Here is a 121,896-nt window from a genome sequence, read left to right as displayed (position 1 = left end):
ACTTGTTTCATTTGTGTATGACTAATACATACAGACCACATAATATATACCTGTTAAAATCTAAAAACGTACAATTGTATATGCAGTTCTCATAGAAATATCTTAAATTTTGGCCTAAATATTTTTTAATGATAACAGCGATTTTCAAGTGTAAAATGTTTGAAATGAGGAGAACATGAGCTCTTGGGTTCAAAATCTTCATGCTCCTTCAGCTTTAATGTCTGAGAAGTCTACCTTTTCTTTCTTGACCTATTAAAAAACCTGTTATATCAAACACATATTCAAGTATGAAACCGTAATAACCAGCGTTAGAGCATCAGAGCAGCAGCTGAAATCATACAGTCAGTCTTCATCTTCACTGATCCGGTTCTGTTCAGTCTAGTCTTGTTTGCGGTTCAATCTTCTGCCTTTCTTCAGAACAAGCTTGTTTTTAATGAATCCTCGTTTCCTCTTGCAGCCCTGCACAGATCAACAACATTAAAACAACATCAGGAGATCAAAACAACTGTAAATGAGCTGAGTGTGTGTTTGTGTTCGGCGCCGGTGACTCGAGGTTTGCGCTCCAGCCGCTGCCAGTTGTCCAGATCTTTGACTTTATACAGGTCCTTCTCAAAAAATTAGCATATTGTGATAAAGTTCATTATTTTCTGTAATGTACTGATAAACATTAGACTTTCATATATTTTAGATTCATTACAACACAACTGAAGTAGTTCAAGCCTTTTATTGTTTTAATATTGATGATTTTGGCATACAGCTCATGAAAACCCAAAATTCCTATCTCAAAAAATTAGCATATTATGAAAAGGTTCATGATAAACGAGCTATTAACCTAATCATCTGAATCAACTAATTAACTCTAAACACCTGCAAAAGATTCCTGAGGCTTTTAAAAACTCCCAGCCTGGTTCATTACTCAAAACCGCAATCATGGGTAAGACTGCCGACCTGACTGCTGTCCAGAAGGCCATCATTGACACCCTCAAGCAAGAGGGTAAGACACAGAAAGACATTTCTGAACGAATAGGCTGTTCCCAGAGTGCTGTATCAAGGCACCTCAGTGGGAAGTCTGTGGGAAGGAAAAAGTGTGGCAGAAAACGCAGCACAACGAGAAGAGGTGACCGGACCCTGAGGAAGATTGTGGAGAAGGACCGATTCCAGACCTTGGGGGACCTGCGGAAGCAGTGGACTGAGTCTGGAGTAGAAACATCCAGAGCCACCGTGTACAGGCGTGTGCAGGAAATGGGCTACAGGTGCCGCATTCCCCAGGTCAAGCCACTTTTGAACCAGAAACAGCGGCAGAAGCGCCTGACCTGGGCTACAGAGAAGCAGCACTGGACTGTTGCTCAGTGGTCCAAAGTACTTTTTTCGGATGAAAGCAAATTTTGCATGTCATTCGGAAATCAAGGTGCCAGAGTCTGGAGGAAGACTGGGGAGAGGCAAATGCCAAAATGCCTGAAGTCCAGTGTCAAGTACCCACAGTCAGTGATTCTGGTGTTGGTCCACTGTGTTTTATCAAGGGCAGGGTCAATGCAGCTAGCTATCAGGAGATTTTGGAGCACTTCATGCTTCCATCTGCTGAAAAGCTTTATGGAGATGAAGATTTAATTTTTCAGCACAACCTGGCACCTGCTCACAGTGCCAAAACCACTGGTAAATGGTTTACTGACCATGGTATTACTGTGCTCAATTGGCCTGCCAACTCTCCTGCCAACTCTCTCCTATAGGCCAGGGTGCCAAGGTGGAGCAGGAGGCCAGGGCAGAGCCGTGAGTTTGGCAGACAGCAAAGGCAGAGCTGGTGATGTGGTGGTTTCCCTTCTTTCTGAAGAATCACTCTCAGAGCCTTGTGGGGTTTTGATGCCAGAAAATAGACTTTATTATAACAAGACAATAAAGCCGAGGAATTCTTCTGCAGAACAACCCTCTCGATGTTTTCTGAGTTTCTCTTTATATAGTCTAGTTTCTAGGCGTGTTCAGAACATTTCATACATGTGCATATTTCCTTTTTTGGCAATATTTATACATATGTTCTTTCCCTAGAGAGAAGGGGCTCCTAGACATGTTTAAGGAAAGAAGCCTTCTTTGTATTTCCACATATGTTTTCCATCATAAGGGTCAGAACATGCCCTCCATGCGAGCCCTTAACACACAGGCATATGCTTATATTGGAAATATAACTTAATATACAAGTGGTTAGATTCACATTAATTATACTTGATTAATTCATATTTTGACTAATAAAAATCTTCTACAGTGACCACCTTAGCGGTTCTGACAAGGCCGATGAACCCCCAAGCAACCAAATGTTGATTTAGAATGTTACAAGTTGTTGAGTAATTCGGGTGAGGAAAGAAGATCATATGTCTGTTCTTAGAATAATAATAAAACAAACACAATAGAACCATATAAAGGCTATTCATGTGAGCTCATTTAAACTAAGGGATTTATACTTTGTTAATTTGATCCACTACTTCACATAGGGAAAAAAAACAGACATGCCAACTAGTTACTGACCTGATGCAGACACATAGCTGAAGTAGATTGATATTGTCTGGGTGGAGCGAGGTTTCGTAAGGTTACGTGAAAATAAGTGGGGCAGTTTCAAAACTGCCCCAATGGCTCTCAATTAGTTCCCTTTTTCACTACAGATTTACGTTGCAAAATTGTGGGGCACTGTTGAGTTTGGGAGGTCTCAGGCACTCTCTGCCCTGCTTAAGTATCATGCCTGCTAAAGCATGCGCGGGATTTTAATGCATCTCATGGTTTCAAAATTCTATTTTTTTTCACTGCACTGATCAGGATCAAAAATTTGTGGTTGATGTGGACTACAATTTGTTTTATATGTGCCTTTGCACCAACTGTGCGTAAGCTACAATTTAACCTAATAAACAAATGTGAGTCTACACTTTTTTTAAACATAATCCTGCATATAAACTAATTTTACCATAATATTATGTTGCTGTTTGCACGTTTAAATTCAGAAAGAACATGAGCAATGTAAATGTGAACATGAATAATGTGAATAACTGACTTGTTAGCAGCTCTTAAGTATAAAATCAATCTACACACTTTTCTGTGTGTAACACTTTTATTTTGCAAACTGCATTAACACAGTTGATATACCTTGACGATACGCAGTGGGAATCATTGGTTCAGCTCAGTTTCATAACAGACAGACGTTTTTGAATATCACACTGAACATTCACACATTCACATACAACCGACATTAAAACACAACACACAAACATAACTGTAGTGTCACACTGGATCAAACAAATCCTGATTTTTTCCCTAAATTTATCCTTATAAAACTGTGTGTCAATCTATTTTTGCTCATTTTCAAGTAAGTCCTTAAGTTTTCTCTGCCAGTCTTCAACACATGTGTCTATTGTGGCTCTTGAGCAGGGTTCAGGATGCTGGAAGATCTTGAGGAGATCAGCTTTTATATTGAGTTGACGTGCAATAGGGTCACTGGAGGCCACGTTGGTTAACTCTTCCTCTCTGGTCTGCTGAAAAAAATATGGAATATTGTTGCAAATGATATCTCGTCTTGTGTACAACAACCTGCGGATCTCGTGAATCACAACCATGGCTTTGTCCTCCCTTCTGTCTTTCTCAATGCTTCTCCTCAAACAATCGATTTCATTTTTTGTTCTCTTTTGCATGTACAATTCTGTAAAGAAGCAAAGAATACTGTCAGTGCAGAAACGTGATCTATAAAGTTCTAGAAAAGAGAAAACAAAATGCACATAAAATTATTACAAAGCATTTTTTCAGAATGCAATGCTTACGGTACAACGCGAAGCCGGACAGTGAAATCAGCAGAGGCCAGCTCCATTTATCATCTCCACCTTTTCCATTTGCTCCATTAATTTGATTTCTTTGTGCATTCAGATCATTCATTTTGACTGAATCCAAAATCCAAATCCAGAGGAATCCAAAACAAGCCAGAACAGCTTTTATTTGAACATGCTCTCAGTTTGTCAAATCACTTTCACTTTCAGAGAGAAAAGAAATTGACTGCAAGCAACGACTTGCAACATGTTCCTACACATTAGGTGTGGCTTTATGACTTTACCCAAATCCTATTGCTTTGCATATATATTTTTTATATTAAATTCTTTCAGGCTTTCATATAATATTAAAGATTAACTTACCTTCCCTTTAAGTATCAGAACAGATGGACAGATACAGTAAATGCTGTGATTCCGCATGAATCTTTTCATAGCTTTTCACCTCAAACTATTTATTCAGCGCCGGTTAAACTGGTTCTGCAAGTGCAAAGCTTATTTAAATTCCCACCCCCTTTTAAAGACATGAGCTGGCCTGATTTCATTCGCTAAAGAAAGTTTTGCATTGCATTGCTTATAATTCACTTTCTTCTTTTCATTTCACTTCTTATAATAAATCTGGCGTTGTGCATTGCTAAATGTTGTTGTCTCTGTGAGAAATTGCGTATGTTGCTCTGTTTTATGTCACCTTTTATAAAAGAGTCTTGATGCATAAATGTAAATCTGTTATTACCATATTACACCCTCTGATTAATATACTAGGAAAATAAAATGTGAGGAAAAGGTCACATTGAGATGGACTGTCAACAGTGTCGTAATTATATAATATGGATGAGGTATATGGATGGATATTTGAGCACTATTTTACTACATTTAAATATTTGGTATTTTATTATGTATGTCCTATTGACACAAATCTGAATTTGCTCCTCCCACAAAGAAACCAATATAATAAAATCAAATCTTATTAACTTTATTGACAATTAGGTCTTTTAAAATACGTAATTTTAGTGATACAGATTCATCTGCTCTCCCAATGTCACTCTTTTGTCTGTGTGCCAAGCATAGCAGCCTCAGCTCTCTGGTGTGTTTGAAGAGTGAGCTGCAGCTTCCAGTATCTGAGATACAGCCACATCAGACTCCCATTCCTGCGCTCATCTGTGTTGAGATACTCGGCACAGCTGCGATCATTCTTAAAAATATCCCTGAGACCGTCCTCCAGATGTGCAAGAAGGGGCTCTTTGGCCGTACGAACCAGAAGGTCCTTCTCCATCTCCACCCTCCTCGCACGGGACACCAAAATACTGCAAAAGGCCCTTTGCCTTTCCACCAGCCTGTACTCTACATCCTTCAGAGCCAGTGAAGCCCTCCACTCTCGCTCCTTCTCCTTTTCCAAGGCCCCGTGGAAGAGGGCACCACCAGGTCCTGCATAACGCAATCTAGATCTCTCGTTTTCTAGAGCTTCACGTTCCAACCTCATGCCTCTGCGTTCCTCCTCGAGCTGCCGACTCTGGGAAGCCAGGGCTTGACGGTAGCCATGCGCCCGCTGCTTTTCTTTCTCTAGATCAAGCTCGAGCTGAGCTGTTTCTCTGTGGTTTTCAGAGACCGTCTGTCGGTATTTCACATCCAGGTCCTTCTGGATTGTCTTTATAGTCTTTTCATACTTGACCTTGGCCTCCTCGATTTCCTTTTGAGACTCTTTGGACCAGATCCATCCTAAGACATAACACAAGACAAAAAAAGAAATTACTCTAGAGTGACCATACGTCCTCTTTTCCCTGGTCATGTCCTCTTTTTGGACCTAAAAAAAATGCGTCCGGTCGGGATTCAGAATGTCCGGGATTCAGCTTTTGCTTTGTACAGTCGCCATTCATTGAATGCATTTTTGTATTAAAGCCCTGTGCAGGACTGTTTTCTTAATGCCCCTGCTGCTGAATTTCTGACCAGTACCACCTGCTCATGCAAACATTCTAATATTACATATAATTTTTGCACATCAGGGAGCCTCTATGTTGATTTACCCCCGTGGGTTAAAGGTTTGAAATATTGCATAAATTACATTTGGATGAAATGCTTGTAACATTGGAACATTTTGCATGATAGACTGTGGTAGATGTTAAGTTTTGTGAAGGACTGCCACTAGTTAGAAGCCTTTTCTTTGTTTATGATCAATCTGCAGTGATTGTAAAATGTTTATTTTAGGTATGGAAATTACATATTTTCATGACCCCCCCAACCTGCATCCAGCCCTAATTATTCCCAGTGTACATGCTGTGGAAGCAGTAGTGTTGTGTAGTTCATACGAAAGGCAGCGAGTCCCAGCATGGGCACCAGGAGGGCATAGTTCCACTTGCTGCTGTCACCACCACCATCACCCTGCCTCTCTGGCCTTATATTCCAGTCCTGAGGATCATTCAGGTTATTCATGTGGACTGCAGCTGAAAGAAAAAAATGCATACTTCTATATCAAACATTTGACCACTATGATAAAATAGGGAAAGGCAGCTGTAAATGCTGACATTAAATGACTGAAGAAAACTGCCTAATTTTCATTTGTAGTGATGCTTTATTGTCCTTATGCAAACAAATGGAAACTGAAGTTGTATTCTCTTTCAATACAAAACTAGAAACTTGAGCAGCGCAAGACCTTCCTGAAATATGTCACTTCCTGTTCCAACGACATCCATAGGAGATTTGGCTAGATACTATTCTTTAATAAATAATATTTACCAATAATCATGCAAGCACAATACATTTTGGCAATACAATGCATCAAATATCATCGTTACCTTGCGAGAGTATTCAAAGCACTCGTCCCTTATCTAATATATTCAAATAGTCTCTTCCATACATAGGTAGGGCTAACGCCTGCGTCTGTGCTCTTCGACAAAATTATCGCTTATTTATAAGTGTGAGGGTTACTCTATACAGTGGTGTTTACAATAAATAACTCCACCCAGCTACAAAGCAAGTTTTGTTTTTTGTTTTTTATGCACAACGCTAACCGACAAATCCCCCCACTGTGGACAATCATTGGTACGGTCCTCACTGAAGCTGGCGATTCGTGAATCATTCAAACCGATTCGTTCGGATCTTTTCAAACAGTGGCTGAGCTTGGTAGCTACCAAACACGCATGTGCACCTGCTCTGTGTATTCACAGCAATCTTTTATGTAATTACGTGTTAAATTAAGTGGCAGATGTTTAAATCTTTTATTTATTAAAATTACTCGTTTATAATTATCATTAATTGATTGATCGAGAGAGAGAGAGAGAAATGTATGTCGTATTTGTTAGTAAGCATTTATATACATATTTTAAATGAATATGGATTGTGTGTACTTGGTATAACTTAACATAGTTGATGGAAACCCGATTTCCGAGCGGTTATTATAAAGTCAACAACTGAATATAAGAACGAAAGCTGTTGTTTAAGTGAACCGAAGATTGAATGAAAGTACTTTTTATGGACTGAATCACTGCTACAACAAACTGACCTATGCAATTACAATAAACAACTTTTAACTGAAAAATAATCGAGCCGCGATGCCAAGGAGGAAAAGAATCACTGAATCATTTAAAGGAACCGAATCGTTGAAATGAGTCGGACTTCCCTTCAAGCGCGTTCACGAGCTCATTGAGTCGAGTAACATGGCTGCTGTGTGCGTTGCCTCCCGTGTCCTCGGGAGAAAGATAGTGTCATCTAAAGCTGTAAGTCCTCTCTTATACTTTGCATACTTTATATTTTAAAGACATTTGGTCAGTGCATGCCATAAGTTGAACTGCTTTTTACTGGGATGTCGCTGTGATCTGTTGTAGTCTGTTTTGTGTTGGTTTTGTAACCATCATCTGCTGGGTTAAGTAACACTGTTACGTATGTGTCAGTACCTCTGATACATGAGTGTATGTTTTATGTGATGCTGTTTTATTGATGGAGTTTGTCTTTTAGCAGTGATGCTTGATGGTTTTTCACCTAAAGTCTTGTGTTATTTCATAGAGCAACATTACCATTAGCCATGTGATGTTGAATGCTCATGTTATTATGTTAAATAATATCACTTTTTAAGTGTCTGGATGCATGATTTTTATTCGATTGCGGCTCTCATGTATCCTCAAACAGTCTCCAGCTTATATTTTAGCTATCTATTAGAATGAAACTAATGATGTCTCGCTGTTATGTCACCAGAAAAGACCAGAATACATTTGATTGTTGATACTATGTTGTGTTGTAGCCATTTACTAAAAGACTGCAAGATTTTTATTGCAGGTATATTTTTATTTTATATTTATTTTAATATACGGAATAGAAAAATAATAAATAAATGAAGAAAAAACTAGCAGAAAGGAGGTGAAGTAAATAAACAAATAAATGATATCTATTTTAAATGGTTGAAACTGTAAAGCTGCTTTGAAACTGTCTGTATAAATGAATTTGTATTGAATTGGACTGATTAAATACTCAATTAAGCATTGAAATATACAAACATAGATAAACATGTGATTTTGCTTCGGTTTTTAACTCTTAAACACACTTTTTGTTGCTTCATCCAGCTTCCAGCGGTGTGCCAGGCGAGCAACCGCAAGTTGCATTTCTCAATCTATGGAAAAAAGGGAGATGCAAAAGTCTCAGATGGTGTAAGTATTTATAATACTTCCTTGCTTTCATTTGTACAGTTATATGCATATATGCACCACCATTGCAGGCTAATAAGGTTATTGCCACTTCAGTGAAACAGCATTAGATATCATAGGTTAGTGGCCTTGTGTGATGATTGTGTTGTTGGTATTTGTTCCCTCAGATCTCCACTCAGTATGCAGTAGTTGATCATGAGTTTGATGCTGTCGTGGTGGGAGCCGGTGGCGCAGGGCTGCGTGCGGCGTTCGGTCTGTCAGAGGCCGGTTTTAACACCGCCTGTGTCACCAAACTTTTCCCCACCCGCTCACACACAGTGGCCGCACAGGTTTGGAGATTTCCCCTAGTAATCAAACAATCTGCGCTCTTATACCCTCTCATATAATTCAGCAGCACAACCCGTCTGTCATCTGGATTTATGCTAGGATTTATAGGTCAGGTTTTGCTAATATTTATTGCAGGTAATTACTAAAGCCAGGACAATAAATATTCAGACTCTAATGCATCAGATTCATGTGATTTGCTCAGGAAAAGAGTGAATCGGAATCACTTCTGATTTTCAGCTAAAGAAGTCTAAAGTTCACAGTGAAGTTCAACCTTTGAAACTACACCTCTGATATTCTTACACCACTCTGAAAAAATAAAAGCACTGATAAGTGGGCTGTTTTAAGTGTTGTTCGAACTAATACATCATTAATATTCTCTTAGAATATAATATATGGCAGGTCTCAATCGATTTGTATTATTACATTTATATATAAAGACATAATGTTCATTTATAGTGGATTACAACTTCCTCTTTCCTTTTTCTTTATAAAATAGGGTGGAATTAATGCTGCATTAGGCAACATGGAGGATGATGACTGGCGTTGGCACTTCTATGACACAGTGAAGGGATCTGATTGGCTGGGAGACCAGGATGCCATTCACTACATGACGGAGCAGGCGCCTGCTGCAGTGGTGGAGGTGAGAGACGGTTACAGAGCCTGCCGCTGTCACCTTTACTGCCAGGATACTGGATAAGAGTGATTTCTGAACTCCTGTTTCCTTGTCTCTAACCCAAGCTGTGCTTCACTTCACTATAATTGATTTAGATTGTGATTTCCATCTCGTCAGAGGTTGTTGTGTCTTTTCAGCTGGAGAACTTCGGTATGCCGTTCAGCCGCACCGAGGACGGCAAGATCTATCAGCGTGCCTTCGGAGGCCAGAGTCTGAAGTTCGGTAAAGGAGGTCAGGCTCACAGATGCTGCTGTGTGGCAGACCGGACGGGTCACTCTCTTCTCCACACACTCTATGGACGGGTCAGTGAGAGTCTGTGGATGTGATCTGGGCTGATGTTCCTTAAAACGTCAAGAAATCGAGACCTGAAATCCTAGTAGAAGTTACAAAACAATTCAGCTTGAACTGGAACACCTGTTGAGCACTCGGTCTAATTGTGTCTGTGGGTGTTTAGTCTCTAAGGTATGACACCAGTTACTTTGTGGAGTATTTTGCCCTGGATCTGCTGATGGAGGATGGCGAGTGTAAGGGAGTCATCGCACTGTGCATGGAGGACGGATCCATCCACCGTTTCAGAGCCAAGAACACAGTCATTGCCACTGGGTAAGGGAAATGATCAGGTTTTCTGTCTTAAAGGGATATTAAAATTAGTCATTTACTCAATTTCAAGTTGTTCCAAACCTGTATGACTTACTTTCTTCTGCTGAACACAAAAGAAGATATTTTGAAGAATGTGGGTAACCAAACAATTACCGGTACCCATTGATTTTCCATAGTAAGAGACCAGCAACTGTTTGGTTACCCACATCCTTCAAAACATCTTTCTATTTTTAGTGTTTACCAGAAGAAAGAAATTCATACAGGTTTGGAACAACTTGAGGGTGAGTGAATGATGTCATAATTTTCAATTTTGAGTGAACTATCCCTTTAAGCAACCAGCACTGTTGTTATAGTAATATTCATATACTACTATAGTGTTTATTAATATTTTGAATTAGCTTTTATTTTTATGTTTTCGGTTTATTTTCATTTAAGTTGTAGTAATTTTGCTATGGACTTAACAGTTTATTTTTTTATTAGTGCTATTTTTTTTTTATTTTAATTAATTTAATTGATAAATTCATTTTACTTCACTAATTATTTTTTAGTCATTTTAGCACTTCATGTTTTATTTCAATTAGTTATTTTTTTCCTAATTTAAGTTATTCATCAAAGTTATATTTCAGCTTTATTTCATTACGATAATGAATTGAATATTTTTAGTTTTGATTTAGTTTTTCTATAGCTACTTTTTAATTGCAGCTTTATAAGTTTGATTGATTGTTTGAAATTATTTATTTATTTTATGATTGTTTTGTTTTAATGACAAAAACGTTTATTTAAAAAATAGCTATTTGTAAAAAGTATTATTTGATAAAATCTTTTATTATGAGGATATAAATAGTATTATTACAGTGTGTTATTACATCATAAAAAATAAAGATATGTATTGTGTTTTCTGTGCAGTGGTTATGGCCGCACATACTTCAGCTGTACATCAGCCCATACCAGTACAGGAGACGGTAATGCCATGGTGACCCGTGCTGGACTGCCCTGCCAGGATCTCGAATTTGTGCAGTTCCACCCCACAGGTGAGCTTTCTTTCATAAGCCTGGAAAAGTCCTTTAGAATACCTCGATGCTATAGCATCCCTTTGGCAATATCTAACTGATATATATTACAGCCGTGGTTATACTATTTCTTTGCCGTGTTTACATGTGTCTACTCGATCAGCTGTGTTATAAATATCCAGCTCATTCACTGATGCCCTCAGCCACCCTATGACTGGTTTGAAATGACATGACCACTGATGTAATTTCTCTCAGGAATCTATGGAGCCGGATGCCTGATCACAGAGGGCTGCCGTGGAGAGGGAGGAATCTTGATCAACAGCGAAGGCGAGAGGTTCATGGAACGTTACGCACCCAATGCCAAAGATTTGGCCTCTAGGGACGTGGTCTCACGGTCCATGACCATTGAGATCAGGGAAGGAAGGTATAATATACTTCAGTTTTACTGTAATATCAGTATTAAAGAGTACATTTTAATGTACTCTTTAAGATGTTGCAAGTGTGTGACTGACTGGTTAACAAATGAGCTCTCTTGAAAAATAAACTGGTGATAAGTTTCTAAAAATGAGTTTCCACCCTGTTCTCCCCAGAGGTGTTGGGCCAGATAAAGACCACGTCTACCTGCAGCTTCATCATCTTCCTCCCCAGCAGCTTGCTACTCGCCTGCCCGGCATCTCTGAGACCGCCATGATCTTTGCTGGAGTGGACGTCACAAAAGAGCCCATCCCAGTATTACCCACCGTCCACTACAACATGGGCGGCATCCCCACCAACTATAAGGGACAGGTATTGTGATGCATGACTATTACTATTGCTAGTGCTTCGGTTAGGCATTTGAATGAACTCCAAATGCTTAATACAAAATGAAGTATTATTTGTCCTGCACTGTTTGTCATAGCACCTTATATTAGAACTGTAGTTGTAATAGATTTACACTACCATTCCAATATAATTGGGATCAATAAGTTTTATTTTATTTTTTAAAGAAAATTATATTTACTTAGGATCAATTAAATTGCAAAAAAAAAAAAAAACATTACATTTCAAAGTGACAGTAAAAATACAACAAAAAAAAATCAAATAAATCTATAAGGGTTAAGGGAATGAAACTATGCAAATGCACATCATTTATTAATAATAAAAAAAAAAGTTAAGATATACAGCCATTAAAAGAACAATATTTCATGTATTGAATGCCAAGTGTCAAATGCTTTTTGTAAAATTATATATGATGTTATTAGTGTAAAAACCTTTTTCCCATTTCTCCCACACTATTGGGACTGAATTTTGTTGATAAAGGCCTGTTCATGAACCATTGCAGTGCATCATAAAAATTAATTACCTGTTCATCTGAAAATGAATGTTTATGCAAGTTCATATCGGAGTAATGTTTTTATTGTTTCTTTTTTTACTTTTTTGAGCAATCAGGAGATATAAATTCAACATTTTAATTAATTTCCTTTAACTGTATTAAAAAAAAAAAAAATTAAGCTATGGTTGTTTTATAAAATACTGATTCTTTGAATGCATTATGAGGGTTAAACACAAATGGTAAAATCACTGTTTGGAAGTGACACACTTGTCATGAGAATATAATGCTAATATCCTCTCTCTAATCGTGGCAGGTCATCACCCATAAGAATGGAGAGGATATGGTGGTGCCAGGCCTGTACGCCTGCGGAGAAGCCGGTTGTGCATCGGTGCACGGTGCAAACCGTCTGGGCGCCAACTCACTGCTGGATCTGGTTGTGTTTGGACGTGCATGTGCCCTGACCATTGCTGAGACAAACACTCCAGGTACTTCAGTACACTCTGAAATGGTGAAGGAATGCCTGATAATTGCCTTTTTTAGACAAAAGACATTAATCCTGAAAAGCAGTGATTTAGTAATTATGTACATTTTTATACATTCAATTGTGATTATCTGTCTATCTTGTATTATAGGAGAGAGGCTTTCCCCTCTGAAACCCAATGCAGGAGAAGCATCTGTCGCCAATCTGGACAAGATCCGCTTTGCTAACGGCAGTACCAGAACCTCAGAGATCAGACTGAATATGCAGAAGGTCTGTCACTTCACTGTAGTTTTTTATTTCTTAAAAGAATAATAAAGTGCTTGACTGATCAAAAGGATGCTGCAATGAATTTTCCTGCCGAATTGAAGCATATGGAAGCCTCATCTTATGATTTAGGATGATCTCAAGTGGTTATAATAAAATACCCATTTCAAAATAATTTAACCTGTTTTGTGTTTCTCTTGGACCTCAGACCATGCAGAATCACGCTGCTGTGTTCCGCACCGGAGACGTCCTGAAGGAGGGTTGTGAAAAGATGGACTCCGTCTACAAGTCTATGGATGACATTAAGACATTTGACAGAGGTCAGTGACGACTGGTTAAGGAGAGCTGAATAAATTAGAAACTGAATATCTCTACACTCACATGCAGTATTGTTCAAAAGCTTGGGGACAAGTATGATTAATATTTTAGTATTTTCATTCAGCATTTATTAAAAGTGACAGACTGAATTTTATTTTCCATCAGAGGAATAAATTACATTTTAAAATATATTCAAATAGAAAACTTACTTTAAATTATAATATTTCACTTTAATATTTATAATATTTCACTTTTTATTGTAATCAAATAAATGCAGCCTTGAGCAGAAGAACCTTTAAAACACATTTTAATCTAAAAATGGTAGTGTTTGCTAATGAGTAATCATTTTAGTCTTTAGATTTGCTCTTTGTTTGTTTCCTGATCTGCATTACTATATTGGAAAGGTTGTGTTATTGCTGCAATATGATGGTTCCTATAGCATTTTGGGCTGTTTTTATGACTTCAGGCATTGTCTGGAACACTGATCTGGTGGAAACTCTGGAGCTGCAGAATCTGATGTTGAACGCGGTGCAGACAATCGTCTCCGCTGAGGCACGTAAAGAGAGCAGAGGAGCTCACGCCCGCGAGGACTTCAAGGTGAACTGTCTGAAACCAGCAAACTTGTCCAAGGACAACATTTTGTACTTTTACAAAGCTGTAATAAAGCTGTCTGAGACAGAAGTGTAGCATTACTTCACTTGTTCAACAATGGATCCTCTGCAGTGAATGGGTGCCGTCAGAATGAGAGTCCAAACCGCATCCCAAGTAATCCACACCACTCCAGTCCATCACTTCACAAGATGTTAATTGATGGTCTGGAGTGGTGTGGATTATCGTGACGTTTTTATCACCTGTTTGGACTCTGACGGCACCCATTCACTGCAGGGGATCCATTGCTGACCAAGTGATGGAAATGCTACATTTCTCCAAATCTGATGAAGAAACAAAATTCATCTACCTCTTTGATGGCCTGAGGGTGAAAGCATCTTTTTTGTGTGTGCATATTTTCATTTTTGGGTGAACTATTTCTTTAATAGGCATCGTAGTGTTAAAGACACAATTGTCATGTTGATAATATGTTTTTGTCTTCCGTACAGGACCGTCTGGATGAGTATGATTACTCCAAGCCTCTGCAGGGACAAGTGATGAAGCCTTTCGACCAGCACTGGAGGAAACACACCATGTCCTACGTGGATCCCAAGACAGGAAAGGTAAATGTAATGAACCATCGGTTTCATTGTGGGAATGTTTTGCCATTGTTACCTTTTCCCTTCATTTGTTTACCTTTAAATCTTTTTTGTTATTCTGCATACAGGAAGCTGTATGTTTAAGAAAGTGTACATTAATATGCGCTAACGTGTGTTTCAGGTTACTCTGGAATACAGGCCTGTGATTGACTACTCTCTGAACGCAGAAGAATGTGCTGCTATTCCCCCTGCAATCCGTTCCTATTAAACACATCCTAATGTGCCCCAGCTGACTTTGCTCTTTTGCTTATTTATAATCAGCCAATAAATAAATGAATATCTCGTTATTGACACTGACAGGCTATATTTTATTGAAATATTACCACAATACGATTCGTATCTCAAAATTCACACAATAAAGTTGAAATACCACTGTACTAGTCAGGCTCCATGACAAAGATTCAGCTGTTCTGTAACTGAAGACAATAATAACAGCTGTGTGATATTGATGTATGTCACTGAAACTCATCCCTCACATTTGCTCTAAACTGTGCTTGCAAATAAATCATTAAAGATTTAGTATTTAAATGTTGAATGATTGTCTTAATGAAATGAGAAGCACTTGCACATTGTGGAAAATAGATTAAATAAGTCAACACTTTAGCTTAGCAGTTTGTAATGCTAATGCAATGTACGGTTTTGTATGTATTTGACCTTGTGGCCTTTCATGCTTGAATATATTTCCCAACTCATCTGTATGTAAAGTTCTGTACATCTTGCATGTTTTGTTTTGTAGGTTCTGTTTAAACTCAATAAAGATGATCCGGGTGATAATGACAGGGTCTGTTATATGGGCTAAAATGTACTAACGTTAATTGGAAAGAGAAGGTTTGATTTCTATATATATATATATTAATATAAATATATAAAATGTATATTTGTTTCAAAATGTTCTTTCATGAAAAATAATAAATTAAAAACAAAATAAATATTTTTGTTATTTTAGAAAAAAAAAATGATATAGTTTCATACAAAATTCGATTGGTATGTCATTATGTAAACATGTTAACGCGACACACATTTGTAGACTCATCCAAAAGCAGTTATATAATGTACTTCCAATGAAGAAACTTTATTTGGAATTAGACATTTTGGCTCAACTGATCCTTCACACGAGCCAAAATGGCGTCCGTTTCAATGCTCGGACGTAAACAGCTTCAGTTTCCTCCTCAGAAAGGAAGAGCAGGGCAACTGTGAGAATCACACCGAGGAGATGGGAACGGAGAGTCGCGGCTCTAATTAAGCCATTTTTAAATAGAAATCCTTGTCGTATGTACTTAACTCGGTAAATGCTGCTGTTGTTTACATTTATTGACAGGCATGTGTTGCTATGCCCATGTTATAATAACCCTATGCTCGGCTTTCCGCTGTTTGTTCGTGAGCAGTAAATTGTGCCTGTAGAGTTATTAGCGTGCTAGCTAAAATGTTAGTTGAGTCGATTAGCCGTATACAAATACGTTTGTTTTTACACACAGTACCTGTAAATTAAACCAGTGTCGTTCACTAAAACGATATTAAGGAAATTACGGGGACATTTTAAGCAGCTTTGTAAGGTGAAATGTGGCTCGTTTTGTTGGGAAATTGAAGATATGCAGCGAGCTAATCCGCTAGCCGAAACTGGAAATTGCATTTTGCATGCTTGCACATGATCAATCTTGTTTTATCGAAATACTAATATTTAGCATACATTGAATCTATTGTATACAAGTTCAAATGCGTGCAAGAAGTCACGTAAAACCCCTTATAAAGAAATATTTCTGTCATGTTTACACGGAAATGCAATATAACTCGCTTTGAGGCATAGTTACGATTTATATGTTTCGTGTTTGTAGTTTAAACGTTATTAAGTGTTATTCACGCAGTGTTTTATAATCTTCAGGGATTATTTAGGTTGGCAAAAGATCCACGGGCCCGGGCCTCAGTCCGCGGTCTTGAGTTGAACAGTCATCCGACATCAGAGCGAGTGAGTCGGTGTGAACAGCAGAGCCCTGCTGCACATGATGGGCGACAGTCGAGGTGAGACTGTTTTGATTTTATATCCACATTTGTGAAGAAAAATTACACTAACAAGAGCTGTAAATTTAATTTTTCAAGTTCGTGATATCCATGAAAATTATACATGATGATCGTTAATACTGTTTTTGTATATTACCAGAGTAGTGATGTTATGACTAATACTCCTGCAGTTTGTAGACCTTGTTTTACCAGTGTTTCATGAATGTTTTCTTATACGTTTTAAGTAGCTTGGAGTCAGTATCAGTTTCTTTTGTCTTGCCTGTATGTAAAATATTTAGCTTGTTTTCCCCCTTGAAATATTTTACAAAACCTCAACATCTTTTAAAATGATTAGCCACTCTGAATAAACTTATATTTACCTCCTCACAGATTCTCGTAGTCCAGACAGTTCATCCGTTTCCTCGCCCCCATCAGGTCAGCGTTCGCCCCCGTTAGCCCCTTCAGCCGCCTCCATGACTTCCCTGCCACCCATCACTTCGGCCGTGAACAGTCCCATCAGCAGCATGGGTTCACCCTTCTCAGTCATCAGCTCCTCTCTGGGTTCTCCTTGCCTTCCTGGAACTCCCTCGGTAGGCTACGGCCCCATCAGCAGCCCACAGGTGAGCACTTCCATGATAACACTTCTGGTTTTCCACCAGCCTCGACTCCCTATGTTTCACTAGTAGGCCTGTATGTGCACTACGAGGCAAACAGTCCAGCTTGTTTAGTTTCCAGTTCTGCCATCAGGATTTCAATTTTCTTTTCTTTTTTTGAGTACACAAAATCTGAATGAAGTTTTGAAGTTGAATTCATGTACACTGCATTTCAAATGATAAGGGCCTGTAAGATAAAGATATATATATATATATATATATATATATATATATATATATATATATATATTTTTTTTTTTTTGTAGATTAATAAATTTAGACACCAAGCATATATTAAGCTTATCAAAAGTGTCATTAAAGACACTTATAATTATACAATTTTATTATTTTTTTTCAGGTAAAATGTTTTCAGCATTTATATTAAGAAATGTTTCTCAAGCAGCAAATCGGAATATTACAATGATTTCTGAAGAATCTTATGACACGAAAGACTGTAATGTTAAAAATTCAGCTTTGCATCACAGGAATATATTTAATTTGTGTATATGTATGTGTGTGTGTGTGTTTAAAAAAGTACTATTGTTTTCACACACATAATTAAGTGCAGCCTCCATAAGCAAAAGGGACATCTTTAAACATCATAAAAAAACATATTTTGAACAGTAGTATGCAATGAGTAGCAATATGTAATTGGACCTGAAAATTTTAAGCCAGAGGAAATTTTTTAGTTTATTCACAGAGATAATTTGAGTGTTTCCCTCTAAAACTGTTATGTTTAACAGACTATCTGATATTTTGACCTTAATTTTAGGTAGGTTTCTGTTAATCTAAACCTTATCTTTTTCATAGTCTAAATTTGAGTTTTATTAAGACAAAACAGCATGGTGGAATTGTTAGATTTTTTTTAGCACCACCTCCCTCGCGCCGCACAATTTTTTTTGCGCTCCTCCTCATCACTGCATTTCTGCTTCACAGATGAACATGTTTCCCAGAAACACAGAGGTGAGACCTTGTACCCTCTCTCACTTTCTGACTCTCCTCGCTTTCTGTTAGCTTCTCTCATGCATATGTCCTCTTCCCTGTGCTGTTGCTCATAAATGTTGAAGTGTAGTTGTCTTTGGATGATTGAAGTCTTTTGAGGTGTTATGTTCATCAAAATGCAATCAAAATCAGATTAAGGATTGATCATCTACCTGTGCTTAAAGGGTTTTATTTGTGATGAAATGGTGAATGATTTGGGGAGAAATTTATTATCTGGTTATGATCAGTTAGGGGTTGAGAGATAATCAGGCATGTGTTACTGACCATAAGAAATTAACATGTATTTTTCTGTTATCTTGTTGTCTGATTTGGTTTTCACTAATAAAAATAAGGAAGTCTTCATTTTATTCAACTAAAATATTTCTTCTTTTTTTCTATCACTTTATCTCTCTCCATCTCTCCACTCGCTGCCCATCTCAGATCAACTCCACTGTGTCCATGTCGGGTCTGCATGCTGTCAGCAGCTCTGATGACGTCAAACCGCCCTTTGGTTTGAAGCCGCTGTCCGCCCACAGCCCAGGGCCCATGCTCTCTCAGAAACGCTTGTGTGCCATCTGTGGAGATCGCTCCTCTGGTACGTCACTGATAAACACTAACCCTAACCCATCTGAAGGAAACACTTTAAATGCTATTGGTTAAAGGAGTCATATGACGTTGCTAAATTTGTGTATTTGGTGTAATGCAATGTGTTTATGCGGTTTAAGGTTTAAAAAGCACATTATTTTCCATATACTGTACTTTATTGTTGCTCCTCTCTGCCCCGCCTTTCTGAAACAGGTTGATTTTTTTTTTTACAAAGCTCATTGTTCTGAGAAGCGAGGTGTGCTCTGATTGGCCAGCTGTCCAGTACATTGTGATTGGCCGAATACCTTAAGTGTGAGACAGAAATGTTACGCCCCTTACTGTATTGTGATGCCGTGTCCTGGTGCGACAGCACAAAAGCAATAAAATCCATTATAAACAAGGCGTTTGCTGCATCCAGTGAAAGTGAAAGTGACGTGATGTGGCCAAGTATGGTGACTCATACTCTTAATTTGTGCTCTGCATTTAACCCGTCCAAGTGCGCACACACACCGTGAACACACACCCGGAGCAGTGAGCAGCCATTTATGCTGAGCAGTTGGGGATTCGGTGCCTTGCTCAAGGGCACCTCAGTCGTGGTATTGAAGGTGCGCTGTACATCCACTCCCCCCACCTTTTCAAGTCAAGTTGAGCTTTATTGTCATTCCGCTACATGTGTTTGAATGAGCCGTTTTAGGAGGACGTGGTCGAGTCTTAACTTTTATAAAGAATATTTCTTTGGTTTTGAGACTTTAGTCTTTGCAACTTCAGGGATCTTATCTATGCACAAACAGCTTGTAACACTCCAAAGAGAAAAGAAAACTTGAAATCGCATCATATGACCCCTTTAAATTATAGGAGCGTAAAATATTTAATTTAAGTGACTCAGTTTTATCAGTTGGGGTATTTGTAATGAGAAGCTTTTTCACATTATATATCACAAAAATGTTCCTGTTATGTACTGTACCACTTGAAAGTTATCACCAAGACTGCATATTTTGTTCAGAAATACATAAATTAATCTTGTGAATTATTTTATTTTAATATTTAAATGATTCCTTGTCATTAAATTATGATTTATTTCTGGGGCAAACCTGAATTTTCAGCAGTCGTTATGTCAGTCTTCTGTGTCATGTGATCATTCATAATCTTTTGAGAGCTTAGTAATTTTGTGGAAACAATGAACAAAGTTCAAAAGTACAGCATATATTTGAAATATCATTTTTTGTAACATAAATATCTTAAATTTCACTTTAATCTAATGTATCCTTGCTGAATAAACTTTATCCACTACATCCACTTTTATTTAAATTAGTATTACAGATAAAAGCTTTCATTTATATTTTAGAAGTACTAAAAACCTGATGACCTCAAACTGTATTGAACAAGTAGTAAATAATGTAAAGTCATGGTACTTCAGCTCTTTTGACTGTTTATGTGGAACTTGGTAGCTGCAAAAAGTCATGACAAATGATCAAAAACAGCTTTTTATTATGCAACAACAATATTATGACACTGTCAAATTTAGGCTCACCTATCTGTTGACTAAAGTCTTCCACCTCCATAACTTTGTCTCCTTTCTCCAGGCAAGCACTATGGCGTGTACAGCTGCGAGGGCTGCAAGGGCTTTTTCAAGCGCACTGTGAGGAAGGACCTGAGCTACACATGCAGAGACAATAAGGACTGTCTGGTGGACAAACGACAGAGGAACCGCTGCCAGTACTGCCGCTACCAGAAGTGCCTGGCCATGGGAATGAAGAGAGAGGGTAAGAACAAGAACTCGCTGTCCCATCTAACACATACACATACCACAAACCCCAGATGAGAAACTCCTTACACTAGAGGCAAGGAATACTGATTGACCCAAATGGGATTTGCTACATTGGTCAGAGTGTGTAATTTTATTTGTGTAGTTAATGCAGTAGAAAGTTGAAATGTTGAATTGAAATTGAAATGTTCAGTGATGTGCTGCTATGCAATTAAGTGAAACAAGAAACACAAACTGATGCTGATATATATAGAGTAGAGTGGGTGATTGACGATAATGCACAAAGTTCACCCAAAAATGTCTGAAAATGTCATTATTATTTACTCACCCCCAGGCCATCCAAGATGTATAGGACTCTCCAGCTGGAGAGAAATTAAGACATTGGAGGAAAACATTTTCAGTGGTCCAAAATCTATATCTAGGCAGCTTCAAAGTAAACCACACTACCCAGCTGACAAATAAGGGTCTTCTCTAAAACTGTCATTTTTAAGATTTTTTTTTTTTTTACAGCAAATGCTTGCTTTGCGCCAGCTCTGTAATGCACATTCACAAAACTGTTTAGTTTGTCAAGGAACTAGGGATATACCCAAAAATTGCAGAGATGTGGGCTTTTTAAAAAAAAAAATTATATTTTCTTTATTTGTTCCTTTTTTTTTTTATTATTGAATTTGTATTATTTAGCCTATTTTGCATTATTTAAATAATTCGCCTGCCCAGTATGTCTGTCTATCACTAAGGAGAGCAAAACAGGGCAAGTGCTTTCTAGAATTATGGCAGACAAATTGACAGGAGTAGGTATTGCAGAGACAGGTACATTTCATAAGATTGTTGACTGTGAATGTAAAGAGGGCATTGTGGGTAGACATCACTGCACAAACCTGAGAGGAGAGGAGAGGGGGAGGGAGGGCTGTTGTCACCACTAACACCTGTCCCCCTCTCTCCCTCTTTTGTTTCCTCTCGTTCTCTCTCTTCCTCCCTCTCCTTCTGTAGTGGTCCAAGATGAACGACAACGATGTAAGGAGAAAGCAGGGAGGGAGGGAGGGGTGGTTGTGTGTGTATGTGTGAGAGAATGTGGGAATGGTGAAAGAATTGCTTTGTAGGATATTAGTCACAGCTATTAAAGGGGCCGTATCATATCATTTTTTAAGATTGTTTATTAACCATTTAATATGGTTCTATGGAAGGATATTCTTAGTGATATGTTATCATTAGGGCCGTGAAATCGATTCGATTCATGATTCATAGGTTACAGATCTGAAACAGGGATGATGTGTTTTGTGGGCGTTTTAACCTATAACAGCGTGTTTTAACCTTGCGCTGTTATAGGTTGTTGTGTTGTTAATGCTGTGGTTATTTTAATAGTTTCTTTTGTGCATTCGGTTTAATAACATTATTAAAAGTAATGTATCGTTCAATGGAATTGTGTGTATGCTTTTAGACACTTATTGGCTGCTCAAAAAGTGTTGGTGAGAGCTACGAATGGAGCGTAATTGTGTGACCGTGAACAGTGGAGCGCGTGAAAGAGATGTGAGCACATGAACAACGCTGTTCAAGGTCTCCATTAATTCGTGCTTGTAGTAATTTAATGTGTATTTAGTTTAAAGCATTTAGAAATCGTGATTCATTCAAATCTTAAATGAATCGATTACTGCCCAAAATCAACTATTTAAAAATCCATGTCTAGTGAACTAGTGAATCATTACACCCCTAGTTATCATTTTTTTTACATTGATGGTTAAAGCCAGATTAAAATGCTCCTTGTGAAAAGGTACTACACCAGCAGAAATGGCACAACGCTTTACTCTTTAGTTTTTCTGGTATTTAAAAGTAATTGTATCCATCCAGCTTTCTCTTTATTGCTTAACTATGACCGGGCGGACCAAGTTTTTTTTACCCAATATATGTTGTTGCAGATTGATTCAATAAATCCTTTTTTTTTTTTAACTGGGAATTGAATATTAATGTTTTCATAGTGCCTTAAACTGTTACCAGAGGTCAGGGAAGATCTGATTCTGCATGATATGACCCCTTTAAATGGCAGTATGCAGTAAAAAAATATTAGTCATGTGTGAATGTTGTTTTGAGTGTGTAATGAGACCTTTGTAGCTTTTACTGGGTCACTGAAGAAGGAATGTCGCTGGAGGACTTCAGGGTGTGAATGAATGTGTTGAAAACTAACCAGGAACTACATGTATCTGTATATCTCTGTGTCTCTCTGCACCTGTTTTCATCTTCTTTACCACTTTCCCTGTTCACTACCCCTTCTGTTCATTTTTCCTTTCTTGTCATGTTGATCTGTCCTCCGCCCTATCCTTCATCTCTACTTCCCCGCCTTGTTCCTCTTCCTCATTTCCCTGTGTGCGATGCAGCCGTTCAAGAGGAGCGTCAGAGGAACAAGGAGCGAGAAGGAGAGGTGGAGTCCACCAGCGCCGCGAATGAAGAGATGCCTGTGGAGAAGATTCTGGAAGCAGAGATGGCCGTGGAGCAGAAGACTGAGCTGCATGCAGATGGCAGCTCAGGGGGAAGCTCTGTAAGTTACAGATAAACAGGATTTCTGATCTTTAGTGGCAGGATTATTTGTTACGTGATGAAGAACTTCAAGGTGATTAGACTCTAATTGTAGCAGCCCAATGACCGCAAGCTGGTGGACTGATTAAGGGCAGGAAGTTGCTTATTGGAGCTTTTAGTTTTTAAACAGCTTTTTGTCTGAGACAGACTGCTTGTATATCGAGCATCATCTCCAGAGTGGCCGATATGGTCAAAAATATTATCTATAACAAACAATAACAATATTTTTTGCCCATATCCTGTCCCATATCCTAATATTTATTACAGTATTCATTTGTTTATTCACAATCAGACTCCACAGAGTAACTACTTTTTAATTTAGGGCCACATGAAATCCATTAAAATTTTTCTATGTTCTGTGTTTTATGATTTAATAGAATTTTAACATCAAAAATGGTTTCTAATGAAATTAAGAAACCTTTAACAATATCTTTGAAAATGGAATCAACTGAAAATTAATAGCAATTTACCACAAAGCATTACATTTTTATTTTTGTCAACGGATTCTGCAAAACAGAATTGTATAAATTAAAACATGGATGAAAATATATCTTGGTTAAAAGTAATATTAATATTACTATCAGAAGTTCATTTGGTATGCAGTACTAATACATTTGTCATTATTTTTTATCAAGTTAAACCAAATTTGTATTTTGGCAGTTTGTCGTGACTATCTTTGGTTGATGAAACACGTGGCAACTTTTTGAGCAATTTCGCCAGGCAACGTTTTTTGAGCAATGTTTCTTGGGCACTTTCCCATTGACCCGTGTATCATCAGCCTTAAGAGTTTCAGTGGTTTCGTGGTAGTTTTTGTCAAACGAAATGTTGAAAAGCTGAAGTGAGACTCAGAGCAGCTCTGGAGATGAAGTTCATGTCCTCATTTATTATGTTGAGACTTGCTGAGCGTCACGTGTTTGAGTTTGTGTAGTAGACGAAACTGTCATTCACACAGAACGTGTAGAACATTATTAGTTACATGCGCTGACTGTCTGTTGTCACGTTTATTTCTGCAGGGTGATAGGCTGTTAATTTAATTGATATTGAGTAAAAATTTCCAGAGCTTATCATTATCAATATAAACTTTATTACAGTTTCAATGTGATATTGCCTATTGTCCAGCCCTACTCCAGAGTTTTGAACTGAAAATTCAACAAAAATATTAGTCTTTTTTTTTTTAGTGTGAATTAGTTTTTTTAGTTGATTTGATTCCTTCTTCTTACAGCTTACCTATAATTTTTTTTTCCTTTTTTTTTAATATTGAATTTTTTTTCCCCCTCTCCGCAGCCGAACGACCCAGTCACAAATATCTGCCAGGCAGCTGATAAACAGCTGTTCACTTTGGTGGAGTGGGCAAAACGGATCCCTCACTTCAGTGAGCTGTCTCTGGATGACCAGGTCATTCTGCTGCGTGCTGGTAAACCTGTTTGCCTTCATCTTTCAGACTCTGAATAACTTGATTGCATGTTTTTAAAACCATTTATAAAGCTAGTGATGCCTCACTTAGCAAACACTGATACTTTTCCCAGTATTGAGCCCTCCTCATCTTTTGCTGCTTTCATCTGTCCATCAGGCTGGAATGAGCTACTGATCGCATCATTCTCTCATCGCTCCATCACGGTGAAGGATGGCATTCTGCTGGCCACCGGCCTCCACGTGCACAGGAACAGTGCTCACAGCGCTGGGGTGGGAGCCATCTTTGACAGGTAATAGTCATATCACATGACTATAGACACTATAGCCTTGTATTGAGTTTTATTTGAGTTACTTGCTGTAGGTTTCAAAAAGCAGTTCAAAGTTTTGGGGTCAGTAATATTTTAGTTAGCTGAAAATTAGTTTTTGGTTTTTTAAATTGTATTTCTGTTTGCTTTTTTTATTTAAAGTATTAAACATTTTTAATGGGTTTATTTTTATTTTTTTTATCAAAATATTTTCTGTTTTCTATTTAAGTTTTCTATCTTAATATATTTTCAAATGTAATTTATACCTGTGATGGCGAAGCTGAATTTGTTTTGAAATCATATGCAGATTTGACCCTCCTGAAACATTTCTTCTTATTGATATTAACAACCACTTGCTTCATATTGAAAACTTATTTTTTTTCTTTCAAAATTCTTTGATAAATGGAAAGTTCAAAAGAACAATTTTTTAAATTGAAATATTTTATAACATGATAAATGTCTTTACTGTCTCTTTTGATCAGTTTAATGCACTTTGCTAAATAAGTATTAATTTCTTTCCAAACAAATCTTACTGACCCCGAACTTTTGAGCAGCGGTGTATATTTACATTGATGATTGTTTACCTTCATGTAGCACTTAGATTTTTTAGGAATCAGACTTCAAGTTACTGAGACTAATGACAGAATTAGCTTTGCTACATTTCTTAATATTATTCTATTAAAGATGTGCATGTGACCTGCTATGCTTATGTGTGAAAAGGATTAGGCAAGAAATTGTTTGTTGTATTATGATCTATGCTCATGAAACTTAACCGCTTTGCTTCTCACGACACATTTAAGGCTGCAAGGGTGGTTGGATTTTCCTGTGTCATGACAAAGAAAAATATCTTTTACCTCCTGACAGCCTGCCGCCTTGACGCTGCTGTATATAGTGTGCTTTTGTAGACTGACACTGCACGAACAGACAGGGCATACACACACATGCAGACACACATATGTGCACCAACGCTCTCCTCTGCTTGTAGTCTCAACACACTCCCATTTATATAAATAATACAGCGCACATGTAAGAAGTGTGCTCTGTGATTCACTTTTAATCTGCTGGTTATTACAGCAGTTGTTTATTTCAAAGAACAAATTTAGCACATTTCTCGCTATAACTTTTCAAGACTCCATATTTTGTCTCTGTCTACTGCAATTCCAGGAATAATGAGCTACAGGCTGTTGTTTTAAATGAGCTCATTCTAGATGTTCTGTGCTACAGTTTGTGATGTTCATATGAAATTGTCTTTTGTTGCCATTCATCTTGTCATAATGTCTCTGCTTCAGAAATGAGCCTCCCTGTCCTTGTGCTTCACTGTCCATCTCGCCTGACTTTTGCAGCGCTTCATTGTGTCCTGTCGGTGCCGTGTGATGTGTGCACATGCTTCCTGCTTTGCTTGATTGGCTCCTGCTTTAGATGCAATTTAACCCTCTGTGCAAAATCTGATGTGTTCACTATTTAATGTGCATATTATGCAGTTAAAGCTGCAGTCCGTTGTGTTCAAAATGTACAAAATTCATATAATAAGCAAGTACACCTTGAATCCATTTTCCAAACCGTGTTTTTGGCTTGTCCTGAATCACTACGGTACGCCTAATAAGTTCTTATATTTGGACTGTTTTAGACTGGTTCGGGTAGGTACCGCTGCGGAGTAGCCCAGTACCTGCGTCATTCGTCATAGACCTAAACAGAGAGAAGTAGCAAGATAGATGCACACAGTTCTGTTTATGAACCGCTAGAGCGCCAAAAGTTACGGACTGCAGCTTTAAGGCAAGCATAATAGTACATAATGAAACCATAACTAAAAGAATAAGCAGTTATATTCCACATAAACAAAAATAAGTTTTTCACGTCTCAATAATGATTGTTCAGATTTTTGCTTTTGTTCAGATTTTCACTGGTTGCACTCAAAGATCTGAAATTATTATTATTTTATATATATATATATATATATATATATATATATATATATATATATATAGAGAGAGAATGAACATTTTCATGGATTTAAGTGTCAGAAAAAAAGTTTTTTCGTTCATTAAACATTTGTATGTTTTGTATTAAAAAGCTTATATAATGCATTATAAAAGCAGTTTAAATGCATTAATTATGCCTTGTAATGCACCTTATGCATTGTATGCCCTCATGAATAATCATAGCCATAGTTACACAGTTATATAATAGTTTATTATAATATATTAGGCCACGATGGGAAGTCGTGGCCTAATGGTTAGAGAGTCGGACTCGTAATCGAAAGGTTGCGGGTTCGAGTCTCCGGTCGGCAGGGATTGTAGGTGAGTGGAGTGAATGTCCAGCACTCTCTCCACCCTCAATACCACGACTGAGGTGCCCTTGAGCAAGGCACCGAACCCCCAACTGCTCCCCGGGCGCTGCAGCATAACTGGCTGCCCACTGCTCCGGGTGTGTGTTCACTGCTGTGTGTGTGTGTGCACGTTGGATGGGTTAAATGCAGAGCACGAATTCCGAGTATGGGTCACCATACTTGGCAGTATGTCACTTCACTCACAGTTATCTAGTCATTGTCACACTTAAAAAATGTAATGCGTTAAAACACTTGACAAACTTTCAAATATTATAATGCATTTTCAGTTTGATTACAACCATTTATTAAAAGATATGAATGCTTTACAACACACATTATGAATATCTTTGTAATGCTTTATACATATAGGCTTTAAATGCTTGTTTTTTTGTAATATGCATTAGCTAGAAATTTTTATTAAATATTTATTTTATCCTATTTTAACTGATGCTCACCAAATTTGTAAGAACCTTGGTGGGAAATTTACATGAACAGATTTGCCCTGGTCTTACCCTGACAAATATTTCTTTGTTCATGTCATATTGTATTTGTTGTGTGCTGGGAATTGTCATTTCAAGCTTTGCTGCTGCCAACCCATGATCCATCCGCCTTCCTTTCAACAAGAGCCTGTAGCTTGTTCCTCTTTAAACTGGGCCTACCGCCAACATGCGTGGAGTCTTAACGTCTCTGCCTGGGCCTTTCTGGAGCGGGGAGACATTATATAACAGTGAAATGTGAAATGACATTTTAATAACACATTGTGATTGAACACACAGGGAGAGTGCGCACAATGCAGAGGTTGGGGCCATATTCGACAGGTAATGACACTCCGCCACACGCCATAAACAAACAGCAGCAGTCACGAAAGCCTGTAGCTTGAGACAGTTTATTTTGGATTAAATTATGTCTGGGGCTGTTTGGGCAGGTAAAGACCAAACTGGCCTTGTGTGTGTGTGTGTCTGTGTGATTGAATGCGTTGCTTGGACTCACAAGTTAACAAGAGTGACTGATGTTTTATGTGGCATGCTATGTTTTTAAAACATTAATTTCTGATTGTCCTTTGTGTCCTTTTAAATCTGTTACATTACCAGGAATTTATATGATGTGTTTTGAATAGGCTATGAAAACAGCTCCACAGAGCTTTTTTCTATTGCCTCATTGTGATTTGTCGTACTTCAGATATTAACCTGAATTTTCTTTTTCCTGCTTTTCATCCCTCGCTCCTTCCTGCCCTCATTTTAATGGCACCAGGGTGCTGACGGAGCTTGTGAGCAAGATGAGGGACATGCAGATGGATAAAACGGAGTTGGGCTGCCTGCGAGCCATCATCCTCTTCAACCCAGGTCAGTCTTACACATTCGGTTCATGCTAGGGATGTTCCGATACCACTTTTTACAACACAGGTACTTTCAGTTTTGGTGCTTGCTGATACCTGCGTTTTAATTGCATAAAATGCTGGTTGTATTTAGTTTTTTTCCTCTTAAAAAAAAAAAACAGGTTGCATCGCTTCCAGTTGAGGTCTTTTTTTATGCGTTTCATTAAATATCATTATATTTTACTAAAGATGGCCTCAAAGGAGCTACCTAAGAGGAGCTTTACAGTGACATTTGTGTGATGCACCAATGCTGTTGTATTAGTCATACACTGTTCGACTCTTATCTTGAATCTTGTTTCTATTCAACCTTAGTCCAAACTCAGAATTAGCTAAGAATGTAGTTGTGCAAAGCATCAAAGTCCAGTCCAGATAAAGAGAAACAAGGGAGTAAAATATTGCAATATATCACTATTTTAAATAACATTCCAGAAACCAATATATTGTTACACTGAACGTTCCTGATGATTTCCACTGTTCAGTCCTAATGGCAGCTTTTCATTTTATGTGTGTGCAGATGCAAAGGGATTGTCAAGCCCAAGTGAAGTGGAGTTACTGAGAGAGAAAGTCTATGCATCGCTGGAGGCTTATTGCAAACAGAGATATCCTGACCAGCAGGGCAGGTAGAGTATATGATGCTGTTTTTCTCTTCCCATCGACAATCTCCCTATAGGGGGTAAAAAAAGCAATGCCAAGTGGGTTACGGTTGATTGCAGTTTCTCTACGTCTCACTTGACTTTCAGGTTTGCCAAGCTGCTCCTCAGACTGCCAGCGCTGCGCTCCATTGGCTTAAAGTGCTTGGAGCACCTGTTCTTCTTCAAGCTGATTGGAGACACCCCAATCGACACCTTCTTAATGGAAATGCTTGAAGCACCACATCAGCTCACCTAACCGGGACCAGTCTCAATCCGGTTTGCACCAGGGTATCGCAGTCCTCCCCGGACTCTGGGGCTTTGCTGTGTCTCACTTCCCATTAACACCTTCCCCCACAATTCTCTCCTACACGTTCTCCCTACTGCACCTTCAAACCAGTACAGCCCTGAAAAAGACTCTAAGCTGTCTGGAAAAAAAAAAACTTGTTTTCCATGTAATGTTTTACACAGTATGAGCTGTCCAGAGAGATCTTATTTTTCAAATTCCCTGGAGGTTCTAAATCATAAGCTTCTGCTTCCAGTTTTAGAACTCTCGTATTGATTCTAGAGATCTCTGTGTGTCGTTTTGGTTTGTATGTTACTCTGAATGCACGAACTGTACTTATTTTTTCGTTTGTCACTGCAGTTAAACGGCCCCTCGGCTGAATTTACAGTACGTGTGAGACCGGAGCAAGTGTCCGCCGAGCCCTTTGGCTGGTACGAATCAAGTCGCGGCAGACCTGCCCGTTCGATTTTGACTGTGGAATACTGCTTACGTGCTATCTTTGGGATTTTTACCTTGAAATCCTACTTTGTACTGTACTCATGAAATGAGTCCGATTTATAAACGACATTGGAAATTCTTGGCCTGCTGCATCTGGCCCTTATGAAGTGCAGGCTGGAGTTTTACATTTGTGAATAAATGTATGCAGGTTTTGTTGGACATGAATTTTTGATCATGTTCCAAGGAGGGCCTAAAGGCACAGATTAAATCTCGCAGGAGAATCCTGCTTTTTTTTGGCGGCAATAGGAGGCTCGACCTTATTTTATTTTTTTATTTGTGTTTTTTAAATAGGCTGGTATTGGTTTGGGTACCTTCTAGAGGACCTTATACCTTTGCCATTTCTTAATTCCCCCAAGTTCCTTTGATCCATTAAGTCACTAATTCCTCAAATGGGAACCAAATCCACACCATGCCCCCCAAAAGACAAATATTTATAGTGTGTATGTGTGCTGTGAAGTATGTCCAACCACTCTTGTCCTTTCCACGTGATCGGTGTTGCAGGCCTTTTTCTTTTGTTCATGAAATCAGCTTGTCATCAGGCTCCTAATTAACTGGTACTAACTTTGGCATAGTAAAAAACAACAGTGATTCTGATTTGTTTAAACGCTGGAATGCACTACATGATTAAGTCCATTTTTATCCCAATTAATGGTCAAGTCGGCGCTTTTAACAATACAGATTGTGTCAATAATGCAAAAGGATAATAGTAAACACTCAATTTTCAGTTAAAGGCAGTCTGGAAGAGCTGATGCTAGTCACCGAAAGTTGGAGCCAGTCAACAGATTTTGGACATTCAGGGTTGATTGATTTCACAGAAAATCGCATTTTGGGTACAGACTCCAATTTTGTTGAGCTCCAGACTATGATCCATCCAGTCAGAGAATATCAAACATATTTGATATTTTAAGCCAATTTTAGAAAGCATTTGGTTTTCATTTAACATGAATCTAGTTTTTTTTTAGTGTATGATGCTCAGTTTAAGTATGTGATGCCTTGTGTTTTAAAATCTGTTCAGATTTAGTGTGTTCCAGCCTTCATGTGTTTTAGTAGAATCACCTTCTACATTCCATCCATGCAGGTTGCTTCCTTCATAGCAACTCACTAAATCTTGCAAGAACGTATTGTCGAACACATCCATCTAATTCAACAGAGACTTGGGGTCATGTAAGAATTCATTCAATCTGAAAGGTCGATGTGTCAAAACCAGCATCCATCACAATCTCTATGCATTTATGTGAGAGCGATAGTAGAGTCTTGGAGAAAGACTGAACATGCCATCAGGGAAAGAATCGAGCAAATGCACCAGTGTTAATGGTGGGTACCATTTTCTCTACTAAAACCTGTTGGTTTTTATGACTCAAACCAAGTAATTTTAGGTAGAGACTTGAGATCAAATACTGACAGTATTTGAAGTTGTTATATAAAAGAATAGCTAGAGATTGCAAATGGTCCCACCTGTTTTGGTGCTAATAATGACAAAGGTTAGACATACATGTTGACACCAAAATAGACGCACAGCAGTGATCAAAATATGCAATTTCTCCAATAAGCTTGAATTTGAAATGCCAACTTGTTTAATGCACCATCTTCTGCATAACGATTATCCACCTACATGCAGATTCCTATTACGTACAAGTGTTTTATACATCCACAAGGTGCTTAAATTCGAAGCTGAATGAGCATCAGAAACAATGGTTCACAAGGACTGATGGATTGTATTGTGATCCATTGCCTGAATCCAGACTTCCAATGATAGCTTTGGATCTTCTAGTTTAACTTCCCTAAGTGTTTGTTTTGTTGAGGCCAGTGATAGGAAGAATCCTGTTTCGAGTCTTTTCAATGTGATCAACAACTGACCTCTGGTCCTTAAATTTGGCTTCCCAGTAGTTTAGAGTTTTCTGTATTTTCTTGCATGTTTCGTCTACCCGGTTTCCATTTATCCAGGAATTGAAGCTAATTGGGTTGGTGTTGATGGTCTGCTTTATATCTGAACGGTGGGAAGGCTTATTTGATTGTGCACTGTATGCTTGTGTTTCACATGGGCGACTCGATTTTCACCAGAGTTGTCAGTCAGCCTGTGTGTGTGTGTGTGTGTGTGTGTGTGTGTGTGTGTGTGTGTGTGTGTGTGTGTGTGTGCGTGCAGCAATGCAGAAGTCGTCCTATGTGAAAAATGCATACAAGAATCTTTCCTTGAAATGGAGTGCAATGGCCCCTGTCTCCTATTACTTGATTGCAGTTTGCCATAATCGACTTTCGCTTGAATACATAGTAATCCAAACATACGCTGTGAGCTTGTGCGTTCGTGTGGCCGACCCTCCCTGTCTTTTGGGGTCCACTTTTATTTTCTCTCCCAGAAAATTACTTTTTTCATGATTTCATCTTTTAACGGCTCTCTAAGGTTGCAAAGCGTTTATAAAAATGAATAATATACGGCTTGCACAGGTTTTGTACCATTTGTCTCGTAACCCCTGAATTACCCATGATGCACCTGAACTGATTCAGCACTGCCAAACAGGTGTGAGGGGAGTGTTTTCTTGGGTGTTCCTGACTAACCCCTACTGGTTAACTGTGTACTGTGATGATCACTAAACAGAGCCCCTATTGCAACTATTTATACAGAGCTGAGTCAGAGATCTGGAGGGTTCTGTTAGTACGTTTTTTCCTAAGGCCTCGTTGCTGCAAAGACGCGGGAAAGCCCTCCTGTTTGTGTGTCGGGAGCCGAGCGGCGCTCTGAAATATGCACAGTGCAAACTTGAATTAATCTCTGCCTGAGAATGAAATGGTTATGCACGTTACTGCCTGGGAGCTGATTCGCTTTATCTGCGTTTGTGGTTTATTGCTGAATGTTTGCTTGTGTAAAGAGAGAGATGCGTGAGATATGAGTGCAGGTGAAGTGGGTTCATACCGGTGAATTGCACAAAACCTGTCAGGAATGTGTCTGGGTCATGCTTCACTACAAAATCAAAAGAAGGAAATGCATAGTCTATTTTTAGGAACTTTTTAATGCACCTTTTCATTTTTCATCATTGTAAAGTGATATTTAAATTGAATTATGCTGATTTAAATAAAAATCATTGGCCTACATTAGTGAAAATCACTATTTAGAATAATTGGAATAATTTTTTATTACATTTTTTAAAAAAAAACAATTTTTCCCTGTTGACTTTGAGGTGAAATGTGACCTGGACGTGGTTTTTTTGTTTGTTTTTAATGAGAATCACTCATTCAGGATAATGTTTGATGGATGTACAGCTGAAGGAGGGCTATATGATGATGATTTTGTATTTGTAAATGATGACTTATGAAAACGCTGATTGTTCAGTGGGAGGCTTTAAGAGATTATGGACTTGATATGAAAGAGCTTTCTTAAAATTTACTCCCACCAAAAGAAAAAAAAAATAGCTTCTCGCTGTGTTTTCCGACTGCTCTTTTCTTATGCTTTACATCTTTGTGTATCCTGATGTATTAGTGCAAAACTGTTGTTATTTGGGGTCTTTTCCCCGCATACCCTTCCCTCTTCATTTTTCTCGACTAGTTTTGAATCTGTCTCCAGCAGTTGTCGAAATGATTGACTGTACTGAGTGTGGAGAAAGAAAAAGGTCTTTCTTTTTGCTTTGTCATTAATTCAGAATCTGTTTTTGTTGGATGTACCATGTGTAAGTAAAGGTTTTAATACAGCACAGTTGTCAACTTCTTCTCTTCACAATCTGCCTGCCTTGTCACAATTTAAAGTGTTTTTCACCTTTCTTACCAGACCTATAGAATTAATTACTTTAGTTCATTTTTTTAAAAAGATACAATACACAGTATTTTTCACTTAGACAATTATAATCTAAAACATTTTAAATACTTTTCTAAATACTGTATAGTTTGTGTATGATTGTTTGATTGGTTACATCTGAAGTAAATATATTTATATTTGCACACATAATTATTCAAAGTAATAAAAGTTATAGTATTGCAATACTAAATACTAAAGTAACTGATTAGAGCTCAATTCACATGCATATTAACATATTTTTCATGTCTCGCAATTAAGAGTTTTTTATTTATATATATATATATATATATATATATATATCTATATATCATGCATGCAGGTACATCTCAAGTTTGCTGGCCAATCAAGCACAGTAACACCATGGTCATTGCACCAGCTTTTGGTACTTTTGGCAGTGTGGGCAGATGTCCTGCTGGAAAATGAAATCAGCATCTCCATAAAGCTTGTCAGCAGAAGGAAGCATGAAGTGCTCTAAAACGTCCTGGTAGATGGCTGCGTTGACTGTGGACTTCAGAAAACACAGTGGACCAACACCAGCAGATGACATGGCAGCCCAAATCATCACTGACTGTGGAAACTTCACACTGGACTTCAAGCAACATGGATTCTGTGCCTCTCCACTCTTCCTCCAGACTCTGGGACCTTGATTTCCAAATTAAATGCAAAATTTACTTTCATCTGAAAAGAGGACTTTGGACCATTGAGCAACAGTCCAGTTCTTTTTCTCCACAGCCCAGGTAAGACGCTTCTGACGTTGTCTCTGGTTCAGAAGTGGCTTGGTAGCCCTTTTCCTGAAGACGTCTGAGCGTGGAGACTCTTGATGCACTGACTCCAGCTTCAGTCCACTCCTTGTGAAACTCTCCCAAGTGTTTGAATCAGCTTTGCTTGACAGTATTCTCAAGCTTGCGGTCATCCCTGTTGCTTGTGCACCTTTTTCTACCCTAATTCTTCCTTCCAGTCAACTTTGCATTTAATATGCTTTGATACAGCACTCTGTAAACAGCCACACCTTTCAGTAATGACCCTCTGTGGCTTACCCTCTTTGTGGAGGCGTCAATGTTCGTCTTCTGGATCATTGCCAAGTCAGCAGTCTTCTCCATTATTGTGGTTTCAAAGAATAAGAGATACCCAGAATTTATACTGTAGGGATGGTCATTAATTGAAACTCAAATGTAAATATTCTAATGTTTTGAGATACTGATTTTTGACTTTCATGAGCTGTAAGCTCTAATCATCCAAATTAAAACAAACTTTTGAAATCTTTACGTTACATGCAATGAATCTAAAATACATGAAAGTTTCCCTTTTTGAAATAACTTACAAGAAAAAAATTACTTTTTCACAATATTCTATTGTTTTTAGATGTACCTGTATACACACACACACTGCTTTGATATTAATTTTAAAGTTTTAATAATTTTGTTGCCTTTTGTCAAATTATTAGTTTGTTTTAAATGTCTAGTTTTTATTATTTTAATTCTTATTTCAGTTTTAGTTTATTTTAGTACACGAAACTAAATGAAAATTGGAAACTAGCTGAAGTAAATGATTTTTGTTTTTAACAGTTATTTCCAATACATTTTTTTATGGGTTTAGAAAACTATACTAACTCTGGCTCAAATTCTGATTCCCTTATTAAACCTTAACTTTAGTCAAGACAGAGGAGCTCTTGATTCCTGTGGTTGTGTGGGGTCCCTCTGGAGCGGCGCTGGTTCTCTCTTCAGTCCAGCAGGACCCCCGGGCCCCGAGCCGCTGCTGGCGCTGCAGTGTCGCGCTTCGGCCGCTAGAGGGAGCGTCACTCCTGGAACGAACCAATGATAATCTGCCGCAACTTTAACTCCTCCTTCACTTCCTTCTCCCTGCTTTTCTAAATTCTGGGCCACGCACGCAGGAAAAAAAAGCGGAATAGATAAGAATTCCTAGTCCTAATGTCCAGATTGAGGACATGCATGAAAGCGTGCTTCTATTTAACCAGTCGTATTAGTCCGAGAAATCTGCATCTGTGAACCCATTTATTCCCATAAAGAAGGTTTTGATTTATAAAGCTCTAATAATCTTACTGACTGATGTTTTAGTGCATTTCCTGCAAATATGGAAAGGGTCTCAATTAATTGTGTGCAGTTTCACATGTTTAGTGCAAATTGTCACATCACCAGAGCAGTTTGCTCCAAGTTATCTTTAAGGTGTCTATTATTAATATATGCATTCACAATAATTAAGTTTTGTTGAGTATTGTTATGAGTAAATATGTTGATGGTCAGTGAGTTTAGGTAGGCTATACACATAAATCCAGCTGCAGTTGTAAGTGAAGGCTAACTCAAATGTTGCAATGACAAATTATTGCACTAAATTTATATATATATATATATACATATCAAAAGTTACAAGTAAGTTATATTGTTGTTTTAATACTGGTAGCACTAATATAACAATTTTATGATATAGCCTATGTTAAAATACAATAACAATTTTGAAATACGTTGATGGTTGTATTTTATCTCAGTATTCATCAGTGTTGTATAAGAGGATTTATGCATAATAGTCAGTTTAAAATAGCTGGGCTAAGACATATAACAATTTTTTGACTGCAGAAATGTTTTTTCAATACACACATTATCCCACAAGTCACAATTGACCATAAAACACAATTTTTCACAAATTTTTCATGTCATGTCACTCGAAGTTAAGTGATAAAATAGTCAAATAGATGTCTTAACCTTTCTTAACATCAGTTCTGATAGTGTAGCACTGGGATTTAATCACTGCCCACTGCTCATGAAAAAATAAATGATATTGTACCATGAAATCAAAAGATTAATATTAGATATGCGTCTTTTTGAAGCATCGCTCTATGAAAAGCGTGTCCCGTGTGTGTGTGTGTGAGTGAGTGTGTGTGTGTGAGAGAGAGAGAGATGCGCCTGCAGTTCTTCTGTCCGCCGTCAGGTGGCGCTCTTACAATGACTCCTGTGTACTGGAATGATGAGGGCAGCATGTTTTCAGTTATATTTGCGCAGCAAACGTTCTGCAGGTCTAGAATTGACGCCAAAACCTAGTGCTTAACAATTTTGAGTTTTGTTTGCAACAACAGCTTTCTGTGACATTGCACAACTACAATAAAGGCACGGCAAGCCTTTTTACCCATAGTTCTATCTTTCATGTGTCATTTGATTGAAAAGATGGCTTATTGCTGGGGTTTGTTGACTTGTTGACATTACCTGTTCAGCAAAAAGGGGCATTCTTTTGTTATTGCATATATAGGCTATATGTTCACCTTTACATTAGTAGCATGACAGTGCATTTACAGCTGCAGTAAACTTAAAATAGCCACGTTAAGTAACACTGTGGACTCAGTTATGGGTTAAATTGCAAGGCAGCTCCATCTATTAGCTGCACCAGCAGCGGTGTGAGGTGAATGCAGGACACAAACCTCACTGCTGTCTTTCAATGACCATCACTGTTCCTTAACATGCTGTTTCCCAGCAATATAGACCTTATGTTAGCCATACATTATATTGATACTACATATACTGATGTTAGTGTAGTTATTATTAATGCGGTCTATTTGTTACTAACATGCATCTCACCTAATTTAAGTTGATGCATGCAGTAATATTTTTTTTATATATTTTACAATATTTATTTTATTACTTTATTTTAGAATTACACTTCTTTGCCAAGGAATGCTGCAACTGTTATACAAGAGGTGGACAAAATGATGTGATGGTTATATGACGGAGGAGTTTAGCTAATGAGCATTTGTTAAATTAGAGCTGCAGAGATGAGGGTTCTTGCAAATGAGCAGTATGTATCAGCCATAAGAGGTTTGCAAATTAGCACTTTGGTTTGTGAGTTTAAACAGCAATGTGAGGCAAGGAAATTCTTCAGAGCCAAACTTCAGTGTATTGGGCACAAACACTCGTAATTTAAGTTAAATCCAAAACCAGGACATTTATTTTGATTTCCATCGCCTATTATTTTTCTTGAATAGTGGTGAAGTATTAGAATCTGAATCTGGTGGCAAAGGTCCTTATGGACATTATGTGTATTACTTAGTTTATATTTTTCCCTATGTGTGCAGAAGAATTGTCTTTTTATAGTTGTTGATGTGTGCGATCGTTTTGTTTCTGGTTTGGATTGTGTTGCAGTGAGGAATGCATATTTGCTGTCGGCTAAATTATAGAAAAGCTGCAGTCGCTGTGTGGCAGTGTGGATGTCCAAAGACTTTTGTTCTCTTAAAAAAACCTTCTACTTATAGGTCATTTTTTTCTCAAATGTAATTTTGTCTTCATCTTGTGTAAGCACACTGGAGAGCAAAAGAAAACAAGTGCATGAGAATATAGAAACCCTATCACAAGCAGAAACACTATCATTTTTTAAAGAGAGGATACAAAGTGTTTGTGTCTTGAAAATAAATATTTTGCATGCTTATTGATGCCATATGCACAACTAGCTAACAGAATACTGTTTATTTTGTATATAAATTATATAGAAAAAATCCCTTTTTTCATTCTTTTCCTGCTATTATAATATGATCAAAAAGAAGTGTTGAAAATAAAAGGCAATTAAAATAAGAGATTGAGTAAGAAGGTCAGAGAAGGTGAGTTAAGATCAACAGGTTTATTATTTCACGTCATCCAGTGTTTGTTTATTCATGATGTTACTCACTAAATGCTGCTGTAATGACTGGAAAACTCAACTAAATTGGAGCCATTTAGTTTTTCTGCCACTAGGTTTTTCTTCAAAATGTATTATGATTTTTTTTCTAATGACCTGGTTACCCAGATAACGCCTTTTAAATCATACATATCTTAAAGCTGCAGTCCGTAACTTGTTTTTTGTTTAAAAATGATCCGAAATCAATATTTGAGCAAGTACACAACCAGCCAGTGTTCAAAACTATCGCCTTACTTTACCAATTCACAACAGTTAGCTTATAATAATGTTTTCTAATTTAAGTGGCACGGTAGGTTTTCGCGGGAAATTCGAGCATGGCACTGCGTCATTACGTCACGTCTGTAAACATAAAGAAGTTGTCGCGGCTACTAGGCTATCACATGATGTGAGGATCCTGCAGGAGGTGGGTCGTTTATAGCCTTTTTTCAGCTAGAATAATTAAATGTCAAAAAATAATTTTGATGACGGATTGTAATCTAGAGAGGATTATGTGTTTATGAAACACGTGAATTTTAAACATGCTTCTGATTACAGATAGCCTGGGATTACACAAGATTTGTATTTTAACGAAAACCAGTTTGAAGGGAGCATAGTTTGCTTTTTGGGTTAAAATAATATCTTAATATGAAATTCGAATGGTATGACTATTAGATTAGACTGTACAGAAATTGAAATCTACACAATAATACACACTATACTCATAGTCACGCAGTGCTGTTGTTGTTAACTTTAATAATTTGAGAATAAAGTATAACAATAATTTTGATGGGATATGAGCTAACCGATCTTTAGATTTAATCACTGTTGGTAGCGTAATTTATTGTAATGCTTTTTCCCTCAGTTGGTCAGAACAAACGTGGCAGACTTGTTACTTACTTGTTCAGATGACAATATCCGGTGAAAATTATTATTTGGGTCATATATTCCAAGACGTAGGCTAGAATCTGTGATGGCTAAGTATAGGATTCGCACCGGTGCTGTGACTGACTGCCACACATTCAGCTCAAAACATTAGATTCATCCACGCTGGAGCCGTGCCGGAGCACAACCCACACAATAAAGATAATTCCACAAGTAACTGCAATTCCAGGTTTTCAAACAGAAATAGCGACATAAAGGCAAAACTTACGGACTGCAGCTTTAAAGTGTTATTGGGCTCTAGAGATTTCACAAATGATTATAATTAGTTCACTTTTTCTTGTTTGTTGTTAGTACGATTTTTTAAATGATATGTAGCATGAGCTATCAGCATCCTGGTTATCAGTTAGCATTGTAACCATTCATTCAAAATTATATATATATATATATATATGTATATGTGTGTGACCCTGGACCACAAAACCAGTCTTAAGTCGCTGGGGTATATTTGTAGCAATAGCCAAAATGTATGGGTCAAAATAATAGATTTTTCTTTTATGCCAAAAATCATTAGGATATTAAGTAAAGATCATGTTCCATGAAAATATTTTGTAAATTTCCTACCGTAAATATATCAAAACTTAATTTTTGATTAGTAATATGCATTGCTAAGAGCTTCATTTGTTTTTTTTTACATCCTCAGATTTCAGATTTTCAAATAGTTGACCAAATTGACCCTTATGACTGATTTTGTGGTCACATATACTAAATTTTGGGTTCAGTGAGATTTGTTTTCTTTGAAAGTATTTAATTTTATTCAGCAGAGATGCATTAAATTGATCAAAAGTGACAGTAAATAGATTTATAACATTAGTCATCAAAGAATTCTGAAAATACGCACCACGGTTTCCACAAAATATGAAGCGTGCTAATAATAATAAATGTTTCTTGAGCAGCAAATCAGCATATTATACTGATTTCTGAAGGATCATGTGTCACTGAAGACTGGAGGAATGATGCTGAAAATACAGCTTTGATCACAGGAATAAATTCATTTTACAATATAGACTATTTAAATAGAAAACCGTTAATTAAATTGTAATAATATTTCACAATATTCACACAAAAAATCAACCCAAAAACGTTTTGCACTATATACAGAGTCTAAAGACCATGATACTCGTTCAAAGGCTAAACTTGACCATATGTATCATACTTATAGCTCTTGCATCAACCAAGCGTGATAGTGGTAGCATAGCTAATATATTTGAGTTCATTCACAACAAACCATATTTGATTTGGTTTGTTCGGTATACATCTATTAAATATTGAAGTTTGGTTGTTTAGTGAAGGCCTCACTCACTCCTCACATCTCTCTCTACCTCTCAATCTGTGCTTCTTTCTCTGCTCCCATCAGGCTTGTACTGTACCTACAGATCTCTGTGTGTCTGTCTCTTCCTGCCTCACAAAAGACTCCTCTGTTCTCTGCGCTTTACCCCACCCCCTTCCTCAACACCCAAGTGGTACATTCCCTCTCCTCCTCATCCTCCCCCTGCAGTGTGTCTCATTGTGAGGCTCTTCTCCTCACCTTCAGCTGTAGTCCGGCCACAAAGCGGCATTATTACGGTACAGTGCCGCAGACACCTGAAGCTGATGTGTGAGATCAGGCTCCACAAACAGAACTGTTGTTTCCTACATGCTGTAGAGCGCAGCGTAACGCTAAGACGCTCGTCTTCTCCAGCTCTGCAGATACAGAATCACTGAGAGTGATTGAGACCTAAGGGTTCTACAGCTTAGATTAATTAAGTATAATCACTAAGTATATACACTACTTTTAAAAATGTTGGAGGTGGTATTATCTTTTTTTTCATGATTTTAAAAGGAATATTTTTTGCTTAATTAATCAAAAATAAAATATAGGGAATTAAAATATATATTACTATATGAAATCATACAGCAAAATATATTATTATTATTATTAAATGTAACTTTTTCCTGAAATGACAACGCTTTAATTTTATAGTAGTTTTTGTTCATATTTTGAATTACGTTTTTAAATCAGTTTTAGTTTAAATTGTTGTGTTTTTGACATTTTTAATAGTTTTTAAAATATGTCTGTAATGTATGGTTTTTCTAAATTGTATAATAATTTAATGATGTTATAATTATATAAAATATAATTATATAATTTGAAAAAAATATATAAACATAATTATTTATTAATCAATTCTTCAATTAAAAACTAAGAAATGTTGCCTTGGAAACTAACTGAAATAAGTTTTATTTTATTTTATTTCAGTTCATGTGTGTTTTGTTTCAAGTAATTAAAATTATTTTTAATTGTTTTTGTCTTCACAACAGCAATAACCTACTCCAGTGTCACATGATCCTTCAGAAATCATATTAATATGCTGATTTGCTGCTTACGAAGCATTTCTCATTATTATCAATTTTGAAAACAGTTGTGCTGCTTCATATTTTTGTGGAAACCATTTTTTTTTTTTCATGTTTCTTTGATGAACTATATATATGCTAAATATTTCTTTACTGTCACTGTTGATCAATTTACTGCATCCTTGCTGAATAAAAGTGTTAATTAAGAAAAATCACCCTCAACTTCCTGGAGGGAAAAAGGTAGTAGCCTATACACACAAAACAAAGTTTGAAGTTTGATCACCACATTCATCATTGTGCTTGACTGATGCCTGCAGCTCATGGTTGATCCTGGAGGGTTTTTCCTGCAATTAGACTTCTGGAAATTGCATGTTGTTTTTGTAAACCTTTCTGCTAAATGACATGTAAGCTCTGTTCCAAACTCCTGCCAGCTGCCTTGCTGTCTACTGCCTAAATCGGCAGCTACCTTTTAAGGCGGCATCCCAACCGCAATAAAACCCCATAAGCAGACCCACACAGATCTGAACCCACAGAAACTCCGCTGATTTCTGAATAATTAGAATGCTAATCATTCACAAAAGTCCTGAATAAACAAATCAATCAAGACATTTTAACTTTAAACTGTCACTTCTGGCCAAAATATGAGTCCATAATAACACTTCCTCCAGTGAAAAAGTCTCCTGTTGTCCTCTCACATCCAATTCCAGCCAGATATTTGTTGAGAACTGTAGCTGGTAATCTGTGCATATTTCTCTCCTGATATAGACGAGGTGACTTTGACACTGGATAAAGCAATATTATTATAGATGACATTTTAGCTGGAAGAAATGGTTTGAAGTAAAAAAAAAAAACATCTTAATAGTGGATTTGTTTCTTACAAGCGTGCACTTCACAAGATGTTAACTGATGGACTGGAGTGGTGTGGATTATTGTGATGTTTTTATCAGCTGTTTGGACGCTCATTCTGACGGCACCCATTCACTGCAGTGCATCCATTGCTGAGATAGTGATGCAATGTTACATTTCTCCAAATCTGATGAAGAAACAAACTCATATACATCTTGGATGACCTGAGGGGGGGAACACATTTTCAGCAAATTTTCATTTTTGAGTGAATCTCTTTAATATCTGATATTTATTTATTCATCAAAACGGTAAATATTTCTCTTTTACTGCCATGTTTCAAATGAGGTTTTGTAATGCAATTTGGTATTGTAGGAAATTTTCATTTCATCCTTTCTCTCTCTCTGTCCTCTCCATCACTGTCTCCTCCTTTGACTCATCAGTATGTCCCCACATTTCCACTTCAGTCAGTGGGTCATATGAATCCACCTCCTCCCTTCTGCTCAGGACTCCCTCTCTCTCTCTCTCTCTCTCTCTCTGGGTAAATACTGTTTGATCCCTCTCTCTCTCTCTCCATCAATAGGCCTCATTCATTCCCTCTCTCCTGCTGCATGCCATCGGACCCCCCTTACCTTCCCTATTCATTCCAGTGATTTTTTTTTTCCCTCCGTGAAGTTTTCCGTGACTTCTTAAATAGCTCAGTACCTGTTCTCTCTCTTCTCACATCATCTCTTTCCATGGTCATTTTCAGTATTTCTCTTCTCTGTCTTCCTCCCACACTTGTTTGTTTCACCTGTTTTGAATAAATGGGCATAGTTCTGTGACACTGGTCATTAAGCTATGATAAATATGACCCTGGACCACAAAACCAGTCATAAGTCGCATGGGTACTTGTAGCAATAGCCAACAATACACTGTATGGGTCAAAAGTATCTATTTTTCTTTTATGCCAAAAATCATTAGGATAATAAGTGAAGATCATGTTCCATGAAGATATTTTGTAAATTTCCTTCAGTAAATATATCAAAACTTAATTTTTTTTTATTAGTAATATGCATTGCTAAGGACTTTATTTGGACAACGTTAAAGACGATTTTCTCAATATTTAGATTTTTTTGCACCCACAGATTTCAGATTTTCAAATAGTTGTATATCAGCCAAATATTGTCCTATCCTTACAAACCATACATCAATGGAAAGCTTATTTATTCATATTTCAAATGATGATGACAAATCTCAGTGTCAAAATATTTACTGTTATGATTGGTTTTGTGGCCAGGGTCACAAATACTTCTATAAATATATATAATATATATATATATATATATATATATATTTGTGTATTTCTTCAGAGAAATAAAAAATAAAGAGAAAAATGCTAGGAATGTTGACAAAGCAAGATTTAATGCTATTAAATGAACCTTAGAAAAATGTGATGAGAAATATTTGAGTTTATGATGAGATTTCACTTTTGGTTGCAGACTATTTTGGCACATCTGAGTACAGTTTAAGAGCTCTTCTCAAACTCCACAGGAGACATGGGTCTTTTTCTCAAGAAGAAAACCCTGATGAATGAAGTTAGGTAAACTCTCATTTTCCACTCCATTTAATCTCATTGCTTTCTTGGTGAAACTGTAGCATATCTGTTCTGAAATGTCCATTACATGAACTCTCAATGTATGCTCCATTCCCTGCACACTTCTATAAGTATGCGTTAAATAGTCACCATTACTCAGGCAACTGAAGAAGCTGAAGTAAATTTGCTTAATGATGCATAATTGTGCTAAATGATCTGAGGCGCATTCAGTGGCCACATTTAGAAAATGTGAAAAAATGAGTCAAATCGAGAACTTATGTCAGTGTTCACATACTCACACATGCTATAATGATCTGTGCTGTGAACAAACAAACATTTATTTGTTGCTTTAAACTCGTGTAACTGATGGTTTAACATGGCTCACATATACAAGCTGGCATTAAGCTTGCTTCCCATCTGGGCGTATATGAGTCCGGCATCCAAAATCACTGAGCCATTCTTTTTTTGCTCTTTCATTTTGCGCTCTTATATCTGAGTCTCTACTTACTGGGAGCTCTGTCTAGCATAATACAGAGGTGCATACATTTTTTTCAATGCTCCCGCTGTAACCCTGTACCAACCCAGTCCATTTCCTCACAAACACGCACACACAAATACACACATACCAATCTATTTCCTCCCCCCTTCTCCGATCTATTTTGGTGTGTTGTAGTGGGCTAGGGTGTGTGTGCGTGGTTTTCTGCCCTGCCCAGTAAAATACAGACTTTTTTAAGGAAGTCTGCAATATAATCTGGTCACTTTATTGTAATTACAAGGTCCTCATTTTGGAAATAACCAGGCTGTCCGCAAGCACTTGCCGTGTCTGACTCCAAGGAAAACTTGAGTTAGCTTTCGTGTGCCCCCCATTGAACTACTTCATGCCCAGTACGTAGCCCTTTCGGAAGATAATTCATTTTCTCACACGCACAGCGAATCTCAGATGTTGTCATAAAATCTGTTAGCATGGGTGGCCAACCAAAACCTACACAACCGCTTGGCTAGCGGCTTGGCTATCGCCAAAGCCTGAAATTACTGTGGACAAATTAGTGGCTGTATTAATCCCAACAGCTGAATTCACTTAAGGTGGGAAACATCTGTCTTGAGGATTTCTCTGTGAGAGTCAGAGTGGCTTTTTACCTTTTTGCTTTCTAATTTTTATCGGTTGCATGGTTTGTACAAATGCCAAGACATTATGTCAGTCGTCTATTTATGTGGATGTTCTCAAGGTACAGTGTTTGAGCTGAAGTTGTGCTTCAGTGTTTCTCTGGATGTAAACTGGTCTCAGGCCATTTCACTGGTCTCAGGCCGAGCTGTATACCTTCTCGAGGTCTGTGCTCACCTGTATGCCATCCTCTGCTTGGTTTTATACATTCTTAATGTCTGTGTTCATCTGCGGTTTCAGACAGACCAAGCGGTAGGCGTTTCAATGCATTTAATTGTTTAATGTCAGTTTAGAGATTTTCCCTTTTTTCCTAAATGCTGGTCATGATTAAACTGTAATTATGAACAACACTGCTATTTTTATCCAACTCGGCATAGCAGTTAGATTTAGCATCAGTGCTAATTTGAAAGGGAAAAAAACAATTCAGAAGTTGCAATTCAAAACGTGCCACAAGGCTGCGTGCTTATCTTCTTATTCATTTAATTTTTAAATGATTAATTTAATATTTCATTATTTTAGATGTATTTTATCTTTATGTTTTTTATTTAATATTAATTAATTAATTTAGTTGTTTAGTCATTTAAATATTGCATTTCAGCAGTAATAGTACAGTACACCTGATTGCCACTTTCCACCCACATCCCTCATTTTCCATGATCTTTTCTCACATTTTTAAAAATACATTTATTCTTTCTCACATTCTCCTCTGGCCTTTCTGTGTCAATGGGAACACCACAGATTTAAAGCATATGATTATACTGTTTTATTATAGAAATGCTAGAGTACACCAGCCAGAGGCCGTACAAAAACACATACCATGATTGTTTATGGATTGTCTCCTTTAGACCATAATGAGCTACAGGACATAAGAAGCACTGATTTGATTCATTTTCCCGTTCAAATGAGAATTTCCCTGCAGGGAAAAGCTCTCGTCAGTTCCTAATAGAGTTGGTAGGAGTTTTAATAGAGCAGGTCATGTTATGATTGGTGGCTGCTGACAGTATGGCATTTCATTACTATTCTCTTTTATGAATGTTTGTTTTATGCATTTGAGGAACTTTATTGATTTCTTTATTTTTAAATTTAAGTAAGCCAAGACTCATTATTTTGGGTTCGTTCTTCAAAAGCACAGGTAATAGGAGGCTAAATGACTGGGCTTCTTTTTTATCCCTTACTTTGAAGAACTGCACTTTGCTGCTTCTAGGAGGCAACTAAAGAAAAAAAATGAAGGAAAGGAAAAACATCAAAATGAATTGGTTTCTTTGGTGTATCAGAGATCAAATGGGAGCGAGCGCATGATTACACTTCATCTTTACTGTCTGATTTTTGTCACTTAAAAGGTCTGTTTATATGGCTATGACATTTTGGCTATAAACTATGCTGTAATGTTATGCTTTACAGGCTATAGCTACTACTATACATTTCGGTAAATTTGGCCACTTTTGAGAATGTGAAAAAAAATTTTTTTTTAATTTTAATAAAACAAATTCTCAGTAGGCATTATAGTAAGATTACTAGTCAGAGTTAGCTAAAAAAAATCAAGGTTTTTCTTTACTTTGAGGCGGTTACTAGAAACAGGCCGCTCCGCCTTTATATAATGAGCTGTTATCACTTTATTATATATTTACATATCATTCACATATCAGAAAAACGTGAATGATATTTAAATATATACATTTGAGTTTTTGCTTCAGTGTCTTTATGATAGTTGAATATTAGCTAAAAGACGCTGCGCGAGACAAGCCTCAGCAATTGCGCGCCAAGAACTACTGACAGAAAAAAATCCATTAGACAGCCTGAAATCCATTAATAATTAACATACAATAAATATTTCTTCAATAATGGTGTATGACTAACCGAAATGAAGTTTTGCTGACAGGGCTAAACGTTCATTTTGTCCAGTACCTGCTGGCGTGGTCGTTTAATCCTAGTAACCGAGTTGGACCGAGCCTGAAAAGGGAGGGAAGAGGGCACGTGGCGTCACGAGCGGATAAGGATCTGATTGGCGGCTGAAATCCTTCATGCCTTCAGGACCCATCGGTCCTACATGGTTCAGCTGTGAAACAGAAATAAATAGAGCGGAATAAACTGACTGATCTACATGCCAATCTCTGGCATGTTAACATCAAAAGCTCATTTGATGAATATAGATATTTTGGGCCATATAGATCCTTTCATAAATTCTTGAAATGATGTCTGTCGACACGTAACGATTCTGTAGAAAGCCGCAGAAGTCCGTATGCATGCATTTCCCTCCCTCTTTTTTTGCTCTCTATCCTCTCATTCCCTCTCTCTCCACACACACACACACACACACACACACACGCTCCCTCGCATTTCGTGGGAGAAAGTAAGAAGAGGGAGAGAGATTGAGAGAGAGTGATTTGAAGCCTCTCTCTGTTCACTCAGACTCAATGGGGCTCTAGCATTAGGGGTTTCAAGCTGTAAACTACATATTTATTACCCGTTCCCTTCTTTCTATTTAAGTTTTGTACATAACACAGATAACTTATTGAAGAACAAGGTGGGTTCGCCTTAAGACGCACTAAGTTTGTTAGAGGCCAAGTTGATGTCGAAAGAGCGAAAAGGCTAATTTGAAACTGTCCTGCCTTGTAGTCCAACCAAACCGGTCAAAAAACTTGGGAACTATGGATATTCGGAAGAAGCGGAGGCCGTGGTGCATGGAGACCTCGTTCTTGCTCCTCCTGTGCCTTACTCTGGCACAAGCAGGTGAGCATTTTGCTTTTTCTGTTTGTGGGATTTGACAGAAGAAACTGTAACGTGATTTATACATTGAGGCGTTTTGCCTCAATGCAACATTGGGTTTTGATGCGCTTTACGCACGCCAGGTATCCACGCGGTTACGCAGGTGATTGTGTTTTAGCGTTTCCAAGAAGATGCTTGAATCTTTTTTCTAACTTAGACTATCTTCAGTCAAATTGATTTCAGTGCATTGATTTCTACTTTTAATTCTGATACATCATGTTGGATCTAGCTGTCATGTGGTGAGCTCACGTTAGCAGACTAAAATTAGGTTCGAGTCTCTTAAGTCGACACCACTCTTTCAACTTGTACGAATTTTTCAAGAATTGAAATATGCACAAAACAAATACAGGCCCATGAGTTGAGCTCCAGGCCGCGTTGGGCATCCCAGACGGTGGCATGGGATAGGACGGTGCTTTCACTGACAGGTTTCACATCCTGGTTTGAACTTCATTTCAGCGCACAGCACCTTGAGATGATATTTGTTGTTAGTGCAAACAACGAACATTAATGCAAAGTAGGCTATATAGTTATTTTTATTTAGGCTATATTTGTATTTTTCATTGATTATTTTATTGTTACTTTTATTAATTACACGGTTCTCTGGAATGCTTGATTGTGATTGGTCAGTCGTGGCATTTAGCCATCAAATATTTTCGATAAAAACCGTTGCCCCTAGCAACACTAATTTACTGACTGCGCCACCTGATCCTCGCAAGCTCTTCGCGTTTTCTTAAAAATCATAAAAACAATATCTGTTTTTATTTGTTAATCTACAGCCAAAATAACGCACTTAGAGTGTCCTAAAACCTTAACTGCCGAGTTTGTTTTTGGACTATTTTTTTACATTATTCACCTGCTCTGAACTGTTATTTTTATTAACACAAGGGCTTTCGTCTTCATAAACGTTACAAACTTTTTTTGCATTTTTTGTTGCTGACAGAAGGTTTTTGTTTTATTTATAAAACCAATCCATATTTAATATAAGAAGCACCATAGTGTTTTATTTGATTTACCCCTGCAGACTGGAAATTAATTTCTGCACATTATTATTTTTTACTAATCGTCTGCTGCGCTTCTAGTGTTCACCACTAGTCGGTGAGTGGCTCCATATTCTCCATAGACGTTTCTTTTACAGTAAGTAGAAGCACATAATCAGATAAATTGAATTTTCACACCATATTTGGACAGATTTAATTGCTATTTAAAGCTTCTGGTTGAATGAAAAACTGACAAAACTTTCTTTTCGATGATGGCGCGCACCTAAGGGCCCTCAGGCATGGATGTAATTCCAGATTTCTGATTTGATCGCTCTTTTTTTTCTCCCTATTCCCTCCCTTGTGTGTTTGGAGGAAGTCTGAATATTTGTGCCTCGCATGAGTAGGTTATTATTCTGCCCTGTGGTTCACAGAGATGCAGTGAATGAGTTAGTGTCTCAGTGATATTTGTGTAAACGCACACGTCTATTACACCTGGAGAATTTTCCGCAGTATGCCAGTTTTAGGCCAGTGAATATTGCACTGTGAATATTCCACAGCCTGCTGTTGCTGGTTCAAAAACATCTATGATTTTTAATAACACAAACCAGTTTATGATGTTCAAAACTGAACTCCAAAAATTATGCGAACCAAGCCACTATAGGATTCTCTTTTAATGTTCAAGTCCATTTATATCTGGTAGTTACCTTTAAGCAGTCATCGTTGTTCTGTATTGTTAACTTTGGGACAGCAGACAGACTTTTGGGAGTGCAGTGTTTTTTAGGTGGGGAATATTTATTTAACATGGATGTTCCTTCAACCTCATTTTAAAGGCAGCGCTCTCAAAGAACAGTCTGTCTCCAAAACAGCCTCAACCCAATGCAGCGAATGAGGACTGAATGGAGCCACTGTGTGTGAAGGAAATGCCCAAAATATTCATGTGTATATTCGTAGCACGTGAGAAAAGACTGTCCTCATGAGTGTGTCCATCATTCCTGACAGTTTCATGAATGTTATTGTGTTAGTTCACATTGCTAATCTTCCCCATCAGTAACTTACTCTGGTCCTGAAGTGCATTGGGAATATGAGGGCTGAAGTTTAATGGGTGCTCCGAAGATCCCTTATTAGATTTGTTGAAGTGGCTTTGGAAAGAGCATCGCATCACTATAATAATTGTGCATATTTGGTATTAAATTTGTAACTACCCTTACCTACATGGATGATACCTCAAGTTAATTGTTGTAGTGAGTTGTGCTATAGTTTTATAAGTGATCAGACGTATGCTTTTTGCTCTGAGCAACCATTTCTTTATTATTCTTCTCCCATAACTAACAAACTAAAACTTAAAAACTAACCCTAGTGATTCAACTCCAGCTGTAGGAACCTTTTCACAATCTGACTGCAACAGGCCTCCAGATGCCTCACACTTCCACAAATGGCTCTGTTGACAACAATACAGTTCCTTTGGTTGAAGAAGCACAGCTTTGCGGTATGTCTCAGAGAGATAGTTAGTCATCAAGGCTCAGTCTACATAATCTTTTTTGGAAAGGGTTGTTTTTAAACCTAAAATACGTAGAAAGTTGGCATACATTGTTACAAATACAGTTTCCAGAAGGTTTTCACACAAGTGCCGTAGAAGATCCCTTTTAGTTTCCCAAAGAACTTTTGAGTGAAAAGCTTTTTTCTTAAAGAACCTTTTTCCACTTTAAAGAACCTTTTGTGGAATGGAACATTTCCATTGAGGTTAAGGCCTCTTCATAGAACCACTGATGCTAATATAGAATGCTAATATAGTTTTTGAGCCATTAATACCTTAAATATATCACTATATCTCTTTTCCAGACATGTTCAAACTTTCACTGCATTATGCAGCTGATTATTCTGGAAAAAAAGAAAAAGAAAAAAAAAAAAAACTAAAAATGGAAACATGCAATGAAAATGTATTTACCAAGATTGTTGCAGCAGGTTTTATATCTCACAAAATTTCTGTATTTCAAGGATAGTTTAAAATAGGTTTTTGGGACTGCAGACATCTCACCACAAGAGGGCCCAACACATGCTCAAGCTTTTCAGTTCAATAGCACCACATCTGAAGGATTCACTGAGCACATAATAAGCACCCTCATCTTTTAGTCTTTTTTATTAACATGTCTCAGGGAATTTAAACTTCTGTGCATGCCTTATGATTATGCATCTTTACAGTTGTAAGCTGATAAAAGTTGTCTGTATTCACACTTCTGTGCTTAAGATCACAACTGATTATAAAAGAGACCAAGCTATTTGTCAGTAACCAAATTTAAGACGGATTCAGAATGTTTTGCTAATCATATTATCTTGGATTGCTATTAATAGGCATTAGTCTGAGTAATTCTTAGTAAAGTATATTAATTTTTCTGTGAGTAGTGTATACTTTGGTTTACAGTGATGGGTGTATACAGTAGCTGTGGGGAGTCTGTATAAACGCTCAATCTTTTTTAGTTTACATGATGTTTAATATAGTGCCCGTGTGGTCAGTCTATCCATCCTGGCAGTGGCAAGCCGAGGCGGACTGTACACCACACACACACACACACACTGACTCATACTGAGCCACCTAGACCCAGAACACGCTGGCACAGAATATATATATTAGTATATAGAGTATTAGTATAGTATTATAATGTATAATAATAAATTTACAACCTTTGTTTAAGGCAATACATGTTCTAAAGCAGTTCTTCGCTGACTTTTAAGAGGCCCTGCATCTCTAGGGAATGAGAATAATATTAAGCAAATAATCATTTGAAAATATAGCTGAATGCTGCCCTTGAACTGAATGGACACATTATTTAGACAGCACGAATGAACTGGCCTATTGTTTAGAGGTAGATTACTGATTGTTTGTTTTAAAAAATCCCATGTTTGTGTCATAAATGTATTATATTTGTCGAGAATAACCTTTATTTACTTCATGGAAAGCATCAGTAGTCAGGCTAATGTGCTTTTTTATTTTTTAAACCTTTCATCAAGATCATCACACTTGGCAATCTGTGAACATGAAATACCTACTCATTTGATATATATATATATATGTAACCCCATATTATGCCAGGAGTTGGTATGATGGCATAGCTGTCTGCGTATTATAAATACATCATAAATATAGAGAGCCATGATTTAAATTATAACCTCTAGACAGGCCTGTACATGCACGCCTAAATACTGCGGTCGGCGGGAAGAGAGAATGAGACAGGGGAGACAGATCCAGACAGCTTGATAGATTTATCTTCATGTCTTTTGCATCTTTTGAAGTTGTATCTGTTTGTGGTTTGTTGTCACATTACATACATTTACCGGTGTTTCCTCCTCATTTGTTCAGAAATGTTGGACCGCTTCTCCATCTACTTCATCCTCAAATCTATACGTCAAAATAAGGGCATCTTTGTGAGAAGTAAAGGTGAGAGTTGAAAAGGTCAAGGTGTCAGGTGGTACGTCCCGCTGGTATTTAGCACAGTTATTTGAAGCTCACAAGTAGACACTAGAACACCAAAGCTCAAATAAAGAGAAGATGGAGTAACCGATCTCCTGGAATGTTCTGACAGAGTTCTGGTGAGGTTTGTTTAGAAATGTCGGGGTCACCTTGACTGCTAATGACTTACCGTTGGGAATGTTGGTTCTTGGTCTTGTTCTTTGAGGAGCATTGTCTGTTCCTGTGTTTGCGGACTGTGTGAGCACACAGTGTGTGTTTGTTTGTGTGAATGCATTGTGAGAGCATTCAGTGACTGTAGATTTCAGACATTCAAGAACATGTTTGCCATTTACAAGATATTTACTAAGCTCTGTTGAATGTTGGTGTTTGGTAGATGAAGTAGAATCAGTGATGTCTTCTGTAATAAGTGCATGGCTTAGCAGAAGTGATGAACCTATTTTAAGCTATTTTAAGATGATTTGTCCACTTATTTTATTATTCGGAGCAATTTTCAGATAAATGCTCATTCTGTTAAACTTAATATACTGAATTATATGATCAAAATAGTTTTTTGTTCCAATTAAATGATATATAGTGTTTTCATTCTCAGTTTTTTTTATTCTCTTTTGTCTAGAGTGTCTTATTTTATTTGTGCACTGCTTGCCCTTATTTCCAATTTTGCTCTATTTCAGAAATGCTTTTTGGGCCTCTCCCTCTTTATTTTATCCAATTTAGCTGAGAAGGCCCAGCGGACATATATAGTGCTATGGTTGAGGTCTCAAACAGTGCCATACATTGTGCAGGTTGTCTCTTCTGGAAACCGATACAGTGGCCAGAGACTTTCTTTTTCTTGTCCATCTCTTTCTCCCAGAGTGTTTGAATAGGCTCACCTTTTGAGAGTCAAGGAAGCATTGCATTTTAGCTAGAAGCCCCATTTTAGGGTATCCCTGCACTCTTGAACTTCCTTCAGCCTGTTTCCTTACAGTATTGTGGTGAATATTGCCCTCCAGTCTATTGTCTTCATACGAACATCTGTCTCTATTTTTTGTATGGCTAACTGTGTACTCACGTTCTAATTAGTTTACATAAGTATAATTCCTTATTTTTGGTCTGTAATATGAATATGCTAGTTGCTAAATGCAAAATGACTTAACTACCCATTGTGGTAACTGCACAGACCATATTTTGGTCAATGTGGTTATAGGGACTAAAAATACTGGCAGTGCCTCAGAGGAAAGTGCCAGCGCTAAAATGAAAGGAAACAGAAGATTTGTCAAGCCCTGAAAGAGTATATGGATACAGAGCCAAACATGTCAAACCTCAAATAAGTATTGCAAATACATTAAGACTTGTTAGAGAATTTAACATAGTTTTAGACAGTTAATAATGTAGTACACATTGTGGGTTCGAGCAGATGGCATCAGGATTCACATGAATCCCATAAAGAGCAACAGAGCTGCCAAGAGCAATGGGAAGATGGAAATAGACAAAAAAATTAAAATCTGTTTGAACTCACTTTTTGAACTGTGTTCCCAAAACAAGTGCATTTATCTTGTCTGAAAATCATGTTATTTCATTTTGCAAGGCACATACTAAGAGAAATATGTGCTATGAACAGAAACTGTTCATATGAATGCATAATCATTTATTATAAATGTAATGAATGATGAAATGATGTTAAAAAGTGTCTTAATGCACTTTTTTATTCTAACAGTGATCAAATTCTTCTTCTACAGATCCGATAGATGTTTTGCGGGTGCTGCAGTTGCCTTCCCTTCCTGAAGGTGTGCAGAAGGTCCCGGGTTTCTGCACCTCTCGCCGGTCCGGCACTCCTGACCATGCCTACCGCATCACTAAGAAAGCCCAGATCTCTGCTCCCACCAAACAACTATTCTCAGGTAAGTTCTTTTAATATATAAGCATTTAAATAACCCTTATTCACATAAACCAGATCTGAAGACACTCTGTTGTGTTCATAGACACACAATCACTTAACTTAATGTTTTATTTATCTATTAAAACAGCAGTAGGATCTTAGTTATATGTATCTGAAAACCACTTATGGAATGTTAGTATGTGTCTGGAATATGAAGGAATTCAAAAGGACAAGGGTATGATTTGTGCAAAAGATAGGTTCATAATTGAAAGGCTTGAAAGGAAAAGTGCTGAGACAAGGTTGCATACTTTTTTAGATGTTTGTATATATAATTAGGAATTTTACATTTTGGTTATAAGGAAAGTGCATTATATATTAAATGAAGTGAGAAATTATTTATCAGATGAGTAATTTGGTTGACAGATTCATTCCCATACTGGTTTCAATTTTTATTTTTTTTATTTGGATGCTCTTTTAATATGCTTAGAAAGATTACTAGGTCTGGGTGAAAATCATTTGGGTTCCTAACATGCAATTACTCCTCAAAAGCAGGATGAGAGCTTATCAGTAGCTAATGAGATGGTTGCATAATTAAAACCAAATCTGAATTTTAGCGTCAATGAATTGTGTGCAATTTCTGCAATTTGAGTCATGAATCATAAGTTTATCCCAGACTGCAAATGTGTCTGTGCTTGAAGTACACTTTTACAGGTTTTTCACAGTGATGCCACAGAAGAACCAGTTTTGGTTCCTCAAAGAACCAGTCATCTCTTTCTTACCTTTTTATAATCTGAAGAACCTTCTTTCGCCACAAAGAACCTTTTGTGAAACAGAAAGGTTCTTCAGATGTTAAAGGTTCTTTATGGAACCATTTAGACAAAAAGGTTCTTCTATGGCATCGTGAAGCACTTTTATTTTTAAGAGTGTAACCTACATTATTTGTCTCAAATCTTCATATTTCAATTTATTTATTTTTTATTCTTGTAGGACGTTTCCCGGAGAATTTCTCCATCATGACTCTGGTAAAGGCCAAGGCTGGTCTTCAAGCCTTCCTGCTGTCCATCTATAATGAGCAGGGTGTCCAGCAGCTCGGTCTAGAGTTGGGACGCTCGCCCATCTTCCTGTATGAGGACCAGAATCGCAAACCCGCCCCAGAGGACTACCCACTGTTCAAAGCGGTCAACCTGGCTGACGGCAAGTCAGTAACCAATGCCTGCTGAGCCCCATCAGCCCATCCAGTTTCAAATATCTTATAATTACTTGTGCTATGCAAAACTGATGCTGTTAGTTTCTAAGCAATGTGATGTGTAACTGTTGTTTGAATAATAAACATGACTTATTAGACTAAGAAATTTTGTATGCAGGGGCTGAAAGGTTCCTTACAGTCTATATGAATGGCTCTTGGCAAACACTCAAACTATATACAGGAACTCTTTGTGACTATCTGCCCAGTTCACGCAGATTAAACCTTGAATATCTCCTCTCGTCCTATAGGTGGCACCGCATTGCCATTTCTGTGCAGAAGAAGAACATCACTCTGATCCTTGACTGCAAGAATCGTATTACAAAAACTCTGCCGCGTAGCAACAACCCAGTCTTGGACACCAAGGGCATCACTGTCTTTGGAGCCCGTCTCCTGGATGAGGAGGTCTTCCAGGTCTGGTATACCTTGTGCAAGAGATATCAAGGAATTCTGTGATACACACTTTGTGATTGATAGATGATAATTAAAGGGAGAGTTCACCCAAAAAACAAAAAAATCTCTCATCATTTACTCATGAATTTCTTTCTTCTGTTGGACATATTTTGAAAAATCTGGGTAACCAAACAGTTTATGGTCCCCATTGACTTCCATATGAGTTTTTCTATACCACGGGTGTCTATGGGGACTGACTGGCAACTGTTTGGTTAACCAGATTCTTCCTTCTTTTGTGTTCAGCAGAAGAAATTCATTGCGATTTAGAACATGATGAGTAAATGATGACAGAATGTTCATTTTTGGGTGAACTATCGCTTTAAGAAGGGTTTCTTTGTAACATGTTTGGACTTTTTTAAATTGTCCTCATGAATTGAACTACAATTTATGAACATAAACATGCAATCAAAACTGATCTTGTTTACTTTGTTAATACACATTCCTGGAGTTTTAAGTAAACCACTAAGTACAAGTATTTATTTACCAAATTTGATGATGATGAACATTTTCAAACGTTTTCTGTCTGCATCTGTCTTCAATCAGAATAATCAGAAAATCACATGTGAGACAGTTCTGTTGCACTTCACTTATTGCTATTCAAATACCATTTAATAAAAAAATATACAAATAAAAAATAAAATCTACTATATGCCTTAGTATCCCACATTACCTGACCTTGACCCCTGGTAACAAACTTGATAGTTTATTCACATCTGGTTGTTAAAGTGACATGTCTTCTTTTTCTTTGCTTCTTTCCAGGGTGAGATCCAGCAGCTGCTGATCGCATCCAATGCTCAGGCCGCTTATGATTTCTGCGAGCACTACAGCCCCGACTGTGACTCCCCTCTACCCAAAATCCAGTCCCAGGACCCAAACAGCTACGTGAGTACCACAGCACATTTTTACAATGGGGCAAAGTGTCCTGATGTGAGATATGAAACTAAAATTTCACCAGTAGCAAAAACTCAACTCTTCTCAATGCATCAGTGTATGATAAATGTTTTTGCTTATGCAAAAACAGTGACTCATCCAAATATTTGCTGTAGAATCTGCCTTGATTCAGTCATTAATCATGCCATTCAAAAGCTGCATCTGTATTGACTTGGATTGGACTTGCGCTAAATGCTTGGATAAATATGGGCCAAGCTAGATATTGTACATGTTACTCACAAATGCATCTCACATCAGAATGCCAGCTGAATATTCATGAATTTCGTCCACACAAATCTAGAATTTTTATGTTTCAAAGCACATTAGTATAATGTTTCACCTATAGTATAATAGGGCCACTCATGTGAGTCAGATACACACATCACTCCCCTCCAACACATTTTCATACATCCACAGCTCTTCCACCTCATCAAAGGTGCTCTGTCCTAATGCAGTCTCAGTTTCTCATCAGTGCATGTGGCTTTCTTGAGATTTATCTCTTACAAAGAACAAGAGGAATCTTACTTCAAAGTTGAGATCAAACTGGAAACATAGCAACCTAGAGGAGCTTTATTACAGGTTGATAGACACCATGGTTAAAAACAGGTGCTGTAATGCATTATAATGTATTGCTTTAATGAAGACATAACACATTTTAGCATCAGTAAGATCAGTAAGTTTTTATCATTTTTTTTTTTTTTTTTTTAAAGATTGTTATTTTAGTAGTTGTTTTCTATATCTATATCTATATAGTTAATCAATTTTAGTTTAGTTTTAATACATCAAGTTCAGCTAAATTAAAATGAAAATGTTGCCTATCTAAAAAAAAGATTCTGCTATGTTATTAATGTTTTTTTTATATTATTCCAGTTAATGTTTATTTTATTTCAAATAATGCTTTTTTATGGTTTTACTTATACTTTCAATTTTAGTTTTATTTACATATAATAACCATGAGACAGATATGATAAATTACTCCAATGTTCAATAAATAGTTATATTTAATACATTTATTTAATCAGAATGAATAATTCTTTAGCTAAATAGGCTGAGCAGCATAGCAACTTGTCACAATGACTTTTACGCTTTATAATGGCTTCAAGCGCAGCTCATACAGTCTAAATTTAGGGTGAAAACTATTTTATAACGTCCGATTGAATCTAAATGCTGAAACTGCATATAATAGCTTTATTTTGCTTACTGCTTACAACATACCCTCGTGTCAGCTTTTCAGATGAATGCATTTGTTTTCTTGTTCATTGAAGTTCTCAGTGTGTTTTGCAGTAATGCAGTAATATCTGAGTGTTACTCAAAGCCATGAGTCTGATGAACAAATGATAAAACCATCATGCTTTCATCTTCCCTTTATCTCTAGTTCCTACATCCTTCACTTTTCTCTCCTCTCTCCCTATTATTCTCTCAATCATTTTCTCTTCCCAAAGTCTTCTTTTTTCCCTCTTGTCGTTTGCTACATTCTCTTGCTGCCACTCACAAGGCCTCTCTCTCTCCTTCCCTGCATTCCTCTGGCTTCACAGCTCCTCTCTCTCCCCCCATGTCTCTCAGTACTTTGATGAAGAGCGGGATGATTATGAATACCCCTATTATTATGAAGGAACTACGAGTGTCCCTCCCTCCGTCCCAGCCGTGGACCCCACCAAAGAGGTAAAGAGGGAGAGTGAAAGTGGAGTGAATCAGAAAAGAGAGGAGGAGAAAGAGACGGCATGATACCTGATTTAGGGTAACTTGATAAGTGCCTGCAAGGCTGAAAAAATAATGTTAACGTTTTAAATAAATGTAATAAATTTCATGTCTTGTTTTCTAAACATCCCTCTGACAAAACAGATCTAATAAAATTTGATGAGGTTTATGCTAAAAAGAAGACAGCAGGTTAGTTTAAAAAAAAGAAAATAAGTATCACAGTCTTATCCATTGCTTCTCAAGTAAATGTATTTATTTTAAGGATTTTTACTAGAAAACAAGATAAAAATATTGATTACTTTTTTATATATATATTTTGCAGTATAAACTGTGACTGTAGGCTTTGGTTTTGGGTAATGCATACTTGAATATATAGAAGAAAAACTCATCAGAATATAGAAAAATCACAATATAGTATGCAAATAAAAGAAATAGAAATATTTGCATACTGACTTCAGCTTGGTTTTTTTATGACATTGACAAGTTTAAATTTTTAATTTCTTTAAATGTATACATTTTTACAAAATCAGTTGGATGCAGATGCAGTCTCTTTCAACTGAATACTGCTCATCCTCTCTTTTCTGTTCACTTCTGTCTCACATCGTCATGTGATGTCCCACCTCTTTCCGTTCGCCACCTCGTTTCACCTCGCCATCACCTGTCACTCTATAATATTGATGTTGCTTGTGTCATTTACATGTTGTCCTTTGTCATATATTTGTACCTGTATAGTGCCAGAATGTTTGTGTTGGTCAGGTCATGATTGTGTGTATGTGGATTTTTAAAGGGGACTGGAGACACAACACACACACACACACACACACACACACACACACACACACTATATCACAGATCATGGCCCCACTGTGTTAAACCAACAGCTCTAGAGAAAGAGATATATAGTAAATATATATTTACTAAACAGAGAAGGTAGTGTCTATAGATCCAAGTATATATATATATATATATATATATATATATATGTATACAGAAGAAGTTATATTTTTTGGAATATTTATGCTGTATCTAAATTATGTTTAGTAAATTAAGTAAGTTTATGTTTACATTTTTAAATTATTTTTTTTAAATATTATATTTACATGAATGTATTTAATTGACTTTTTTCACATTTTATGGCTAAATTCCATATTCTGGTTAATTACTGCAATTCAGTAATACTTCATAGTAAATTAACCAAAAATATTTTGACCATTCAGAATTTTAATGTGTAAACAGGGCCATTGTAACTTTTTGATTTGATGTTCACATAATAGCTCAGGTAAATAGGGTTTTTTAAGGGAACCACTTTTCATTCTTCTCAGTTGCATGGCATTACTCTTCTTAAACCTGGTTTTATTCTTATGTGTGTTTGCATGTTTTCACGTTTCATCTGTTGTGTGAGTAACAAAACTTGTGAGTTCGCTTGTGTCTTGTGTCACTGTGATCTGTTATCATGTACAGCGAGCGTCTGTGTCTATGTGTTTATTCATATCCATCTCTTCACTTTATAGGTTTACTTTCACTTTGGCCAAGATTGTACTCTCACTTATTTGTAGTGCTGTTTTTCTTGCCCTGTGGACAGTCATGTCTTTATCTTGCGTGCTCACTGAGCTCTTTAAAAAGCTATTTTGTGTTTCACTGTGAGTATAGTTAACCTATACTAGTTTAATTTAGTTCAGTATGTGTCAACTTGAGGATTAGTCTTCAATTAATATGCCTGTTTTATTTTCTGCAGTTTGTGCTTTTGCTTATCATCTGAATCTGGGTAGTCTACGCCATTCATTCCTTTCAGATTGATTAATGTATGATATTTGAATCGGTTTTCAGATTTGTATGTTATTTACTTAAATGATTTTCTAGCAAGGTCATTTTAATGGAATTATGAATGGTGTATTATGACTATCTCCCTTCCTTTCCTTTAATATCCCTCTCTTTCTGTGCAGTTGGGCAGTACAGTGTACCAGCCATGCATCAGTTTTATCAGCAGATGCTATTTGAGCAAACTTTCCCCCCAGTGCCTCACAGCGTTACATCCCCATGCGCACAACATGCTGCTTTTTTAATGTGGAGATTGGCATTATTGGAGAAAACGGTATCAAATTGTTTGTTTCTTTAGGTATGATTGAAGTTTATGAAGTCTAAACTTATTAAATGACTATAAACATCTAAATCTGACTTAGCTTCGTACTGTATCCAGTAATGCCAGTGAAATCTCAGTCAGTCATTCAAGCGCCAGCGATCTTAAATTCATTGTGTTGTCTCTCTCTCTTTTTCTGTCCATCCCCACTGATTTCAATCCCACCCATCCCTGATGTCTTCCACTTTCTATCTCTCTCTCATTCACTCTCTTTTCATCAACGCTGACCTGACACTTGCGCTTTGAAATAAAAACAATATTAATCAAATAGGAGGGAAAGGCGAATAACGGCAAAGCTGATAAGTCAAAAACTGCCCCAGCCAAAGCTGCTCCAGCTAAACCAGCTAAAACCAAGCCAAAGGCCAAACCTACTGCTGCGCAAGTCTTGATCTCAAAGATAAAACCTACTTTAGCTTCTAAACTAGCATCCAAACCAAAAGCAACACCAGCCCCAAAGAATAACAACAAAAAGAAGGCAAACGACAATGGAAAAAATAACGGTCACGCCAAAATAAATGGTAATGGCAATGGCAATAGCAATGGGAATGGGAAAGATGCTAATGGTAAAGCTAAGGCTGGCAGCAATGGCAAAGCCAATAATAATGGCAACGGGAAGGCAGCTGTGGAGAAAAAAGCAAACGGAGAAGCTAAAGCTAATGGTAATGGTGCAAAAACAGTGAAGACTAAAAAGGCAGCAGTGACCAAAGTAACAATAGCAAAGAAGTTTGAGACAACTGCAAAGAAAGCAGAGACCAAGCCACAACCACCCAAAGACAAAACAAAAGCCAATGCAGCACCCGCAAAGCCGAAGACTGAAGTCATTAAAACTCAAAAACCTGTTGCTTTCAAACCCACCCCTGCGCCTTTCCCTCTCCCTTCAAAGCCCAAGGTCTTGGACATCAATAACGTCAAATCAGTGTCCAAAAATTTCCCACCCTTCGACAAGGCTGCTGTGAGAGGCACGACCATGTCATCTCCAGATATACCCAAGAAGAAACCCACCAATGGTTATCAACAGGTACAAAATCAAGAGCCCGCACTGGCTTTCCAGAGCTGTATTTCCAACCTCGCCATCCTGGTAGATCAGGACCACATTCATAAAGTATCTCAAAGAAAGTGTTGATCTGGGATTTGTCTTCATTGAAAATGTTGAAAGATCTCAGATGCAACACATACTCTGGTGTGCTTTGTGAATAAGGTCTTGCCATCTTGCCTTTCAGGTTTTACATATGTTTTCAGTATTAATGTCATTCAGAACAGGATCAGGAAAGCACAAAAGAAAATTTGGGATTTTTAAAGCACATTTTTAACATATTTTGTACTTTTTTACTTTTAATCAGTGTGTAAATCCATAAAGGTATCATGAGACTGACCAGCTGTGAGGTTGGAGACATACAGACCCGCTGGATCTCCTCCACCCTTTCATATATCAAATGATCTGAGAGATCATTAGAAGGATATGATAAGCGGTATAGACTGTGTCATCACCGCATGGCTATTTGTACAGTCTTTTGTCTGTCTTCTTTTCACTCCAAATCTATACTCTCTACCCGGTTAGTTTTTAGAAAGTAGATCACCAGGTAATGCGATTAGAGCATGTGATCAGTTAAGAAACATCAGAAGTCGTAGTTTATTGAGTCATTGGTAGAGCTCAATGTTACACATGACACAACGAGTCTCTTTCTTCGTCTCACTTTATGACTTCAGCCTGTTTCTCTTGTATGTGTTGTTTGTGCTGTCCTGTCAGTAGTATGTGAATGAAGCAGTTTCACAGAAAATATCCTGTTTAAACAGCGACTCTGTGACGCTGCACTCCATGATTATCAACTCTTTCTGTCTTTGTTGAAGATCTGAAATTGTGGACAAATGTCCGAAAGTTGTTTACTAATGCAGTCGGTTGTGTTTCAATGGTCTGAGACTATTGACACCAACATCAACAACTTTAAAGTCAAGTTTTGACCCAACTTGACTATATTTTATCCTTGACATGGCAAAGTGGCTAATTAAACCAAATCAGGTTGAAAGGAAAATCTGGGACAAGCAAATCTTGGTGATTCAAATAAGTCTTTCACAATGTAAAGGCTTATTACAAGATTTTTGATTCCAGCTGCAAATGTTTCCTGTTCTGATTTTACTATGACATGAGATCAATGGTGTTTTTGTGTGTCTACTGGCAAAAACACATTGATCTTTTCTTTCTACAAGTTCATCAGACCTGAGCTTGTTTCATACTAATCTATCTCTCCCGTTCAAATCTGCTTACCTCCTCCCCCAACCCCTCCCACCTCTCGGCTTCCTCCAATCAGGACATAGATCCTGCTTACTCAGAGGCTGACCACACCCCCACAGAGAACGATTATTATTACACAGTAGAAGAAGAGACGAGCCCACAGCCAGAGAGTGATCTGACTGGATATGAAGAGACCATTAACCAGGTAACCCACACCCATAGATATCTGAGAGACATGGAGCTGAAAACAGTCTCTCAGTTACTCTAAATCATTTCAATGGAGGTGAGACCAGCCTGTGTGTATTTTACCTTAACAATTAACCATTCTGCAGCCACGAAGTGTGCCATGAAGTGCTGTACTTAACTGAAAAATGAATGCATAGCATCCATTTTATCAGATATTGTTTTGTGATTCTAAAAATTGCCTCAAGTTTTTCTCCTTGTTCCTATGTCAAAACTGGGCATGACATCATTTTGACATAAGAATGGAATTCTTGAATAACAGAGATCACAAAAGAAATGGTACAATTAAGGAATGAATACCATGCATTCATTGCTGGACAACGTCTTTTGAGATTATTTTTTTGGGATGCAGACACTGCCAATATGCAAGATTTAAGAAACTGGTAAACTTTACTTTGAGCAACTTAGTAAGTAAGTTATGGATAAACCTAACTAAAACATGTTTTTGTCTAGAGTGCCACTTTTTGGTCAGGTTTGTATTTAAGAATAGATGTTTAGGAATAGTTTGGAAATGGACATGGGCAGAAAATTGAAATGAAAGAGTCAACAATACAATGGTAAGAGAATAGAAGTAGTGCTTTAGTTTTTTTGCTTCAGAGTGTGTTGCCATAGACTTGAGTGATTCTGTGGTCTCATTTTGAAACTAATGTATTGGTTTTTTAACAATATTTTAACAATATGCACCAGAAAAAGGATTTCAATTTATCTTGAGGCACAACGCTCATAATTATGGTCACACATTTTGCTTAGTCAATGCCTTGATGACAGAGATGAAATGGACAAGTGCTTTCTTAAGGACCGTTCACGTCAAGGACATTTTTAATAATCCTTCTTATTCTATGTTTACAACACAAATATAATAGTAACTACACAGAGGAATGACATTATTGGAATCACTTTTAGAATTTTTTTTTCCAAATGATGAATGATAAAGAGCAGGATTCCATTTTGCTTGAGCATTTAAAGTGGCAGTGCGTGATTATAATAAACAGAACATTATCATCCATTGGCGTGGATGCTAATACGATTAATGTTACAGTAATATTTATAGTTATTGTTCTTGGTGTGAACAGGCCTTTAGACTGAACAATAAAGTGGTAAATAAGAATATTGATTCATTGTGTAAAATTAGACATGAAGAAGACTGTGTACTGTGTGTGTAACTGTAAACCTGTGCCTATGTGTGGATGTTTGCCCCTCTCTCATATCTGTTTTACAACAGGTAAGATCTATTATTCTGATTATTCTGTCTCTTTGCCTTCTAATTTCCAATTTCCTCTCTATTTTCCTATTTTCTATTCATTTCTGCCCCATCACACCATATAATCTTCCATCCTCCAAACCATCCACTCCACCCCTACCTCTGCTCCCAATGGTACGGCCCAGGTTGACGAGACTGTTGGCGCTGAGGAAATAGATGCGACCAAGTCAGGTGGTGAAGGGGTGTCTCAAACGCCAGACGAGCCCTTCACTGAGGAGTACATTACAAGCGACTTTGGAACAAAGGAGTATGACTATTCCTACAGGGACTACAATGAGCCCATCGTCGAAAGCAAGACAGAAGACACCTTTGGCCCTGCTCTGTCCGCTGTGACAGATGAGGGAGGTGTAAGTTACCTTGTGCTTTCCAGCAAATTCACTTTAAAGCTTTGAGAAAAGCTTAAATTTAATTTGCAGTGGCTTTAAATCTTGCAGAGGGATCATGCAGGGAGTTGTCAAGATCAGCTAAGCGCTGGTGCTGGTCTAAATACTGGTCCAAGACTTGAGCTCTGTTCTAAAACCTAGTTAACTGCCTAGACACAAATTTAAGGTCAAATGTGATGACAATGCAAACACCTTGTGTGAAGACAGCAGCCATGTGTCCTTTACTTTAAAGACAAATCTAGAATTCATCTAGATGGCACAAAAGAAGTATTGATTATAAATATATTTATATTTAATGAAATATTGGACAATATTGATAAATTTGTTCATTCTTAGTTCATTTATAATTATTACGTGTATGAATAATCTAATAATTACTGACTATTTGTATGAGTTATGAATTGGTATGATTATTAAAGTATCACATTGTTTGCTTAGCAACATATTAAAGCCAAACTCTTAGTATTATAGTATTTTGAACAGGCTTTTATTTTTATATTTTCAGTTTCAATTGAATTTTAGTTTAAGTTTTAGTAATTATATTATAGTTTTAATTTTTTTTTGTTATAATTAATTTTCTTAACTTGTATTTACATAATTTGATTTATTTTTAGTTTTAGTCATTTTAGTACTTGAAGGAAACATTTCTAATTTTCTGATTACTTTTAATTTTTTTTTTTTGTTGTTTTAATATTTTCATCTAGTATGTATATTTGTATTTCAAATTATGAGCCCTATTCATGACATGTGAAAAAAAAAAATAGAAATTGTAGACACAAATTAAGAATTCATTCTAACGATTTATTAATTTAGTCCCTCGTAGACACGATTTAATCAAATTAAAATGGGGGTACAAAGTAATACAAAGTAGCCATGATTTAACTGAAACAAGGGAACAAACTGATTATTGATCATCAGAACCAATTCTTAATTTGCAGCCATGATATCTTTTTATTTTTCCCTGTATGTCATGTCCAGGGCTCCGTATCAAATAAGAAAAAAAATATATATATATTTTTGAAAATATATTTAACAGTAGCTACATTGGTTGACAGTAAGGCTGCTCACTAGGTTTTGGAAGAGAACTTCAGTAAACTAATTTGCATTCAGTGTTTACTCAAGACTAAATCAAGTTTGCTTAGAGTAATGATTTAGCAAGTTATGCCATCAACAGGAAATGGTTCCCATGTCAGCAAACCTTGTTTATCGCAAGACTTAAACACTACTTCTCCTGCACAAGATTCCTCTGCAAGTCTGCATAGAGTGCTTAGTTCAGTAGAGCAGCATCAGTATCGGTTGACTCCTCTGCTCTTATGCTGATCTGAGAGCAGTCCTAATCTTGATCAGCATAGAACAGCAGTATCATCTTGGAAGGGTACCACAGTGTTTCTGCTTGACTTCAGCTCCAGAGCTGTACAGTATGTATTAACATGCTGTGGACCTGCATATACAAGAACAAAAATATATAGTGCTCACTTACCTTTAGATGGATGGCATTCAAGGTAAATCTTTTAAGTTTCGGTGGTTTATGGATCACGTCCAAAACCACAAAAAAGGGTTATAATGTATAATGTAGGTGGGTACCTGAACATCTTGGACTGATGGTTTCTTCTGTTTGTATATTGACTGGGCTCTGTTTTGGGTTACATATCTGTTTTCCTCAGGCCTCCGTGCGAGCCCAGAAGGGAGAGAAGGGAGAGTCTGCTGTCCTTGAACCTGTAAGAGTCATACTTACATAATAAAAACATTACTCCATCATGACAACTGGAAATAATCAAAGCAACTGCTTTATCTGTTAAGACAAGTAATTGTGGGTGCTACAAAATAGCATTGTGATGTATTTAATGTATTAGTGTTTTCTAAATGTATTATTTCTGTGTGTAATTTCTTCATTTTACTGTTTTCACAGGGCATGTTGATTGAAGGACCACCTGGACCAGAAGGACCAGCAGTATGTTCAATTGATTTGTTTATGATCAGTTAGCATTCCCAGTCCTCCCCAGAATTAAGCTAATGACCAAATAACGTTAGACTCTTCTAACTGAAAAGCAGAACTTTTAAGTTTCTCTGTTGTGGTTTGTGTAGATGATACACTCTTAATTATGCAATATATCTGTCTGTGTTAGGGTCTCCCTGGCTCCTCTGGCCCCCAGGGACCCCCTGGTTCTGTTGGTGATCCTGGTGAGAGGGTGAGTGGACAGTTGTTTTGTGTGTGTTTATGCTTTAGATAAAGCTGCGGGTTTTCTCTCCATTTCTGTCACATGATGGAGTTTGGGTTCCTTGCCACTCCTTAGTTGGAGTCTAAAAGACATTTAATATTTGTCACTGAGTTGATGGCACTGACGCTATCGGATGAGAACAAAACTGAATTGGCCTGAATAACGATGCTGTTGTCTTCTGATTTATAGCTGACTCGAATTTGCTCCTAATTAAATTTTGCAAGATCGACATTATTGAACTGAACTGAACCAACATTGAACTGACCAGAGCTGAATAATGGCATTGCTGTCTTGAGTAGAGCTGCTTATAGCTTGTTTCATAATGAATGCCCATATAGGAAATGTAATTAATGACATATATTGCCCCATATGAAGAATAATGTTGCCATTTATATTACCTTATATATAATTTTAACATGCGTACATTCTCTGGGCAGTTGAAATTTGACCTATGTAAAACTCCCATATTAAAATTAATGTACATATGTTAAAATATCTATATGATGATTTTGTATATGGTATTATATGTAGCAACAATATGTCAGAAATATATGTTTTATTTTGATATGTAAAACAATTAAAACAACACATATACAAAAATGTGCATGTTTTTAATCATTTTTTAAATACGTCTGTCTGTTATATTTACTTATATAATATCAACAAGTATTGATGAATTTTAGGATAGTTATGCATGTGCATGACATGCATGTCCAAAAATGTATTGCACATACATAAACATGCATATATAATGTTAATATATGATCATTTCTAATAGGTTTCATATGTTTTTACTTCATATGACAATATATTTCTTAAATGGAAATTTAACATGTATTACATTTAGGTATGGATTAATTTTGCACAATTATTGAACTAAAGTGAACTAACAGTGAACTGACTAGAGCTGAATAATGACACCATTGTTGGCTTTACAGCAGAATTTAGATTTGCCTCATTTTTAAAGTTTGCATCATTCTGTTACTTTCCTGTTTAATTCTGTGAAACTGCTTCGAAATGATCACTATTTTATAAAATGCTATAAAAATACGGTGACTTGACTTTAGATACTGGTTTTTGAGTATGAAATATACGCTGTGGTGCTCATAGTTTCAACTTACTTTGCATATGTCCTTGTGAATATATATTTAGTGTGTTAGGTTTAGAGTGTTTATAATTTTAATTAAAAGCAGTATAATTAATCCTGTTGGTTGTTTCTGTAGGGTCCTTCCGGTAAAGCTGGTCTACCTGGAGCGGACGGTGTCCCAGGACCTCCTGGAACTTCTGTCATGCTTCCTGTAAGTCTTTCTTTCTTAAAGTCATCTCACCATTAGATGTCACCATTATATCGTTATGGTTAAACAAGTTATGTGTGACTTTATTCCTAACAGTCGCCTACCGAGTTCCTACATTCATGTTACTTAAAAGAAATAATTTCAAATCCTTAATTTGCAAAACTCTTTTCTGGTTCTTGCAGTTCCGTTTTGGACAGAGTGCTGGCGAAAAAGGTCCCATTGCCTCGGCACAGGAGGCCCAAGCTCAAGCCATCCTGTCTCAGGCTCGGGTTTGTAGCAGCTGTCATATAGCAATTATTTCATATTTATTTATTAGTTTTTCCACATTGAGGTCTAACTTTATGCATCTTAATTTTCTTCTGTCTAGTTGGCTATGAAAGGCCCACCAGGGCCAATGGGTTTCACCGGCCGTCCAGGACCTACGGTAAAAGAACTAAACACAGATATATAAATAAAACAGACGTGTCTGTTACAGTATTACATGTTTTTTGTCAGGTGCTTACATTTTGATGTTGTAATCCTGTATAGGGAACACCTGGAAGTCCTGGCTTAAGGGGAGAAAGCGGGGACCCTGGTCCTCAGGTAAAGTCCTTGGTTTGTGTTTCTGTGACATTACAATTCTTAGCCATGCCTTAAGAACACTAGCAGGACAATGAGCCATTCTGAGGTGCTCTGACATTCAGAATGTATAAATATCTTGGATATAAAGAGACAGTCTTCTAATTTTATCATGCATCCCTATTGTGTTTTTGCAGGGCCCCAGAGGTCCTCAAGGATTGTCTGGTCCTCCTGGTAAATCTGGACGGAGGGTGAGTCCACTACAGTGCTCATGACTAATATAAAAAAAAAACATGCATGTTTACTTTGACACAGGCCTGATTTATGGGCCAGAATATCATAGTAACTTCAAAGCAGTAAAAAAAACTGCCTAGCAATAACCCAGAACACCCTAGCAACCACATATCAATCGTTCAGAACACCTTAGCAACCGCATCCTAGCATCCTAGGACCCCTTGCGTTGCCCTCAAGAAATGAAATAATCTAGTTGCTTATATTTGATATTTCCTGCAGGGTCGTGCTGGTGCAGATGGAGCCAGAGGGATGCCAGGAGAGTCTGGAATTAAGGTTGGACATCTTAACCATTTTTTGTTAATAGTATCTTCTGTGTGTGTATTTTTGTGTTATTCCATCTCTGAAACTTCTTCATAGAAATGGCTTTGACCTCGAGTATATTGAGCAGCGTCTGTGGTTTGTAAAATTATGTATGTGTATGTTTTTCTGTATTAGGGCGACCGTGGCTTTGATGGCCTTCCTGGTTTGCCTGGTGACAAGGGTTATCGTGTAAGTGCTGACATTTTAACATAGTTCTTAATGTTCATAAACTCTGTTTCAAAACATAGTGAGCTTTTAAGGCAGTGTAATTACAGATACCTTTTTTAGGGGAAGTCGTGGCCTAATGGTTAGAGAGTCGGACTCGTAATCGAAAGGTAGGGATTGTAGGTGGGGGGAGTGAATGTCCAGCGCTCTCTCCACCCTCAATACCACGACTGAGGTGCCCTTGAGCAAGGCACCGAACCCCCAATTGCTCCCCGGGCGCCGCAGCATGGCTGCCCACTGCTCTGGGTGTGTGTTCACGGTGTGTGCATTTGTTCACTACTCACTGCTGTGTGTGTGCACTTGGATGGGTTAAACGCAGAGCACCAATTTCGAGTATGGGTCACCATACTTGACAATACGTCACGACTTTACTTTACGACTTTACTTTTTTGGCCAAAATCGATTGCAGTGTGTACTTCCAGTGCGTACAGCAAGAGTTTCGCTGGATTTTGGAACATAGCTATAAGTTACATAATCATATTAAAATGTTTAATTAATTGATTGATTGATTTATTTTTAAGGGTCAAACTGGAGGAATGGGACCCCCAGGACCCTCTGGAGAGGACGGAGAAAGGGTATTTCTCAAGCATTTTGTACTGTTACAGTAAATAAACAATAGTGAATATGATGTATGTTGTCTGAACATCCTTGTGATCTTTGCTGATCGTTTGATCCTTGAATATCTACCATCATCTTTATAAAGCATAAAAAAAGTGAACTTTTTCTAATTGTCCTCTTCTACCTTGATGACTGTCAGGGAGACGATGGAGACATTGGACCTAGAGGTCTTCCCGGTGAACCGGTGGGTGTTTCTGTTTCTCGCACATATGACAGTGTATATGATAGTACTGACCTGTATAAATTGGTTTTGTTGTCCGATTTAAAATCTGTAAGGCTGAAGAACCTCTTTCTTGTTCTATAGGGGCCCCGTGGGTTGCTGGGGCCTAAAGGGCCTTCTGGTCTTCCTGGACCTCCTGTGAGTATTCATTGAAAGCTCAACCACAAATACTGTATAATAAAATCTACATTTTAAAAATCACAATGGCTGCACAGCAATTTCCATAAAAATGGAAGATTTGAAAAATAAATATTTGTATAGGGATGTCCAGATCTTTCTTTAATTTCTCTATATTATCTGCCAGGGTGTTCGTGGAAATGATGGTCCACATGGTCCAAAAGGAAACTTGGTCAGTAAATTCTTGGACATTCTTTGAGTTCTTTAACATTACCCTAATGCACTCTGACTACTCTGAGCACGCTCTTGAACAGTGTAAGAATATGCACGAATTGGCATATGTGTGTAATAGTTTAACAGCAATCAGAAAATTTAACAGAAAAAAACAGTATATGACAGTACAGAGTGTCCTCATTCTCCTCGTCTTTTTTAAGGGGCCTCAAGGAGAGCCTGGTCCTCCAGGACAGCAGGGGGCTCCAGGAACACAGGTGAACAATGAGTCTATTACAAATTAATGTCAAATGTACAAAATCATAGTGAAGTATATTAAATATTATTGTTTTTCTGTGTCATAGGGAATGCCAGGTCCACAGGGTGCTATTGGACCATCAGGAGAGAAAGTGAGTGTTTTTATAATTATCAATAATCAATGAAAGTGCTTTACTGAACTACTACTTTGAAGTCTGCATTTGGGGGAAAAAAAATGACACACTTACATGTCCAGTCTTATTGTGAGATGCAAGTATACAATTATAAGGATATTTTGTTTGTCTTCTTAAAGGGGCCCACAGGAAAGCCTGGTCTACCAGGAATGCCCGGAGCTGACGGTCCTCCGGTGAGTGCTAGATGTGTTTTTCTCACATTCAAAATAAGCCTGTTGGTTTGGTGTTTTAACATCTTTTAGTTTATGTGAATTAATCATTTTAGACCAATTGTCAGTTTATTTAATAAGGCAAAACAAAATGGTTACTGAAGACAGTGAACGTGTGTGTGGTTATTTACCTGTGGTAAAGAATAAAGAATATGCTGTTTGTGTTTTAACAGGGTCATCCCGGAAAGGAAGGCCCCGGTGGAACCAAAGGAAATCAGGTGAGGCCATATGAGAATGCTAAGTAGAATTCTCTATATAACTTCATAAATGAAATGTCATTTGTGTCAAAACTATTTGTATGCTTTCTGCACTTTTGTAATCAGCAATTTGTCTACAGAACAAATATATATGTATACATATCTTTGTTAGATATATAGACAGACATTTTCAGGGCAGACATGTTGATAAGTTCCAGTGTGTTCATATGTTGACATTTATTTTTCTTGTTCATATTTAGGGTCCTAATGGTCCTCAGGGGTCTATTGGCTATCCTGGCCCTCGGGGAATTAAGGTAAAATATATATCTTCTTTTAATTAGTTTGGATGCAGATAGCTTTTGTTTTGATCATTTTCCAAAAGGACATTAAATCTGTGCAAGTATTGTGGAGGTCTATTCTTAAAAAGCCTTTAATCACCCTGTGTGTCAAATTTTTTGTTTTTGCAATATTTTTATTAAGAAAACCAGTTTTTATACAAGAAACCAGGCCAACACTCTTAACCCTACCCATCCCAAATTAACCCACTGGAACTAAAAAAAATAAAAATCTCTAAGGAAGATACAGTTTCAACAAAAGAAAGGACAGGGTTATACACTTCGTGAAATGAGTTAACAGAGTCTCTAATGGTGTGTTTAATTTTTTCTAGGTGTAGAAAGGACATTAAGTCAGGAAAAGTCACAAGGGGGCCATGAAACCCAATCTGTGTCATTTTCATATGCAGTTCTGTCTATGGAGATTTTTATGTATTGGTAATGGCTGCTGATAACAGACTAAATGTTTTATGACAGGGAGCTGAAGGTATCCGTGGACTGAAGGGCCATAAGGGAGAGAAGGTGAGTGTTTTTGGTCCAAAGCATCAAGTTTAAACATAAACCCAAACCAATTTTGCTACAGTTTTATATTATTATACTAAATTATTAATTAATTTATTTTTACTTTACTTTCAGGGAGAGGACGGATTCCCTGGAATCAAAGGAGACTTTGGTTTGAAGGGAGAGAGGGTATGTCTTTCATATTACAAATCATCAGTGGATAGAAGCTCATCCATTAACGTGATTTAGCACAAATGTAAAATGATAGTAAATGCTAATAAAGCACTTGACGTTATTGACCCATTTCAACTGGCCATTGAGATTTGTTGTGCACCATCAGGGAGAGGTGGGAGTGCCTGGCCCAAGAGGAGAGGACGGTCCTGAGGGGCCGAAGGGTCGCTTCGGTCCCCCTGGTGAAATCGGTCCTATTGGCCTGGTGGGAGAGAAGGTTAGTTTGATTATGCAAAATGAGTCATGATTTCTAATTTTATCTATATAAGCTACGTTTTGCATTGCCATTCATATTGACAGTAAGCTGTAATGAAGAAAAATGTTATGTTTGTTATACTAAATTTATATTTCTGAATATAAAACGAATTAATTAATATATTTTAGTTGCTGGTCTAAAGATGTAATAATACAAAATTATGCCAATCCAGGGTAAACTTGGTGTGCCTGGACTTCCTGGATATCCCGGAAGGCAAGGAATTAAGGTAAACAAAAAATAATATTGTTTATGATGCATCATAAGATATATAGCCAAGTGTTTAATCAAATTTAATGCATTTTTAAATCAGCGTAATGCTTGTATTTTTAGGGCTCGCTGGGTTTCCCAGGATTCCCTGGTGGAAATGGCGAGAAAGGCGGAAGGGTAAGAATCTTTTGACTGAATTAGACTAAAATTCAACAGTTACAGTAGAAGCGTTTATAGGTCACAGGGAAGGTCAAAGTTGAGTAAAGTCCTTCATTCACAATAAAAATTTAAATAGTCCCACATAGACTATCTTCCTTTATTTTGAAAATCTGAATTGATTTTTCTCTTTCCAGGGTTTGATTGGAAAACCTGGACCAAGAGGACAGAGAGGGCCGACAGTAATTCATCATCTCATCTTATTCTCTTCCATTTTTTTCTTTTTGCTTTGATTTGATTTGAAATGGTCTGATTTGTTTTGTAGATTAAATTTGTGAGTTTTGATTCAAGCAGATGACAGATTTCAAATCAGTTGACTCATAAAGCAATGCGCAATGATTTTCTAAGACTTGTTCTTTTTAAAACAAATATTTTTAGGGTCCCAGAGGGCAGAGAGGACCCCGTGGGGCAACAGGAAAAGCAGGTTCTAAGGTATGAGATTAATTTCAAGTTATTTTTGGTTTTAGATTTGTTATGTTGTTTTCATTGTTGTCAATTTAGTGGACATTTTTTGAGGAGCTGCTCAAATAATTTTTTTAGTTTTTCAACAATGACAATAAAAATCAATACATTTCAATCAATCAATTTCTACGTTCTGTTGTTTTAGGGTGGATCTGGCAGTGACGGGCCTTCTGGACCACCTGGGGAGAGAGTATGTCTATTTCAGAACTTTATGTTATTTATATAAAATATTTCAGTCTAGGTTTTTGCTTCAGCTTTAATTTATTTATGTTTCTGCATATTTTCAGGGACTAACTGGACTTCAAGGTCCAAATGGATTCCCTGGACCGAAGGGACCTCCTGTAAGGAAGAGTTCATTCGTTTGATCTGATGCTTTTGCAATTGCAAACAAAAATGCAGTTTATTGGTTTGAACTTTCGTTTTTCGCTATTGCTTATTGATATGTCAATTGATTTTTGAAGGGACCTCCAGGGAAAGATGGACTGCCTGGACACCCTGGACAAAGAGGCGAAGTTGTATGTATCTTTCATTTTTATCATCTAAAATACAAAATTCACTCTGATCAAAGTTAAACAGCAATATATATTTTTATAGGGCTTCCAAGGCAAAACTGGACCACCTGGGCCACCAGGAGTTGTTGGACCACAGGTGAGTTTTGTGCTTTTATCAAGCAAAATGGGTTTCTTTCTCGAGAAATTGTTCATAAAATTCCTCAAAAATCTTTAAAATCAGTTAAAAAATGTATGGAATTGTACAAGCTTTACTCAAGTCTAGTTCTTGTTTAGGGTCCCTCTGGTGAGACTGGTCCGATGGGTGAGCGTGGTCACTCAGGACCCCCAGGACCACCCGGTGAGCAAGGTCTTTCTGGGCCTTCTGGTAAAGAAGGAACCAAGGGAGATCCCGGTCCCTCCGGCGGCCCCGGTAAAGACGGACCCCCTGGACTGAGAGGATTCCCAGGAGAGAGAGGACTGCCAGGAACTCCAGTAATAAGTCTCACCCATTCTAGTGAATTATATATTATAAAACCTTTTCTACATATATTTTGTCAACCAACTTTAAAACTGCACATAAATGTTTTTATACCTTACTGATCTGTACCTTTGTGTTTTCATAGGGCACTGGAGGACTGAAAGGAAATGAAGGCCCTGCTGGACCACCCGGATCTGCTGTATGTTGCTCATAATAACCAGAATCTGAAATGTCAAGTAGATACACTCTTAAAAATAAAGGTTCTTTATTGTTATTTATGGTTCCATCCAGAACCTTTAACATCCATAAAACATTTTTATTGCACAAAAGGTTTTTTATACTGGAGAAAGGTTCTCTAGATTATAAAATATAAGAAAAAATGTCTATATATAAGAAATTATATTCTGCATAAAATAATAAATTTTTTAGCCTTTTTAATGACAATCAAACATATCAAATCTTTATCTCTATATTTAATCATTTAATTGATTTATTTTAAATTAGCATAAATTAAAGGTAGTATAATAAAAACAATACTCTATTGTATACTGTACTTACAATTGTACTTGTTTGCAATTGCAATGTGCATACGATTTAAATAATATTTTCAATTTCACTTTTCATAATGAGAACTATTTTCACATTAGAGTGGGCTAGAGAGAATAAATTATGTACTTTAATTGTTATTAATTTTTTTTTTATTATTTTAGGATGAAATAATAATGATAAATAATAATTCCCAGAGGTTTATGATTTTATTTTTGAGGAATTAAGACATTAAATGATGGTCTTTCAGTATGTTACCCTAACTGTATTTCTATGCAGGGATCACCTGGGGAAAGAGGAGCAGCTGGCACTGCAGGTCTTGTAGGCCCACCTGGACGACCTGGACCTCAGGGGCCCCCTGGAGCTGCGGGAGAGAAGGGAGTGCCAGTAAGTGTCTACTCTAGGTTTGCACCTTATCTCTAATACGGATTTATATATAGGCCTATCAAATAAGATAATCCTGTTTTACAGGGAGAGAAAGGTCCAATTGGTCCAGCTGGTCGCGATGGCATCCAAGGCCCAGTTGGTCTCCCAGGCCCTGCTGGACCTCCAGGTACCGCTGGAGAGGATGGAGACAAGGTCAGCGACCTCTTCATATCTCAAACCAAAAATCATCACAGTTATGTGGATGTTCTTGACAAGTGTAAATTTGAATTGTTTTTTGTATAGGGTGAGGTTGGAGAGCCAGGACAAAAGGGAGCTAAAGGATCCAAGGGAGAACATGTGAGTAAATGAGGTTTCAGCTTGAAAAAATGTGAACTTTCTGTTTCAAACAGAATACAGAAAGTGTATAAAGCCATTTCAGTTGGTCTTAAAATTTGAAATTCTTGCATAATTATTCTGGTGGACATAATATCAATCTATAATCAATTATTTGCATATTTACAGGGTCCTCCTGGTCCACTTGGGCCAATGGGTCCTGTTGGACAGCCTGGTGCAGCTGTAAGTGTGGTTTAATGCAAACAAACAGGATCACAAATTCATGCTACTATTCACAGTTAGTCAAAAGGTTATATTGACCCCATTTCAAATCTCTTCTCAGGGTGCTGATGGTGAGACAGGTGCGAGGGGTCAACAGGGGCCGTTTGGCGCTAAGGGAGATGAAGGGACAAGAGGGTTCCCAGGTCCTCCAGGCCCCATCGGACTGCAGGTATTGCATTCAAATTGTATTTTATGCGCTCATACCCTTTAAAATCTACATACTGGATGTCTTAGCTATTTGTACTTCATTCACATCTTTAGGGTTTGCCAGGCTCAGCTGGAGAAAAAGGAGAGACGGGAGATGTTGGTCCAATGGTGAGTCTGAATATTTTGATTTAAAGGTGCAATTGATGTGTATAATGCAACATATGATGTTTTAGCATTTTGCATCACCCTTAGAATGAATATATATGATGGCTGTATATCCTAAAGTTTTCTGGTTATGTATTTCTATAGGGTCCTCCTGGTCCCCCAGGTCCACGTGGTCCAGCTGGTCCTAATGGTGCTGATGTAAGTACCTTCATTTGCACTATGAATAATAATTTACAAATGATGACAGTTCATTATTATGTTTTATGATCACTAAGCAATGACTCTCTGGAATACTTTATTCAGATTGGTCAATCATGGCATTCTGTGGTCAGTAAATTAGGCCTTTTTTGTCTCATTTAATACACATCCTTAATTTTTCAGGGTCCTCAAGGTCCTCCAGGAGGTTTGGGTAATCCAGGTCCCATAGGAGAGAAGGCAAGTATAAAAGAGTTAAACTTTCCACATGGATGATGACTTTAATTGACAAGATCAGCAAATCTGATTGATGACACTTGATGTCTTTTTATTTGTATTGACAGGGTGAGCCTGGTGAATCCGGACCACCTGGTGTTGGTGGAGAGCCAGGAAAATTGGTGAGAATTTTAATCAAAACATTTTTATTGTTCTCTGAATCCGTACAAAGTGCTTACATTTCTTTTTATTTATTTAATAGATGTAAAATAACTAACACCTTATTGGTTTGCTTATCTGATGGCAGGGCCCGAGAGGAGAGCGTGGTGAGAAGGGAGAGGCTGGGCAGCCGGGCACCTCTGGTCCTCCTGGTGGAAAAGGACCCCCTGGAGATGACGGACCCAAAGGAAACCCTGTATGTATTAAACATGACATAGCTTTGAAATGAGAAATAGGTCTATGTGTGACTCTTCAGCAGCTTATTTTTGTGTTTTCAAGGGTCCTGTTGGTTTCCCTGGTGATCCCGGCCCCCCTGGTGAAGTTGGACCACGAGTGAGTAGAGCTGTCATTTATATAGTTAAACATGATGCTTAAAGTCAACATGAAATTGAATTTGACCCATTCTTCATACATGTTCCTGGTCTTATTGTATATGATTCATCATTGCAAGAAAAAATGTTTGACTTTCTCTCTGATCTTATTTTACAGGGCCAAGATGGTGCAAAGGGTGAAAGAGGAGAGGATGGAGAACAAGGAGAAGCTGTGAGTGATCATCCTCCTATTTATATAGTGCACAATCTTCCTTATGCATACTAATAAGATGTTTTTCAAGATATACTGAGCTCTATTTTTGCATTGCTTTAGGGTTCACCTGGACCAACTGGCGAGAACGGACCACCTGGACCCCCAGGAAAGAGAGTAAGATCAACTTATTTTACAACAGCCCAACATTACCACCATCATATGTTAATTTGTAAGATATTGTTGTAAAACCATCATTGATGATGTATTTGACTGTAACAGAGAGTAAGTTGTATTTACATGTTTGGTTTACAAAAAAAAACTAAAATACAGGATCAAATAGAAAAATGCATATTTCTGGACATATTTCTGAAATTGTGTGTTAATGTTCATATTTCAGGGTCCTCCAGGCACAAGGGGACCGGAGGGTCGTCAGGGAGAGAAAGGAAGCAAGGTAAGACTATGTAAATTAATGGAAATACAGCTGCAACAAATAAGCAGGCTTTCTGTAGTTGTTTGTCCTCATGTAATATGTTTTTTAGGGGGATTCAGGTGCCCTTGGCCCTCCAGGAAAGACCGGCCCCGTGGGGCCACAGGGTCAACCAGGAAAACCAGGAACTGAGGGTCTAAGAGGGTTACCTGGAACAGTGGTATGATATTGGAATTGTGTTTTTTGTCTGTTTATTTAACAATAACTAATGTAGTGTTTATTAAAAAATGATCTTCTGATAACTTTATTTAGGGTGAGCAAGGTGCTCCAGGTGCTGCTGGCCAGAAGGGACCTCCTGGACCATTGGTAAGAGCCTCCGTATTAGAGCATTTCAGCAAACTCACACCTAATGGAGGTGCAAGTTAGAGAAAAATACTTTGTTAAGAAGAGTATAACTGCACATTCCTTAACAAGTTCATTATAACCAATATGTCTGCAACAAACCATTGGCAAGTTACAATTTCCTCAAAATGGAGAGCATCATAAATCGATAGTTACATCACAATCAGTATTCAATAATTAGTTAACAATCTTGATCAATTAAAATAACAGTCTGATCCATATCTCACATTACATCTCCTAGACAAGCTCAACATTTAATGAGAAACAAAAAAAATCTCAAAAGACAGTGATCTCTGGTTATGACTCTCGTAGACTTTTTTGGTCTGATTGTTTTTGGTAATAATTCCGAGTCAGTGCGTGTGCGGTTATATTCTTCTTTACTAAAAGACCTGCTGTATTATCAAATATACAGTAATGGATTGAGTATTCAATACACAAGTATTAATACCTGAAACACTTACTCTAAGAATTGAACTATTATAACAGTTTCATGAGATATGTGTATATGTGTTTAATGACAAATTCTTTTTCCCCCTCCTCTCACAGGGACCTCCAGGTTTGCCAGGTCTTCGTGGTGACCCCGGTGCTAAGGGTGAGAAGGGACATCCAGGTATGCTTGGTCTGATTGGGCCTCCAGGAGAACAAGGAGAGAAGGGAGACAGAGGCATGTCGGGACCCCAGGGATCTTCAGGACCCAAGGGAGAAACGGTATGAGAAGTCTGGTCACGTCCTATGCACATCAGAATAAAACCACAGGCAAATATGCATTACCACTCAAATGTTTGGGGTCAGTAAGATTTCTTAAAGAAATCAGTTCTTTTATTCATCAAGGATGCATTAAATTGATCAGAGGTGACAATAAAGATATGTATAATATTGCAAAAGATTAAATTTTTTAAATAAATGCTGTTCTTATGAACTTATGTTCATTAAAGTATCCTGAGAAATAAAATCTATCCTAGTTTCCACAAAAATATGAAGCAGAACAACTGTTTTCCACATCGATAATAATCAGAAATGTTTCTTGAGCAGTAAATCAGCTTATTAGAATGATTTCTGAAGGATCATGTGACATTGAAGACTGGAGGAATGATGCTGAAATTACAGCTTTGATCACAGAAATAAAGTACTTTTTTTTTTATATTATCAAATGTAAAACTGTTATTAAATCATAATATATTCCACAATATTACTGTTTTTACTGTATTTTTGATCAAATAAATTCAGCCTTGGTGAACGGAAGAGACTTCTTTCAAAAACATAAAAAATCAACACCAAACTTCTGAATAATCGTATGCATGCAAAACTTTCCCAGTTTATCTCCGGTTTCATATCATCAAAAATCATGTTTTTTTGTTTTTTTTCATTTCTTGATGTGTTTTATTTTAGGGTATGCCTGGAGGAACTGGTCCTCTTGGTCCTGCAGGTCCTGCTGGTATGCCTGTGAGTAAATTACCATTTCTCAATTTTATAAAGCTACTAAATGTTTGTGGAGAAATGTGTCTTAGGTACTTCAATGGCACTTATTCTTCACGGTTAATCCTTTAATCGCTTAATCCTTTATAATAGGAGAATCTCTTGTTAAACCTTTTATGAAATCTTGAAACTATGAGTACTCAACTTGAGCTCTGAAGCACCAAAATATCAATCATCTCCAAGCACTGTTCTCTTGGATTAAAGCTGAATGGATGTGATGTTTCTCACAGGGTCCGAGGGGTATCAAAGGAGCTAAAGGTGCCAGCGTGAGTAATCCTTGCAATGTCCTTCCTTAAATATTTGTACTTAACATAAAATGTGTTATGAGTGTGAAAAGCATCTCATGAGCCAAGGAAATGTTAAATAAGACCTATACATAGGTCACATTTCTCATACTTTACTGTAAAGTTACATTAATATTGTATGTCTGCTCTCTGTGGTACAGGGTGGAGCTGGTCCTAAAGGAGAAAAGGGTGTACAAGGACCACCAGGACCCCCTGTGAGTCTATCTACATACAAAATGGACAATCATCATTTGGCAATGAAATATATTTGTTGAGAAAAACTTTAAAAAACACACAATCGTTTAAGACAAAAATAAAAGGAGATCAGCATATCCCAGAGACACTGTATGCATGAAATGCAGCTAAATTCTCCTTTTTTTTTAAGGGACCCCCTGGCGATGTCATCCAGCCGCTGCCCATTCAGTTCCCTAAGAAGTCCAAGCGCTCCATCGACGGCAGTAAGATGCTCTCTGAGACTGACACTGAGGCTGCCGACACCACGGGCACAGCGTTCCTGACCGGTAATGAGGGCATGGAGGAGATCTTCGGCTCGCTCAATTCCCTGCGCCAGGAGATCGAGAGCATGCGCTTCCCACTGGGAACACAGGAAAGCCCGGCCCGCACCTGCCAGGATCTCCACCTCAGCCAACCAAATCTGAAAGACGGTACGATCGCCATGGTTACTATGTGATTGACACATTCCTTGACCAATGCTCAGCCATTTTACATTTGAAACATTCTCATTCTTTTATTCAGGAGAGTACTGGATTGATCCAAATCAGGGCTGCTCTCGCGACTCTTTCAAGGTTTACTGTAACTTCACTGCTGGTGGAGAGACGTGCTTGTATCCCAGCAAAGCTGTGGAAAATGTAAGAACTTGCTGGCATTCACTTTTATTTGTTTATATTTTACTGCAACATCCTTAGACTTCTGAAATATGGATTGGTCTGAATTTACGAGTCCCAAATTCTGCCATAGGTGAAGATGAACACTTGGCCGAAGGAGAAGCCTGGGTCCTGGTTTAGTCAGTTTGCAAAGGGCAGCAAGGTGAGGTTATCGCCTCAAAACTCATCTCTTCAATCCATATGTTTACTTTAGCCAAGTAATGTACATAAATGAACCAAAAGCTCTTTATTGAATTGATACTTCACCCAAATTTCTGTCATCATTTACACAAAATAAGATATTTTGAGGAGTGTGTGTAACCAAACAGTTTCTTCTCCCCATTGACTTCCATAGTATGGGGAAAAAATACAATGGAAGTCAATGGGGACCAGCAAGTGTCTGATTACCCACATTCTTCAAAATATCTTAGCTTATAGCTCATACAGGTTTGGAACGACTTGATTTAAACAGAATTTATTTTTTGGGTGAACTATCCATTTAAAGACCGTTCACACTGAGAGTGATCCGCGGTGACAGTGCACCCAGAACTCATTCATTTTTAATGAATTCAGTGTGAATGTTATTTAGATCAAATCTAACAGTGTCATTATATTGTGAATCATGATTTAATGTTGTCGTTTTTGTTGTAGTTTTCATACGTTGACCTGAGTGGAGAGCCCGTGGGTATTGTCCAGCTGGGATTCCTGCGGTTGCTCAGCGTTCAGGCTCGTCAAAACCTGACCTACCACTGCCAGCGGTCAGTGGCCTGGACGGACCTCACCACCGACAGCGGCTACCAAAGGGCGCTACACTTCCAGGGTGCCAACGATGAAGAGCTCAGCTACGAGGCCAGTCCCTACATCAAAGCCCTCATCGACGGCTGCTCTGTAAGTTACTTCATCCTGATTAAAAACTAACAAACAGACGAGAGGTTGCAATATATTTGTATGCTAAATATAAGCTAGCATAATTTCACTGTGTAATAAGCATTTTAAATCATGAAAATAGTATGCTTTTTTTTTTTCTTTAGATTCATATTAAATGTGCATTAAATTACAATTATTTAACGTAACTTTTTTTTTACATTTGTGGTCGGCAAGATTAATGTTTTTTTAAAAGTCTCTTCTGCTCAACAAGGCTGCAGTTATTTAATAAAAAGTACAGTAAAAACAGTAATATTGTGAAATATTGTTACAATTTAAAATATCTGTTTTCTATTTTAATATATTTTAAAATGTAATTTATTCCTGTGATCAAAGCTGTATTTTCAGCATCATTACTCCAGTCTTCAGTGTCACATGATCCTTCAGAAATCACTCTAATATGATGATCTGCTGCTCAAGAAACATTTTTGATTATTATCAATGTTAAAAACTGTTGTGCTTCTCCAAATTTTTGTGGAAACAGTGAAACATTTTTTTCAGCATTTATTTGAAATATATTTTTTGTAACATTTATAGTCTTTACTGTCACTTTTTTGATAAAGTTTAAGCGAATCCTTTCTAAATAAAAGTATTAATTTCTTTGAAAAAATCTTACTCTAAACTTGGAATAGGAGTGTATATTATTACTGTTGTGAGAATTATGCAAGCACCAAATTTATTCAGAAAGTTAAAAAAAAAATAAGAATAAATAAATGAGAATTAAAAAATAAAACAAAAATGTTAAAAGCAAATCAAGTGCAAAAATAATTTGCAACTAAAACTTTTTTTTTATGTAAACCGCACCTTATGCCTTGATTACACCGTTTATTTTAGGTTTGTTTTTAGAAGTTTGTTATAATGAAAAACTTTATAGATATTTCTCTCAATTTTTTTTCTTTAGCTCAAGGCATTCTGTCCCTAAATATGTTTTCGCCTCTTCCCCCTGCAGTATCGTAAAGGCTTGGACAGGACCGTGCTGGAGGTGAACACACCTCAGGTGGAGCAGCTCCCTCTGCTGGACATCAGGATCTCAGACTTTGGGGAGGACAATCAGAAATTTGGTTTTGAAGTGGGACCTGTCTGTTTCCTGGGATAAACACACACATGCTGAGGGCAAGGGGAATACAATCACCAATACAATCGAGAACACACACACACACACACACACACATTAATCATGCACTTAAAACCTAGACATAAATATCACCACATAGAGATGTGCCAACACTAATAAAGACATTTGAAATCACGTGTAAGAAGTGGGACACATAGATTCACACATACACACACACACACGTTGTGAAACAAAGTTGCACACAAAGTACACGCCCAGGGAAAAACACTCCCAGCAACGGAGGAGAAGAGAGCCATTCTCGCAGGAGAGGAGAGAAGATGTTCTGCGATAGCACAGATACTGCTGGCCTAAAGCGGAAGACCCTCCCGTCTCGGCCCCCTCTCTCTCCCACAGATCCCCTCCCCACTGTTCCTCTTCTGATACGCTCCACTCTTCCTACCTCCATGCCTGATCGCTCCCAAATAGTCCTGTGCGAAGCTCCGCCCCTTCCTTCCGTTATAGAGTAGAATGATGCAGGTGCAACATTTAAACTGAGGAACGGAAGCAGAGCGTCAAAGTTCCATTAGAACGATTTCAAATCACAGCAACTGTCATCAACAAACGCAATGAAAAGCCATTCACAGTGTAAAACTGTATTGAATCTGATATTGTTGTACATTTATTATAGAATGATCAAATCTGTAAGAATTATAATTTTTATTTTTTTGTTCATGCCGTGAACATGCTGCCAATTTACCAGTCCAGTATTTTTTGGTGAACATATGGTTATCGTTTCACTACAGAGGCCTTTAAAAATTAGCGCTTTTTTTCTGACACACTTTTAACATTGTGACCTTTGACCTTTCGTGTGGCCAGCGTTCAGGCTGGAATCGTGCATGAGAACCATTTGTACAGAAATATTTTATTGTATTTATTTTGTGAAACAAACAGGTGCTCACAAGAAAATGACCAACACTTGCAGTACAAAATAATGTGGTATTCATCTGTAATTTCTTCATCTATTAAATATGTAAATTAAACCCCAGAAAGCAAATCTGCCTTCTCTGTATAATATATATACATATGTACACTTGGTGATAGATCATGTTGCATTATTTGGATGCGTTTCCATCACAGCTTGAGGTTTAGGAGAGTTTGATGCAGGTGGAGAAATGTCTGGAGCTTCAGACAGCAGTGGAGAAGGGACAGGAAGAGGAAGGAGAGGGAAGGAAACTGATGGTGGTTTGTTTTTTATGTATATTTTTTGTTTCTTTTTTAAAACATGGCGAGGGGAATGAAAAGCTATAAAAAATGATTTGTGAATTAAAAGTTGTTTGTGTGGTTTTCTCGACAAACATCAGTCTTTATAAAATATGGTGCTAAAATGTGTTTTATGGAAGTACTTCAGAATCTGTTTGTGTAATATATAATCTATTTAAAGAGCTGTTGGACTCCTTTGTTGTTCTTTTCTGCGTTTGTCATGGTGCTTTTGCTCATATTTCATCTGCCTCTTCACTCTTCTGAGCCAAACTCCCAACTTAACACCACGTCTCTTGTGTCAGAAAAAACACACGTAATCTGGCCGCTTTCCTTCAAACAACTCTTAAAACCCTTTTAAATGAATTGTTTCACTCTATAGTCTGAGTTTTGAAATGTTAACGGTTTTAATTCTTTGCCTTGATGTTGTCTTGGTCCAAACGTTCCCATTAAACCACACATCAACACATTTCCTCCTGTGTCAACTCTATTGTTTTTTTTTTATAAGTGGGTTCAGTATAAAATATTCACTCTTTAATTGTATAAATATAGAATTTTTAAATTTTCATTTGTTACGTTGTATACAATATTTTACAGCAATTAAATGTAATTTATAAAAAGGCACAGAGTTTAGTGCCATTCAACAGTTTTCAGCCAATGAAGAGCCCACCTGTATGTTAAAGAGAAAACTGCATGTCAGTTCACACTTGAAGAATGAAATTGCACAATTTGCTGTTCAGCAAGCGATCAAGTGTCTTACCAGCAACTTCAATGCTGATTCCAGTAATATATCGACTGTCATCAGAAGCCAGAAATGCACATGCATCAGCTACTTCTGCACACGCAAGCAAGAGGGAGAAATATATATATATATATAATTAGATATCAAAACCAAAGCAATTATTAGAACACTCTTCTGATAGAAGTATGTTCATGAAAATGTTTTTGTGTAATGAACAGATTTCCCAGCAGGCTCTCCCATCCTTCCCATTGGAATGATGGCTGTGAGAAAATAGTGTGCAAAAATAGTGCTCACAGTTACAACAGATGTGGCTTCAGGATTTGTCTGACAATGCATCAAACGTGCAATTTCAATTCATAAATCTTATTCAATTTTTGGATCCTTTACTAAAGTTCAAAGCTGTTGTAAAATCTATGAAAAACAATAATTCTTGCTTACTTTATCTATGACTTTCTCAGGGACTTTATCTGTCATGGGTGTAGTGATGAACCCAGGCAGGACACAGTTGCAGCGAATGCCAAATCTAAAAGGAACAAAATAATGGTTTTCATATAAAATTATATAGACCATAAAGATAAATGTACTCTTTCTTTAAACTTTTAAAGAAGTCAACCTTCAGCTAGCATGATCTACAAAATGTTTCACAAGCACTGAAACTAGGGGTGTGCTCAAAATATCGATTCTTAGATACATACCGATATAATAAAAAAAGATACAGTATCGACATTCTAGCCCTTAGTATCGATACTCCGCCCAGCCATTAGGGGGCGCAGCGGCGCCCGCGAGTTTAAAAAAAACTCATGGAAAATGTTAAAGCAAGATGTAGCATTTAAGTGATTTCATAGTGAAATATGTTATGGCAGTACATGGTGTCACAAAAAAGAATTATAAGAAGATTTAATAAGAAGTTAAGAATAATAAGAAGAAGATTTTGTGCTTGTGTGAGCTCAGACTGTACCCTTGGAAAGTTAAATGTTGACTTGTGGTAATTTCCAGATTAATACAATTTGTGTACAATTAATCAGAGCACTTAAAGTTGCAAATATTTAAGCAAAATGCACTTTGTTATAATGCACTTTTGTCTTCAATAAATTGAAGAAAAATGCAGAGTTCTGTTTGTTGAGTAAATGTGTTCAGCATTAACTAATTGGCTCTGGCCCATGTGTATTTTTATTGAATCGTATCGAATCGTGTCACATTGTATCAAATCGTATCGAGACAGCTCTGTATCGAGGTATGTATCGTATCGCCAGGTTCTCCAAGGTATACAGCCCTAACTGAAACTGAACACAGTAGCTGCATGATTTATATGACAAAAGTGTTCAACTGTAAAATGTTATTCTGACTTTAAAGACAGTAATATATATACAGGTGGCCATTAAGACAAATGAAACGTTTTTAAATCTCACCTGTCACTAAAGTCAGCCTGGATATGAGTCGAGAGGACGCCGCCATGCTGGAGCACAGTGTGCTGTAGTACCTCCTGATGACCGCCAGAGGCCGCCAAAACACCTTCATATGTTTCACCGCTTGACTTTCAAAGTCACAGCTGGTGTCCTCTTAAAGGATCTGTGACAAATAAAATGAATATGCTCACATTTATGTCGTTCAAAACCTTTATTACCGTCTCTGATTAATTATGCTGAATGTTGATGCAAACACGGACGTCTGAGTATAAATGACCTGGATTAAAAGTCATTTTAAGGCTAAACTAATTTATTTCTGTTGTCTGTGTTGTGTATCTTCAGGGGAACTTTGCCTGTTTACTGGATCCTGTCTTGTGCATCAAATGCATGGAATTCATTCAAAACGCAAATAAACTGTCTTGCACATTTTACACGACTGTATTATTTGTCAAACTTCCAAATTTACCCATTTAAGAGTATTTAATGCCGTGAAATTAAGTTGTTAAAATGACTGAGAATTGCATTGACTCGTTTTACTTGAAATGAACAGTAAAGCATGCAATTACTGTCGTAAGGAGAGAGCCCTTGATAAAGATAACTCTTTAAAAAATTATTTTATTTTCACAAAAAATATATACATTTAAGAAACGAGAGAAAATATTATTATATCGCTCTGAGAAGCTAAATCAGCACCGGAGTCATTTATAAATGTCCAGCAATAACTGACCACAAGAAGGAAGAAGTGTACAACTGAATAAATAACCAAAAGTGACCCTGGACCACAAAACCAGTCATAAGGGTAAATTTTTTTTTCAATTGACCTTTATACATCATCTGAAAGCTGAATAAATAAGCTTTCCATTGATGTATGGTTTGTTAGGATCAGACAATATTTGGCCAAGATAAATCTGGAATCTGAAGGTGCAAAAAAATGTAAATATTGAGAAAATCTCCTTTAAAGTTGTCCAAATGAAGTTCTTAGAAAGGCACATTACTAATCAAAAATTACGTTTTCATATGTTTACAGTAGGAAATTTACAAAATATCTTGATGGAACATGATCTTTACTTAATATCCTAATGATTTTTGGCATAAAAGAAAAATCAATAATTTTTACCCATAAAATGTATTTTTGGCTATTGCTACAAATATACTCCAGCGACTTAAGACTGCTTTTGTGGTCCAGGGTCACATATGACCTGCGGTGCTAAAGTTAAAAAAAACAAATATCAATATATTTCAATTTAAATATAACTCAATTTAAACTTCCTCAATATGTCTTAGATTTATATAAAATAGTTAGATTTTAAAATTGTCTTATGTAGATTTTTATAACAATTTATTAAAATAATTTTTAAATAAAATATAAAATAGCTACATTTGTAATAATTGTAGTTATACTACAGTGTACAAAAATTATAACTATAAATAATATTTTTTGTATATAATTTCTGCCATTTTTTCTACATATTTGTTAATTAAAAAGTTTTTTTCCTAGCTCAAATATAGCTCTAATGAGATTCTTAAGGGAGTCGTGAAGAGCTTTAACAGTCTTGAGCTCTTGATAATGACTGTGAATGAGCTCTGTACTGCACCTGTGCTCTGAAACACAAACCAGCGCCGGAGCGTCCGGGGAAATAAAGACAACAATTAACCACCGTCCCGAGAGGCTGTTTTTCTGCAGCTTTTCCATCTCAATTGATATCATTCAACACCATTAGATTAAAAATAAAACATCAGTGAATCCCTATAGACATGCATGTTGACACAGACACATTTTTATAAACCTCTGATATTTTGTAGCAATTTTGTTTTGCATATTTTTTCTGTCTGTCCCTGTTTTATTTAGAGCTGTGGGTTTGATATGTAAATAAGCCAGAGGCAAACATGCATAGGTAAGTTAAGCCATTAAGTCTTTATTAAAATGAGCAATAATATACAACAACAGGAGGAAATAAAATGATTTACATGCAAAAGCAGAGTCCAATGGTTCAACCCTTAACATCATAAAACCATTTCAGCTCTCAATGGAGGGCAAGAGAGGTCAAACCTAGGGAAGAACAAGAACAGGGTTTACATATTTCCTTTCGAGCTCTCCTGCTTTATCAGAGTTTATTATTATTTTAGGGCCGATAGCGTTAGAGGTTTACCTCTGTGCTGTTTCTTGTAGTGCCAGAATGCAGCAGAAAGAGCCACAACAAGGCCGATAAGGAAAAACGAGCAACCCACAGCTAACTTTATGAGTCTGGTCTTGAGAGAGGTCGAGTCTGAGCGTGAGAAAAGACGAGAGAGAAAGACAATGAACCAGTGACAGACATAAACAACCTGCTTTAACAGTACATGCAAATCAATAAACCAGCAATGCAAGAAAATCACCTGGACATCACGACTCAAAATGCATGTGTGTGGATTTTATAGCTTCTACAGTAACTTCTACAGTAATTCCAGCATGATGTCAGAAGAACTAGTATTTCATGAACACAAGCATTTGAAACTAAGATGTGGCTTTGTATTTGCAGAAAAGAGGAAGTGATGGAAACTTTGGACTAGACCGCATTTGTTGGGTAATGGACAAAATACCTCATCATTTCCAGTGTTATTTACCATTTCATTTTTTTGATTAATATTAATTAGTTTTCAATTTTATTTTCATTTAATGTTTTAGTAATTTTGTTATGCACCAGACAACATTTGTCAGTTGTGGACAAAATGTCAATTCCACTGTAATTTTAATATTGTTTATATATACTATATTTTCAATTTTTATTTTTATTTTAGTTTGATTTTTAGTTAATTTAGTAAATTATTTGTCATTTTGTTTTGCGCCAGACCACATTTGTTGGGTCATGAACAAAATACCTGCACAGTTCAAGTGTCATTTTAATATTATTCATATAGTATTATAGTTTTGTTTTCTCTCTTTTTTTAATCATTATTCAATATTTTAAATTGCCCTTTAATTTTTTATACATATTTTCAGATTTTATTTAAATTTTATTTAAATTTTTAGTAATTTTGTTATTGCCTTGACAGTTCCAATGGTATTTTAATATTATTTAAATACTGTGATATTTTCATTATTTTTTATTAATATTATTATTAATAATGAATTAATAGCTAGTTTTTTTTTGTACTTTCTGTTTTAATTTAGTTCAATTTAGTTCAACCACATTACCTTATTACAAAATACCTGTTATTATTTATATACTATTATTATAGTTTTTATGCATAGTTTGAATTAGCTTTTATTTATTATTTTCAGTTAATTTTAATTAAATGTTTAGTAATTATGTTATGCACCATCTGTTGAGACATGGATACAATGCCTTCATTTTAATATTATTTTAAATTATATTTTTAAATTATTATTAAAAATATATATTATATAAAATTTTATATTAATATTATTTTAAAGTTATTTTAATATTATTTGTATACGGTTTTAGTTTTTATCAGTAACTAGCTTTTAATTTTTTATTTTCAGTTATTTTAATTTTTTGTGATTTTGGGCTCATTTTTATTAGTGCTCTCAAAAGATTAATTGCATCCAAAATACATTTTTTTTTTTTACATAATATATGTATGTATAAATATAAATACACACCCATACAGCATATATTTTGAAAATATTTACATGTATATATTTATATTCATATAATTTCTATCATATATAAATGTATTTAATATATAAACATAACATTTTTCTTAAATATATACATGCATGTGGGTGTATTGATATATACATAATAAATATACACAGTACACATATATATTATGTAAACAAAACTTTTATTTTGGATGCGATTAATCGCTTGACAGCACTAGTTTTTATAAATATTTTTCATGTACTATTTAGATTTTATTTTAATTCATCTTTAAATTAAAAAAAAAAGTTAATTTGTAAAAATGTAATTAATACATTTATTTAATAATAGTAACTGGTAAGTTCTTCTGCAAGAATCAGATGTGAAATGTCCACTGATAGTCACATAATCATTCCACCAACTACGATGGTGATTTCCAGCAGTTAACCTATGAACAGTCAGCACAGATCAGGAGCGTGTCTCACCCCACAGAACGAGGAGAGGCTCCTCCAGACCACTGTGCTCCATCGGCAGCTCGCTGTGACTCCTCTGTGAAGCACCAGCTCCAGCAATCACCAGCATCTGGAAGCTCCAGTCGCCTCCAGTGGACCTCTGATCCATCAAGCAGCCAGGTGACGTTGATGGCCTGGGGGTAGAAATCAAACGCATGGCACTCCAGCGTGGTCAGCTGACCGTAACGAGCCTTACTATTGGAGCGTACCACAACACTGGTCCAGGTTCACTGTTGAGAAGACAACAAGAGCAACGACAGTGAGAGAAATCCAGCTAATTTAACTGATGCAATAAATTCAGAATCTCTGCTTTCATTTACAGTTTTATACTCTGGCTTAATGAACTGAGGTCATTTCTGAGGAGATATGAGGTTGCTTACCCTTTCTCATTTCACTTTTTATATAAAGTCTAGCATTAGCTTTGCATATTGTTCCCACCTCCTCCTTCCGCTGTTTCATCTTCCAGCTCTGATTGTTGTAATGTTCAGCATTTATGATCCCATACGCATCGTAACCAACATACCTCCCCAGCCTTGAGTCATAACTGCACAGAGCTTTTGGTTGAAGACCAGCTTGACTGTGTAGACCATGCCAGACAAATCCTCTTTGCTAAACTCACATTCATCGATGTCCTGGAACACATAAACATCTGAAGGGAACAGACAGTTAATCAAATAAATGTCAGTATATGCCAGTTAAGATACGATCTTGAAGGTTCAATATGCCATAGAAGAACTATTTCTGCTCCCCAAAAGAACCTTTCAGTAAACAGTTCTTAAATAAACACTTTAACATTTTAATAATCTAATTTTAAGAAACTTTTTCCACTGTCGAATCTTGAACTGCCTCTGTTTTTTATTTTGTACTGTTCTCTGAGGTCCAGTTATAATGTTATTAAGAGTTTTACATCAAAAACATTATAAATTAGAAGTAATAGGCTATTTTCTGTCCTGTTTTTAACCCCCCTCATCAGAACGCTCTGGGTGAATAGGCAGATTGTAGACTCTGAAATAAACACCCACTGCTATGATTGGTTAATAGTTGTGTTTGTTTATCAGCCTGCATCCTTCACAGATGGACACAGCTGTGATTTAGGTCAAAAAAGCATAAATACTCGAACTGTGAGAACAGACAAAGCTAATAAGCACATAATGAAAACAGTTACTCACACTTGTGTGGCGCGACATAATATAGTTATAGTTGCACAGCATCGTCTTTTAGTTTCAATGTTTTTTGAAAATTGAAAATCCCACATCAAACTGTGCCTTGTTTGTAAAGAAATCCGCAGTAAAATGAAGTGAACAAAAGACAGAGTTCATGCACTCTTTCCTAATGTTGGGATCAAAAGCAATGATCAAAGGCGGCTGTGAAAGTTTATCTGCATCGTTAACACTTTTGATCTTTTATTTTAAAAATTCACAAAAATCTAATCTTTCATTGGATAATAAGAATTTAAATGGGGGGGAAATATCATTATGAAATAAATGTTTTTCTCAAATACACGTTGGACACAATTATTGGCACCCCTAGAAATTCTTATGGGTAAAATATCTCTGAAGTATATTCCCATTCCTCATCTCTGTGTTGTTCTTCAAGTGCTGTTTGAGGAGAGTGTTTGAAAATCAGTCTGAATAATGAAAGCATATATGCTTCACTGCTTTTGGATACTTCCTCATGATTTCGTATCAAATCACGCATGAGACCAGGAACAAAAAGCGAAATGAGCAACTACCATAGAGATGAACGGGAATGCTGACAGATGTTCATGCCAACAGGCTTAATTTAAGACATTTAGCGTACAAAAACGACTACTGCCATCTGATGTAGCTCACGATATTATCCTGATCTGTGCAATGCATTTTTAGTTTTGAAGGTTAAATAAAAAAATAAATATAATAAAAAGCTCATGACCAAATTATTTTTTTTAACAGATGTTTAATACTTTACATTTTTTTATATATATATTTTAATATACATCTACGTACACTCTCTTTAATATTATAAAGAATACTAAAATAAAATATAAAATGTTTTATATTTATCTCTTATAGCCATTTTTATTAGTTTTTTAATGTTTATATATAGTTTTAGTAATTCCAAGTATTTAGTACAAGTTAAACTAAACGAAAATGAGAAATTTGGTAATTAGCTTAAGTTTTTTTTTTTTCCAAGTAGCAATTTTTATGGTTTTAACTAACTACACTGAAAAAAAATGATTAATTGAATTTACTAAACTTTTTGATTATTTTAGCTACATTTAAATAGATTTTGTTGACTAACTTTCAACATGTTTTTTTAAATGTAGCTAAAATAAATTGTTTGCAACCACTTACCTTAAAAATATTTCGTTTTTTTTTCTTCAGTGTATAATATGCCTAGATGCAATGAATATTCCACTGAAAATCATATAGAAATGTGCTAATGAACCAGTATGCGCCTGAAGTAACACACTGAGCCGCAAGTTTTAGTTTTAAGGACATCTCACCTTCTTTATTAACGTGACATTTTTCAGATGAGAATAATGGTAGCATGAAGCATCTGTTGAGATGATGCTTACAGCTTGAGGTTTCATTTCATTGTTATGTTTTACTGTTGTCTTCTTCAAAAAACAACGAGCTGTGGAAAAAACCAGCCACAATACTAAAGAGAAGAGCTGAAGACAGTAGTAAACAAAGAAAAAAAGAATGCAGGAAACAGAAATCAGGTCATATTGACAGATGCAAGCTGCGAGGTCTTGAAACTATTACATATGTACAAATTATGAAAAAAAATAAAAAATACAAATGTCGTTGTTGCTATTGTTGTGTTGTAACAGTTAAATGTTACTTATAGTGTTATTCTACTACCCACCATTAGGGGCAGTATTGTTCCTTTTTGATTGAGCATAAATACAGGTAGGGAGTAGAAGAAGAGAGAGCTGTTTGGTAAGAGGAAAGCATGGCTTCCCTCTGGTAACCTTGCCTTTACTGATGTCCTGATTGGGAAACGTACCGTTTTATGCTCAATCAAAGTAAGGTTTTTTCTTACATTCAATGGTGGCTGCATAAATTGTATTCCATTGTTGGTGAGGTTTATAATAATGCTTAATATTTTGTTTGTAGAAGGACTCCTTTTACCTACCCTCTTTTGTACCAATGGTCCACTTTCTACTTCATGGTACATGTTGGGACTAGAAAGGATAAATTTACCTGCATAATATCTCATTTGCCTTGGGTTACCGAAATGGGATATTAATCAAGAAGAGAAGAACTATTTTCGGTTTGTGTCGGGAATTGCTGTGTGGAGTATTGAATTTTGGCCTGGACTGTTAACAAGGATTGAGTAATTGTGTGCATCTACATTGTCTAGACTAGAAGAGTTCTTCTTTCACCTATGGACTGTGGCATATAATTATCACCACATTCGTTGCATCCGACATTACATGCTCATATCATTATGACTATTCATTTTGTATGCATATTTGTTGGTTGAGTCATTTGTACTATTGGGTTATGGTTTGTTAATTTGTTTTGTGTTTACTATTGTGCATTTCACTATTGTTTATTTTTTTCCATAATACATCTTTGCGAAGAAAGTCAGTTTTCTGTTTTATTGTTTTTTTTTTACATCAAACAGTTTAACGAGTGTGATAAGTTGGTATGTAGATCCCTTCCCAAAAAGACTTTCAGATTTATAGTAAACTTTTACCCATAGAAGTAGGAGTTTGTTATATAATGGCGCCCAAACAGGGACCTACTAATTAACTTCACTCACTGATATTTTACTGTGTTTTGAGTCTTTATTCAGTATGACAAGCCATAATGCTCTGGGTGAGGATGGGGCCGTACCTAGCCTGGATTTTGCATCGGAGTCCTTCAACGCTCACAGAGAGCCACTCAAAGAATTGATCAATACATTCAGTGATTTGTACCTGGACTCTGAGGAAGATGAGGAGGATCGTTCCAGTGAGGATCTGAATAATTTTCCTTTGCCACCCCCTCCTCCACTTGGAGATGATAGAGAACTAGGACAGTCAATCCCATCTGTTACACTTTTTAATGAACGGCTGGATGAAAGAATAACATCACTTGAAGGCCGAGTCGAAGACTGTCATCAGAGAGTGGATGAATGTGTCTCTCAGGATGAGATGGAAAACAAATGTAAAACCATCGAAGAGAGAATACATTATTTTGTAGAACGTGAATGTGACAGAATTAAGAAAAAGCTTGAATTCACCATACAAGATTTGGGACGATCCATGGTAGACTGTCTAAAAAGAAGAGATATCCAGCTTGACCAAAAATTTAAATCTCTTATGTCAAACATGTCTACTCCCAAACAGCCCCATCTAAGTTCTTCATTACCCACTCCAGTCAAGAATGTAAGAGATCAAACTTTTGATGTACAGCTCACTAGTCCCATAACAGTCCATGAGACTTCAATGCAATCCAACCCTCCTGTAAAAATCGACTTTCCTGACTTTAGCAATACTCAGGATGAAGATCCTGTAGAGTTTATTGAAAGATGTGAAGAGTATTTTGCTGTTCGTCCTCTTTCTGACCCCGAGATATTGGCTGCCTTAACGACGGTATTGAAGGGAACAGCTAAAGATTGGTGGATGGCTGAAAGAAGGCATGCCAGAAATTGGAAGCAGTTTAAGGAAACTTTCTTACTCTCCTTTCTGAGTGAAGATTATGAAGAAGTGGCTGCAAGAAAGTTATTAGAAAGGAAACAAGGAGTCAAGGAAAATATTCGAGACTTTGCCTTTCACTACCGTGCTTTGTGCATGAGATGGAAAAAGGAGATGACTGAAAGAGAAGTAGTACAAGCTATACTACGGAATTGTAATCCACGGCTAGCAAGCATGATGAGAGGAACTGTGAGAGATGTGGGTGAACTGGTAAAAATTGGCACACAGATAGAGCGAGATTTTGATGAGTCAAAAAGATACTGGAGCCAGGTAAATGGGGAAAAACAAAGGAGGACACAAAATTCTCGTGAATCTCAACGAAAACCTCATATAGCTAATACCAGAGTCATGCAATCCACTCCAAATTCAACACGATCAGACATTAAAACTGTTTATATTCCCATAGTTATTAGAGACAGATATTTCTCAGCCATGGTGGATACTGGTAGCACTTTATCCCTTATCCAGGAATCTTGTTGGAAACAATTGTGTAAAGCAGAATCGTACCAGCAGTGCCAAGGACAGTCCTTCATGCTAGCCAATGGACAGAGGCAGACAGCTTTGGGAAAGGTAAATTGGGGAGGAGAAATTCAAGGATTGCAAGTGGATTTGACGTTGTTCATTATGAGAGATATTGATTTGACCGTGCCAATCATTTTAGGCATGGATTTTCTACTGATGACGGGAATCGTGTTAGACTTCCAAAAAGCTCAGTACATGTTGCCTTCTGCCATAGGAGCTAAGTCAGATCTTTCTTTTTCGTTTTTGAACAATGATGTTTGTTCCACGGTGCATTTTTATCTTGCTATACCCAATCTTCCAGTTACTGATGACACCTTGCAGACTGTTCAGCAACTTGTTCAAAAAGCGGACACTCAACCCTGGATTAAAAGGAATCTAGAAAATGTTATGTTAGACTGGCCGACCGTTTGTACCCACGACATTGGACATACAAACCTGATAAAACACCGCATTATTACCACAGATGAAATCCCAGTCAGGAAAAGAGCCTACAAAGTTTCTAGGGATAAGCAGCAGTTCATAGGTACTGAAATCAAAGAGTTGTTAGCCAAAGAAATCATACGTCCTTCAATCTCTCCTTGGGCTTCTCCTGTGGTAATCGTTCCAAAGAAAGACGGTGGATCAAGATTCTGTATTGACTATCGAGGACTGAATATGAAGACGCATCTTGATGCTTACCCCATGCCACAAATTCCAGACATTTTAGAGTCACTACATGGAGCTGTTGTGTTTACCACACTTGACCTTAAAAGTGGTTATTGGCAAATGGACATGGAAGCAGATAGTATCCAGAAAACAGCATTTGTGACGTCCTCAGGGCTATTTGAATTCTTACGCCTTCCTTTTGGATTGAAAAACTCTGCTGCTTCATTCCAAAGATTGATGGAACATGTACTCAGAGATTTAAGAGGAAAATGTTGTCTGGTGTACATAGACGATGTGGTGGTGTATTCTCGGAACGAAATGGAGCATCTTCAACATTTAAACCAGGTCTTCAAGTGTCTACAAGATGCTGGCCTCACTCTCAACCTAAAAAAATGCAACTTCATCCAAAGAGAACTGACTTTTCTTGGTCACATTGTTTCAGCGGAAGGAGTAAAAACTGATCCAGCAAAGGTAGCTGCTGTCCAGGATTTTCCGATACCCCAATCGATTAAGGATGTTCAGCGTTTCTTAGGTTTGGCAGGGTGGTACCACCGTTTTATCCCGAATTTCTCAGCAAAAGCTGCACCTTTACATGCTCTTAAACAAAAGAAAGCTTCATGGATTTGGACTGAGCAATGTCAGCGTGCTTTGGAGATAATAAAGAAGGATCTTACACAGTCACCAGTACTAACCCCTCCAGATTTCAGTAAGACATTCAAGGTACAGACCGATGCTAGTGAGATTGGATTGGGGGCTGTATTAACCCAGGAAACAGAGGGAGAGGAGCATGTGGTAGCCTATGCTTCTAGGCTATTAAGAGGAGCAGAAAAAGCTTATTCCGTTTCAGAGAAAGAGTGTTTGGCTGTGGTATGGGCTGTTGAGAAATGGAGACATTACTTGGAAGGGCAACCTTTTGAAGTCATCACAGATCATGCAGCTCTCACATGGGTTTTTCAGCATCCTAAACCAAACTCTCGTCTCACACGGTGGACTATACGTCTGCAAGGCTTTCAGTTCACAGTTAAATACAGAAAAGGTATATGTAATGTCGTAGCCGATGTGTTGTCCAGAAACCAAGAACATCCAGGATCATCAGAGCTGCTGGCTGTAGTTAAAGCTACCAAGTCGACTGTTTTTCCAACAAATTTACCGGTAGATCTTGATCAGATCACTACTGTACAACAAAACGATTTGGAAATCCAGGAGCTATGTAAAAAGGCTAGCTCGCAAACTTCTCAGGACCTTTCAAGAGTACATTACTTGCTCGAGAATGGAGTACTGTTTCGCAGTGTACCTGATGGAAATAAAGGACAGAAGCTACAGCTCGTTATACCCATGTGTTTTCGTAAAGAGTTCTTGCAATATGTACATGATAACCCATTAAGCGGTCATCTTGGAAGATTAAAAACCCTTCTTCGACTTCTGGACATAGCCTATTGGCCAAATGTGAGAACTGATGTGTGGAAGTATTGTAAAGAGTGTCAACCATGTCAAAAGTATAAGCCTGTGTTAACCAAGTTATCCGGATATCTACAGTCCACACCAGTAGTTGAACCCGGTTATATGCTTGGAGTTGATCTGATGGGTCCTTTTCCAAAGAGTGTCAAACAAAATGAACATCTCTTAGTTATCGTTGACTACTGTTCCAAGTGGGTGGAATTATTCCCTTTGAGAGTGGCGAAAGCTCCCCAAATAGCCAGAATCCTAGTGGAGGAAATCTTTACTCGATGGGGCACCCCTGCTTATTTGGTGTCAGATCGCGGAGCTCAGTTTACTTCACAGCTACTTTCCTTAATTTGCAAACAGTGGGGAGTAACACAAAAATTGACCACATCCTATCACCCCCAAACGAATATGACAGAACGGATCAATCGCAACCTAAAGACAATGATTGCTTCATACGTAGGAGATCAGCATCGCCAGTGGGATCAGTGGTTACCCGAATTTAGGTTTGCAATCAATACTACTTTTCAGGAGAGTACAGGATTCACGCCAGCCGAAGTAGCTCTGGGACGGAAATTAAAGGGACCGTTAGAGAGGGCTTTACATCGACCTCCGGCTCCTTGTAGTCCTGCCTATAGTGTGTTGGAGAGACAAGAACACCTCATTGAGCTTGTAAAGAAAAATGTGGAACGAGCTCAACATAGACAAAAACATTACTATGACCTACGACGCAAGTATAGTAAATTCCAGGTGGGAGATGTAGTCTGGGTCCGGTCTCACCCTTTATCCAGAGCTGAGGAAGGCTTTATGGCTAAATTAGCCGCAAAGTGGAAGGGTCCAGCTAAGATTGTCAAGTGTCTTGGTCCTGTCAACTATTCTGTTTCTTTTCTTAATGATTCTGAAAATGTTGAGACTCATCATGTGCAGAATTTGAAAACTTGTTATGGTTATGACAAGTCTCTTTCTGATCGGGGGGGTATGTAACAGTTAAATGTTACTTATAGTGTTATTCTACTACCCACCATTAGGGGCAGTATTGTTCCTTTTTGATTGAGCATAAATACAGGTAGGGAGTAGAAGAAGAGAGAGCTGTTTGGTAAGAGGAAAGCATGGCTTCCCTCTGGTAACCTTGCCTTTACTGATGTCCTGATTGGGAAACGTACCGTTTTATGCTCAATCAAAGTAAGGTTTTTTCTTACATTCAATGGTGGCTGCATAAATTGTATTCCATTGTTGGTGAGGTTTATAATAATGCTTAATATTTTGTTTGTAGAAGGACTCCTTTTACCTACCCTCTTTTGTACCAATGGTCCACTTTCTACTTCATGGTACATGTTGGGACTAGAAAGGATAAATTTACCTGCATAATATCTCATTTGCCTTGGGTTACCGAAATGGGATATTAATCAAGAAGAGAAGAACTATTTTCGGTTTGTGTCGGGAATTGCTGTGTGGAGTATTGAATTTTGGCCTGGACTGTTAACAAGGATTGAGTAATTGTGTGCATCTACATTGTCTAGACTAGAAGAGTTCTTCTTTCACCTATGGACTGTGGCATATAATTATCACCACATTCGTTGCATCCGACATTACATGCTCATATCATTATGACTATTCATTTTGTATGCATATTTGTTGGTTGAGTCATTTGTACTATTGGGTTATGGTTTGTTAATTTGTTTTGTGTTTACTATTGTGCATTTCACTATTGTTTATTTTTTTCCATAATACATCTTTGCGAAGAAAGTCAGTTTTCTGTTTTATTGTTTTTTTTTTACATCAAACAGTTTAACGAGTGTGATAAGTTGGTATGTAGATCCCTTCCCAAAAAGACTTTCAGATTTATAGTAAACTTTTACCCATAGAAGTAGGAGTTTGTTATAGTGTAACAGCATATGCTATGAAACTGAAACTATATTTCCAAGCATTTCATTTCTGAATATGAGGGTCACTTTGTTAAAACCATAAACTGTGCATCAACTCTCTGGGCGAATAATAATAAAAACACAAACAAAACCAGACTAAAACTCAAAAACCAAGATTTACAAACAGTATTCACATCAACACCTAATTAAGCAGCTGTGTACCTCTCATAGTGCATCTAAGACTCTGTAAATAGTGACCGAAACCACATGAACATAAAAATAATTTATGTATCCAAAACAATAATAATGCTCATGTGGCCCAGCTGAATTCATAGAGCAAGATTCTGCATGTTTGTATATAAAACTATCTAGAGTCGAACCCATTCATGCGACCACGGGAATAAAGCAGGCTGGAAGGAGAGGTGATCAGATTCAAGTTTTAAGACGCCACTAAAGCCAACAGGTCACCCATCAGACAGAGACGGGTGACGTAACTCCCTGTTCTCATAACCTCTGGATGTACAGATACCATTTCAATAGGTGGAGCTTTGTTTTTTTTTCATTCAAATGCACAACCAAGCGCCAACTCATCATGTATGTGCAAAGTGTGTAAACAGAAAACCACGGGATTCAATGGCACACACACACATCACACACTCGCTCATGCAAACAAAAGTGACAGCAGTTTCCACTCCAAGCCTTTTGTTTTCTTTAGGACAAACTAATAAAAAGGTCAAACGAAACGAGGGAGAGAGAAAGGAAAAAAAAAATATTAACAAAAGAAAAAGTCCGATTTTTGTTTTCTTCCCTACCAGGGAATTGCTTAAAAGTCTTCTTTATAAAAGAAAAATAGATATTTATATATCTTTGTACATGTATATACACAAAGTAAAGAAGGATGGACTAACAGAAAGGAGATCCCAAACTAGACAACGAAGCCCTGGTCTGCTTTTCCTTCTGCTCCTTCTCCGTCCATCATTTCCCAGAATTCTCTTTAACCTGCTTTTATACACCTAATGAGAAACACTGCCCTTCCTCATTAGTTACTGTTATTAAGAGCAGAAACTCCATTCTGGGATGGAGTGCATGTTTTATTTGATGTCCGTCTCGTTCAGTCCGCTCAGTCTGAGTCTGATTCACTGGTGTCAGAGGATGAGGAAGAGGAGGATGAGGAGGAGGAGTCTGAGCTGGAGCTGCTGGCGCTGAGACGAGACGCCACGGCATTAGGCTCCGCCGCGGTGGGCTTCTCCACTGAGACAGAAACAGAGACGTGTTATTCAGTTTGACGATTAACCTGATTCTGCATCAGCATTGATCATTTATAAACATCTCGGTCCCTACCTTTGGTTTTCTGTGGTTTCTTGGCAGAGTTGAGCTGGCCGCTGACGTCCTGCAGTCGTCTCTCCAGCTCTCTCTTCTTCTCCAGAGTCAGCTCCTCACGGGATTTACCTGCAGCTCCTTTGACTGCCACTGGAAAACACAATTCAGTCAAATTTACCATACAATGTCTTTACAGCTTGATATAAGCTGCACATTATCTTATAATCAGTCTCTACCTATACGAGTGGCTTGAATGTTAACTCAAAGATGTGATAAATGTAAATGGATTAAGACAGTAGGGAAATATCTACTATACTACTATATCTACTACAAACTAACAGTTCCATTATTTAGTGGATATTTATAAGTGACTGTCCTTGATATATCAGCATCAATTGTGTCAACTTGTGTGAAAAATATTAGTTTATTCATGAAGTGAATTTTGAATTTGAGTTAATACTGTAGCATGATGCTTTACTTTGAATAAAAGCATCTGCTAAATGTTTTAATTTATTTTCCCCAATTTTGTCCATGACTCCTTTGATACAGTTACATTATATAAAACGTAAATAAAAAAAATGGCTAATGCATACACTCATATCTAGAGAGCTGGGCAAATATAATATTTACACTACTGTTCAAAAGATTAGGATCACACATTAATTTGACCAAAAGTGACAGTAAAGACATTTATATTGCCTTTTTTTGCTTTCAAATATTTTTATTTTAATATATATTATTTGTTTTTTAAATAAAGTTTTCAAGTATGAATGCTGAATTTCCAAAAAACATTAAGCAGCAAAACTGTATTCAGCATTGATGATAATAAGAAATGTTTCTTAATCATCAAATCAGCATATATATATAAAAAAAAAGGTTTTGAACAGTACTGTATTTTCTTTTTTCCTCTTAGCACGTAATGATTTAACCTTGCACCTATATTGATGCATGAGTCACTTATACGATGACTCCATCAGCAGAGGAATGAAAGAACAGCACTGTGTTTGTTCACAGGAAGGGTAAAGGGCAGATTACTGTCTACCAGTAAAGTGTGCTGAATAAAACCAGGAAAGGTGAGGCGACTCGAGGTATTATGGGCTAGCGTCTAGTATCAGATTCCCTTTAGCTACTCAAGAACAAACCTTCCTTTCCCAAGGAAACTCGCATCGTTTTAAGCAAATCAACTGCACATATATAAAAAGGGTCTGAATTAGGGCTATTAAGCTATATATTTATATCCTTATTAATAACATAATGTGCCAATTAATAAATCTAATTAATCACATATCAATTTTAGCTTAGAAATCACCCACAATAATAAAATAGTCATTGTGCTAGATGAGAAAACCATTAAGTAGACATTACAAAACGTACATTTAGAAAAATTGATTCAAAATTGCATAAATAATTGATAATAAAAGGATACTAACGTTTTAAAAAAGGATTTAAAACAAAACAAAAACATGATACTCTCAAAATGAAACTCAAACCATTAGCAGGTCACCCAAATGAATCCGATTAATTGAGAAACTAATTTGAACATTTTAATGCCTTATTTTTTCCAAATTATAAATACAATTACGTAATCAATCTATGTAATTAATAACAATCAACTATAAATGAATGAATAAATAGACAACCCTAGTCTGAATCCTATCTAAATGCTCTTACCAAAAGGTTTGCGTGGTTTCTTGCGTAAACACATCATGACGTAGCGCTCCAGCTCGCGCAGCGTGGATGGCTTGAGCGTCTCAAAGTCGATCTCGATCTCCTCTGGGTTGGTGTCACGCAGCGAGGGTTCTCGTGATTGGATGATGTGAACGACGCGGCCTAGTTTCTCGCCCGGCAGCCTGTTGATGTCCAGACTGAGCTGCCGTTTCTCATCGTAGCCCATGGGGCTGGTCTCCTCTTCCTCCTCAGAGTCATAGTGAGGCGTAAGACCGCCTTGGCTCATGGGGTGGGAGTTAAAGATGGAGGCTTGAGATTTCTTTGAGGATCTAAGGGAACAAAAGAAGACAAGTTCATGTTTTTGCTGACGTTCAGGTTCAAATGAGTTAACTACAGTGTAAATAATCAGTATTTGAGACGTACTTGCTCTTGCTGCTCTTCTTATTGGAGTTCTTCTTGCCCTGAGTGGAGCTCTCTGCTTTGCTGTTGCTCCTGCTCTTTGGTGTCTTGGAGAGTTTTGGCGTCTTCGGCGGCCGGACAAGTACCTCTTCCTCCATCACACTCCTGGCCCGCTTGTGTTTTTCCGGCTTCTTCTTTTTCTTCTTGTCTTTCTTTTCCTTCTTCTTTTTGGGTTTGACGATGGGTGTAGAGGACAGCGCGGCCAGCTGCTCGTGCACCGCCCTCAACTGCAGACAAGCGAGTGAGTGAGTGTCACTGCGTTTTTTTCTAAACCACAGCAGCTGCAGCTCTCAGTAACTGTACAACTACGTCAAATCTGTCAGAGCCGGTTTAGCGGACTTTGCTGGAAAAGTTCAGTCGCTACCTGTGTACACACCTGTTCCTGAAGCTGGGCCAGGCGATGCGCTCTCTCCTCCTCACTGTCGGAGCTCGGGCTGCTCTCGTTCTCACTCTCGCTGCTCACATCGCTCTCCGACGATGAGGAGGAAGAGGAGGAGGAAGAGGAGGAGTGACCGCCCAGGCCCCCACCCAGGGACGCAGGTGGGAGGGACTCCAGGGGCTCATCTGGCATCTTGGCGAAGCGGAACTCAAAGACATCCTGAAACAGAAAGGACATTTTTAATATCCAGCTTTGGACATGCTTTTATCAAGGGAAGTGGAAATAGGGCTGCAAGGTTAATTGTATATTACAATTGTGATCACGATTTCTGCATCTCTTAAGCATAATTAAGCACATTGGCCTGCTGGTTATTTATCCTGAAAATGTTTTTTTCTTTAGACATTTGTTATCGGGCAATACAAAGTCTTTTTTGTTATTGTAATAGAAAATCGCTACAACATAATTTGGAATTAATAGACAGGATAGATGCCATACTGATTTATTTTGGCGAAAACAAGGCTGTTACAGATAGTGTGCAGTCATTACAATAGCACGGACTGTAAGGTCCAAAATCACAAGTTAATTTCAAAACTTTCAAAACATTTTTGTGGAGTTTTTGTCTCCTAAAAGCCTTTTGGAAAGACATTTTGTCACCTGACCAATCAGTATGCTGTTAAACAACATCATAATCCATTGAACACACCGTACTTCTCTTTATGTGTGCTTGTGAAATGGCAAAAATTATGAAAAGTAGAAAGAAACTTCTCAAATTACTTGATAAATTTATTTTTATTGAAGTGCAAGTATCTGTACCTGTAATTTTCTGGCCATGGCCACCACATCGTGATCTGGGGGATTGTACTTGTAACAGTTTGAGAACATTAGCCTGATGTCAGCAGCAAACTGCAATGCATCCCTATATTCCCGATGATCCATTTTCCTCTGCAAGATAGAGAAAACCATCAGGTCTGATCATGCACATGGTTACATATTATTGTGCAACAAATCTATTCTAAATCTCTTTAAACGCACCTTAATTGTGCTTAGATCCATGGGATACTTGATAATATCATGATAGTCGTGCAGTCCCAGTGAGGAAGCGTCCACCGGCTTGTAGAAGGGCCAGGCGTAGGCCGCGTGCTTCTTCGACAGCAGCTCTTTGAGAATCGTGCTGCAGTACCGTAGCTGCTGGCTTAGCTTCCCACGCCGCACCGGCTGATGTTGGTTCTGGGAGTCAGGTAAGTCTTTCCGTGGTGGTTTGATGGGCCTGCCACTGCCACCTCGTCTTGCCGGTACTTTGTCTCCAACCAGGCCTCCACCAAGGCCCATGCCCATGCCGAGGCCAAGGGACAGGCTCTGTTTGGGGTCGGCACCTAAAGCGGAGAGGGTGAGTGGAGAGTCACCTCCGCCCATGCCGAGACCCATCCCACCTACACCCAAAGCGAGCGGCATGCCTGTGGTGGTGGGGGTGGTCGTGTCTGCCTTGCGCTTGACACCTTTTTTCTATTGAAAAAATTTAGAACAATTTGCTAAATTGCATCTAGCATGCAAACAAGTATTTGGTAATTCAACTAGGTTATGCTGCATCTGAAGCTAAATGTGTATAAACTGTTTTTTTAGCAACAAAGTTGCCTTACCTTTGCAGTTGGTTGGGTAGGAGGCAGGCCCATCAGTGCAGGGGTGCTGTGTGAAGTGGGAGCCAAAGTCTTGGTTATAAGCGTCTGTGGTGGGGTGGAGAAGACCGAGTCTGGGGTGTCTGGAGTGGGAGGGGAGTAGGCCGACTGGGACACGGAAGATATAGCAGGGACCTGATGGGCTGTCGTGAATCCACCCGAGACTAAAACAAGAGACGAAAAAATAAAGAAATGCATGAGCATGAAAGCACACAAACAGCCAAACATCAGCACCAGTAGAATTTTATGCAAAACATTTGTAATTGCTCAAAGAGTGAAAATGTAAAAAGAGAAATTAGTTGAAGGCAGACAAACAGCCAATAAACACCAGCACCAATTAAATTTTAATGGAAAGCAATTGTAATTACTCATCATTTTAAATTATAATTTTCAGTATATATTTGTATTTATTTTATATACTTAGTTTTTTTTTTATGTTAAACAGTTTCCAAGATCTACAAATTTATATTTTTAATTTTCCAAATTTACAGACCAGGGAAGTCACAAAAATGAACAAAATTACATTTTAATTAGTTACATGTTAACCATTTAAATAATTATATTATAATTACAATATAATTGCATAATTACATTATATTAATACCTATAATAATAATATAAAATAATACCTATGGAATGTATTCTGAAAATTTGTTAATTTATGTGACTTTTCCAGGTCTGGAAATTATTATTTTAATTATATTTTTTTTGTCAAGATATATTTTTATTTATCTTTTATATCTAGTTATATACGTTAAGATAGCCCAGAAATAACATGTATAACTAAAATATTTTTATTATTATTATTATATGTTATCTCCAGGTACCTATCAAAACCATAACCACGGAAGTCCCGTCAACTGCTCTCTTCATCAGTTTATTCAGGTTCATTGTTTCCTCCCCTTATTCTTACATAATTTGTGTCCTTTTTTAGGTTTGTCCTGTTTGCCCCTAGGGACAGGTGCAAGAATCTCTTCCTCCTCTTGGGGCATCTGTGCAACCTTCTGCAGGAAAGCCTTCTCCAGAGACTGAGCCATCAGGACGATGTCATCTGTTGGCTGTAATAAACAGGCGAGTTTGAGATCACATGGCAGTCTCTAGACGATACCACTGATGCGAGTAATTGCTCCACAACAGGCTGGGCGGAAGACCTAAGCAACTTGATGGTGTACAACAAAATAAATCCAAGCTCTGAAAAGGTCAGAGCTTACAGAACTTTTTTACCTAGACATAAACGAACTGACTGACCTTGTTGTAGATGTAGCAGTTGGTAAACATGGTGTTGAAATCCTGCAAGCACTCGCTGCCACTGCGGTAATAATTGTTTTCCAGTCTTTTCTTGATAGTTCCCATATCCATGGGCTGTTTAATGATTTTGTAATAATCCTGCATGAGACAATACAATACAAGTCATTATTAAATCAGAAAAACACACGCTTGAGTTTACACCCATTACTCGTGGAATAGCATGCCATCTTTTTTAATATTTAAACATCCTCCAAACAGTCTGTTCTAGATCAAGATCAAACTTACAGGCAAGTTGAGCTTGGTAGCATCCACCGGCTCATGGAAAGGCCAGGCGAAGTGATGCCTCCACAACGTCTTCTGCAAAGCCTTCTGGAGGAACTGCAGTTGATTGGTCATGCGGCCCTGGCGAGTGGGGTCCCGCACAGGGGGTTGAGGGGGTCCGGATTGAGGAACCTGTGGCAGAGCAGGTCCCTCAAACCCTTCGTACAGCAGCGACGGCTTGCGGATGCGCTTGCCGGGAGTGGAGATGGTGTGGTCCATCATCATGGTGACCCCCTGCATGCCGTCGCCCCCGCCCAGAGACCTGCGGAAAACATGAAGATGAGGGTGAGATCATACAGATAATAAACAAATAGCCAAACTATAAATAGAAACAGAACAACGAACAACTTTGTGACTAAATGAGATTAAATATGACAAGTCAACATAATCACAGTAGACTCGTCATGACTCAAACTCTGACTAAATAGCTTATTTTGCTTATGTGAACCAAGCATGAAGACACACTGCCCCTTCAGCAGTTTATCTGTCCTGGCATGGGTGTGTTATGCTAGAACACATTCCAAACCCACACACCTGTCCTGCTTGGAACCGGGGGCGGGGCCTTAAACAGACCTAATAACCCAGATCAGGTCATGTTTGTGTTTATCTGAGGAACTAGCCAATGAGAATACTTAGTTCAGTTTTATTTAAGGTTTGACAAGACAGGATATTGCAGCACAAAACCCTGAAATGTTTCAAACATAGACATACTCCAAGGCAATCATTTACCTAGTATAAAATGAGTAGAAATAGTTAATATACGATCAGAATAAAATATATGTATATAAATAACACAGATGCATAGAAAAGTCATCCTAATCAAGCACCTGTAAGTTATCTATACAACATGCAAGCCTCAAAATAAATATTTTGAATTACGAATCAATTATTCCTGTCCTTTGGAACAATTTAACTAATTATTCACCATGTTTTATTATTAAATGGCTAGTAAACACAACATAGCCTTATTTCCTCATAGATCCCTTCAAAAAAAGAAAAGAAAAGAGCATTACTCCCGTTTTACTTCACTACTGCATTCTCATTTAAATTCATTTTTTATATATACCTCAAGTTATGAATTCTTCATTGCAAAAATAATTTAGAACTTTATACTACCAACATTTTAAAAATATATATGAATTCTGAACTCATATACCGTGGTGTGAAAGTGTTGGCCCCCTTCCTGATTTTTTATTTTATTGCATGTTTGTCACACTTTAATGTTTCAGATCAAACAAATTTAAATATTAATCAAAGATAACACAAGTAAACACAACATGCAGTTTTTAAATGAAGGGGTTTTTTTATGAAGGGAAAACAAAATCCAAACCCACATGGCCCTGTGTGAAAAAGTGTTTGCCATAACTGTGGTTTATCACACCAGTTCAGTTTCTCTAGCCACAGCCAGGCCTGATTACTGATACACCTATTCGCAATCAAGAAATCACTTAAATAGGACCTGCCTGACAAAGTGAAGTAGACCAAAAGATCCTCAAAAGCTACACATGTCGAGATCCAAAGAAATTCAGGAACAAATGAGAAATGAAGTAATTGAGATCTATCAGTCTGGAAAAGGTTATAAAGCCATTTCTAAAGCTTTGGGACTCCAGCGAACCACAGTGAGAGCCATTATCTACAAATGGAGAAAACATGGAACAGTGGTGAACCTTCCCAGGAGTGGCCGGCTGACCAAAATCACCCCAAGAGCGCAGCGACGACTCATCCAAGAGGTCACAAAAGACCCCACAACATGACTGACAGTGACCATACTTCATAAGCATGAAAGGCTTTCCTGTAGCTCATAGTAGAGCATGGTGCTAGCAACGCCAAGGTCATGGGTTCGATTCCCAGGGAAAGCAAGAGCTGATAAAATGTAAAAACTGTAACTTGAATGCAATGTAAGTCGCTTTGGATAAAAGAGTCTGCTAAATGCATAAATGTAAGTGACTCCACCATAAGAAAGAGACTGGGCAAAAATGTTCCAAGACGAAAGCTGCTGCTGAGCAAAAAGAACAAAGGCTCGTCTCAGTTTTGCCAGAAAACATCTTGATGATCCCCAAGACTTTTGGGAAAATACTCTGTGGACTGACGAGACAAAAGCTGAACTTTTTGGAAGGTGTGTGTCCCATTACATCTGGCGTAAAAGTAGCACAGCATTTCAGAAAAAGAACATCATACCAACAGTAAAATATGGTGGTGGTAGTGTGATGGTCTGGGGCTGTTTTGCTGCTTCAGGACCTGGAAGACTTGCTGTGATAAATGGAACCATGAATTCAGCTGTCTACCAAAAAACCCTGAAGGACAATGTCCGGCCTCAAGTCGTGACCTCAAGCTGAAGCGAACTTGGGTTCTGCAGCAGGACAATGATCCAAAACACACCAGCAAATCCACCTCTGAATGGCTGAAGAAAAACAAAATGAAGACTTTGGAGTGGCCTAGTCAAAGTCCTGACCTGAATCCTATTGAGATGCTGTGGCATGTCCTTAAAAAGGCGGTTCATGCTCGAAAACCCTCCAATGTGGCTGAATTACAACAATTCTGCCAAGATGAATGGGCCAAAATTCCTCCACAGCGCTGTAACAGACTCATTGCAAGTTATCACAAACGCTTGATTGCAGTTGTTGCTGCTAAGGGTGGTCCAACCAGTTATTCGGTTTAGGGGGCAAGCACTTTTTCACACAGGGCCATGTGGGTTTGGATTTTGTTTTCCCTTCATAAAACTTAATTCAAAAATTGCATGTTGTGTTTACTTGTTATCTTTGATTAATATAAAAAAAATTCTGATCTGAAACATTAAAGACAAACATGCAAAACAAATCAGGAAGGGGGCCAACACTTTTTCACACCACTGTGTATAGGAATGTAGAGCATTTATATGCATTGACACTTAAAAAAAAAAAAATGCTGATGTTAAATTGCACTACCCTTGGTAACTTCAGGTTTCAAATACACTTTTTATATTCTGATAGTATTTAGAACCTAGTTTCCTCACTAAGACTTACCTTCTGAAGCCTAATTGTTGAATACTTTAAAGGGAACAAGTCAGTAGCATCCAATTTATTACATGTGCATCCTCTTGGGATTCATTCTCAGTGTATACTGAGCACAGATAGCTCAATGATGCAACATTTGTAAAATCTTTGCAGCAGTTACTTTATTAACAAAACTACAGACACAAAACACATGAGGTGGGTGTTCACTCATTCTGCAGAAATGTTGCTCTCATGCCTTCCAGCCAGTTTCTGTAAGTGAAGGTTTGCATACCTGCCCCAGTATGGACCGAGTGTCCTTTAACAAACTGAAAAATAGGCCTACTAAATGCAGACAGGCTGCTTTTAACATACATAAGTAAACTTTGTAAATCTAAAACATCAAGACACATTTGTAAGCTTAAAATCTTCAGTCAAGTTGATAATGCTTTATGCTAATTTTCTAAACAACTTAAAGACTTGAATGTTTAATTTAAACAGTGCTAAATTATACAAAAAATAAAATAAAAATCACAAAGTGTTCACATTTAAAAGTTTTATTTTCAGTCAAGTAAAATGTTGGTATACAAACAATGTTTGGGAAAAAAAAAAAATCAATAAAAACAAATTATGCATATAATTATTCTGTCCCATCTAGTGCATGCTGGTTGGGAGGGGGCGGAGGGAGGCTTCGTGCGGCTCCTTTAACTACTCGCGTTGCTAAGCAACCAAAAGCGAAACAACCCCACAAATTATTCAGTGTTGTGCCATTAACATTAGATTTCACAAATAAACGAAGCCATGGTGTGATCAAAGAGGCTCGAGCAGAGCCGAGGCCTCCACGCCTGTAAAATGTTGACAAAAGTCCACGTGGTGTGAGCCGGAAGCTCAACATAAAGAGTTTCAGAACGACTAAAACGTTTGGCGAAACTAAAACCGGTCAACATACTATCCATGAAAAAATAAATAAATAAACAAACAAACAAACAAACATCACACAAAAGCACAAATAACACCAGATGCGGAGATATATTTACTAGTTTTTGTAGTCATGGCACCGCCTTATGACCTAAATCTATACATACCGCTTAAATATAAATACATCGCGTTGAAACACCATATCGATCTAATGTTTTCTCCATAACGCAACACAAATCTAACGTTACCGATCAAATTCACAACAATATGCTCACTGTAACACACTCGCGGAAGAACTGATCGATACATGATATAATGCATCAAAACATCTTTTTAGACTTTCTAAACCACCAAAAACATTTCTGCAACAAATTTATAAAAATGAGTCGGCATCCATGACGAATAAAGACAGAATACTAAACAGATGCTGTCGCTGTTAGCATTAGCAATCATGCTAATGTCCCGTTCGCAGCCAGCACTGCATAACGACCCACAATCAGTTACACAACGAGTCTCAGATTAGAAAAATAGGTTAGTATTGCTCAAACTTCACAGTCTGAACACGGACAGAATATCTGTCAATAAACGACCTGCCCGTTTCATGCAGCGAAAGCGCGCCTGCGCACGAAACTCGTTAAAATACAGACTTTAAAAACTAGTCGCGTAACGACTTTGTAAAAAATAAAGCCTGCTACATCACCGCCATTAGACAGTGCGGTCTTAATACTCCAGTATTTCACTCGCTGTTATCGCGACAGTTCGCAAGTGATTAAAATAAAATAATTCCTAAAGATGCCGAATTATGACAATATTCCAACAACATTTTCGTTCACAGAACAAGTGCAATGCCATTTACGCCAACGGGTACCTGTCAAAGAGCGGGCTAATGGCCGTCTCCATCGGGATTGATCCGGATTCTGTTTATAAACCGGTTTCGTTCTCGGATCCGAGTTCACGGCCTTGTTTTCCTGACTTCCTCGATCCTCCAGCTCAGAGCTACAATGAAATGGCGACGTTAAGGCTCCGCCCGACTTTTTATAAACCCATCGACGGCTCCATTGGCTGATGTAACGGCACACGTACACGCCTACGCGAATTCTATAGGCCACTCTAGCTGTCAATCAAATAGGCCACGCCCATGCAAGCCCTAAAGCACAATTTGTGGCTTTAACGCAGATTATTACGCAAAAAACACTTGCCTAAGCATTGACACTGATGTAGATACAAGATTAAAAATCAGTAAAACGTTTTCGCGAATAATTTAAAACACTCAAAGACGCGGTAAAATACTGCGTTTTTCAAGAGTTTTGTGTTACGTCAACAGTCTTCGCTGATTGGCTGCCCAGAACTCAGGCGCGAGCACCGAGGGAAACACCCCATTGGCTCAGCCGATTAGTCACGCGCTACAGACACGCCTCGCTGTACAGTCTGCTCCTCATCCTCTGCCTGGAAAACACCAAAAACACTACAATAAAAGCTCCAACATATAAAGCAACCTCATAATGTTGCTAAATTCCCGAAAGTAAGACGAAAACCGCAAACCCGTGGCCTAAAAGAGCCAAAAACAATGTTATGTCTCATTAAAAACTCGACTTTTAACCCAAACTCAGATCCAGTATTAAAACAAGTAAACAATGTTTCTCTGTTGATTCAATCATGGCCACCATTGCATGACGCAGCAACTTTACTTCTTCAATCAGTGATTAAAACACAACTACAACGACAAAAATAGGTATAAAACTCACTTAAGTTAGTAAATATTCGAGTTGCATTAGGAATTTATACAAAAACCAAGAAAATAAAGACTACTGTGTTTAGGCCAGCATCCAGCTCTCAACTACCAAACACAAAATCATCTACAATACCCCAAAAATTGCGAATTTTTTTTACTTTCCAGAAGCATTAAGGAAGATTAAACGTATGTTAAGCTGATACGAACTATATTTTAAACAGGTTTTTAAGTTAAAGTCGTTTTAAGAGCCGCCCATCCCCCAATGCCAAGGTTATAGATCTGAAACAATGTCATAGACTGTGGGAAACTAAATACTACACTAAAACAGACTCAATGTTCGTTTCTCTATCAATTATTTAAACCAAAACGTCTAATTTAAATTATTAACAATGTTTTACAACTCAATTTTGTTTTCTAAATCTCTTTACATATACCTCTATCCAGATTAAGTGAATTGAAAATAAAAAGGAAAATATGTCGAATTCCTCATTGTTGTAAAATCCTGATTTTCTTCTGGTCTTCGGCCACGTTTCTTTATTCAACACATTTCCCTCAAACATGTCCGACTTCTTCTTCTTCTTCATCGGATGATTGGGGGAAGGAGAGTCACGTGACCACCCACACAGCCACTCGCGAGGCTCACAGTGGATTTAAGAAGGAATTCCCCAAAACACGTCTTCTTTTTGAGATACACTGCACATGAGAGCATTCACTAGCTATTAAAGACTCGATCTTTAAAAATCCATAAACTGTAAACTTGTAATTAGTCAACAACGTTGATAAATCCAGAACAAAGAAGACATGGCTGTCGGTGCCGCGCCCTGATTGGATAAAGCCGGTCACGTGTCTCGCAAACCATCGCAAAAATTAAACCTGATTATTTTTGCACCGAGATTATCTTCTTGGATACTGCAATCCGATTCCACTCGATTCCTTTCCAAATGCTCTGAATATTGGGATTCAGTTTAGTAAAACGCGTGGTAAAGAGTTTATTAGGAGCTCGAGAAATCCACGTAATCAATAGCTTTCATCTCCTTTGAATGTAATCCTTTCTGCGCATGCGCAGTTTCATTCGACTCCTTCCCCCCCGAAACCTCACCACTGCTGCTGGTTTGAGCTCAGCTGGGAAATAAGAAACTTGATATATATATTTCGGAATATAAATATAAATAATCTTTCCTTTTTTTACTATATATGTATACACACACACACACACACACACACACACACATATATATGTATATATATATATATATATATATATATGCATATATAGTAAAAAAAAAAAGGATAATAATCTTTCTGAAAATATTTCCTGCTGTAAAAGAAAAAAAAGTGATGTTCTCTTTGCTTACTGTAAGTACTTGTTTGCCTTATTACTGAAACTTATTTCCAGTTTCAAAGTAGCTATATTTTGTAATCAGTCGGTCAAGCGGGTCCGACCGGCGCTGAGAATGGCTGCAGGACCGGGTGGCTGCTTGCCGGAACTGGATTATCTTCCCTGTTGCAGTCGTGTGGCTATGATGTTGATTGACTGTGTGCTTTTTGTTGCTGGGGTGTTTTTCCTGTTCTCCACTGTACTCCCAAAGGAGCATAGTCTGTGAATTATTTTTTTCTCCCCACTTTCCTTATGTCATGCTGTATCTCTTCCTCACTCTAAAACAAATTCCTTGTATGTGTAAACATACTTGGCGAATAAAGCTCATTCTGATTCTGAAAAATAAATTATATATATATATATATATATATATATATGAAGAGTTTATTTGCAAAAACAGATAACTTCGTTTGTTTTTATTTTTTTTATTTTCAAAAATCATGTTTTTTCTGTTATGTTTTTATTGAGTTAGCTGTATTTGTTAGTTATTTATTACATAATAACAATACTGCAGTTAAAAATGATTTTTGAAAATTGTTAAAAACTGAGTTATCTGTATTGCAAATTAACTCTTCATATATATATATATATATATATATATATATATATGGTTTTATATTTGGCAAAATATAAATATATTACTTTTAAATAAGTAATTTAAAATGTATATGTATAAATATTACATGTATTTTAATTTAAATTTAATTTATTTAGTTTTTTAGATATTTTACATTTAAATATCACCACATAGTTCTTTGACTATGTTATCTAACAACATCTGTTAGAGCAGCATGATGGGAAAGCACACGCTTATTAGATCCTGTACCCACTAAACTACTGAAAGAGTTGTTACCTGTAGCAGAAAAAACGCTTCTCAATATTATTAACTCATCGTTATCTTTAGGTCACGTCCCAAAACCATTCAAGCTGGCGGTTATTAAGCCTCTTATTAAGAAACCACAACTAGATTCTAATGAACTGGCAAATTACAGACCCATTTCAAATCTTCTGTTTATGTCTAAAATTTTAGAAAAAGTTGTGTCTACTCAATTATGCTCCTTTTTGCAAAAAAATGATCTCTATGAAGAATTTCAATCAGGTTTCAGGCCCAATCATAGTACAGAAACTGCACTTGTTAAAATTACGAATGACTTACTACTTGCTTCAGATAAAGGCTGCACCTCATTGCTAGTATTACTTGATCTTAGTGCTGCGTTTGACACTATAGACCATAATATACTCATAGATCGATTACAAAAATATATTGGTATTCAAGGACAGGCTTTAAGATGGTTTAGATCCTACCTGTCTGATCGCTACCACTTTGTTCATTTAAATGGGGAGTCATCTCAATTATCACCAGTAAAGTATGGAGTACCACAAGGATCTGTCCTAGGTCCTCTGCTATTTTCAATTTACATGTTGCCCCTTGGAAATATTATTAGAAAACACGGGATAAGTTTTCATTGTTATGCTGATGATACTCAATTATATATCTCAACAAGACCAGATGAAACTTCTAAACTATCTGAGCTAATAGATTGTGTAAAAAGTGTAAAAGATTGGATGACCAATAATTTCCTCCTATTAAATTCAGATAAGACAGAGAAATTACTTATTGGACCAAAAAACAGTACACAGAATCTCGTGGATTATAATTTGCAACTAGACTGATGTACTGTTACGTCCTCTAAAGTAAAAAATCTGGGTGTTATTTTAGACAGCAACTTGTCCTTTGAAAATCATATTTCCCATGTTACAAAAACAGCATTCTTCCATCTTAGAAACATTGCTAAGCTTCGAAGCATGCTACCTGTTTCTGATGCAGAAAAGCTAGTTCATGCATTCATGACCTCTAGACTGGAGTATTGTAATGCACTGCTAGCTGGTTGTCCTGCATCTTCAATAAACAAGCTACAGATAGTCCAAAATGCAGCAGCTAGAGTTCTTACCAGATCAAGAAAATATGATCATATTACCCCAATTTTACAGTCTCTGCACTGGCTACCTATTCAGTTCCGTATAATTTACAAAATATTATTACTTGCCTATAAGGCCCTAAATGGTTTAGCACCTGCGTACCTAACTCGTCTTCTACCACGCTACAATCCCTAAGGTCGCAAAACTCTGGACTTTTGGTAGTACCTAGGAAGGCAAAGTCCACTAAAGGAGGTAGAGCTTTTTCACATTTGGCTCCCAAACTCTGGAATAGCCTTCCTGATAACGTTCGGGGTTCAGACACACTCTCTCTGTTTAAATCTAGATTAAAGACACATCTCTTTAGCCAAGCATTCACATAATGCATCTTATAATCTTGTACTGCAGTTATATCTGATCAAATGTACATTATTATTATTCTTTAGCTTGGGTTGAACAATTTATTTTTTGCTTAGATGGAACAGCAGCTACGCTAATTATGTCTCTGCTTGTCTCTCCGTTTCTGCCACGGGATTAACATCCCGTGGTAGCTAGGAATTACAGAGCTTCAGTCTGGATCCAACCATTACATGATCTGAGATGACCGAACACCTGAGATGGAGGATCAGCGCCGGGAGATGACGTATGTGTCCCTGATCATAGGCAGAGGCCAGACACCTGGATGAACACCAGAGACAGATCCCCATTGAGGACCCCGCCACTTAGACAGCCATCGGAAAAGACCACTGGAACCAGCTGAGCCCATTCAATCTGACTTGCTGCAGTTTGGAACTGAACTGCTGGTTTGTTTGGCCAGAGGAGAACTGGCCCCCCGACTGAGCCTGGTTTCTCCCAAGGTTTTTTCTCCATTCTGTCACCGATGGAGTTTTGGTTCCTTGCCGCTGTCGCCTCTGGCTTGCTTAGTTGGGGACGCTTCATTTCCAGCTTGTTGATTGCAAAGACACTATTTAAACTTATTGACACATTATTTTCCTTTTTTGATATTGTGCAGTGCTTTGACACAATTTGCATTGTAAAAAGCGCTATATAAAGGTGACTTGACTTGACTTGACGCCTGGCCTGTCACTCATGTCCCACACAACTGAGCACAGACAGCACTAACCCAGTCTGACTCAGCGTCACAAGGCAGCTTGGCCAGCAGGAGACACGGTTGCTATGGAGGCTCTTGCTCACACCTCTTTCTGTTTTTTAATAGCTGGATGTTCTTGGCAATAGACACTGCGCTGAAGGAAAGCACACACTTTTACAGCGTAATGCTCAATGGTTGGTTTTAGGGGAGGGGTGTTATATTGTTTGAGCATGCTTTTTGTTTTTAACCCTGTAAAGCCTAAAATGTTTATTGAACCATTAAAGAAAATGTCAAATAAAATAAAAAAAGTGTACTTTCAGATGCCCAAACTGAGCAAAAATAAGCAAAATAGTGCAGATGTTATTTATAAGGCCAAAAAGTAAGATGAATTTGTGATAGCTTGCACTGTACATCAATGAAATGCTTAAAACAATGTAACAGTAAGATGCATATAAATGTCAGTTGTATATGTGCCAATAATGTGTGTTGGTAAGATGCTATTTAACTGCTTAGTTTTATGATAAAAGCTCTGTAGTATTTATAGTTGGAAGCAAAACATAAAATCCGATGCAATACAATAAAGGATGAACTAATAAATGTTCCTCAAAAGCCTGATGTGTTATATTTTATACTTAGATTTTAGCATGATTTTTGTAAAAATGATGCATGGATCATTTAAAATGCTTCAGTCCAGTACATGTTTATTTTGCACTATTTATGTAATTATTATTTCTACTTTTACTTTATGACATAATTATAATTATAAAGATAATTTAAGATTTCACAGAGAAACTACACGTACCACAAGGTGGCCATTTTTTTAGCATTATACTGAAAGGCTTTTTACTTACTAAAATGATAAACTGTTAGTAAGAGGGCAAGGTATGTAGTAGATTTTGTACAACTTATTTTCCAAATAAAATGTTCGCCCCAGAATCAGTTACTTGCCCAGGCTTTGTCTGACATTGCTGCAATGACTGCTAGAAGCCCATTCTTTGAGGCCTAACAGACTTTTCTGTGAAAACGTCACTGGTTATAATTGTGGAGCTATTAAGAGTGATTTTCACAGCCATTTGCTCTTCAATACTGAAGCCAGACACAATGAACCCCAACAGCTCTGCTCTGCACAGGTGTGAAGTGTTGCTATGCAGAACCATTGTTGCATTATCACATCTACCTCTGCAACGATGTGTGGAAATAAAGCTGAACCAGGAGCATTTGCTATATTTATTACCATAAAGCTGTTGTGATGATTCCCCTAAATTACATTTGAGTATTTTTCTCCTAAATGTCACATTTGCTGTTCTGCAGCTAAATAGTTTTAGTTCACTATTTTTTGTTTTCTCAGATATGATGAGTGGTATATGAAACATCATCATGAATACATTCCTTTCAAAGTGAGTGCCTTCGGGTATCTTGCTATAAACTCAGAAAAGGAAGCACAGCAACCGAGGGAGTACACAATGAATCAACACTGAGCCAACAAAGATATCCGATTCCATCAGGAATTATACATCAGCATTGTACAATCACTTTTGCCTTAGACAGAAGCTACAGAGGTGGAAGCAAATGAGCAGCAGTTCACCGGAAACAGGAAGACTTCTCATCACCATTCTTAGGCTATATATATTTGTCAGGTGAACTCCAGACTGAATCAAAAAGAGATTATTTATTTATTTCTAAAAATAATCAAGATGACAAACAAACAAAACTGAAAAAAAAGATTATTTTACTGTAGTATTATACTATATAATAATACTACTTTCAGTAGCCTATTATAGAATCTGGAACTGAGATTCTAGAATAGAATCTTTAACACATTTTATTTGCTATTTCACCACAGCAAGTGTGATTTAAGTGTTTAAATCCAAGTCAGAGTATAGAATTTACTAGTAGTAATACTTTTAGTAAAATAATAGGCCTATGTAAAGCCTCTGCCACATCCGGGAGGAGTGTTTATTTTGTGTAAAACACTGACATCTAGTGTTTATGATGGGAATAACCAGACATTTCAAAAGTCGGGCTTGTGTGTAACAACATAAAGACTAGAATAGAATCTTTTCTACATTTTATTTATGATGTTGTTTCCACAACATACATACATACATACATGCATACACACACATATATATATATATATATGGGTGGTGGTGGCGCAGTGGATAAGACACATGCCTTTTGTGTGAGAGACCCGGGTTCGAATCCACTGTGAGACACCAATGTGTCCCTGAGCAAGACACTTAACCCCTAGTTGCTCCAGAGGTGTGCGACCTCTGACATATATAGCAATTGTAAGTCGCTTTGGATAAAAGCGTCAGCTAAATGAATAAATGTAAATATATATATATATATATATGAAGAGTTAAGATGTAAAAGCCTCTAAGTACGGGGGTTGGTGTGTATCCCGGCCCCTGGGACTAGAAGGGCCAAAAACAAAGAGATAATTTAGTAAAAATCCAAATATTTTCTGGAAAAATAAGTTTAAACAATATTTTTCATACTTGTTCAATGAATCACAAACAATTATTGCACATGCACCTGTGGAACATACGTCAACAGGCAGCAAGCAATTAAAGTCATTACATTTAGCAGACACTTTTATTATAAAAAAAAGTAGATAATAGAAAAAGAATTAAGAGTGCTATAATTAGAGGGTCAAATAAAGAGGGAAGAGATGCATTTTAGTCATCACAGTCAAAGTCCCAGGTAAAATAATTTCTAGAACAGTAAACAGACCCTTACTGACTCTGAAAACAGCTCCTGGTCACCTGTGTGAACATAGTCCAGCTGCAGGAGGCATGAGGACTGCACATGTGACCAGAGTGACTGCTATGTCTGTGATGTAGGACCCATAACCAGTGTTGGGAAGGTTACTTTGGAAATGTAATAGGTTACAGATTACTCTATTTAAAATGTAATAAGTAGTATAACTTTTCAATTAATTTATTAATGTAACCGATCAATTGTGATTACTTTTTATTACTTTTCTAAATTTAAACAGGCAGGGTTAACCTTAACCTTAGTACTCAACAAACCCTAATTACTGTCAGACTTTCGAAATCCTTCATCACTTGAATTGAGATTATACCGTTTTTTTTACAATCATTTTTGCACTAATAACAGAAATTTGTCATTTTTCAAAACTCTAGACACATAATTCACAACCGATGATCAAAATTTTTCAAAACACAACACTTTTTCCAAATACTTGGATACACATGAGCCAAAGATCTTTTGTAAAATCAGCGGTTCAAAATGACACAACTTAATATCAAAGTATTACCATTTCAAATGGCAACTCCCACATTACATCTGAACTGAGTGTGTATTCATTTAATTACAATGATCTAACTATCAATTGATACTACTCAAAATGTTACGTAACTGTTGCATTACTCTTGAAGCATAGTTTTTTTTATGGAAAATGATGAACAATATTAAATGTCTAGATTATGAAAGTGAAGCAACTGAGGACTGAGCATGTTCAGGTATGATCAGTTTCAAGATGCCTGTTTTTGGGAGAAAAAAAAATCATATATCATATCATTGTTATCAATATTTGTGGTTCCTACAATTAATGTCTTTTTAGAGGGCGATAGAGCTGGAAATCATCAATAATTTTAAAATGTTTAATTTGATTCACTGTGTTGCACAAAAGGAAAACATCTATTCACAACTGATAGAAATTATTTGCATAATTATGAATCTCTAATGCACCGGTGTGAAACTCGTTTTCACAACTCTTCAGTCAGCAATCAGTCCTCATCCCTCCACAAAAGATTCCACCTCTGTCCTGCTGTTTATGGATCAAAGAGGCCAAAGGCATGGAAGGAGAGTAAGAGACCATGGCAGGGGCCAGAGAAAGAGTAGTTTGCATACATGGTAGAGGAGTTCCATTACTGTAAAAGGAGAAAATACAGCTCAAGTTTCAAATGAAATTCAGGAAACAATTATTGACCATGACATCAATCATATTTTGTCCTTTAGAGAGGCTGGACTAAGGGTCCAACCCATTCCAAGTCGGAGCACTGTGGCATCTATTGCCAGGCATTTTTTTCAAAATGACAATCACTGTATTTCAGCTTTACTGTATTGTCCTGTTGACAGAACAAACTTTGTCTACAGTAATACAGATGTTTCATCAGTCCCATTTATGCGTTCGTCATGTCAATTTTGATATGCTTTGTTTGGATTTGTTATTGTAATGCATTATACCATACAGTTACATGCAATGGTCTATAATTATTTTTATTAAGAGAATACAGTAATTTGTGGCTGAAGCCAGCTTCAACCTCTGTAAAGTGGAGACGCAGGAGGAACCTTTATTGGGCAGAGGGTCACCGTTGCAGTGCCAGGTCAGAGGGGCGCCAATATCATCATGTGTGCTACCATCTCCAATGATGGTGTCCTTTGCCACATACAAACTATCAGTTCAATACAGAATGCCTCACATTTCTTGATGCACTAAATGAAAGACTGGTTTCACCTAAAGAGAGAGGGCTGTTGATGGATTTGTCATGCAAGGAGGTATTTCCACTGGTGCAGAGAAAAAGAAAACATCCCATGTGAAGTTCTGAGTATTTCAATATTTTTATTTTAAGATATTACCCCCCATAAGTTTCCTTTTTGTTTTAACTACATTCAACACTTGGGTTTGAACGGTGTAATTTCATATTGATAGCT

The 121,896-nt window shown here is 37.3% G+C and overlaps 5 protein-coding genes across 18 annotated transcripts; 3 read left to right on the top strand and 2 right to left on the bottom strand.

Moving 5' to 3' along the window:
• Window positions 1-3,047: 3,047 nt before the first annotated feature.
• Window positions 3,048-6,810, bottom strand: LOC306884832 (coiled-coil domain-containing protein 127-like). Its single transcript, XM_079441048.1, has 4 exons — window positions 6,581-6,810; window positions 6,095-6,229; window positions 3,792-5,507; window positions 3,048-3,673 (listed from the first exon to the last, which is right to left on the bottom strand). The coding sequence occupies exons 2-3, from the start codon at window positions 6,216-6,218 to the stop codon at window positions 4,831-4,833; spliced, it is 801 nt and encodes a 266-aa protein (XP_079297174.1). The 5' UTR covers window positions 6,219-6,229; window positions 6,581-6,810; the 3' UTR covers window positions 3,048-3,673; window positions 3,792-4,830.
• A 69-nt stretch (window positions 6,811-6,879) lies between these two features.
• LOC306884831 (succinate dehydrogenase [ubiquinone] flavoprotein subunit, mitochondrial) lies at window positions 6,880-15,432 on the top strand. The gene is made up of 15 exons (XM_079441047.1): window positions 6,880-7,501; window positions 8,342-8,425; window positions 8,590-8,751; window positions 9,246-9,389; window positions 9,560-9,724; window positions 9,877-10,025; window positions 10,929-11,053; window positions 11,288-11,456; window positions 11,623-11,818; window positions 12,658-12,829; window positions 12,977-13,095; window positions 13,298-13,409; window positions 13,874-14,004; window positions 14,505-14,618; window positions 14,776-15,432. The coding sequence occupies exons 1-15, from the start codon at window positions 7,442-7,444 to the stop codon at window positions 14,860-14,862; spliced, it is 1,989 nt and encodes a 662-aa protein (XP_079297173.1). The 5' UTR covers window positions 6,880-7,441; the 3' UTR covers window positions 14,863-15,432.
• Window positions 15,433-15,825: 393 nt separating this feature from the next.
• On the top strand, window positions 15,826-33,711 carry LOC306885493 (retinoic acid receptor RXR-beta-A). Of its 12 annotated transcripts, XM_079442054.1 has the most exons (15): window positions 15,826-15,939; window positions 16,534-16,670; window positions 17,040-17,269; window positions 18,239-18,265; window positions 18,725-18,878; window positions 20,452-20,631; window positions 20,968-21,066; window positions 21,624-21,647; window positions 23,003-23,163; window positions 24,486-24,615; window positions 24,772-24,904; window positions 28,022-28,063; window positions 28,497-28,588; window positions 29,135-29,240; window positions 29,361-33,711. In XM_079442054.1, the coding sequence occupies exons 2-15, from the start codon at window positions 16,652-16,654 to the stop codon at window positions 29,506-29,508; spliced, it is 1,545 nt and encodes a 514-aa protein (XP_079298180.1). In that variant the 5' UTR covers window positions 15,826-15,939; window positions 16,534-16,651; the 3' UTR covers window positions 29,509-33,711. The 12 variants fall into 12 exon arrangements, with proteins under 12 accessions (XP_079298180.1, XP_079298184.1, XP_079298189.1 ...); XM_079442058.1 differs by lacking the exon at window positions 18,239-18,265; XM_079442061.1 differs by lacking the exon at window positions 20,968-21,066 and having other exon boundaries at window positions 15,827-15,939.
• Window positions 33,712-47,654: 13,943 nt separating this feature from the next.
• Window positions 47,655-85,223, top strand: LOC306885656 (uncharacterized protein). 2 transcript variants are annotated; one of them, XM_079442329.1, is made up of 65 exons: window positions 47,655-48,051; window positions 54,246-54,407; window positions 55,373-55,583; window positions 55,880-56,042; window positions 56,841-56,963; window positions 58,575-58,673; window positions 63,153-63,281; window positions 64,706-64,927; window positions 66,628-66,681; window positions 66,873-66,914; window positions 67,090-67,152; window positions 68,406-68,480; window positions 68,660-68,746; window positions 68,845-68,901; window positions 69,006-69,059; window positions 69,233-69,286; window positions 69,549-69,602; window positions 69,765-69,818; window positions 70,376-70,429; window positions 70,612-70,656; window positions 70,777-70,830; window positions 70,997-71,041; window positions 71,244-71,297; window positions 71,385-71,429; window positions 71,591-71,644; window positions 71,854-71,898; window positions 72,138-72,191; window positions 72,687-72,731; window positions 72,846-72,899; window positions 73,051-73,158; window positions 73,370-73,423; window positions 73,528-73,581; window positions 73,758-73,802; window positions 73,999-74,052; window positions 74,228-74,272; window positions 74,370-74,423; window positions 74,544-74,597; window positions 74,677-74,730; window positions 74,868-75,065; window positions 75,197-75,250; window positions 75,877-75,984; window positions 76,069-76,176; window positions 76,267-76,320; window positions 76,486-76,539; window positions 76,640-76,747; window positions 76,840-76,893; window positions 77,035-77,088; window positions 77,272-77,325; window positions 77,430-77,483; window positions 77,609-77,716; window positions 77,800-77,853; window positions 78,010-78,063; window positions 78,166-78,219; window positions 78,443-78,496; window positions 78,585-78,692; window positions 78,785-78,838; window positions 79,421-79,582; window positions 80,264-80,317; window positions 80,581-80,616; window positions 80,796-80,849; window positions 81,020-81,299; window positions 81,391-81,503; window positions 81,613-81,681; window positions 82,170-82,406; window positions 83,392-85,223. In XM_079442329.1, exons 1-65 carry the CDS (start codon window positions 47,970-47,972, stop codon window positions 83,536-83,538), a joined length of 5,394 nt encoding a protein of 1,797 aa, XP_079298455.1. In that variant the 5' UTR covers window positions 47,655-47,969; the 3' UTR covers window positions 83,539-85,223. The 2 variants fall into 2 exon arrangements, with proteins under 2 accessions (XP_079298455.1, XP_079298454.1); XM_079442328.1 differs by lacking the exons at window positions 58,575-58,673; window positions 63,153-63,281; window positions 64,706-64,927 and having other exon boundaries at window positions 47,655-47,845; window positions 47,938-48,051.
• A 15,724-nt stretch (window positions 85,224-100,947) lies between these two features.
• Window positions 100,948-112,141, bottom strand: LOC306885281 (bromodomain-containing protein 2-like). Of its 2 annotated transcripts, none has more exons than XM_079441704.1 (12): window positions 111,965-112,141; window positions 107,174-107,471; window positions 106,889-107,026; window positions 106,554-106,698; window positions 105,605-105,804; window positions 105,000-105,470; window positions 104,781-104,909; window positions 103,965-104,186; window positions 103,553-103,815; window positions 103,133-103,458; window positions 101,483-101,611; window positions 100,948-101,392 (listed from the first exon to the last, which is right to left on the bottom strand). In XM_079441704.1, exons 1-12 carry the CDS (start codon window positions 111,994-111,996, stop codon window positions 101,262-101,264), a joined length of 2,484 nt encoding a protein of 827 aa, XP_079297830.1. In that variant the 5' UTR covers window positions 111,997-112,141; the 3' UTR covers window positions 100,948-101,261. The 2 variants fall into 2 exon arrangements, with proteins under 2 accessions (XP_079297830.1, XP_079297829.1); XM_079441703.1 differs by having other exon boundaries at window positions 101,113-101,392; window positions 103,953-104,186.
• Window positions 112,142-121,896: the final 9,755 nt, after the last annotated feature.

This window comes from Barbus barbus (genome assembly GCF_936440315.1).
Source record: "Barbus barbus genome assembly, chromosome: 19".
Classification (NCBI taxonomy): Eukaryota; Metazoa; Chordata; class Actinopteri; order Cypriniformes; family Cyprinidae; genus Barbus; species Barbus barbus.
Note: the sequence above shows the minus strand (reverse complement) of the source record. Positions and strands in the feature narration are given on the sequence as shown.

What these genes read in the sequence shown, in the direction of transcription:
- LOC306884832 (XM_079441048.1), bottom strand. Translation starts at nt 6,218, where the DNA reads ATGAATAACCTGAATGATCCTCAGGACTGGAATATAAGGCCAGAGAGG. An exon ending in GCTGGGACTCGCTGCCTTTC is followed by an intron (nt 5,508 to 6,094) that starts GTATGAACTACA and finishes GTTATGTCTTAG; the next exon opens with GATGGATCTGGTCCAAAGAG.
- LOC306884831 (XM_079441047.1), top strand. Translation starts at nt 7,442, where the DNA reads ATGGCTGCTGTGTGCGTTGCCTCCCGTGTCCTCGGGAGAAAGATAGTG. An exon ending in AGATAGTGTCATCTAAAGCT is followed by an intron (nt 7,502 to 8,341) that starts GTAAGTCCTCTC and finishes TGCTTCATCCAG; the next exon opens with CTTCCAGCGGTGTGCCAGGC. An exon ending in ATTGAGATCAGGGAAGGAAG is followed by an intron (nt 11,457 to 11,622) that starts GTATAATATACT and finishes TGTTCTCCCCAG; the next exon opens with AGGTGTTGGGCCAGATAAAG.
- LOC306885493 (XM_079442054.1), top strand. An exon ending in GCAGCTCAGGGGGAAGCTCT is followed by an intron (nt 23,164 to 24,485) that starts GTAAGTTACAGA and finishes CCCTCTCCGCAG; the next exon opens with CCGAACGACCCAGTCACAAA. An exon ending in GTTGGGGCCATATTCGACAG is followed by an intron (nt 28,064 to 28,496) that starts GTAATGACACTC and finishes TAATGGCACCAG; the next exon opens with GGTGCTGACGGAGCTTGTGA.
- LOC306885656 (XM_079442329.1), top strand. Translation starts at nt 47,970, where the DNA reads ATGGATATTCGGAAGAAGCGGAGGCCGTGGTGCATGGAGACCTCGTTC. An exon ending in CTGGTAAATCTGGACGGAGG is followed by an intron (nt 69,287 to 69,548) that starts GTGAGTCCACTA and finishes TATTTCCTGCAG; the next exon opens with GGTCGTGCTGGTGCAGATGG. An exon ending in GTGGAACCAAAGGAAATCAG is followed by an intron (nt 71,899 to 72,137) that starts GTGAGGCCATAT and finishes GTTCATATTTAG; the next exon opens with GGTCCTAATGGTCCTCAGGG.
- LOC306885281 (XM_079441703.1), bottom strand. Translation starts at nt 111,996, where the DNA reads ATGGAGACGGCCATTAGCCCGCTCTTTGACAG. An exon ending in TAAAAAAGGACACAAATTAT is followed by an intron (nt 105,805 to 106,553) that starts GTAAGAATAAGG and finishes CTCTTGTTTTAG; the next exon opens with TCTCGGGTGGATTCACGACA. An exon ending in CTACCCAACCAACTGCAAAG is followed by an intron (nt 105,471 to 105,604) that starts GTAAGGCAACTT and finishes TTTTTTCAATAG; the next exon opens with AAAAAAGGTGTCAAGCGCAA.